We start from the raw sequence: 144,179 nt of genomic DNA on the forward strand, positions 1-144,179 counted from the left end.
ATGATGTATCCTTTTGCCCATAAAGCATATATAGACACTTCCAAAAGTTCTGCATAGAGTTGTGGGCTAGTCATTGACCAACAGCTCCTAGTCTGTCTTAAAGAGATGTAGGAAAAAATCTGCAGGATGACATGAAAAGTCGCCCCCGCCCTGAGTCCCAAAGACCCCTCAAACCTCAACTCCATGGTTCCTGACCCTTGTCGTCTCTTAGGGTCCAGCCAGTCATGGTCATTTATTCCAGATGCTTTTCCCACAGCCAATGATTGACATTTGATTATTCCTTCCCACGGGTGAAATTATTTGCTTCTTCTCTGGCATTACCATAATATAAAGTTAAAAATGTTACGGGATTCATATGATGTGTATGCCTTTCTTTCTCCACGAGATGTCATTGGTCTGAAAACCCTCATCTCCTGGCTCACCCATGCCAGACACTTTCCATCTATTAACCTACGAGAACCAGTGCTTCACAGGCCAAAACCTGAAAACACATGGTGATGGCAGAGCTATCAATTCAAATTCCATCTCTTAAATGAGGATATTCCAATAGCTTCTGTCATTACATTAAGTATTTCAGAATTTGACAAAATGGAGAATACTAACATGATTCGGACTTTATTACTGAAGAGTGCTCAGAAGCGTGTCCATGAGAAGAGCCACACTAGGTTGAATTTCTCAGAGGCATCATGGAATCTCTGTCAAAGCTCGGGAACATTCGTCCACGTTGGCTGAGTTTGTTCCTCTAAGGACTGCTCTCAATTATATTCAACGAGAATTCTCACTGAATCATTCCCACAAAGACCCAAATGAAATTTACATCTTACTCGGGAGTCACTGCACTTTTTTAAAGGCAAACCGTGACCCTACAGCTCTTTTTTCCATCACCTCCCGCCTTATCCCTTCCCCAGCTCAAGTGCTCATGACGGCCACATTGCAAGGGCAGATACAAGGTCCACGTGTGTGTAGAGAGTCTCGGCTTTCTCTCTAATCTTTAATGGAATCAGGATAACAAATCTGGGAAGTTTCTACTCTGCACCATTGCCTATGAATCTGTCAGCCAGTCAGCAGTGCGTGAGCCCAGACAGCGAGTTAACAAATGTGCCTGCACTCCTACTACGTGCCAGGCACTCACACAGACACTGCAGGTGCAGTGACACACCCATCGGGGGAGGGCTCTGATTTTCCACTGGGGACGGGAGACTGTCATGGGAGACAGAGGAGAAAGCTGCCTACAGCTACTTCTCCCAAGACTCCCAAAATGTAGAAGAATCTTCCATTCTCTTCTTGCTCCAAAGTGCCTCCTCACCATATGAGTCAAAGCAGCTCCATCTAGAAATCATGCATACGCCAAGTCTGACTACATGTGAGAACCACTTTGTACAGAACATCACTGATCATTGTCACTGCTACAATACAACCACTAGTTTCCTTAGCTATTTATCACAACTGTTGTTTTAATACTCGGGTTTTCTTTAGATGCACAGCCCTGCATCTCCCCGACCCCTAGAGTAACGCCTGATGGACAGACACTGAGGGAAACCACAGAAATGGAGCCGTCAACACCTGAGCAGACACATAAGCAGCAAAATAAAACACACACCTGAGTTCCTACTATGCACCAGGCACTGTGCCAAATGCCATAATTTTCAAAACTGCCTTGAAATGAGGGCACTATTGTACCCACTTCATAGATGAGGACTTTGATTCGAAGTTACGTGATTTGTTCAATGTCTACGGGTCCTACAGGGAGAGAGCCGTTGAGTTCTAATTTTGTATTCTTTACGGTCTTTTTTAACATTTTCACACGTACATTTATCGCTAGTTCATTTAATTGATAACTTACTACTGTTTACTCTAGTAATAGTTAATCTGCCAAAATTAACTGCCATGGACTTCATGAAGATGTGGGGGAGGGCTGTGAATCCGAGTCACGGGAAGTGGGTCATCCCTCATTACATTATTGAAAAATGAGTTCCCATCTGCCTTCTTCGCCACGTGTCTAATAATATAACAGAGTCTCACTAAATAGCAGGTCAACGATGCGCAACGTCATGGAAACCAAACTCGTGCGTATACAGAATATCCAGAAAATGAAGCCCAGGCTCTTAAAGCGAAGCCTTCACTGTTGGCGTGCGCCTACGTGCAAACAGTCTGAGGATGAGAACACCGGGCCCTCTGGGATACTGGCTCCTGATTCCTGGCCCAAGTCCCTTCCGGCAAGACTCAGAGCCTCTACTCCTCTCCAGAAACTCGGTAATCTTGGATTTAAGGCAGGAGCCAAGACAGAAGACATGTATTTCAAAACTATTTTCTAAAGTAAAACCAGTGATTTTGTATCATATTAGTCCATAAAGGTGACGATCAGTAATCACACGCATTGAGGTGGCCGCATGTGTCCCCCACCTTTCTGTCCCTTCCAGCCTCAGAGAGAATGTTCCAGCAAGTCCGACCTGTGTGGACTGAAGTCACTCTGCATGTCCCTCCGAGTGGCCTGGCCCCCTCCTGTGCCACGGAGCAGCCCCAGCCCGCGTACGCTCTCCCATCTTGCTGAGACAAGACCACAGGATTTTAAACAATAAAACAACCCCCGCTCTACACGGGAAAGCTTTGTCCAAGGGTCAGCTGTGAGCTGGGCTCAGAGGGGAAAACGGTGTGTCAGGTGGGGTAGGGAAAGGGGCCTGTGTACTGGGAACTCCATGGGAACCAACGGGAGCCGGGAAAAGCCTGTCGTCTGTCGCACGTTTACAGCTGAGGCCTTTCCTGCAAACTCTCCCCGGCCCAGGGACACACAGACTGTAAGAGTCACTGTTTCTTCCATGCAAGCCTCTCAACAGCCCCACGAAGAGAGAACTATGGACACTTTTTTTTTTTTTTTTAGAGAAAGGGGCCCTAGATGCAGTTTGCTTTTGTGGCCCCAAGACCCCTGACCGCGGCACTGCGGGGCGCCTCCTCCTGCAAGAGCGCCTTGCCCACCTCTGTAGGCCCTCAAACACCTGCGCTGACTTCCAGACCCACAGCCTGCACGGGGCATCTGATCGCGAGACCGGGGGTCAGCCCACGAATTCTGTGTTGGATAGTTCCCTCGGAGGCAGTCCCATGAAGGTCGATGCTGTGAAAACCCCGGGTGTCTGCGACTCATTATGTTGCTGATGAGATGCAACAATCAGGGAAAAAAGCAAAATTATGAATACGTATCGCTAATCATAACAAGGGCCTTCAGCGAAAACAGTTTCCCCTTTCTGTCAGCCAGTTCAAAGGACATATAATACCTAAAACCCAGTGGAACGCATGGACTAGAGCACTGCAGGGTGCGCAAGGGAGGTCACTGGTTTGACCTTGCGCTTACATCCCCTCGTCTAGGAAACGCTGTGGACAGACGCCCGCCCCAGCAGGAAGGAAGTCAGCAGCAGGGCAGGAGGAACGGGGAACATGGGGCTCAGGGGCCCTGATTGTGCTGAACTGCCCTGGGGCCCACGCAGGGCCCCTCTGCGGCTCTGTGGGTCACCCCAGAAGGAGCGGGTCTACACGGGCACCAGGCACTCACTCAGCACGGAGGCCTCGGGCACACATACGTTTCCATGTCCCTGGGATGTCCTGGTACCCACCAGCGCTTCTAGAAGGAACCTCTCCAAAGCATCGCCAGGATGAGGCGAGCCTAAAGCACAGGATTAGAATTTGAGGAAAATAAGTAACGAGCTGAGATAATTTAATTTCTGCGTAGACGCTTCATTATCAAGAAATAGAAGCACTCGGCGTTTCTACCTTCCCGGAGCCTTGGGAGGTGGCAAGGATTCTCTTTAGGATCCGTAACTCTCGGCACACCAGCCCAAAGACACCGTACGGGCCGCGTTTCCCGCCCGTATCATGAGATGGCACGGCTGATATATCCAACGTTACAACAAAACTCTTGCTTTCAAAGCGGGCAACATCCGAGCCTGGAAGATGAATGTCAGATCCTGTCCTCACGTGAAACTTCTCTCTTCAGCCCTTTTTCAATACTGAAAAGGAGCTTATTATGAATTCCAGGAGGAACTCTAGTTTCCTCTCCCTATTCAACTGCATATATCCCGTATGTCCTTTCATCTCCTGAATAGGCTTCAAAGTGCGGCAAACAGGCACGGGTTTAGCAACAAGAGAATAGACGGTACTTTACCTAACATACTAAATCTGAAACCTGATATTTAAACTGCTCAGCAACCAGAAAAATAGAGCATTTATTTATTCCTTGAGCACATTAATGAGGTAAAATTGCTTCAATGCCAGCTGAATGCCTGAATCTCAGATATTGGATAATCCAAAAAAACGGAATGTGCAAATTAGGGTTCATTTGTGCATTTTATATCATTCTGCATAAATGCATAATTGTGACCGCGTCTCAGACACCAGATGGTCCATGCAACTCACCCCCATTCTCGCTCTATCTTATCATATTTAATGGCTGTGGTTTCACCTCCGATTCTAAGTATGGTTGACAAAACTGCCTTTGTTGGTGATGAGACCAGATATCTGGATGGTCAGTTTCATGCACTGGGCTCAAAAACACACAGCTGTGATGTGTACAGAGCTGACTGGGCCCCAGGTGTGAAGACAAGAACGACAGCGCCCCTCGGCTCACGGTGCCCCGCCACGGGCACAAGGCACCTCGGGCTCCAACAGCGTCCATGGAGGAGGAAACTTGGGAGGAGTTTAAGACAAGGCATGACAGAGGGTCTCTGATGAGAGGCCACAGGGTTCATTAGCAGGTGGGGATTGAGCTGACCCTGTAAGTCTGTTCCTAGATTTCTCTATTTTTATTAAAAAATGGTACATGTCCCTTCTGCCCCACATCCATGTAAACCCTCACATCTGCTGAGATAACAAATGTAAGCCACTCCTGTGTCCCTTCTCTGTGTTCACCTCACACACACACGCACATGGACACGCACAAACATGCACAGACACACACATATACAGACACACACACATACACACAGATATATAGACACACACACATATACAGATACACAGAAACACAGATAAACACACAGATACAGACACACATGCAAACACAGACACAGGCATGCACACAAGACACGTGTATATACACACATATACAGAGATATACACATACATATACATACAGGCACAGACATGCACACACAGATATACAGACACACAGAGACATGCACATGATACACAAGCATGTACATACACACACATACAGAGACATATGCACATACATACACATACACGCACAGGCACACACACGTGCATGGTCCCCAAGCACTACCCCCCTTCCTCTGCCCATCACACTGCAGCAAATCCTTCCAAGTCCAGAGTGTGCTCACAGAGCCCTAAGTTCTCAGATGGGGACCTAAATACAAGGGGGCATGTGTGACCTGTGGCTAAATGTGGGCAGAAAGGGAAGCTGTGGCACTTAAGAAAGACTCCAAATGTGGGATGCGCATGGTGGACAGTGAGGGGCTCTGACAGCTTTTGAAGCAGGAAACAATACAATCTGATGGGGGCTCTGGGAGCAGATGTCCACAGCTGGCTATAAATGCTGAGTGAGGAGGCTGGGTTCTCTAAGCTTCTGGGGACCCCAGTCGGGGGACAACAGAGAAGCTGCTTCTTGCTTCATACCCTCCCCACCAAGAGAACATGTCAATCTGTGCCCATCTTGAAACCAAAAGGGTCCTCGATTTCTACAAATATTCTCAATAAAAGGTCAGGTTGTTTGGGTAAGCACCTGCTGGAAGGTCACATAAGCCACACCTATGAGAGAACTGCGGCCAAGCGAAGAGGTAGACTTCCAGAACTTGGCCAGAGTCCCCCAGCAGACAGCAGGCAGTGCTCCCATCCAGGATGACTGGGCCCAAGGAGCCGCTCTGAGAGCCCTCTGCACCCGCCTAGTGTGACTGGCCCGCCCCGTGGGACCCTGTGCATGGAGATAAGGGGTCTCCTAGCAGGATTTGGGATCCACCAGTTTCTCCTTACAATCCTTGTTTTATTTTTTTGCTTTCCATATTTCAAGTCTACTCTAAAGTAGATGGTTGCTTTAGCTTCTTAAAGTATCCTTTTTTCATTAAATAGTGACTTTATTTATCTATAAAATTCCTGGAGGCATTTCCATCCTGTATTTTGTGTTAACTGAGCCTTTTTTTCCTTGTCTCTGTCTTTCCCTCCCCTTCTCTTTTATTCCACTTTACACTGAACACGTGCTGTTTTCTTGCCCTCCTCTCCCATATCTTCTCAGCAATTTTGAGTTATTATTGCAAAGCTGTCCAGCATCTGTTTTGACGATGAGAAGCCTCTGGGAGTCACTACACTGTAAATAATCTGTACATTCTCTTTGGGGATATTTAAGATTATTTGTATTATATTCCACGGTTTCTTATATTCCACAGTTTCACTTCATTGGATGTGCATGTGTTTTTATTTACTTGGCTTCAGCATCAGGAGTCTTTAGATCAAAAAGGCACAACAAATTTCTTCAGTTCTAAAAAAATCTAAGCCTTTCCTTCTGAGCAATGCCTATCCTCTGTTCTCCTCAGTGTCTCTTTTATCTGCAGACACGGGCTTGTGTTTCTCAGGCCAACCCCCACACTTCTTCATTCGTGTCTCATATCACCCTTGGGATTTTGATGCAAAACTCTGGGTAATATCCTCATATCTGTTTTCTGGTTTGCTCATTCTCTGTTCAGCTCTGTCTAATCTGCTTTGATAGAGGGACAAAGTCATGAATTTAAATGACACATCTTGTTTTTGGATATGCTGTTTGTTTTTTAATCTGTCTTTTTGTCATACTAGATAGTTATTTCATTATGGTTTCTTTTCCTTTTAAACACCAAGTTAGCAATTTTAAACACACCCAGTATCTGTGCAAGCCCACTATTTCTAGCACTCGCTTGCTTATTCTTCCGCCATGTGTTCTCATCCCCTTGAAATGTCTTTATATGGGTTATAATCTATTGTCTTTTTTAGGAAAGGGGGAGTCCTATGTTGTCAAAGACTCTATAGATAATGTGTGATTTTGATTCTGCCACAGCCCTCGGGTTCTGATAGCATCCTAACTGATTTGGGAACAATTTTCACATTCATTTTACCACGTGGCCCTTCTGCAACACACAGGTGCTGGGAATTCCAATCTCACACCCACGCCTCCAGTGTGCATTTCTTGCTGGCAACCTTATATTCTACCCACGACCCTGGAAACGTGACCAGCTTCCTTTATACTTTCTTGGTCAGTGTTTTCTAGACTTTTTCTCACAAACAGGGAAACACATTGAGATGCTGGGTTTCATTCCAGGGGCAGAGTCTCAGGGTATCCCACACCTGCCTGAGTGTCTCCCTCCACCCCATCCCTGCACCCCCTTCTGGGTTTTATGACTCAAGGGCTATCGCAGCCTTGAGTCTTGCCTATCCTCTGGTTTAAAAGTCTTTCTTAATTCTGAGAAGCTGGAGACATGCCTTTCCTTCACTCAAGCTCATGTTTACACCAAAAGCAACCGTAACACACAGCAGTTTCGTGAGCTCACAGTGGGAGGAGTAGAACCTTCTGATGCTCTCCATCCTGGCCTTTTAAGACCAATGGTTTTCCTTCTCGTATCCTCCACAATATTTTCTGATCTGTAATAAAACACTAACCATTCTAAGGTCCCAGAAGACAGATCGGCTGGAATGGGATTCTGTTTTCTCTCAAAAGCCAGTTGAATTCTTCAGTTCCTAAGCAACGCTAATTTTTTCTAGAGTGTCTGGCACATGTTGAGAACTTAATAAATGCTGGTTATCTACCACAAACCTCCAGGAATAGCAAACAGAAAAGACCATTTTTATCCAAAGCATACAATTAATGAGGTCTGATCTCCAAACAAGAGAGGGCAGCAGCTGTAGGTGAGGTGCGGACGCCCTTGCTTCTGTGCAGGGCAGAGGTGGGGCCAAAACACTTCTTCCCAAACCCACAATGTCCAGGCTTTAAAAAGCAGCCTTCCTCTTCTTCCCCTATTGCTGAGAGATCTTAAAATCTCAGGATGACACCAACTCAGTTAAGGAGCAAAAACAGTATGAAGTTTTATATTCTTTAGAGTCATTTGTGAGGAAAATTTTGAATACTTGCATTAAAAAAATCAAGAACACAATGCTAGTAAATACAGGAAACATTTGCCACTTTTTTCTTACTCATAAGTGAGGAAGAGAAGAGGTAGCTGGGGTTCCTTCTATTTATAGTGATTTGTAAGAGTCTGCTCCAAATTCCTTTTTTTAAATTTAAAATTTTTTTATTATGTTACGTTAGTCTCCACAGAGCAGTATATAACGTGTGTCCTGAAATGATCAAAGTAAAAACCAAAAACCAAAATAGATTTAAAATAAAAGTCTCTTATCTTAACCATTTTGTGATTTTTTGGAACCTGAATTTTGCTTTGCAACCAGAATTTCTACAAATAACATCTTCCAAATACTCAAATATATGCTGATGCCTCCATAAACAGTCTACTTCTTTTGAAGTTATAATCTTAAAGCATCTATCATGAAAAATCTTTCATGCTAAAATCCATCCTAATGTTTTTGTAGCATTTTTCCTTTGTACCAAATTTATATCATAATAGTTTATTTTATTTCTTAGTTTTAATTGGGTTAAATAACATAGATGTAAGACATTGCTATTATATTGTAGGGGATCTCAAATAAGTTTTCCTAAACCCTTCCAGCCACCGTTATCTGTCTTCCCACATTAGAAAATCTGTTTGCTGGGAGGGCAAATCGAACCATAAAAACATACACAAGCAGGCATATCCGTGAATTGACATCTGTGGTTCTACCATAATGTTCCCTGGGGTCTAGTTAAAAAGCAAGTGCTGTCATGTATCTGTCAATAAAGTTTGAAAAGGATCATATACTCTTAAATTATTTTCCTGTATTAAATTGATGGGTTATATCATGTGAAACCTTCAGAGATGCTTGCAGTGTCAAGATAAACTAACAAAGTGATCATTTTGCTAGATAATAGCACTCCAACATCTAAAAGACATCAGGAACCACGAAGAACATGATACACATTGAGACAGTCTTACCATGAAGTCCTGTAGCAAACCATTATAACGAGATTGCTCTTAGATTTTAAAGTGTTTGGGGTCTTGGTTTGTTTGTTTTTGGCCTGTAGTTTGGCAGGACACTCTGGTAAGGGTATCCTTGCAAATGGCAGGTGAGTCTGGTTGAGTAACACGCTCCCTCACCTTGCAGCCCCCCCCCCCCATTCAGGGTTACCTGTCTGTACATTTGTGTAGGAAGAAAGACACCAATAAATAACAACGGAATTCCATTAAACATTTTCCTCTCAAAATCACAGTCGTCCAAATTTCAGAAACCGTGCAAGGTAGAAAGCATAAGCAAATCAACATACTGAAAATGCAATCTACATGTTATGTACAACCACAAATTTATGTTCTCTGTAAAACAGGCCACACCTTTGCAGGGATCCTTAATTGTGGCCTCCTGAGGTCTCCAGCACCCCATCAACTTTGCTCCTAGTCTCGCTGCTTGACAGATATTATCATCTGAGACAATGCTAATTTTTCCATCTGTATCCAAAGACCTAGCTCCCTCCAAGAGAACTGATCATTAAAATGCAAATAGGTGTTTCCCACTTCACTGGTTTAGCCCAGAAAGACTGTTAACAGCTTTCTGACAAGAAAGAGAGAAGCTTAATGAGTTGATGCCTTAACCTTGTGGATGGAATGAGCACAAGGCACGGGATCTGAGTCTGCGATGTGCACCAGCCTCCAGCTCTGATCCTTTCTGTGCCACGGCCTTTATGAGTTAACGGATAGAGGCTGCTGGAGAAATTACTGAACAAAAAAGCTGATTTTGGATTCCACTCACTGCACCCGGGCAGCTCTCACTTAGACTAATTACTTAAATGATTTAAAAATGTATGAATATGCATGGTGGTGCTTTTCAAAAAATAAAGCCCAGCTGAGACCACGCCATCAAATATCTCCTCCCTTTCTCTGATTTGGAGCAACGGTACTTGCATATCTGAAATGCTGGACTGGCTGCAGAGACCCAGATCAAGGTGGAAAAGGGACGGGCCCCCCAAACACAGCCTCAGCCTCAGTCTCCCCGACCCTCACGGTCTCCTCGGGGTGGACAGCTGGGGCAGTTCTCTGAGTAAAGCAGGTCTTGTTTTAAATGTCTACATCTTGATCTGCCCCCAGAACAAGGAGGGGCACATCTCTTCCCTCCTCCAACATTTTTACACCTTTGGTGTGGGGTTGATACTATCTGGGACGTGGACGCTGACCAAGAGCAGGCTGCTGGGGGACGTGCTGGGCGTTGTCCGGGATGGGCAGACGCAGGTATGACATCGGACAGGGTGGGGCTGGGGGTTCCAGACCGGGGACGGGGGTGCTCCCGGGGAGGGGGGAGGATGCAGCCCTGCCCCTGTGGGGAGGTCAGCCGTGGGGGCCCTACGACCGGGGGTGTCCACAGGAACACACAAACACCTGTCCCTAAGCGAGGATTCCCCAGGTAACACCATCTTGACTCAACCCACACCCTCACCCAACCACGCGCGCTGTATTGATTTGTCGGAACCTGGTCTGCTCTGTAAGGACAGCGTGAAGCAGCAGAGAGCAAAGACCCAGACGCCACACAACGCACACAGACTTTGCAGACAACAGACGCTTGTGAATAGGAGCAGAGAGGTGGGAAAGCAGGATGCAGTTTGGGTCCTCCACGAGGCAGGAATGTCTGAGACATCGGGATTTCTCCAGTACCCAGAGTGCACCGAAGATTCTCAGCAAAAAGCGCGTGTGTCGCGGGGGCGGCAAAGACAACTGCACAGGCCACCAACGCATGATGCGCACAGTTCCGGCGTGGGACAGACACGGAAGTTACCACGACAAGAAAGAATAAAATTCCCAAAAGCCCAGAGGACACACACAAGCTGGAGAACTCTATGGGTGCCCACTGCACCCTGCCGGTCAGGAGGCCACTGCTCGCAGCAGAACCCTGCTTCCAGTGGCCTTCCCGTGGCCTCCACTCCAAAACCCTGGGAACACCAGGGGTCTCGGGTTTCATGCAACCATGACGATTTGAGTTAATGCGCTTTGCCACGGCCGTCCCTATGCGTGATGTATTCCTTACACAACACAGCAAGAACTTTGAAGACTTAGTCCTATCTCAACCACAAAACAGAACAGTGTTTGATGGAATTTCTAAGTTAACCCGACAGCCACCTTTTTCTTTCATCTTGGGGGTACAAATCTTTGCGGTGAATTTGATGAGGTTTGCATGGCATTATGCACACACTAAAGTTATTCATATTCAGGCATTTTGGGATTTTGGACTCCAGAGCATCACTCCACACTGTGGTGAGGCCAGAAGTCGGCTGCTCTGACCCTGAAAATCAAAACTCCGATGAACTCAGAGCCCCTGTTAACAGAGGTTACATGCTAACCACGTTCCCTTTATTCTTTTCTGTTGTGACTCTGAGAAATAGGACAGATTTTGGCTTTAACTATTTTGGAACATAGTTAAACCATATAGGCAGGAACTCTACTTTTAAAAGTATCTTAGATGCATGAAATGTGAATTATCATGCCTTGTTTAAAGTCACTGATTACCAGTACGGCTCCTGCTGTGCCTCTCGGATTTACTCAATAATACAGAATCGTTTTCCGAGATCTTACCTCATAAGAAGCTCATCAGCACTTTGACTAATAAACTTAAAGCCAAGAAATACATATTTCTCCTGTCGGCATTTATTACCTGGAGAAACCGGATTGAAATTTCTAAATCCAAAACAAAAAGGAAAGTATTGTAATTTGGTTGATTCAATTTTCCTTTAGAGATTACCTCCTCTTGCCTTACGCTCATCCTGCAACGCAGATAGTTTTACCCACTTTCCATCAAACACCGTGAAGAACGTGCGCTCGGACACGCCTACCGCCGCTGGTCACCGCGGTGCCCCCGCCATGCCCACCGGAGGCAGGCAGGGGTGATAAGGTGGAGCACACTCACCTTCCGGCTCCCCGCAGAGGGTGCACTGGGACTCTGCAAACAGAAGAGAGAGAGGCCATTACTAAGGGGTCTCGGGCTGCACGGCCGTAGACTTTACACCAGCCACTGGAGGGACTGGGACGCCATCCGGGCGGCGTCCGCCTGCCCCACAGACACAGGCGGCGCTCTCAGTACTCGGCCAGCCCACCCCGCATCTGAGCAAACGTCATTGCAGAGAAACTCCCTTAGCAAATATTTCACATGTTCCATTTTAGCAAACGCTCTCTGTCGTAGGCATGTGCACACATTAAATATGTTTTCATGACTGTATGAGTCAACACAAATTACTTAGCTGAAATAAATGGGGTATTTTATCACCTAATTTAATATCTAAACCTTTACTTTGATTACAACTCTGTTATATCTGCTTTCAGGCACAAATAATCATGAGCAAAAGGATGATATTATCCTTCAGTACAAACACTAAGCCTGTAATCCTTGACCGTCCTCAGGATGCAGACCCATCCCTCTGTGTCAGACTCTGCGAGACAGACCGAGATGTTTGGAGCTCATGGCATTTACAATCACGCTGGGAAATTATAACAATAAACACAAGCACAGTTGTTTCCAAGATATGTGTTCTTTGTGGAAAAGTCAGACTTTGGGGCCAGGTCACTCTGGGCAGGAGACTTGCTCCCTGGGCTCTAGAATGGGGACGCTGGCATCCTCCATGTGGAGATGGGAGGCTGAGTGACAAATGGTTCAAGCAGCCTGTCAGGCACCAGGCACTCAGGGGAACACCAGCCTCCTTCTCCTCCAACCCCAAGGAGCAGCAAAGGGCTCACAGAAGAGACAGTATCTGGACTGTCTCGAAGGACAAGCAGGACTTTCAATAAAGAGAAAGACAGGACAGAAACAGTGCAGTCAGAGGACAGGCACGGAAGCAGGCAGACGGCCAGCGGTAAGTGAGGAGTCTGCCTGGAGGACAGGGCTGGCGGGGGTCAATGTCCGATGCGGTGGGGGCTACGTCACAGTTTGGGAAGGGAACTGAAAATCATAGAAGGAGTTGAGATTTTCTTTTAATATAAAATTAGGAGCCAATCATGGTTTCTGAGGGGGAGAGGGGCAGCGTGTTAGTCGTTCTTTGGTGGGACCGCCTCGGTAGCTAGGAGGGGCTGGCTGGGGACAGGTGAGGGAGCCCGTGCGTCCATGCTTGCGTCCGACCCAGCCGGTGGATGTGTGTTTGCGGGTGGAGGTAGATAAGGGAGAGAGGGGTTTGACGGACGTGTCAGAGAAGGTAGAATTTTCCTTTAAAACAAACTGGACTTGGAACTCTTCTGACTTCTTGGAGATCGGGCCGACAGTATCAGGGGTGGTAAATGACTGCACTGCCCCTCCCCTTCCCACACAGACTGGCCACGAGGTGCAGTGTCCGCTCTGGCTGCAGGGCAGGACTGACAGGACAACCACCTCTGGACGTACAAAGCTGAGCCGAGAGCTGAACCACTCTGCACCGCTGCAAGTGGGCGAGTCCTAAAATGGGGGAGCCAGAGTCTTCGAAGGAGAGACCGTGATCGGGCGCACGCGGGCTCTTCCTGTGATGCCACGCCAGACCGCACTCTAGGAAGCACCCAGACATGGTCCAGGACGGAGGCCTGGGGTTGGGCGACAGGGGGTGGTTGGCACAGCACCAACCAAGGCTGCATCCCTGCAACGTCCGTAGCTGGTGTCCACGATCGACGCACAAGTGAGCCTTAAACACGTACACCACCCCCGACTGAGGGGGATGAGGCTCTCTGGCTCGGGTACGGAGCGACATCCCAAGAGCTCCACTCCGATTTCCACGGCCCCCGATGCTGGTCTGGGTTTCAGAAGACACAGCGCTAGCCACCTTGTGCGAGGCACACCATGGATACGGTGCTAACTGAGCCCACTCCAGGTAATGATGGAAACCTCTCGCTGCCTGCCCTGTGGATGCCGTCACTGCCGCTGCCAGCATTAAGGGACCTATCTGAGGCCACATGATGGCAGAGGAACCTGATGTCCCCCGGCCCCAGCTCCTCATGGTAACAGGCTAGAGCAGCAACGGAACTCCTCCTGGGGACTCCAGGAGGCATGTGTGTCTATGGGGAAGAAAGACATGACAGCTCAGGTCTCCCCAGCAGACCACGGAGCTGGAGATGGGGACGAGGGGAGGGGGCAGCCTGGGACCCAGGATGGCTGTGAGTTCAGAGCCACGCACTTAAGGAGAACTGAATTCACCTGTCAGCCCACCTTTGGCCAAGACCACGGTCCACCCCTCCTGCCCCTACAAGGGACCAGAACCCAACTCCAGGCTGTTCGAGTAACAGGTAAATCAGAAACTGTTTTTTACCACTCATTGTGAAGTGCTAACCTGAATTTGCACCAAAATTGACCCACAAACATAGGACTTTCTCCATACATCTAATCTCCATCACAGGTTGGATATGTTCAGAATCAACCACCAAGTTCAAAGCACAGTGATCGCACAATAATGCCGAGAGCACAGAAACTGATACCTTCGGTGAACTCAAATTCTGTGGGTCAAACGTCACCAGAAGCCTGGGGAAAGGCATCAGTTTGGCCACTGGCATATAAACTTCTCCAGAGTTCAAGTCTTACGCAAATGCCATTCCAGAGTCCACCATTAATGCCTCCAGGCCCTATCCTTAAATTATTTCCAACAAGATCATAGGTAAGAAACCCTCATTCTCTGTGTTCTAAGCCCAGGACACAAAGTGACTCACTCTGTATTTCCCATAAAGGCCCATTCAAGGCTTCTGCCACGAGCTGCAGGGATGATGGGGGAAGTGGTGAGGTTTTCCCATCATCCACAGCACATGCATCCTTGGGGAGCCCAACTCTGCCATGAGGTGAATGACCCCAGGAGCACCCGAAACTCTATGTGCTTGGAGTCTCGAGTGCAGAAGTGAAATGTTTCGGGGTGAGGGAACCAACCTCCCAGCGCATGAAGGACGGCTGGGTCAAAGCGCTATTCCCCAATTTACATAGATCACAGTCATCCTCACCATCAGGAAGATATTCCAAGATGACAATTTAAGCCCAGGCCAGTGACCGATGTTAATGGCGACCTGTTGATCTCATGATGAGGAGGTTTCCTCTGAAGTTCCTGACCGTCCTCTCCAGAGTCTTCCCTCCCTGAGTGCACTAGGAGCTGACACCCAGGCTCCCAGGGTTCACTCTGTCCTGAAGCCCAAGGACAGCAGCCTGCCCAAGGTCGGGGACCCTACCAGACATCAGGCAAAGCACCGTGAACGCACACATTACAACCATTTATTCTGCCTAAAATGTACTGAAGAAGTTTCACAGAAGGTGAGCTGCTAGACCTGCTTAAGGATTTACACAACAGTGGCAGGAGGAGGGCATACAGCCCCGCGGGGCCCACGCCGGCTGCACAGACGGGAGCGCTGCAGCCCCTCCTATATCAGGGCGGACAGCAGACCTCCAGCCAAACACCAAGCACGAGGCCCCACACATAATAACTGTCATCCCTCAAAATACCAGTGTGCTAACGTCCCGCTTCAAATCCCCTTTGCTCCGCACACGTAGTTTGGACCCTGCTGACGTGCTTGGTGCGGTGCTAGCTCACGGGAGCAGAAATCTGTGACATGCCACTCCTCGTGGAGAGGCCAGCTCTGGCAGCGGTGCTCACAGGCTGAAGGAGACGCAGGATGGGGGCCAGAGAGCCGCACTCATTGAAGAAGACGCACCGACGAGGAGAAGGGGAGCAGTGGGAGGCTCACAGTGTCCGGTCTGAAGGCACGAGTGACAACATCCAAGTTTTCTGGGGTGCGGGGAGGAGCTGCGGCAAAGGGAGAGGCTCTCGTCCCTGGGCCCAAACTCCAGAGCGTCTGCACCGCTTTGTGGCCGTGGACGGGAGGCCCGAGGAGAGGCCAGGGGAGACGCGGCCTGTCAGGTGACAAGGTGGCCACGGTGACGACAAAGACGCCATTACAACAGCATCAGGATCAGCTGGCTGAGCGAACACCCAGCATCGCAAACACCTGGCATCCAGCCCCATCCCAGGCTCTCCCCTGGTCCCGATGCACGAGTGTGACACCAAGACCCACGGGACAAGCTGGGTGTGGATGGTGCTGGGCATCTGTCCTTGCGAGCCAGCAGGTGAGCAGCTCCCCCAGGTGCGGGAGGCTGAGCCCTGACGAGGGAGGGCTGGCCATTCTGCCAGCTTCCTCCCCTGTGGCTGTGAGTCTGGGAGCCCGGATCACGGAGGCGCTTTCCCTTCTGGGCCTTGTTTCCCATCCCACCTCGTCTACAAGGGTGGGCTGGGCCGGGCTGCGAATAAGTGAAGTAGAGCGTAGTGGACACAGCACGGTACCCGGGGCTGGGCTGGGGCTCCGTCAAGGGCAGTTCTGGTCCATGCCCGTCCGTGTTCCAGGACGGCAGCCGTCCGCTGCCGCCTTCACACCCTCCAGCAGCTTCTCACACTTGATGTCCGCCTCACTCCCACCTGTGGACCCTGCTCCAAGGAGAGGGGCGTCTGTGGCCTCGGGCTGACAGCATCTGATCGACACTAGACCGTCTTCCCTGAGGAACACCCATTAAAAAACCAGTCACAATGCAGAAGGGAATAAAACTCCATACACTGTGAATTCATCATCATTAGCACGGAGTCTCATTTAAATTAGGAGACGATTCCACTAATTTATGCTAATTGACATAAGACGGAGAATTCTGCCTGATGATTTTATGTGCACATAGTCTACACCTGAGCCAGACACAGGCTTGCAAGAATCAGCTTACTCCCCAAGCTCCAAATAGGAATTGTGAAAGCCGACCCCGCTCTTCCCTTGGCATAAGGCATTACCCTATTTTAATCTTCCAGATAAGAGGGAACGGCAGCATCTCTGGTGTGAATCCAGAGGCATTTTATCTGTGGAGGTTTCTCCAAATCGCTGCAGGTATTTTTGGAGGTGGCTCTCAGCCTGGGTGGGAAGCACGCGCACGTGCAGCAGACGCTATCCCACCCAAGGAGGCGCTGGCCCCGTGACACTCCCGCCCTCGCTCCCACCTCCGTGACGGCCGGGGCGGGGTGCCGCTCGCAGTGCAGGAGGAGATGCGGGCGGATGCTGCCCTCCCCGGCGCCCACGGAGGAAGCGGCTGGCATGCACACAGCAGCTCCGGCCGGCGGCCGTGCTACACTCGGCTGCAGAACCGCTATGGCTGCCAGACGTCTGGCAAGATCCTTGGGAGCAGGACCCACTTTGCCGAAGCCGTGGAGGTGAAGAATATCAGCACTGACTGTGCAGTCAGGCTGGCTCCTGTGCCAGCAGGCGGCAGGGCTGGGACAGCAGCACTGGGGGCTGGGCCGAGCAGACAGACAAGGGGACGGATCTGCAGCACAGAGGCTGGCGGGGGCAGCAGACTCGGATGGCCCGGTGTTGGGCTGCTGTGCCAACCAGACTCGTTCACCGCTCCTTCCACCTCCTTGGCCTCCCTCCTGCTAGGGCCGTGACTAACGGGGGCCGAGATCACACCGCTGATGTCCGTCCTCCAAGTCTCCAAGCTGCAGGAGGCTTCCTGGCACTCCTCAAAGAGAAACGCTCTATTGTAAGCCATCGGAGGTGGAATGCGAAGCCAACCTTTGAAGGGGGGCAGGGGGCAGGGTCAGACCTGTGGACACCACGGAACCAGGCGCCACTGTCACTGTGAACACTTCCCAAACCAGCGAGGAGCATGACAATTGTGACCCTCCCCAAAGACCACAGCAACAGACACCACCCCACGCACTTAATGGGATAGGGAAACGTTAACACTACAATTTCACAGACACATGATAATGTGATGGTGGGAGACCAGTGCTTGGCTCACTAGCTCAAGGAACCTGACTACGCGCCGACTGAGGAATGACTTAACTAAGTCATCGTTTGTTGATACCACGGACTCTGATGTGCTAAAATGGAAAATTCTCAGACATTCAAAGATAAAGAGGAAAACCCTCCATGGGCTTCTCATTTCCATTTTTGAAAGTGTATTCTTTAATATTTATTCAAGACGTGCTTCTATAGAGAGCCCACCAAGTGCCAGTGTCGTGCTTGGTGATGTGCGTTGGTCATACGAGGTTATAATATGGTGGCACCGTGCATTCATAAACGCTGAGCAAAGCCTAGAATGACCAATGCCGGGTTTTTATCGGAGGTTATTTCTAGGGAGGTGTGGCAACAGGAGTGAACATATGGGTCAGGGGCAAGGGGTATCAAATGAAGCTGTCGGTGGACATATGCCAACTTCAAATTTGAAAAGCATTTAAAAATGCAAACCGTTTAAGTATAAAGGAAAAAAAATATTTCTGACACAAAGTAAGTCCCTAAACATTAGCTGTTAATATCACCATCCTCTGAGTTTGCCCTCATTTCAATTTTAAAATAAACAGGACACAATATTACTATCTAGGAGAGAGAAACAGATTCTATCCCTAGGGTTGTTCCAAAAGTAAATGAGATAATCATGTAAATGCCTTATCCCCAAACCTAGCACATGCTAATCAATCGCCAAGCATTAGCAATTTCCTAAGTATTTTCACTGATTATTAATCTATAAATAAAAGAATCCTCTCACATATGCAAACACTGATGAGAGGAGCCAGTTACAATATAGGACGAGCTCTGCCCGAGGGAAGAGAAATGTGTTCCGGAAGCACGTGCTGCCCCATGGCTCCTGATGGCCCCAGTGGAGACAAGGGCACCTGCAGGGGCAGCGAGAGTGACCACGCTCAGAAGGGCCATCAGGAGTCATGTGGGTTTGGAATGGCCTTCTCAGGAAAGGTGTCCGCATAAACGTCTGGGGAAGAAATTATGCAAGTTCTGTTTCTAACCATTTTCTTTTTTTTTTTTTTTTTAAGATTTTATTTATTTATCTGACAGAGAGAGAGACAGCCAGCGAGAGAGGGAACACAAGCAGGGGGAGTGGGAGAGGAAGAAGCAGGCTCCCAGCGTAGGAGCCTGACGTGGGGCTCGATCCCATAATGCCAGGATCACGCCCTGAGCCGAAGGCAGACGCCCAATGACTGAGCCACCCAGGTGCCCCATCTAACCATATTCTAAAATGTTTCATTAAGCAGAAGACCGCTGGGCGCTATCCTTTCTCATATTTTAATGTGCACACCAAAAATACAGAAGAGCAGCAAAATGGTAGAAAAATGTATTTGGGCTTCTTCAATACTTGAGAAACATGAGAGAGAAGAAATCACAGGAGACACAAAATGGTCAGGCACCAAGCTGTGTGCACGCGGGCTCTGCTGTCAGCGATGGATGGCACATAGCATCGTTCCCTCAATCAATCACACATATGCAGAACTCCGATGAGTTTGTTTACTATAAAATCTGAAAATGTGAAGGCAAACCCAGAAATCAGTAGCTTTCATAAAGTGGTGGGTCATAGGGAACCAGATACAAAGGCCACGGATGGATGTCTGGAAACCACGGTTTCCTGGTCATACACATCTAGTCAGGATCCATCATAACACATACAATTATGATTTCACAATCAATGCTAACGTGTGGTGCTCAGATATCTCAGAGGACACCTCCCTCCCTCCTTCCCCTCTCCCTTGAGTACTAAGAATCTCCCATGCTCCTAGCATCATTGGTATGTGGGGGACATAGTTGTGACCAGAGCAGGAAAACAACCCTGGGGAACATCCGACCATCTACATCTGTGGCAACAGCTGGTACACGGCACAGACAGGAAATCCTCCGGCTGCCCCAGAGCCTTGTCCCCTGTGAGCTCACCTCTCTGCCCCTCTCCTTCCCAGCCGTCAAATCCCTAAATGTCATATTGGACTTGAATGTTTTTGGGGAGCTGATTCACCTTTAGAGTAAGCTTGACTTAAGAAAGTTAAATAATTGATGGGAATCTCTGAGGAAAAACCGGGTCCTGATACTATTCACTCAAATGTGTGTTCACTGCCAGGACTCGGAGTTGGCCATAAAGTAAATGGCTTGTCTGCGAGTAATCGATGGTTCACTCCATTCTATGCCACTTTTGTCTATGAAATTCAAAGCTCCTCATGGCTCCAATCGTATTAACTCCCATGACGACTCTATGTAAATACCCAGCGTTATTAGTTCTTTCATTCAGTCAGGAGAAGAGAAGCCTGCAGAAATGAAGTCACTGGCCGGTCACACAGGCGAGTTCATGGCCAGGACCAGCAAGTGATTTCCATTTGTTTGCATGAAGCTGTTCTTGAAATACACCCATGGCACCCACGAATTCTGAATGTGAGGTGCTCTTGGCCTCTCTGTCCTTGCTGTCAACAAAACACACACAGGCCAGTCTCCCCGTTAATTCAGCCACTGTCCCAGCAAGGGCAGGATTGCAGCTTGTGTTAAGCCTGACGTCCGGGTTCCAAGGACCTGTCCCAGCTCAGTGCCAACACCATGGACCTATCTCCTGGACACTAATGCCCCCAGGGTCCTGCTCAGGGCACACACGTATCTCACCTTCCCTGAGCCCAGATCTGGGACCCAGGCCGGCTGACATTGTAAAGAGCAGCCACAGCAGAGCCCCATCAATCCCGCAGAGACACCCCTCCCAGTGTGGGCCTGAGAAGCCTGCTGTCGGCCTTTCTCCCATAGTCAGCCACCCATCCACACCCGGCCGCTCTTCCCCACACACAGCGCCATGTCCCCCCTGTCTGAGTGGTCACTCTTACCCAGCACAGCACGGCCTCCTGACGGGCCATTCCTGAGGGTCGCCAGGGGTCCTCGTGGGGCACGCATGTCTGTGCTCCCTGAATTCACAGGCTGAGGTCCTAACCCCCGAGCTTAGCTCACTGAGCATAATGCCTTCAAGATTCGTCCGTGTGCAGCCTGTGTGTGAATTTCCTTCCTGTGGAAGGCTGAATAACGTTCTCCTGCATGGATACGTCACTATGTGTCTGTCTGTTCGCCCACCTGTGGACGCTTGAATCGCTTCCACTTTTTGGCCACTACGAGTAATGCTGCTATGAACATAGCGTATAAATACCAGAATCCTTGCTTTCATTTCTGGGGGGCATAACCTCAAAACTGTGGTATGACCAGTATGGTTGCTGGGTCATTTGTGGTATGGACTGAATGTTTGTGTCCACCCCCCAAAATTCATAGGCTGAAATCGTACCCCCAGTGTGATGGTGTTAGCAGGTGGGACCTTTGGAAGGTGAAGAGGTCATAAGGGTGGAGCCTCCAAGATGGGATCAGCGCCCTTATCAAAGAGACCCCAGAGCTGCCCTCCCTCTTTCTACCACGTGAGGACAACCAAGGAGATGTCCCTCCCCAGGAACTGGCCACACCAGCAGCTGGTCTCACACTCCCAGGCTCCAGAACTGTGAGAGAACATGTGTCTCTTGTTTATAAGCCCTCCCCTAGTCTGTGGTATTTTGTTACAGCATTCAAACGAAGACAAACTAAGACAGTCCTTCATACGGCCGCTAAAGTGAGCAACTGAAAATGCATATATGATTCTAACACCAGTGACTTCTGCCTGATAATGCGAAGCTGATCCCATCCGTTGCTCAAGCCCAAACTGAAGAGCCACCTCAGTCCTACCAAGTAAATCTGCAACATGTGAAGACAGATGGACTGGTAGTTGGGTTTTCCTTTGTTTTATTTTGTATTGATTTTAGTTTTTAGAGGACGTTTTAGTGTCACAACCAAACTGAGTGGAAGGTGCAGGGACTTTCCTTAAACCCCCGCCTCCCCTGCCTACAGGGCATCCCCTACCCCAGCACCCCCACCACATGGTGCATTTGTTACAAATGATGGACTGCATGAACTCATCATCACCATCAGGGTCACTCTTGGTGCTGTACCTTCTGTGGGTCTGGAAGAATGTTTAATGTCTTGTCTCCACCATCACAATGACTTGTATCTACCATCCAGGGTCACACCGAGTAGTTGCATTGCCCTATGAATCTTCTGGATACACTGGTTTTCACTCAGTATGGATGACATGTTTGGGTTCCTGGTGGACAGTATCTCACCATGATTCACAGAGTTAATTGAGGCTAAAGTATAGGTGTAGTTTTTGATGATTTCCTTTCCCTCCTACATCCAATTAATCATTAGTCCTCTTAAACTGAAACTCCCAGATTTATCATCAACCCACTCCCTGCCTCCATCCCTACTGCCAACACCATGTCCCAGAGCTACCCAACGTCGACTCCAGGGTGGCGAGCCTCCTGGCTGCTCCCAGGTCCAGCACGGTGTCCAAGGTGGTGACTCTACAGCATAAGTCAGACTACGCTGCACCCTCTGGGAGCCCTCTGGTGGGTTCCCCTCACACTTAAGAAAGGAGTTGAACTTCTCCCAATGCCTGCAAGGCTCTGACCCCTGCTCCTTCTGACATTGACACTGGTTACAAGGCTCTGTCCTTGACACACTGAGGGAGAAGACTGTTCTGCTGTTCTCTCTCCAGAATGTTCTTCCTCCAGACCTTCACACGGGGCTGCCTCTTCTGCTGTGAGAAATACATCCTGAACAGACCCCTCTGCTGTCATTCTCTATCCCTTGCCCTATTTCATGTTCAGCCTCAGACTCGTTACTGATGTATTTGTGCACTTGGCTAAAGATTTGACATTCATCTCTTCCCCACCCAACAGAATGTGAACACAAGCCTGCTTCCTGTTTATTGTGTTCCTTTCTCTATCACCAGATTTAAAATAGTTCCTGGCACACAAGAGACATTCAATGAATGTGGGCTAAATAAATCAGAATGCTTATGATTCTTATCACCATAAGGAGTATCATCACCAAGATGCACAAAATATATGTAATGTAATGATAAGTACTCCACTAGCCAGCAGTAAAGCGGGGCCCCGTGCAGTGTCCCAAACAGGACACAGCACCTGCTATGCTCCAGGTTAGAAGATGCACCAGACATGGGCATGAGGTGAAACAGGAGGGTGGGAGACAATGGAACCAACATGGCGATGGACCAGCTGCCAAGTGTGATGAGAAACAGAACCAGGGTGGGGCAACCTCCATTCAGAGACCAGTCTGCCAACACCTGAGAGCCAAGGAACACAACTATGCCATGCTGACCACTCTGACCCACTGCGCTAGGAACTCTGCTCTGCCTAACGTCTAGTACTCGCCCCTCCCCAAGGACCAGCCTCACGTAACACAGCACTGGCTGGTAGTCCCACCTGCACCCCAGGCAGAACCAGTTACTGCTTCTTCCTTTTTGGTCATGGGGTGCTTTACATGTGAGCCAGTGACTGAGGTGTTGTTCTCCCCTCTTGACTGGTGGTGTCCAGAGGCCAAGGCTGGGTCTCCCCAGAACTTGTGCTCAGTTGGATTTCAGCATCAGAATAATCTTTGAAAATAAAGACTCCATTCCCCCTCCCCAAGGTTTATATTGTACTGTAATTAATTCCTATCTGTCAATCTAACATTACAATGTTGACATTCCTTATGTACTCTGTGTCATACCGACTACACTTGTATGACTATGTAGTCATTTGCCTGACTATTACTTCCATAAGGATCTAGTTATAAATACACAAATCTATGTATGGATACATATATTATATATAAATACATAACATATTCAAACATAAACACATAAAAACATATATAATCATATGCACACTTCTATATTTATATGCCTTACATCTACAAATCAGCACAAATATAGAGAGAGACTCAAACACAGAAGCACGTAAGTGTATACAGCGTGTATCCATCCAATGTGGAATGGCACATTCACAGGGGCTCATGTTTTGAAAAATAAGTGTTCAGTCATATTCCACATAGATTTCTGATCATCACAACAAATATCAGCCTCAGAGGACTTGACCTAATTTATTATCATCAAACTAATGTAAATCTGTATGAAATAACAAAAACACTATAAACAGTATGTAATACTAGGATGATACAGGCAGACTGTGGACAGGCATCTTCCCACCAGCCCCACAGGTAAAGGCAGGTCCAAGCTACTTTTACTTCTACAAGCCATAAATATTTCCACTGGGACCTTTTGTATCAAATATCCTTTCCCTGGCATCAGTGTGTCCTTGGTTTGTTCAAAAAGTGTCAGCAAAATATCACTTATTTTTAAGCCTCTTTCTTTGTTCCTGGCAAGGTATTCATTTATCATAGCAGGATTCACAAGAGTTGATAAGCAAGGCATTATTTAGTACCATGGACAGAGGCTGTTATTTATTTGTCAAGTCTGGGGCCATTACTCATAGTGCTGTACGAAAGAACTCCACTGTAAAATTTAAAACAATATTCGCTAGGTGGTGGCTGTCATACTTTAATTTTACTTGAATTTGTATTTTCTATTTTTTGGCCCCTTATAACCTATTTCTTTTCCATTTCTGTCACTTGTAGACAGTGGATGAAGTTGAAAGGCAGTTAAGCCTACCTGACAAACTGTAGGGTCTTTACAAATGTTTTCAAACTTATCTTGAATTTATTTTTCAAAGGGAATAAGTCCTTGTGATAGTTCAGACCATATGAAATATTACCTTGAGTTGGGGCCAAACATAGCTATAATGGAAGTCTTGTCTCCAAGTCTGAAAGGGCTTTAAAATATGGACTCCTAAAATCATATTTAATGTTGCAACCCTGTGTAGGAGGGCACGAGTGACCCCCAAATTCAGAGTTGAAAGAGGCTGAGTTGAAATGCCGCTGACAGGTTCATTGAGACTTTGGCAGCCGGGGACAAGCTGTATCAGTAGAAAGGCACAGAGAGAAGGATGAGGGATGAAAACCTGAAAAGCAATAATGTAGCTGAAAGCATCATTCAACTCAACTTCTTATGGTCCTGAGTAGGACTGGGATGGGTGGGAAACTCATTTATAGATTTCCAGATTTGACTAAAAGTTTCAAGAACTCTTTTAGCTTTAGGATAATTTCTCTCATTAATTTATTTTGTTTGGGTCAATTATGCACAACCTGAACATGAAACTGACCAAATTTAACAGGGTGATTACAAAGTGTTTAGAAGACACATATGGGGACCCTATTCATAGCACACTGAATGTATTTATGGAGCCAAATGTGTCCATCTGAGTTGAAAGGTAGCCATAGATCATACACAAATAACAGGAACAATTCAACACAAAATTTTAATATGGAAGTTAAAAGTGTCACTACTCCCTTGCTCTGATCCTGTCGGTAGGTCCATTTCCTAAATAATACAGCCTTCACTTCCCAGCAAGGAAGAGAAAACACCTCTCTCCCACCACTAGGCTACATTAGACCCACAGCAGATGACTCCCCGCTCTCAGATCAAGCCAAGCTGTTTTGTAGCCCTGGTTGTTGCACATTCTTTGTATTGTTCTTGAGTGTGTCTTTCTGACCTTCTTTGCCTGGCAAATGACTCCTTTTTGCTTAGGGATTTGTTAAAAGAACAGCAGTGGCGGCAGCGGAGGAGGAGAACAACAACAACAACAGTTCTATTCAGGTATCATTTAAGTACTGTTCACCCATTTAAAGAGAACAATTCAATGGTTTTCAGCAGATTAATGGCATTGTGCAATCATTGCCACAATCAATTTTAGAACATTTCCATCCTGTACCCTTTACCAGTCAACCTCCAGTCTCTTGTCTTCCCAGCCCCTGAAAACCACCCAACTAATTGCTGTCTATGGAATCCTATGTGGTTGTAATACTGGCTTCATTAACAAAATGTTTTCAAGGTCCATTCTGCTATAGCACATCTCAGTATTTCCTTCCTTTTGATTGTTAAACAATATTCCGTTGAATGGATATATCATCATTTATTTATCCATTTCTTGGTTGTTGGATAGCTGGGTTGTTTGCACTTTTTGACTATTGTGAATAACGTCCCTATAAATATTCATGTACAAGTTTTTGAGTGGACATAGGTTTCCTTTCTCTTGAATATACACCAGGGAATAAATTTCTGGTTGTATGGTAACTCTACATTTAGCATTTTGAGGAAAAATCAAACTGTTTTCCCAAGTGGCTATACCATTTTACCTTCCCAACAAACAGTAGGGTGTGAGGGTTCCAATTTCTCCATAGTCTTGAACACTTATTACTGCCTGTCTCTTTGATTACAGCCATCCTAATGGGTGTGAAGTGGTATCCCACTGTGGCTTTGTTTGCATTTCTCTGATAAAGAATGATGTTGTACACCTTTCCATGTACTTATTGGCTATTTGTATGCCTTCTTTGGATAAATGCCTATTTAAAGTCCTTTGCTCATTCTTTTATTGGCTCATTTGTCTTTTTATTATTGAGTTGTAAGAGTTCTCTGTAATGTCTAGATACAAGCCTTTATTATATATATGACTTGCAAAAGTTTTCCCTATTCTGTGGGTTTTCTTTCTCACTTTCTTGACGGTGACCTCTGAAACACAAACATTTTTAATTTTAATAAAATTCAATTAGTATTTTCCCCCTTTGTTGCTTGTGCTTTTGATGGCCTAAGAAACCGTTACTTAATGTAAAAGCTCAAAGACTTTTATTCATTGTGTTTTATTATTTTGGCTCTTACATTTAAGTCTTTGATGCATTTTCCTTTAATTTTTGCATATGGTGTGAGATAGGGGCTCAACTTCATTTTTTTGTGTGAGAATATTCAGCACCGTTTGTTGAAATCCTATTCATTCTTTAGGATATACTTTAAATGTCAATCCTTACAGGAAGTCACTTATATTTGTTCCATAATGAATTAAATGACCTCTTCTCCGTGTTTCCACAGCACCCTTTTACAAAAATACTTGAGTCTCATTAGGATTATTTGTCTTTCTTCCTCAGGAGATTATACAGCTGTTAGTGCACATCTTCAGCCCACATTAAGCAATGTTGAGTGAAAACGGTCTATAATGCCCTTATACAATGATTATTTGAGTACCTGTGTAGCATGTCCAACACTGGCTGGGAACTGGAGTACAAACTTAACTTGTCCAAAAGAGAGACACACATGTGCTTGTGTGAATATACCCTGTACTGGGGACACCTGGGTGGTGCAGTCGGTTAAGTGTCCAACTCCTGATTTCGGCTCAGGTCATGATCTCGGTGTCCTGGCAGGGACAGCGGGGAGTCTGCTTCTCTCCCTCTCCCTCTGACCCTCCCGCTCATGCTCTCCATCTGTCTCTCTCTAAAATAAGTAAATCTTTAAAAATAAATACAGAAACAAATAAGCCCTGTACCTGCATCACGTCCTCCAAAACAAGACAGAACCACCAGCAGATAGAAAACCTCGATGTCTGGCCACACCTGAGGCAGGGCTTGAAAGAGGAAGGGCACACAGGGTCACATTCTAGGGTTTTAATCCACTTGCGTAATTTGCTCAATAAGAGAAAAGGTGCCCGGGTGTGGGGCTGCAACCTGTAGGACAACGAAGCTATTTTAGGGGTTTTAAGCAAGGCGGTAATATAAATAAATTTGGATTTCAGAGAGATTTCTCTGTAACAGGTGGAAGAATATCTGGGAGAAAGACCAGACAGGTGAGAGGGTGACTGTTTAGGTCTCATGAGCTGGCCACTGCTCAGCTGCCAGCCCCCCACCTCTCTGACACCTTGTGCTCCTCTTCTCAAGGTTGGAGAGTTGAACTTTCTCAAAATCACATGGCCAGCTAACATCTGGATTGGGATTTGTAGCCCAGTCTGCTTTTCTTCCAGCTGGGGCTCCCTGTCCCCACAATCCAGTCCCTCACACCACATGACTCAGTGCAGAGTCCTGGGCAGCCCCGCATTAGAAATGGCCACGGTTCGCAAGTACAGGGGCTCACAGGGATGTGTGCACAAGAGACGCATGGCAGCTTCAGTAAAATACACAGATGCCAAGATCTGACAGAATCCCATTTCCTCCGCACAAAAGCTCTGCTGGGGAACAGGTCCCTGCCTTGAGAAACCCAGCAAAGCACGGGTGTTTGTGTGAGGCTTTGGAGGCTCCCACCTGCTCCCCACTCATTGGTCCTCTCCCGTATTCATCTAGCACGAAGGCTGTGAGCCTAGGAGGCCAGCCCCACGCTAAGTCGCTGAGCGCTAGGAACGGACAGAGGAACATGCACGCAAAATAAAGTATAATGAAGCAAAGGAAAATGGGAGGAACACCGGAGTTTGCCATTGGCGGGGGGGGGGGCAGAGTCAAGAACATGTTTGCAGAGAGTAGATGTTTGAGATGTTATTGAACCAGCCAGGGAGGTTCTCATTGCAGGCTTCTCCCTCCCAGGGCTTACCTTCAGGTGAGGGAGGGAGTCACAAGAATAAATACAATGTGCCACCTGTGGTCAGAGCTCCCAAGAAAAGGGGCACAAGACAATAGGACAGGATGTACCTCTCTAGATGGGGGCAGTTTCTTTGAGGAAATGACCTTGAGCAACATTTAAGAAGAAAAGGATGGGGGAGGCATTCCAGAGAGAGGAATATTCCATAGACCACAAGTGACGTGGCCACACAGGCCTGTCCCCACTGTGTGGACGGTAGACAGACAGATGACCCAGGCAGCCGAGGTGCTGGCTGCAACGTCAGGGCCACGTCCCCAGCTGGTGACCTCCTGGGCACCTCGTCTCCTGCTCCAGTGCCTCCTCCAGTCTGAGAGGGCAGTGCAGACCTCATGGCCTGTCTCCTGCCCTATCTCCTGCTCTATCTCCTGCTCCCCAGTGCCCCTTCTCCTCCACCCACCTCACACCTCACACGACTGAGCCCTCCCCCTCTCTTCAGTCCCTCGGTGCCCAGAGCTCTGCCAGTAAATTGTATAAACTAATTAGTGCTTCCATGTTAATTAATTTTCTGTTGTTTATATAAGCTATGAGATTTCTGTTCTTGTGTTGGTCCCTTTAGGTAAGTTTATCTACAAACAAATTAAATCCCATTACACCAAATTACATTGGAATGCCAATCATCAAAGCAAGTCTTAAATGCATGTCTTCCCCATAGAACCCTCAGCGATAATCTCATATCATAAAGAAACATTTAAAACAGAGGTAATGCTCATAATTGATGTACATCGTCATATGAAAACTTCAAAAAGATTTATTAGAAAAGTCACTTGAACAGTGTGACAGCTGTATTTTTCTCCATATTTCTATGTCGTGAAAATTAAATCACCAGATATAAGAGTGGAGGTGTTACTGAGCTATAAAACAAAATAAGGACAATCTGAATGTTTCCAGAATTGATTACTTTTTTAAAAAACACATATTTTTACCAACTTAAATCTAAATCACACTCGTGCTCTGAGAAATTAAAATTATGCAGTTAGTACAAGGCATTTCCGTTGGTTGTGATGAAGCTAATGACAGATAACTAAGCGCAATGCAAAGGGAGCCTCAGGAGCTGAGTGTTTGCCCCCCAGGACCGATCTGCATCGAAGACCCCCAGATGCACCACGCTGGGCTTCCTGCAGTAGTCATAGAGAAGGCATCGGCAAGACAAATCACAGTGACTTCAAGGAAGAAATAATAATGCTTTGAGACATGAGGGATCTCCTCCACCCAGTATAATACTATTAAAGCATGAAAAACTGTACATACCACGCTTGCTATAAACATTGTGCGCTCACTCACTCACTCACTCCAGAACAGACACAAAGCCCCAGCCAAGTGATCTCTTAATTCTAGATTAATTCTCACCATCTCACACTTTACGTCAAAGATATGTAACAAAACCAAATTCATTAGCAAGCCCAAAGTCAAGTTCAGATCGCTGAATATAATTTCAAGCCTTATTTTCAAACCATTCCCTGACATGGGACTTGAGAACTGAAATTACCTCTTCTAGGTTGAACTTGGGCCCCCGAAATTCATATGTGGAAGTCCTAACTACCCCCCTTCCGTACCTCAGACTGTGACCTTATTTGGAAACGGGGTCACTGCAGATGGCATCAGCAACTGTAAGAGGTCACTCGAGTGTCCCTACTCCAATAGGACTGGTGTCCTTATACAGAGGGGGCATGTGGACACAGCAGTGCACACAGGGGAACACCAGGTGAAGATAGGGCTCTGCCCTAGCCAGCGGTCTGCCAGACCGAGCAGTGCCTGCAAAGGACCCTCCTCCTGGCCTGGGCAGGAGCCTGCACTGCTGCCCCTGGATTAGACTCCCCAACTCAGAATGTGGGACCACAGGTGTCTGCTGTCTGACCCCCAGGTCCGTGGTGGTTCGTACACAGCAGCCCCGGGAAACCAACACACCAGCTTACAGTAATGACCATGCAGTACCTTCCCCCTTGGAAGGAGGGTGACAGCCTTTTCTAAACTCAAGATTTCTCTACAGTTTTAGGCTAGATAGTAATGAAGAATTTCTTGGTGACATTTAGTCTTTGAAAACAGATGTTCATTTAGGAGTTTCAACAGTGCCATCACCACCCACCAACCAATCGATAACCATAGTGTTCTCCCAGTAGAGGCCACGCTCATGCACTCAGACCCCTTCTGTGACAGTCATGGTTTCCCTCATTCATATACATCGGCAGGACGCCGTCACATCCAGAACACACAGCATGCAGCTTATGCTGGAGTCCCAGCGGTTCCATGCCTCCAATATTTGGCATGTTTTGTCAGGTAGCAAGTGAGATCCTGGAGGGAACCTTGTATTCTGCATGTTTGTATTTCCTTTGGTTGCTTAGAAAGACAACTGACAAGTACTCAGTAAACTCTCGTTGACCAAGATCATCCATCAATACCCATAAACAGAGCAAAAAGTAGAGAGTAGGGCCTTTCGATGTGGGGTTCAGAAGTTCTGAGGCTGAGTCCCACCTCGACCGCTTCCCAACATCGGTTTCTCTTAAATGCACCCCAGAATGCCTCGTGACCCAGTCGCCACCACCCTGCCCTGTCATACACTCCGCGCTTGGCCACATGGGCCACCATCCAGGATCCACCGAATATCCGGCATATTGGGTGTGACTTTCCCGTAATTAATAAGACAGTCACAGCAACTGTTCTCATGGGACTGCAGCTTACTCTGCTACTAAATTAAGGGCTCCTTGGAGAAGAGGCAAGACCAGATCTACCTTTGTAATGACAACCCCATGGCACAGGGTCAGGAAAACATGCAACGAAAGTTAGCAGAATACACACAAAGCATGTACATCAATACACAGCAGCTTGGCTCATCAGAGCCCAAAGGGAGAAACAGCTCAAGTGTCCATCACTTGAGCGATGGACAAATCGAGTATATCCATATGGTGGAACAGGATTCAACCATAAGAGGAATGACGTTCTGACACCTGCTACAAGATGGATGGACCTGGAAAGCATTGTGCTGGGGGAAGGGAGCACAGCAGACCACCACGATGGTGTGATTCACTTTATAGGAACTGTCCAGAGCCAACCAATCTGTTAGGGCAGGAAGCACACTGGGGGTTTCCAGCGCTGGGGCTTGGGAGGGGGGAGGTGGACCTGGAATGGGGAGTGAGGTTCATGGGCACGCGATTCCTTTTGTGGGGGACAAAAGTTCTAAAATTAAATTGTGCTGGTGGTGGTTTTACAACCCTATAAATACACTAAAACTCTTTAAATTGTATGCTTTAGAAGGGTAAACTATATGGTTTGCTAACTATATCTCAATAAAGCCATCCAAAAAAGTTAGGGGAAAAAAAAGGATGAGTGAGTGAATGCGTGGCCTCAGGCAAGTTACTGACTGTGCTGCCTAAATCCTTCCTTCAAGAGTGATCATCTCTACTTTATAGGAACACTGTGAGTAGAAATGAAATGTTGTATATGACAGCACCTTGTAGATGGAACACTTGACAGACACAAACACCGATAATCACTTTTAAAGGATTAAATTATGCCCTTACTTCACAGCCCCCGCCTCGTTCCGCCTCCCGCTGGCCTGCTAACAACCCAGCCCATTAGATGCTATTCACGGGAAAGACCAGTTGGTGTAGGGTCAGGTGACCGGGAGACCCTGCGTTCCTCTTCACCACCTGCAGGACAGTGTGGCGGTCACCATGATGAGGGGGCTGGAGAAAAGCCCAGAAATGGAGACCCCAAGGGAAAGGGGCAAACAAGTGTTCCCAACTGGCCGAGAACATCAGGCTCCAGAGGCTTGGCTCCTTAGAGTCCATAAGGAGAAGAAGGAGATCCCAGCTTAAAGTGCAAAGGAGATCCCAGCTTAAAGTGCAAACCACCAAGCTCCAGCCCGGAATAGTTATTCCCCGATGCTCACTCCTCGCTCCAGCAGATTAGATCCCAAGCTTGACAGCTCCTGGCAGACGGTGAAATGTGATGCCTTATCTAGTTGATGGAACTAGTTGGCCACCCCCAGTCATAAAAGTGACAATGCTAAATTATAAATGCCCTAAATTCGCATCTCAGACTCTTCTTCAAACTGAAGAAAAGGGAATTCAGAATTCGGATTCACTGCTTGTGTAGATACTTTCAAGTTCCTACAGAAGCTCTTTTGTATATAACAATATGCAGAACAGGAACAGAGTGAGGGTTGGGATCGAAGACTGGGCTTCTTGTCCCCCTGTAGCTACCACGACAGCTACAGGACTCTGCCACACTGGTACTACACAGTGGCTCTCAGAGCCCTTGTCTTTAAAACAACAGTAGTGGTAATTACATGTCATACAGTCAGCTTTGCGGGGGGGTGGAGGGATAGCTGTACTGAGTTAGAGTCACATACCATACAGTTTACGCATTGAAGTGTACAATTCAATGGTTCTGAGTATATTCACAGATCTGTGCAACCATGACCACCATCAATTTTAGAACATTTTCATCACATCCCAAGGAAATCCCACACACATCCGCATCCCTCAACCTTAGGCAACCACTAATCTACTTTCTGTGAAGCTTTGCCTCTTCTGGATATTTTCTAGGAATGGAATCCTGTAATACGTGGTTTCTGTGTCTGGCTTCTTTCACTGAACAGAATGTTTTCAAGGTTCTCCCATGTTGTAGTGTGTGTCAGAATCCCACTCCTTGTTATTGTTGGAAAACATTCCGTAGTAGGATACACCATGATTTATTAGTCCACTCATCAGCTGATGGCCATCTGGGTTGTTTCCACACGGCTAGTGTTCATAACACTGCTTTGAACATTTGAGCATATGTTTTCATTTATCTTGGGTACAGACCTATGAGCGGGCTTACGGGACATAGACCAGCTCTGTGTTTACTCCTCTGAGGAGCTGCCAGGCCATTTTCCACGGTGGCTGCACCCTCACACATTCCCCTCAGCAGTGCACGAGGGTCTAACTTCTCTACACCCTTGCCAACACTTGGTATTGTCGGTGTCCTTTATTATAGACAATGTAGTGGGTGTGAAGGGGCGTCTCAGGCTGTATTAGCCCGCATTTTCCTGATGACGAGTGGGCACCTTTTCACGTGCTTCTCAGCTACTGTATATCTCTTTAGGAGAAACTTCTACTTAGAAACTTTGCCCGTTTTTTTTTTTTTTAATTGGTCTGTACTCCTAAAAATTGAGTTGGAGGAGGTCTTTATATATTCTAGATACAAAACGCTTATCAGATATATAATGTGCAAATATTTCCTCCTACTCTGTGGGTTGTCTTTTCACTTTGCTGATGGTGCCCTTTGAAGAACAAGTTTTTAAAATTCTTTGATGAATTCCAATTTATCTACCTTTCCTGTGGTCAATTGTGCTTTTGGCATTAACATCAAAGAAAGCATTGCCTACTCCAAAGTTATGAAGATCTACCTCTGTTTTATTCAAATGTTTTTAGTTATTATATTTAAAACTTCAATTCACTTTGAGTCACTCATTTTTGTCTATGGTGTGAAGTAGAGATCCAACCTTCAGTATTTTTGCATGTGGATATGCCATTGTCCCAGCACCATCTGTTGGAAACACCAACCTTTCTCCATTGAATTGTCTTGGCACCCTTGTTGAAAAGCAACTGATCATAATTGTGAGGGCTTATTTCTGGGCTGCCAATTCTATTCCAAAGATTTATATGTCAGTCCTCATGCTGGAACTATACTATCTTGATTACTGTAGCTTTGCAGAAAGTTTTGAAATCAGAAAGTGTGAGACCTTACCAATTATTTTTGGCCATTTTAGCTGTTCTGAGTCCCTTGAATTTCCAAAGGAATTTTAGGATCAGCATGTCAATTTCTGGAGAAAACATCAGCTGGGATCTTCATAGGGATTTGTTAAACCTGTAGACCTATTTGGGAAGCGCTGCCAGATGACTATATGAAGTCTATTGATCTGGTCCACGAACATAGGATGCCTTTAATTTCATCTTTTTATATTTCCTTCCACAATATTTTATAGTTGTCAGTATAAATTCTGTACTACGTTTGTCACATTTTGCTCACTGTTGGATTGTTCATGGGAAGTCTACATAAATGCAATTAATTTTTGTATATTGATTTTGTTTCCTGTAACCCTGCTGAACTCAGTCATCATTTCTAATTTTTTGTTAGTGGATTATTAATGCACTCTCTCTCCTTTATATGGGTCTATTCAGATTTTCTATTTTTTTCTTGTTGAGTCACTTTTGGTGGCGTGTGTCTAGGAATTCATCTCTCTCTTCTAAGTGATACATTTATTGTTTTACAATTGTTTATAATATATGTATTTTTTTAATTGAGGTGAAATTCACATAACATAAAGTTAACCAAAACCATCCAGTGGCATTTATCCATTCACAATGCTATGGAACCACCACCTTTGTCTGGTTCCAAACATTTTTATCACATTCATCAGAACATCTTCACACATTCTGGGTGTTACCTTATAATTCTTTTCCTTTCTGGAGGTTGGTTGTAATGTCTCTTTATTCACTCTGGATTTTAGCAATTTGAGTTGTCTCTCTTATTTTCTTCACCAGTTAACTAAAAGCTTAACAATTTTGTTGTTGTTGTTTTTGTTTTGTTTTGTTTTTTGCAAAGAATAAAACTTTGGGGCACCTGGATGGCTCAGTTAGTTAAGCGTCTGCCTTCAGCTCAGGTCACGATTCCAGCATCCTGGGATCAAGTCCCCATTCGAGCTCCCTGCTCAGTGGGGAGTCTGCTTCTCCCTCTCCCTCTGCCCCTCCCCTGGCTTGTGCTCTCTTTCTCTCTCATTGTCAAATAAATAAATAAATAAAATCTTTTAAAAAAAAGAATAAAGTTAGGTTTCACTGAATTTCTCTTTTGTTTTTCTATTCTGCATTCCATTAATCAGGAGGGTGAAGTGAAACCTTGGGTGTAAAGGGGCCTTTAAAAATGAATTTGTGTAATAATATTCATTAATTCAGTAACATTTTACTGGATACTTTATATCTTCCAAGCAGGCTCTGTCCTAGGTGCTCAGGATTTGGCAGTGAAAATTCACTCTAGACTGTGGTCCTTACAAATGCGCCTACTCAACTGTATTTCTTACTTGGAAGAACTCTGCCTTGCTCCTCTTTACATGCTTTCCTCCTGAGCCCTAAGAAATGCTCCACGAATGCCAGCTAAATGCCAAAGAAAAAGTAAGATAACCTGTTGGAGAGTAGAGACCCTAATTTTAATCATCCTTGTAATTTAAATTCTGCCTACCATGATGCCTCAAACATGCCGTGTGCCTGAAAACTACCATTTTGATGAACTCATTAACTTGAATCTGCCTTCATATTAATTAATATTAAAGAGACACATAAAAAAAGAAATCGAAGCTGACAAAGTCATCCAATTAAGGTTCAGAAAATATCCTGAATGTTTTTAACAACAAGGACTCTGCGGCTTCTTTCCCACATCACGCGTTGCTTGCTAGAGATGAGGCAGAGCTGGTGCTCGCTAAATATCTGCCTATTGTTCAACTGATGTCATTCTTAGAGTTCCTGCAGGGAAGTGTCCTTCCTCACTCAGGGAAAACTAAACCGTCATCCAAAAACCCTCCTTAATGACTGCAGGGGATAATTTAACCATCAGGGTTCCCCATGCAAAACAATGTCCATCCTTCTGAGAAATCTTGTGGGAACTCGGTAAGCCAGTGCTGCTGACTCCATGTAAACACCTCTGGTGTTTGAGCCACCCACGATTTTTAATAAATCACATTCTAAAATGATATCAGCCTGTCAAGAAGACAGTTAATAAACACATTATTTTAGCTCGGATTTCTCTCCTGCTCACAAAAAGGAAGAGGAAGCAAGGATCAGCAATTCTAGTCATACTATTTTTTTTGAAGCAGCCCTTATTATGCAATGATTTTTTTCTTTAATATTTTCAACTTTTATTAGTCGTCTGGTAGAGGAAAGAGAAATGTCATCCACCCACTAATTGGTTCAAACTCATCCCTTTTCTTCCCACCCTGTAGTCGCTGCTTTAAAAATGCAGAGCTATCATCTTGTTATGTCTCACTATAAAGTGACAAACAGCGCCTTTGGTTGAAAAAAATGTCTCCTCTTTACCTTGATTTTTCATTACTCTCCATCAACCAAGACAGAACAGAATTTATCCCCTAATTATGTTACTACCGTTTACGTCATACTGTTTACTTTATATCCAATTCGGGGAAAATATGGAGGAGTTTTCTGGAGTTTTTTGGTGGGGAAGAGAGCATGAAATGTGTACGATGACGAGGGAGAATGTGATAGCTGGTGATGTGGAATTATACAGTGCAGTTTAAAGACAGAATGAACTCAAAAAAAAATGTATCAGTAGTTCCACAAAAATTAGGACGGAAGCCTAATTCACTCAAAGAGTAATGGAACTTTCCAGAATGCCAGGGCTTCCAATTTGAAGTGAAAACATGGCTACTTATAATCATTACTCATCCTTTGAGGTACCTGAGACTTTTTTCATGCTCCACCTGAAAACCCGAATCTGACAACACTAGTCACGATTTCTCGATCCCCTACGGAGGTATGTGACCTCTGTGATGCACACTCACGTGCACTCATGCTCCGTAAAACCAGAGAGAACAGGCAAGAAGCTCCCTTCCCAAACGAGAAGGAACTGGGCAGCACCACAGACGACAGGCCCCTCCCCGGGCATGGTCCTCGGAGCGCGTTCCCACACAAACCAACCTACGAACGTGCACGCAGCCATCCTCCATAGTGCCGCTCAGGGATCGCACGCCGTCAAGAGAACTGCTAATGAACAAACCACATGAATTCGAACTTCTGCTCTCCTACCACAAATTATCTCAATTCCTAACTGGGTGCTGTGACTCTGTTCTTCTTTCTCGAGCCGAGATAGTCCATTCATGACTTCCTTCCATTCTGTCCTTTTGCAGCACGTTTTTTTATTAATGTCCCAAAGCTCTTCCCTTTGATGGTATCAGCTGTTTCCCACATGGGTTGTAGGTTATTTTCCCTTTTCGCGTTTTGCCCGTTTCCATTTTGAGAGAGCAGTGGGCAGCAGAATGTAAGAGCAGAGGCTGAGCTCTGGGAACCCTACTGCATTTTTAAGCACGAGTTCTAGCGCGTTTGAGTCAGAGGAGGAATGCGCGTTTCCCAGTGAAGTTCAGACATGGCCACGTCCACGGAAATACCAACAGCAGCAGATGGTTCTTAATTCATGAGAGAATATTATGTATGATTCAAGGCTAATTAGAAAGTCTCGATAGTAGCAAGAATAGCAAATATTTATGGGCTCGTTCACTCTGCAGAGACGTCTAGAGTGCCCCCAGCACACGTGGTGTGGAGACCAGGTCCACGGTGCTGAGTGGAGACTCGAAGTCCTTGCTCACGTGGGGCTCAGGTGTGCACAGTAAGGAGGACACCACACACCTGCTGGTACTGAGAGCTAAGAGAAAGGCCACAGGTGAGTGAAGAGGGTCAGACTCCCAGGTTACGCCCTCCCCCTCCTTCCTGTGCTCTCTGCCTCGGTGTCTCTGGGAAGCAGAGATGACAGATCCTAGCATGGATACTGAGAGGATCCATCTGATACTGGAGACGACCAGGTCAGCCGCACGCCATCCCCAGTCCTGGTTTACATGATGCCTTGGGGTGACTATTAATAGCGTTGTTCCCTCAGGAGCATCCTGGTTTGGGTGACAGAGGATGCCGCCACCCCACCCTGAGGCTGCCTTAGGTCAGGCCCTTGGGACCGCCACTGCTTTCATTCTGGTTGGTCAAGAAAGGCCTTAGGAAATTTCAAATAAAAAGGAGACTGCTGGGCGAACCGGGGTTGGAGGTGGAGGGCCAGCAGGGGCAGGGAGGAAGGGGGTCTGGGAGAAAGCACAGCAGGAGGAAAGGGTCCCCGAGCCAGAACCCTTGTGGAACCCGTGTGCCCTGGAGCCAAAGGAAGCCCTGCAGCCACAGCATGGCCACGGCAGCAGGCGGCTCGTGAGGGCAGCAGTGGGAAGAGGCCACGGCAGGGTCTCTGGTTTCATCCAAGGAGTAGACACAAGACTTGGACAGATGCTCAGGAGAGGGGAGGCCGGGATCTCCCTGTGGAGCCTGGCCAGGTCGGCAGAAGCGCAGACACAGCCCAGAGACGGAGTGTTCGCTCGGTATTTCCTGTCCCGGTGAGCAAGAATCACCAAGGCAGACGCAGGAGGAGGCAGGGGCCTTAGAAAACCCCGGGCCGTGGAAATGACTGGCTCTGCAGTCCCAAATCGCCTTGTAAATGCTGATGGTCACAGCCACGTTTATAGTTCTGTTCTCACGCAAGAGGGAAGACAGCAAGCCGTCCTGTGCCATTTAAAGTGCTTGGCACAGAGAAACAAACGGATGAAGTTGGCTTAGCTCTGCTAGCAAAACCTGAGAAATGCATCACAAAAATCCTAGGGAACAATCTTACTTACAGATACAAACAGAAAATCCTAAGTAGAATAAAGACAACAGAAATTTAGCAATAAAGAAAATTAATAATGCCGCTAACACAATGAAGATTTACTCAGGGGAATTCAGGAAGCAACATTAGGAAAATGACTAATGTAATTATTTTCATAAGCTAATAGCAGGATATGGCCGATTAGCATTGCAAGATAGAGTCAAAGGACATTTGGCAAAGTTTAACTCGCAAAATTGATCGAAACTTTTATGAAAAACAAACAGACGTGGACTTCCTTAAATTAGTTTAAAAATCTATTATAAAGCAATGAAGGTTTAAGCCTGATGTTGACATACAGATATGAATCCATTCAAGTAATAAACCAGCAAACCCTACACCAGCTACATAGTATCATTCAATGAACAAAAAGAGCACAGTATCATTGCTCAGATGAAATCATTTTCTTTCTAGAAAAACCAAGAGATATCAGGAAAATGAATAGTTTATTAAGGTGCTGAATACACACTATTTGGTGGTTTCCCAAATTCTCATCATAAACAAATGAGAGAATTTAAGGGAAAATATTTCTAGCATAAGAGCAACAATATATAATAAATAGGAGTCAACCTCCAATGGTTTCATATGAAAAGTTGAGCAAATTAAGAGACTTGAGGTGTTGTGGGAGGGAAGGGTGCATGCTACCCACACTATCATTCTTCTCAAGTATTATGAATTAAGAACTTTAATCAAAATGCCAGCTACAGGAGAAAGGTAGGTCTTGACAAAATGACACTGGAAAAATAGAGATGTCAAGAAATATCTTAAAAGAAAAGCAATCAGGTGTGACGTTCCTTGCTGGCACTTGTTCTATACAGCCCAGCTCCGGGTGACTCCTCCAGGCAGCCTTCCATGATGCCCACCTCTTCCTGTCACCCCAGACTGCCGTCCATCTCTAAACTACATGGGGAGGCACACGAGCACAGAGACCATAGAGAAAAGGGTAGTTCTTATTCTGCCTGTGGAGACGGAGCAACATTCCCTAACGTTCTGCTAGAGCTGAGAGCCACTGCAGGCTCAATCCCTTCTTTCTCTGAGGTGGTGGACCCAGACGTGAAACAACGACTCCTAGTTTCTATAAAACTGTCATTAAGGCCCAGCGCCTCCACATTTCGAGTGAACGTCATTTTGCTGCTCATCTCGTGCTTTCTTATTTCTGCATAGTCTCTCCACCATCATACACACATGTCTACACACTTCTATTCATGCAGAAAATAATGCTGTGCCAGCCCGGCACCTGCTGTAGGGCTGTGAGCAGGTGCGCAATCTAGAACCCAGAGCCCCGCCTTCTCCGGGAGCAGACCAGGAAACAGCAATCTGGACAGAAGAGTGATTTATATTGTGGCTACAAGATTTCCATGAATTTTGGATTTGATGCAAACCCTAACAACTCTAGGTGATAAAGTAAAACCCTTTTTTGGTGATACAAAGATCCTTTACGTTGTCATGTCTTCTCTTTCGGGTATAATTGAGGGCACCATTTTTGCGTTCATATATTTTATGGAAAAGCAAAACAGTTCACTGTGTGGTGTGTATCGCCACAGGAAACCCCCTTCTCATGTCCCACTGACTAGACAGTTCACATTTTGGATTGTTGTCCCCGCCGGCCATGGTCGGCGCCCTGAAGGCGGGGCCACTGGCAGTGCAAACAGCCTCGCTCAGCTGCAGGTGCATCCAGATGCACGAACAGCACCAACAGCAGCCTGCTCGTGCAAACCCAGCTCACGAGCCCGCAGACACTCTTCTTAGTAAGTCTGGAAACACTCAAACAGGACTCGACCTGCAGTGCGTCCTCCCTTGCTCCTTGCAAGGCTCCGGGCAAGCGAGGGATCGAGCCTTGGAGGTCCTCACTCGGGAATGCCCCCGGGCAGGCCCATGAGCGCTGGCGTGTTCCAAGGAGACATCTGCCCTCCAACCACTGGGAAGGGTGCTGACTGCTGTGTGGAAGGGCAATGTTGAGAGCGACAGTGCCATCCAAACAGCAGAGGATTTGGGTGGAACAGTCTCCCACATGGCAAAGCCACCAGAGCAGGGGGGCACAGGCATGCAGGGGTGGGACCAGGCTGGCGCAGTGAGAACCCAGGGCCAGGACCTCCGGCTACACTGAGGAGCCACTGGTCAGTGGCTTGGCTAACATCCCTCCACTGTGCACAGGTGACCCCACTCCTCTGTGTAATATTCTGCAGATGGGTTGCTTATAAAGGAAACCGGCCACAGAGGAAATGGGACTCAATGCCACACCTCGGCCCCCAGAAGGCCCCTCGTAGGCACGCTCCACGGACGCCAGTGTTCCAAGCTCACAGGGGAAGGATGCCTGCACTTCGACAACACTGCCTGCCCTCAGCTTACCGCCTGAACACCCCTGCCCCACTACACATTCCCAGTGTCCCCTGCACAGTGTGGACATTCTATTTTCATTGCTTCCTCTAGGCTGCAGGTGGCTTTGGGTGTCTTCAATACCAAGCCAATTAGTACCTAGCCCGGATGCACACGTCTGCCTCCCCACTGAACACACCCCCTCCCAACCTCGCCAGTGAACTCACAGACGCACTGCAGACTCCAGATGCAATAATCCTGCTTCTTCAGAAATGCTGCCCCTGAGTCCTGGCGCGGGACTACACCCCTGTCACATCTCACGGCAGGACTGCACACTGCTGCTGGACCCACAGAGCCAGCGGGGATCTGAAAGACCGTTAGGTGCACCCCGGCCACCCACAGGCTGTCAGAGCTGAAGACCACAGCAGGACCCAGCACAGGCAGGTCTTAGGACCAAGACCCCCAGCAGGTTCCTACGGCAGGAATAGGAGGACACGGGCAGATAGGTTACGCAGGACCACCAAAGACACATGGAGTTATGAAAGGTTGGGTCTCACGCAGTAGTGTTTCCGAGCACCTGCATGAGGAATAAATGTACCTCCTCTACAAAGAGTCCTACTATCTCACAGAAATGTGAAAACTCACAACGGACATGAGGAAGACAGACCGCAAAGTTATGCAAAATAAGCACAATGAATAGCTAATTCCTGGAACAGTATTTTTCAACTTGTTCTGTAATTCTAAAAGCACTTTGCATTAATTGTACCAAATCCAGGCAATCAGGGGTGTGTGCCTGCTCTGCCACCCAGCACGGCCTGGTGCACATGTCCAGATGGGGACAAGAACAGCCTCCCCGCCCACCGGGACTGTGGCGTCCAGAAGCGGTGGGAAGAGCGGGTTCCTAACAGCACCCCACGGATTGCACACGACCTGACTCCCTCCCTCCAAACCCATCTATTCTAGGTTTCAATCTCACAGATGTGACCCTCAGTCTGGGGAGAAGGGGACTCCTTCTTCTTCCTGTTCTTTCCCATAATGACGGACTGCCTAGTTCAGCTCACTGGGAGTCTGCCTGCAGACTGAGCCTCCAGGGAAGAGAGAGCAGGACCAAGAAGGAAGCAGTTCATTCACATCACTGAGCAGGTATGGGCGCCTCACGGGAATTCAGGCACATACCTAGACCCTGGACAAGGACCTGCCCCCTGCCCTCAGAGGGTCTCGCCTGGGGGTAAAGCAGCCAGCCACACGGAGAGAGCATCCCAACACAATCCAGTCCGTGCTGTGCACACGTTGCACACGGGACATTGTGGGTCTCCATTTACTCTCTCTCGAGATGTCTTAGCGAGACATTGAAGGATGAGGGGCAATTAGCTACCCAAAGAATACAAGAAGTTTTCCAGGCATGAGAAACAAATCTGGCCAAAGTACAGATGTGTGAAAATAATTTGGTGCGTGTTGGGAATGACAGGCAGTTGCAAAATGGGGAACAGGGAAAGATAAATCTAGAGAAATATGACAGGAGGCATTTTATATTGTGCTCAAAGCCGCGTCTTCATCCTAGATATTTAGGATTGCTTTCTCTGGTAAACTTGAGGGAGGCAGGATGTCTACCCTCTTTTAGGAAGTGACCTACTGTGCCACCCATGTCTCCTCAAGGCTTGGTGGAGGTTGGGAACACGGATGCACGGAGATGCGGGGGGCCGAGGTGATGCTCAGGACAGCCAACCATTCTGCATCTCAGGGGCGCGTTTCCCAGCTGCAGAGTAATGCAGACAGCCCTCCTCGATCCGTGGTGCAGATGTCCCCAGGGAGCTGGTGAGCGCAGCACTCAGGGGGGCGCCTCAGGAAACTGCCTGAAATCACCAGCCCAGGATCTGCGGAAACGGCGGTGTTGGCACAGAATTCTGGTTCCTTTTAACACACACACCCGATTTTAACTTGGTCTCCATGTGAACCTGAAAGTTCTCCCTGCAAAGTTGCTTTCAGAGATTTTTATCTTTCCCTTAAATAAACTCCGTATGGGATTAGAGCCACCCCCTCTCCCGACTGAAGGTTAATTAGAAAATCTCCCTTAATGTTGAATACCTTGTTCTTCTTTCTCTGACAATTCAATGTAATATTATCGCAATGTCCTGTTTTTGTTCTTTCCCCGTAGCATGTGTGTGGTGTGCAGCTCTTGGAGCTTTCCCTGCGGAGCTGACCTTCCCGTTTTTCATCAGTGCACACCAGTGTTGGCCTCGCCCTCTGGGCCTGCGTCATCTAGAAACTCATAACATATGTCTTCCAAACCCTTAGTGCAGACCCCATATCATACTGGATGTAATTCTGGGCCCTAGGAAACCCAACAGACACCCCCTCCCCCAGCATACAACTGTACTTCAAGAAACAAAGACATCAAAGTACATTAACTGTGGCCCAGAATAGAAAATCAGTATCAAAAGTATCTGCTAGACGTTAATTTGAATAATGGAGACTGAAGGTTCTCTCTGGACTTGGCAACCTACAGAAAGTGAGCCACATGAGATGACTGGCCATGGCCTGGCAGCTGGGGATGTGCAGAAATGTGTGTGTGCCAGCCCACATTGGGCCATGGGCCAGACAGGCAGGCTACCTTGTGTCCTGTCAGTGTGCCCTCCTCCCTCCTGGCACCTGCTCTGCATTCCCACCCACCTGTCCCCTTCCTACTGGCTGTGAGCTCAGCCTGCATCCAATCCTACCTCTGCTGGCGCCCATTAGGCTCCTACTGGATGTGGTCATGGCTAGCTCTCGTGGAGGTTGGGGAGATACCCCCCCCAAGGCATGGAGGTGTAGAGAAAAGGGGCCTGAAGGCCCTAAGTTTCACTGAGGAGTCGCAAATTCAGGGGCAGAGACAGGAGCTAGCATGGTAAAGGGGCAGGATGATGAAGAAGCAGAAGGATGAGGGGGCCATGCAGCTAATGTGGAAGAAGATATTGCTTTTTGTACAATAAGGAACTTGTCTGTTTCTTCCTGGGTTCCTGGCACAGAGGTTCTAAAAGTATGTGTGCTACAGACTGATATGTGACCCCCCAAGTTCTTATGTTGATGCCCTAACCCCTGTGTGACTATATGTGGAGGTGGGGGTCTTTTAGAAGGCAATTAAGGTAAAATGAGGTCATCGTGTGGGGCCCTAATCTGATGGGACAGGTGTCCGCATAAGGAGAAGGGGGATCAGGGCACAGACACCCACAAAGGGATGACCACAGGAGGATGGGGGAGAAACGGCATCTACACAGCAAGGGGAGAGGCCCCGGGAGGAACCAGCCCTGTCCACACCTGCATCCCTGGACTCCCACCTCCAGGACCAGGAGAGGGGAATGTTGTTTAAAGCTCCCATCCGGGGGCGCCTGGGTGGCACAGCGGCTGGGCGTCTGCCTTCGGCTCAGGGTGTGATCCCAGCATTATGGGATCGAGTTCCACATCAGGCTCCTCCGCTATGAGCCTGCTTCTTCCTCTCCCACTCCCCCTGCTTGTGTTCCCTCTCTCGCTGGCTGTCTCTATCTCTGTCGAATAAATAAATAAATAAAATCTTTAAAAAAAAATAAAATAAAATAAAATAAAGCTCCCATCCGTGTTTTTATGGCCTCCCAAGCTGACTTGGGTGTCTGGGATCCCCCTACTGGTACGATGTCTGTTTTATGCTAACGAGGAGGCCCAAGGTGGCCCCCAGCTTCCAGCAGGAGCTGGGCACCCAAAGACCAACAATGTGAGTAGGCGGGAGCGGGGGGGACTTTGAGCCAGCCAGACCCCCATGGAGGTGCGAGGGCTGGGGATACAACCACTTGCCCGATGACTTAATCACCAATCATGCCTACTTACTGAGACCCCAGTAAAAGCTCTGGTCACCAAAGCTCAGTGGAGCTTCGTGGTGGGTGAACACACTGACGTCCCCGGATGGAGATGAGCCGACTAGAACCCCTACATTCAGGACCCTCCCCAACCCCACACTGCACGCACCCTTTACAACGAACTTAACCTTGAGTTCCAGGAGTTGTCCCAGTGAATGACCAAATCTCAGGGTGTCCTGGAAACCTCCAACTTTGTGGCCAGCTGCTCATAAGGGCGGGTGCCTGGGAACCCTGGATGTGCCCACTCACCTGTGGGGTCTGCTATAAGTCTGCGAGATCGGCGCGGACACCACACTGTGGTCCGTGCAGGGGGCGCAGCGATGACACTGCAAGAGCTTCACGGGGAAACCCAAGCAGCACATGGGCAACCGTCCAGGCTCAAACGGCAACGGAAGAGTGAAAGGAGCGTCAGGATGGACAGCACAGCCCAAAGGGCTGTTGGCTGGAAATGCAGGGAGCACCCCTTCGTTCTAAAGTAGGCAGATTCAGCAAAATGACACAGGGCACCCAGTTAAATTTGAATTTCGCATAAACAACAAATAACTTTTTAGTATAAATCTTTCCCATGCAAATTTGGGACTTACTACCAACATATTCCTCTTGTTTACCTGAACTGCACATTTAACCAGCATCCTGTGTTTAATGTGATGACCGTCTATAACCAACCTTGTGCTCGCCCAGAAGCGTCCGCTCCCCACCACTCTGTTCCCAAAGTGAGTGCATAGGAGTGTGGCCCCCGCCTTGGAGGGGCTGCTGACCCCTCACGGAATATCCGAACCACAATCTCCGGCGGGTCCTTGGGTTTTTATGATCACTCACAGGCCCAATGTCACAGTGGAACAGCCACACTGGTTGTAAAATAATGATGCATTTTAATTCTTGTCTCCTGTAAAAAGCTGCTTCCCTGAGCCTCCCTTCACCCCCCAGGCCTGTCTAGCCCCCGGCTGCCCCTCAAGTGCTCCATGACCCAGAAGGGTAAAGGGAAGCACGGTGCCAGCACCGCAGATGGCCTGCCTGAGCCTGGCCTGTGCCTGGAGCGTCCTCACGGTGACATGTCCTAAGTTCTCAGCTGCCTCTTTCCTGCACTTTGTATTTTTAAAATGCTTCTGTTTAGGACAAAATAAGAAAATCAGCCTTTACAAGGGACTGCCACGTGTCACAGGCTGCAGGAAAGGCTTTCGCAGGCACCCATCAGCACAGCCACCACACGGCATGGGTTCTAGTAGCTCGCGTCTACAGGAGAGGAGGACCACGCTCAAGAAGCTTCTGCACCACGTCCACAGGAACCTGAGCCCATGCACGTCCGCATCAGAAGTCAGTGCCGGGTCTGCAAGGGGATGCCGGCTCATCTTCCCAACGTGCCCAACACAACCCTGGAAAGAGCTCGTGTCTCCCTTCCATGAAAACGGGAATAACCTGCATCCCCAGGGGGGAGAGGATAGGATGAGAGGGCACACTGCGGTGCCCTGTCCCTTTAGCAGGCCATAGAGGGAGGTATTATAAAGACTGCCGTCCACACCACGTCCACACCCGCCTTGTGATGGTGCTTCTGGGGACGCTCGGGAGCAGCCCCTGTCCATTTGCCAAAGTTATCTGTAAATAAAAATGTTCCCTGAAGTAGGGCTGAAAATGTTGAGGATTAGGAACCATGATGTGTCTGATGATAATTGAAGTGTCCAGTAATGAGGAATTCGTCAGGAGAAAGCCATTGACAGGAGTAACTGTGGGCCCCGAGGTGACGGAGGCGTGAGACTGCAATGACAAACGTGTACGACAGAGCTACAACCAGGTTGCGAACAGCACCCACTGTGGATAAATACAGATGAACCCACAAACGAAGCGTCCCACCTGTCGGGGTGAGAGGTCAGATGCTAATTACTTTCCTCTCTTTGATTTAAACTTGTGGATCATTGCTATGATGCTGCTGTTACTCGGGTGAGGACGTGGAGAGACAGAAGCATCTGCTGGGGTCTGCTCTGCCAAGGAAGCAAGCACCAGACGTCCACCTGCAGGGGATGGTTGGTGGCGAGCTGGGAGCTGCAACCTACCACCCCGAGATGTCCCCATGGGAAGGAAAACATGGGCTGGCAAACTTGCAGGACCCACTCACGGATGAGGAAATTAAACCCCACCCTTTGTGAGTGGGAAACACACGGTAGACAAAAATGGGACATGAGGGTCAGTGCTAACCTTCTAGCCCCAATAACACAGCCAGTGAGCCCCCGGTAACACACAATCCCCAGGATTTGGGTCATTCATCCATTCATACCGTTAAAGGGTCACTGCGTGTGTGTGTGTGTGTGTGTGTGTGTGTGTGTGTGTGTGTGTGATTCAGTATGGCAAATATAGCCCCATTCTCTGGATCAGTATCCCTTAGCTGGGCTGTAGTCTGAACTAAGTGGGAAAGACTCGGGGTCTGATGCAGGCCCCTGTGTGTGTCCCAACTCTGCTACACTGAATAGCCTGCTGTGTGGTCCGAGATGAGGGAGCCCATCTGTAGAACCAGCACACCTCCCTGGATGGCTATGAGGTCACGTCCACAGGATGATGCTCGCTCCTCCACGGACACCATCCCGTCCTCGCCCACAGACCAGGAGATAAAGTCCTGGGAGCACAGTGGCCTATGAGTGTCACAGGAAAACAGCCCTGGATTTGGTCCACAAGGAGCTGGGAGCAATTTCCAAAGAAGGAAATGTGCTCCGTCATGTTTGTGGACTTACAGTCAGAGTGACTCCAGTGAATTACAAAGTGAACGTTTGGAGTGACCACTGCTGGTGGCTTCTCTTCCACTTACGCAGCTGCTGGGAGGGGGACGTCTTCTCTTCCTTCCGCAAGAGCAGGGCCAAAGGGCAGAGGACGAGGGATGAGAGAGAAGACGTCACTGATGAAACCCCACCCAGTGACCTGAGGTTCCTGACTCCGGACGAGAGCTGCGTGTTGGGCACAAAGCTCCGTTCAGAGCTCGGGGGGACAGCTGGCCCCCTGGGACCAGAAGCAGCCCCGTGGAACTGAAATCATGTACCCTCAGAGCACTGGAGCGGCCTCCAGAGCCATCAAACCCATTTTCATGAGACTAGAATACAGGATGAATGATACCGTGCCGTCACGGTACTGGACTGGCCATTTGCGCGGCATTGTACGATTTATAACCAATACGGTATACAGAACAGCAGTGGGGATGCTTCAAGACTTAAAAACCATGATATTTAGTAGTACAGAAATGGAGTAGTTAATTGAATTTAATAATAACTTAAAAAATGGAGCCAAGAAATGCTAATTGAACAGCTGGCATACACTCTGTGCCCAGCACAGAGCAAGATACTACATACACCGTGATGAATAACAGACCCGCTCCCCATCTTCCTGAAGTTTAACATTTAGGGGGGAAGCAGCCAATAAACAGTGAACAAGCCCATGAGTGAGAGTTACAAGTTTTGGTGACACCGTAAAGGAAAGAGCTGGGAAGCGGCCGTGATCACTGCCTGATGGGGACGGGGACAGGAGCCCCTGTAGAGGGGGCAGACAAGACCTCAGCAAGGGTTCAGTGGCCCTGACACAGACGGAGGAGCTGCTCTATCCCAGAGGGAGGCCCCCATCTTGGGGAAGGCTTACGGCACGTGCAGGAAGCCCGAGGCAGGAAAGGGCTTGCTGTCCTTAAGGGCCAGAGGGAGGCCGCCGGAGCCAGAGCCTCAAGGAGATGCAGAGAATGGGAGCAGACAGGTGGGCAGGCTGGTGGGCCTGGGGGCCAGCTCTGCAGATGCCACCAGAGAGGTAACCAGGAGACGGTGTTCAGGTGATCACCCCCACTGGGGACACAGCTCCCCCAGCCATGGATCCTAAGTGCTGGTCAGGGATATTTAACTGTAAACTGTGGTCCTCGAACAGCATCCACACAGCACTCACCGGTAACCTCCCCGTGGCACCTTCCCTCCCACTCCCTCTGGAAGCACCAGACGCTCAGTGAACACTACTTTGCACCCACAGCCCTTTACTGGATTTCAGGCTCTCCCATGAACCCTAATGGGGATGGTCCCCAAGTCCACCCCCTTCATGTTTGAAGGAAAAAGGAAGTCTACCTAAGATTATATCCATCCTTCTGAAGTTGGGTTAAGCTCTCCTTGGACCCCAGAACTCCGAGTCACAGCACAGCCGGGCTCCCCTCTCCCCAGTGGAAAGGACTCCATTTGAAAATAGGGACTTTGGAAATCTGTTCTCCTCCCCAGCTTCTGTCAGCTGCTGTGGCCTCACCCTTGGGCTGGGCTCCTGAGGATGTGGCAGGGACTCAGGGCCAGAGGCACGGCAGCTTCTCCCAGGCACGGACCCCGCCCGGCACGCAGCTCGGTCTTCCTGTCCCCCAGTCCCTCCTGGCGCCCTCGGAGTGCGCGCTTCATGTGGGGTTACTGCCTCTTACGGCAGATTCTGCACTTCGGGATCCATCGTACCCTCAAGCAGCCAGGTAGTCACACCTGTCAGCCGTGCAGGGGATCCAGTTCTGCCCCGGTCAGGATGCACCTTGATGCCAGCTGACAGGGGGATGCCTGCTGTGGGAAGTCCCCTGACATGGCTTCTCACCCACAAGTTACGAAAAGAATAAGCAGCACGCTGCTTAGGGACTAACGCCGTGATGGGTTAGGAAGGTCTTTCCTGGGACTAGGGGGTCAGCACGTGACATGCTGGTTGGCCCCTCGCTTGGTGGACAGGAACCCTGTAAACTCCAGCAACATCTGAACACGGACAGCACATGGAAGACCCTAAGGGCTGCGATTACGGCTTTGTCTCCTACACAAATGCCTGGAACCGTCGACTTGCTGAATGAGTCTTACTGGAGGACCATCTTCATCTGTCGCTCCTTGTTCCGGGCAGACACAGCCCTCCTCGGCTCTGGGATGAGGTCCAAACTCTGGGAAGGCTAGTGCTCAAGGCCATGTATAATTTAGCTCAGCCTCGCAAATCTAAACTTCTCTTTCCAGTCTGCTGCCCTTAGCAGCTCTCCTCCTCCCTCTTCTGCCACCTGGCCGCTCCTCCCTCACCTCATGCATCCATATCCCCCATCCTGCGGCGGGGGGGGGGGGGGGCAGTCAGGGTCTTGCCCAAGGGCAAGGGAATGGAATGCCTTCTATGGAGCTCACGGGACTAGCCACGCGCTGCATGCCAGCAGCCCGCACATCCTTCAGGACTCAGAACTACAGACAGATCGTGACGCAATGTAATGTGGATGTGTATAAACTGCATATAGTGTGTATAAACACACATATACACAGAATATATACACACACACACACGTAATACATTACAATATGCCACATGCGCTGTATCTGTGCATAGACATGGCACATACACATACTCTACCGTGTGTATATACACATAACATACACAGTGTGTATATGCACGGATACATACACGTACGTATCTATATATTCTTTGTCCTGTTTTCCCAGAGATAAAAGCTAAAATCACCTATATGGAGTAAGCTGCCCAGTGTTGCAATAACCCATGAAATTTCACCTGACTCCGAAGTCCACAACACTGCTGTTCCTTCTTCATACCCAAACACCTCATCCCTCCCACACAAGGGTCCTGTAATCGTCCCTCCTGTGTAGTTCTGTGCTAGACTCTGTATTATATCACTTATTTTTAATCTCTCACTGTACCTAACAGTGCAGAGTACACAGCAGAAGCTAATCAAAATATGTTGATATGTCCTCTAATAGAAGTTATCTGGCCCCCTTGCTATTCAAATCCTGGTCCCGGGACCAGCAGCATCACCATCAACTAGGGAACTTTATAGAAACGCAGAATTTTTATTGCATTGGAAATGCCATAGGTCCTGCCTCAGACTGAGCCAGAATCTGCATTTTAACGAAATCCCTACATAAGCAAGTGGAAGTTTGGGAGGCAGTGATCTAGCCTATATTTTTAGTTGGAACAGAAGCCTTCTTAAAGCTGACCAATTTTCCGACCCTTGAAAGGCACACACTTACTGGCAGGCCTACAGGTGAGCAAGGACATCCCTGATACAAATATATCCCCTCCTTACACAAATGGATGGCACGTAAGTTGTCCCCGTTCAGTTAACTGCCTGAGCGGGGCACAGGGGAGACGTCGGAACGAAGGAGATAGCTTCCGGGCGATGCTGGCTACGTGCGGTAATACCACTGTGAAGTGAGAACAACAGGAGTGGTTTGTCGATACAGTCAGGAAGGGGCAGAGAGTAAAGGGATTTATGTAATCTTGGCTGCTGGCTCTGTTATCTGCTCCTTCCTTGATATAAATATGACTCTTCGTAAAGTTAGGAGGCACGCTCCAAGGACGTGAAAAGATGTGGGAAAGCATGGGGGGGACACCCAATAGAAGACGCCCCATAGATGCTTCTCCACAGGGATCCCTGGGAATGGCGTTCCTGCCTCAGGACGTGAGAGGCACAGACAGAGAAGGGACTTCAGAAAGGCCTTCCTTCCTTGAAATCTTACACTCTCCGGAAACTAAGTCCCATGGATGATGGGACAAAGGCATGCACAGTAGGATCACTGCATCACACACATGTGGACATCTAACTCACATGTACTCTAAGGGGTCCGTGATCGCCCCCCTGACCCAGCGTGGCTCCCAACCACGTTACCGACACCGAGCCAGTCACCCAGCGGGGACAACAGAGTCTCTAGGAGAGTCATGACGAGCCCACACCTCACGCCCCTTGCCACACGTCAACAGTGTCCCTTGGACACTGGGAGTATCCTCTACTGCCGGCCTCAGGAAGGCTTTGGGAAGGGATTTCCGCTTCTGCCTGCAATCTCCCCAAAGAACGAATACATCCAGGATGCACTCCCTGGAAGAACGGGAAAGCCATCCTCACAGAGGGGTCCCTTGTTGACAGGACCCTGGAGTTCCCAGCCCCCCTGCGTCCACTGGAAAGGGGCCACACACAGCCCTGCCATGTCCACGAAGAGGCCCTGGAGATGAGGAAATGCAGTGTCTGGCCATTAGCGGATGATGACCGCCTCCTGAAAGGGTCACAGAGCTCAGAAGCCCTACACGAGATGGCAGAGAGACCCCAGGAGTGTCTGAGAGCAGGGCCAGGGGAGTGGTGCAGGTAAGGCACGGGCAGATGGAGAGGCAGATGGACGGGTGGACGGAGGGGCAGACAGTGGGGCAGACAGTGGGCGGACGGAGGGGGCAGCGGTGAGCAGGACGCCGGAAGGGCAGCAGCTGGAGAGGTGGGGCCACGGACACCGTGCCGCGCATGAGGCTGTCAGCAGTGCGTGGCCAGCAGTGTCCGTGGATCGCAAGTGCGTTCTGAAGCAACACTGAGCCGTGCATGTGGGCTGATTCCAACTTCTCCACAAGGAGGCACGGGTGCTTTCATCTTAGAACCGCTGCTGATGGAGCCTGGGCTCACGTGCACTCGCAGGAGGCGTGAGAGACTCGTACTGGGCAGGACATCACTGCCCATCCCTCCGCCCTGAGACCTGCGGGCACCGGCCTGGGTCTCTCCCCACCCAGAGCCACAGCTCGTAACTGCCTCCAGTCTGGCCACTTCTCAGCGTCTGTGCATTTTCCAGCTCCCAGGAATTCCTATGCATGAAATCAGTCAATTTGGAATAATAGTCACCTCTGGAGCTGTCAGAGCCACGGCCTCTGAGAACACCCAGAAGAGGGTGTGCAGAAGACTAGAGGATAAAGGGAGAATGCTCCTGGTGACATCAATGGAGAAGAAGGAGGTCCCTGACAGCAGGGGGACCAGGAGGCACCTATGAGTGAGTCCACTGTGGGTAGAAATGTGCCCCCTCGTATGGGCCAGCAAGCACAGAGCACACACTTACAGAGCAGCCAGAGTCCCATAAATCGACCAACCAGGAAATTCTGAGTTCTTTCCTGGCTCTCAGGGATGGGACTCCTAGAATCAACAATGCATAGGATACCTAGCGCTGGCGAGGATGCGGAGCGGCGGGGGCCCTTACTCCCTGCTGGTGGGAGCGCAGAAGGGTCAGACGCTTGGGAGGACAGTTTGGTGGTTTGTAACAAAACTAAACATATAATCCAGCAATTGCACTCCCTGGCATTTACTCAAAGGACTTGAAAACGTATGACCACACAAAATCTTGCGCGCAAATGTTTACAGCAGCTTTATTCAGAACTGCAAAAACTTGGAAGCAATCAAGGTATCCTTCAGTAGGTAGATGAATAAATAAACTGTGGTCCATTCAGACAATACGATAGTATTCTGCACTAAAAAGAAACAAGTCTTCAAAGCCACGAAAAGACATGGAGGAGCCTTAAATGTCTACCACTAAGTGAAAGAAGTCAGTCTGAAAAGGCTCCACGCTGTGTCATTCTAGCTCTATGACATTCTGGGAATAAATGAAACTATAGAGACAGTACATGTATCTGTGGTTGCCCAGGCTTGAGGACGGAGAGGGAGGGTTGGGGATGGAGAGGGAGGGGTAAGGACAGAGAGGGAGGAGTGAGGAAGGAGAGGGAGGGGGTGAGGAAGGAGAGGGAGGGGTGAGGAAGGAGAAGGAGGGGTGGGGATGGAGAGGGAGGGTTGAGGATGGAAAGGGAGAGGTGAGGATGGAGAGGGAGGGGTGAGGATGGAAAGGGAGGGGTGAGGAAGGAGAGGGAGGGGTGAGGAAGGAGAGGGAGGGGTAAGGATGGAGAGGGAGGGGTGAGGAAGGAGAGAGAGAGGTGAGGAAGGAGAAGGAGGGGTGGGGATGGAGAGGGAGGGGTGAGGATGGAGAGGGAGGGGTGAGGAAGGAGAGGGAGGGGTAAGGATGGAGAGGGAGGGGTAAGGATGGAGAGGGAGGGGTGGGGATGGAGAGGGAGGGACGAGTAGGCAGCGCACAGAGGGTTTAGGGCAGTGAGACTCTGTGTGACCCTGTCACGATGGGTACATGTCATCACACATTTGTGCAAACCCACAGAGTGTGCCACACCAAGAGTGACCCTGATGTCGACTGAGGACTCCGGGTGATGACGACGTGTCTATTCAGGTTCTCAGTGGTGACAACTGCCCCGTCCAGAGGGGATGCTCGTTGCGGGGATGCTGGTGGTGGGGGAGGCTGTGCATGTGGCGGCGGGTGGGGGGGCATATGAGAAATCTCTGCCCATTCTTCTCAGTTCTGCTGTGAACCTCAAACTGCCTGGACAAAATCTTAAACAGAAAGTTCACCCACTTTATATGACTAGAAGAAACAGGAGAAGTCCCCTCCTCAGCCGTCCCCTGGTGTGGACGGGACAGTGAGGCAGCACAGGCAGGGACCTCTGTGCCCAAGGCCCCTGGGGCGAGGCGGAGCCGGGCTCTACACTCAGAGGCACCCTGCTCACACAGCTCCCCCGTGGCACCTGAATCCAGGGCTCCCGTGGAATGAATTTGTGAGATGTTTGGTGCAGGGGCACCCAGACCCACCCACCTTTCTGCCCGTAGGACATTTGAAGGCCACCTAACGGCGCTCATGCTATGGCTGGCTCAGCTGAAGCCTCTGGCTTCTCTCTCCCATTTCCTCCCCACAGCAGGAAGTCAGCCTTAATTTCAATTACTTAAAAAGAAAAATGTTTTATTACATCTGAAAGGTGCCTAAAGGTTGTTAGACTCCAGGCTGTGTGTCCTCACTTGCACCATTAAGACCTTCCCTCTCTTTGCTCCCGTGTCTTGTGCACACACGTATCTACTAGAGAGCAAACAGCGTCCTCAGGGTCACAAGAGGGCTGTGGCAAGGCCCAGCAGGATGAAGCAAGCAGACTGCCCGGGGCGGTCAGACAGATCCCAGACATGCAAAGCTCTCCCCGGCAGGAGAAGCCGCACCAACCAGGCCAGTGTGGAGTCAGGGAGCTGAAGCAGCTAGGTGATGAACCAGCTCGACCCTACAGCACGCGGCACACGGGAAGGGCGATGGTGCAGGGGAGCTCGATGACAGAGTGGGAAGCAATGACGGGCAGGTCTCAGCGTGCGGGTTGGGACAGTCAGACTGATCTGACGTCTCCCTCCCGCGATGACATCTTGGTGGCCTGCCTCCCAAGACCTCATCTGTCTCCGTCTCTAATGCCAGCCATCTATCTGCAGGCAGACATCACGGGGTGGTGATGTTGATATATTGCTTTCCCCCCCGCCTTGGCTCAGTTAAGAGTCAAGGCCACAGAATCATCATGGCCCAGAACTAGGAAGGTGCACAGCCAAACAGGAAAACCACTGCTCAGATCGGGCTGTGGTAAGTCCACCATCTTCAAGGGGACACTTGCAGGAATGTGGCCACAAGTGTCACTGCCAGTGAGTCCCAGGGGACAGAGGTTCACAGCACTGCCCTTGGTCACTCCTGCCGACAGCATTCAGTAGACTGTCCTGACACGGCGTGGGGAGAGGGGGTTCAGTAATGCTGCCACACCTCTTCAAGCGTTTGTACGAGCAAATACCATGGAGAGTCTTGACATGCGGCATGGCCCGAGAGGAAAGAGGCTTCACTGAGGTCAAAGAGAATACCAATCATGTTCTTAGAGGCCAACGTGAAGCGAGATGCTCAAGTGATCCTATAATGATTGGTTCCTGGGAAAGCAGACCCAACAAACAATTTTTTTTAAAGATTTATTTATCTTAGAACGAGCATGGGGGGAAGGGGCGAGGGAGCGAGAGTCTCCAGCGGACGCCCCTCTGCGTGGAGCCCAATGCGGAGCTGGATCCCAGGACCCCGAGATCATGACCTGAGCTGAAATCACGTGTCGCCCTTTAACCGTCTGAGCCACCCAGACCCCCCAGTAAAGCCATGTTCTCTGAAGCCCCTCGGAATCCAGAGGTCCAGCAGTGGGGTGGACTGTATCTTCTCAGGATGAACCCTGAGATGCCCCTTGGGATGAGCATAGCACCGAGCGCAGCATCTCAGATTGTAACGAAACGGTGGGAGTTCGTCTTTCCTTTGTCATTTCTGCTGTCAGGGCGCAGAGATGCCAAACGTCACGTGTGCAAGTTGTCCTGCCCTTGAGAAGGAGCATCTAGCTCTGCGACGTGGGAGAACAGGACAGGAACGACTCTCGCAGATGCAGGGGTGGTAGGTTTGTGACCATGAGGCTGCAGTCGGCTCTTCCAAGGCACCCTGATGTGGGACTCCAGCACGCCACCCAAGTAGCACCTGGAGAGCCAGCCAGGGAGGCTGGCGGGAGTGTGTGCAGGCGCGCAGGGCAGCAGGGAGGGCGAGGCAGGGGTGCACGTCCACCCTGACCCCATCAGCATCCTCTCCTGCATTGTCCTGCGCACTCCCCCACCCTCTGTGATCCGGCGGGGGTAGCTCGCACCCTTGTCCATGGACATGCCACCAGCCTGGCCGCAGGAGGCTGCAGGTGCTGGTCCCTGCCCGAGTCTCCCGATGATAAGAACTTTGCTGGGGGTCAGGGGGCGACAGTTAACTGTACATGTTCACATAACTGGGCCAGGGGGTGCCCCGACCTTTGATCAAACATATTTCCGGGTGTGTCCGTGAAGGTGTGTCTGGGTTACCACTGAAACCAGCAGGCTGTGTGTTCAGCAGACTGCCCTCCCGCCCCTGTATGGATAGGCCCTGTCCAGTCAGTCGAAGGCCTGAAGAGAAGCTGAGGCTGACCCTCCCCAAGTCAGACAGAATTTCCCTCCAGAGAACCTTCAAATTGGCGCTCGCTCCTCCTGGGTCCAGGGCAGCCTGCCAGCTTTCAGACAGGAACCGGGATATCAGCTCCTCAGGACAGAGACTGCCAGCCTCCAGAACTGTATGAGACTGCTCCTTATTTTATATATAAAATCCCAGGGGCTGCTTCTCTGGAGAAGCAATCCAGGGGTCTCTCCTCACGGTCTCCCAGTGCCTCCCCTCTGGCCTCTGGGTGCTAACTTCCCCAAGGTTGGCTAACTTATCCTGACGGGATCCCAGCAGGTAACATCAGCCTCCTTCGCCCTCCACAGAGCTCCACATGCACCTTCGTCCTCCACAGAGCTCCACATGCACCTTTGTCCTCCACAGAGCTCCACATGCACTTGCTGGATGGATCTGAACTCCAGCAAGAGGAGAAGCACCGTCCCTCCACTCAGGGCCCAGAGCGGGCACATCTGTCCTTCCACAGCAACGACGTGCACAGACGGGAAGCAAAGCTGAAGCCACTGCTCGCTCCAAGTCCTCCCGGGGCTCTGGTCCAGCAGAATCAGGACACGTTATAAAATCGGAGTCCAGGCTCCTGGGTTTCATGCGTCTCTGGATAGATCCAGATTTTGAAGGTCAAGTCTGCACACTTCCCCGAGGCGCCAGCCCCACGCCCGCCATTTATGGCCTCTGTGAAGTGGGAGCTGTGGGAGGGGGAGCACATGGGAGGTGCCTCCAGGGTCAGCGAGGGCAAGTGGCCAGAACATCTCAGCGAGCCAGACTGAGAACGGTCACATTGCCCCAACAACACTGTCCCCCAGGAGCAGCATCCAGATGGAGAGCTTTATGATGAATAAGCATCCTGGTATGAATGGAAACACAATGAATCATCTCAACGACCACTGGCCACTGTCCTTGAGGACATAAAATGAAAAGCATCATTTTAACAAGCACCAAAGATAAACTAGGAGGGAAGCAAGGGGCCACGCTCAATGATAAAAGGACAAGCAGGAGCAGGAGACCAGAAACGTGTGAAAAACCCTTGCTGGAAATGGGAGGAAAGACACCAAGAACAACAAGAGGAAGGCAGAGCCCAAGGTGGCATGGACAGTAGAGCCATGGCCGGTGTGGACGGCTCCCCGGACCACCTGCCCAGGGCCAGGAGACCCACGTCCTCGGCCTTCCTGGTGCCTCCGGTCTCACCACATGGTGTTCACTGGGCTCCTCTCCTGGATGGTCCCAACGTTCCCTACTGTTTCTGTGAACCAGCCTTCTGAGATCAAGGCCGCAGGAGGGTCCTCCGTTCCTTACTGACCAAGTGCCACAAAGAGGAGACCGGGCTCTGCAGCCATGACCCCTTGAACCTTCCGGGACTTGCCGTTGTCTCTTTACCAATTTTCCATTTACACCTGCTTCCATCACATGGAGCGCTGGTCCTTCTGAGTCTTCGATACAGACACTGGCATGGGCACACATTGCCGAGCGCACAGAAGATTCTCCACCAGAAGGAACCATCTCTCACTACGAAGGATGGGATGAGATCCACCTTCTGGCTCTAATCTGACCATGGCAAGCCTGAATCACTGAGATGGTTTACTCCAGATCGCATGACTTTTCCAAGCCAACCATGAGGCTTCTGACATAGAGGCTGACAAACTGCCATCCATCAGAAGACCCTCCCGGTCTTTCTGTACCCTGACTCTGATGTGTGTATTGACTGCATTCCTGTACCCCGGCTTTCATCCAAAATTTTAATATAAAGTCTACTCATTTGTAACGTGTGCTCACTTTCTTTTTTCTACTGAGTAGGAGAAAAAGAAATTGCTACACAAATGAATAACCAAAACAGATTACAAAGGAAAAGCATAACTACTCAAATAGTGCAATATGCTTATTTATTCATTAAAGCAGGTTCCTAAATGGTATCTATTCAGGCATGCTTTTCATTATGCCCACTCAGAGTGAAGACATTAAAATTTCATTTCTATAAAATTATTCAGTAGTCCCGAATGTTTTTTCAGCAATTCAGACTATTGTATAAGTATTTAAATTTTCTATCATTACTTCAGACGAGAGTCTTACTATTTCAGATGGCTTGTAACTTTTCTAACTAGAACGATCCAAAAAGCTAAAATATCATCTTTATTCTGTCCCCCCGATCTGTTGGGAAAAGTTTCAGGAGCAAATCTGAAACAGCTCCAACAATTAGCCCCCGTCAGGCACGGACTCTTTACCAGGACGCTACGTACACAGAAAGCTCTGGGTTCAAATACCTGTTTCTATGCCCAATGGAGCTGAGCTACTGCACACTGCCCGTGTGCTTCCTGCTCTTCTGTACCTCACGTCCCACAGAGAGGAGACCAGAGTCTGGTGTGGACTGGGGGCTGGGGACGCAGATGTGCTCACCACCACCTGTGACGTCACAGAGAGCCCCTGGCAAGGCCACCACTGTCTGTGGTGTCAGAGTGAGTGCCCAGTGCAGTCACCACCATCTGTGATGTCACAGTGAGCACCTGGCGCGGTAACAGCCATCCATGACGCTGGAGTGATTGCCCGGTGAGGTTGGGCACACCCCCCGGGGCCACATTGTGGGACACAGGCCTGTTTTGCTCCAACCCCACATGTGCATCGGCTGCTCCGCGCCTTCGGCACACCGCCGGCCTCCCCTGAGACTCACCTTTCCCAGCAGGACAGAGAGATCACGGTGTCCACCAGGCGGCAGCGGAGCGAGGACTAAGGAGAAACCACACAAAGGGCCCCATGTGGTGTCTGGGCCCAGGGTAACACACCCTCCACGGGGAAAATGACCATTAGCAAGGTTTTTAAATTTGAAACAACAAAATAAAAATAAAGCAACAGCAAAAACTGTCTGAATATGGTCGATATCCTTGAAAACAGAACTGCCCCCAGCCTTTCCCATGGCGTTTTTGGTAAACACTGAGCGCAGGGTAACAACCTTGGGGCCTCAACAGACACTTCTTCCACGCCCCACATCCCCCTGCCCTACGTTCTCGTCATTCCCGTAGGTGGGCTAACGGTGCCTGCAAATAATAACGGAATCGGAGTCCCTGGTGAGCCCTGTGGCCAGGAGGGCAGTCTGCATGTGCACAGAAGCCCATCAGGTGTCCATAATGGATTATCAGATAGAAAAGGCAGCCCTCTAGCTGAGATGACTTTGTAACACTCCCCAGTGAACAGCCTGTGCTTTTCCCACGTGAGCACACTTGCCAGAGGCTTGGCCTTGAAAGGCACGGTGTAGAAACATGGTGGCGGGTCTGAGAGCGTGCATAGGGACGTGGGACGCAGGCCAGGGGAGCTGTCACCTGTGCTCTGCCCCTCAGAAGAAGACATCCCGGACACTCCAGGTATACACGAGCCCAGTTTCATATGATGCACTTTGCACCTCAATCTCACGTCCTTCTTACCAGCACTGGCCAGGTCACGGCCTCGTGGTTTTGGGTAGAGGGACAGAGCCTGCCTTCGCACTACGGCTTGTCCCTTCCTTCTGCGCATCTTGGCTACAGACCCTGTGTCTGTGTCCCCAGAACCTGTCAGTTGAATCCTAACCCTAGCACGATAGTGCTGGAAGGGGTGGACCTCTGGGGGTGATGCGACTGTGAGAGGGGAGCCCCCATGATGTGGTTAGCGTCCTTGTCTTGACGGAGTCCCAGCCCCTCTTCCACATGAGGACACAGCAAGAAGACACACTCATGAGCCAGGAAGAGGTCCCACCAGACAACAACCTGCCGGCACCTCCATCCTGGGAGCCTGGCTTCCAGCACCGCAGGATTCAACTCCTGCTGCTGGTGAGCTGCTGTGCCAGCCGCGTGTTGTCTGCACAGTCCGAGCTCACTCAGGCTCCATCTCTCCCGCAGGATGGGCGGAGGAGGGGCACCCATGCATCCTCCCTTCCCTGGGGCACTCCGGCGTGCAGTGTCGACAGTGACATAGGGAGCTGCTCTTTCCCTCTCCTCCTGGGGAGCTCCCAGAGTGCCCCTCAGGTCTGCTGGCTGAGGCTGTGCTCTCCCTGTGTGACTGTACCACCCTGACTGAATACTGGCGGGAATCCCCTCCTCTGACCGGAACCCAGGGGGCGGGAGAGGGAGCATCACTGCCTCTGTGTAGGGACGCAGGCTCCCCCCACCCTCGTGGCTGCCTTCTTGCCCTGCTCCCCCTCCCACCTTTCTCTTCTCCCAACAGCTGTGGCCCAAAGGACCTCGAGCAGAGAACAAGGTGCCGACCCCTGCTGTGTGGTCTGAGTCCTGAGCTTCCTTCCACCAGCTCTGCCTCCTACCAGGACACCTGCCTGCACTCTCCTCCTGGATGAGGCCTGCAGGTGCATGGGGGTGGGGCGGGATTGGACCTGCGAGGCTCCGCGGCTTCTCCCACTTCCCTCTGGCTCTCTGTCCGCAGAACACACCTTCCCATCTGCTCCGGGTCACCCGGCACCCTGGGCACAGTGCCCACTGGCCATGACCTCAGCCTCGGTGAGGGGTGTCCTTGCAGATCCTGCGCTGCAGCTGAGGCAGGGGTTGGGGGGGTGTATGCAGAGCTTGACCCCACCAACCTCTGTCCCCATCCCAGCGCTGGGGTGGGCGGGGGGCTTCTGTGCTCCTCTCGACATCCCGGGGATAGGTCGGCAGCTCTCTCCAGGTGGTGCTGGGACAAAGTAGTTGTCATTTCCAAACAGGCCATACGCAGGACACATGAAAAAGCCTTTTCTCTTTCAGAGTGATGGGCAGGTAATTAGGTGGAATGGGGGGATGCACTTGCTCCATGTCACCCCTTCCAGCTGTGCCACGTGAGAGTACATGTGTCTGTGTGCAGTGTGCATGCGAGTGTGTGTGTGAGCATGCATGTGAGTGAGCATATGTGTGCGTCTGACAGTGCATGTGTGTGTGTGTGCACGTGAGCATGTGAGCGTGCATGCGTGTGCGTGTGAGGGTGAGAGTGCATGTGAGCGTGCACACACAGCCACACATACAGTGTTCCCAAAGCCGGTGTCCATTTCTTTTTCGTGGTGGTTCTGGGAACACGTTGCAGCCAGGACAGCCCGTCCCCAGGCCAGCCACTGAGCAGCCTTCAGACCAGCCTCCAGGCACACTCTGGGGACCGCACAGGCCCCGGGCCCAGCCTGGCAGGAGGACTGGCGGGGGGGGGGGTGCCCAGCGCTCGGCCAGTCCTCTTGGGGGTCCCCCTGGGGCTGCTCCAGTGCCGGATGTCCACAGCCCTCTGCTTGCCGCTGCCCAGATGGTCCGGACTCCAGTTTCACACTGAACCCCTACTTGGGGCGTGGGGTGCAGGAGTTCCTGCTTTAACGGTTGGGAGGCTTTGAAAGATGAGTTGTTGTTTGGTTTGGTTTGTATTGTTTTGTTTACTGCATTGCTGCCCTTCAGCTGCTCTAGGATTCTGGAAGTTCCAAATTACCGTTCCCTTGATGAGCACAGCTCAAACTGTCTAGTGGCGTCACCTGGACACTGTCCCTCGCAGTCAGAGGTCTGGCTCTGCTGGAAGTGAAGGTGAGCCCCACGGTACATAAGATGGTAGCTCAGGATAAATCCTTGCTAGCCCCTAACGTGAGCCAAGATACACACGGAACGGTCCTCTCTGTCCGATCTCAGAGGAAGAACATGAAAGCCAGCAGAGCAGCAGACCCGTGTAGACACTCTGGGAACGCAGCCTACCCCCGCTGGCTTGCATGAACCCGCTCTGGGGAGCACAGGACGCGGATGGGGAGGAATGCCCAGCTCGAATGCCTCCTCCAATTCCAGAGAATCTCAGAAACAAGATGCACGGGGGGCTCTGGAGCTCGCTCCGAGGCTGGCCTTGTTTCTCTACTGTCGTCTGTGAGGGAATGAGCAGGGCCCCACCCCACAGTGGGTTCTAGAAGGTTCTGTTGTCCCTGTGCAGATGTCTCCCCACTGGGCCTTCTGAGGGCCTTCTGAGCTCATATAGGAGCTGCCTACAATTAAGAGCAAATCAACTCCCCAAACTCGCCTTTCGGCGAGACTTCTAACGATTTAACAACCAGCCCTGGAGTGAAATCGAGCACCACAGACATCCAAGCACAATTAGCTCAAAGGCCTGGCTGTGATTCTAAAACGGACGAGATCACAAAAGAAACCAAAGGGTCTTTCTTTCCACTTCTCCGCACATAGTGCAAACTTTGAGCAGAGAAGATACCTACGCGGCAGACAGAAAGTGAGTGGCAGCCCCCACTCGGGCTCCCGGTCGGCTGCTCCAGAGGGAGACAAGGTTCTGCTCTCAGGGTCCACTCCCCGGAGCTGGCACACTGCTGGGACCCCACCTGCAGACCCACCACCAGCTAGAAATCTCCCCAAAGAGGTGGGAAGGTGGGACGGCAGACGGACGGCATGGGGGACACACAGCCTCCACCAGACTCACGGGGCTCATTCCCCCACAGAACCTCCTGGATGGAGCAGAGGAGCCCAGGGAGACCAGGAGGCAGAGAGCTCCGAGCAGAGGCGAGGGGAGGCCCAGGGATGCAGGCACAGCTGGGGCCACACTGGAGGGATGGGCGAGAGGCACAGGGGCCTGTCCTGCCCCAGGAGCCCATCCAGCTGCCACACCAGCCCAAGGGCAGTGCCCCCCGTCTCCTGCCAGCTCACACAGACACCACATCTGACAGAATGGCACACACATCTTCACCAGCGCCCCTCACGGGTTCTCCAGCACGACGCCTGCAGTCCACTCACCCGGGCCGGTATCCCCCCCCACCCCTGGTTTACAGAGTCGCGGCCTCTCCGTGTCTTCACCTCTTTTGTCCTCCGAGGGCCGCTGCCCACAGACACCACCCCCCAGTAAACGCTCACCCGGCACAGAGAGATGTACGTGTCTACCACTGCACTCCATGCTCCCAACTCCTTGATAAAGATGACACAGCCCAGGCCGGAGAGGGTCAGTCAACTCAGCGCGATGCGTGCTGGATCCAGCTTGTGTGTGCCGAGGGATCCTGGAGGGCAAGGGCCAGCTCTGAAGGAGTTAGGGGGCCAAGCTGTGTCCCCCAAATCCTGTCCCGGAGCCCTAAGCCCCAGCACCTCCCAAAGTGACCAGTTGGAAGGAGGGCCTTTAAAGGGGTGGTTAGGGTAAACGGAGGCCACCAAGGTGGCCGTAATCCAGCAGTGCTGGTGTCCTTGTCACAAGAGGAGGTGAGGACCCAGGAGAGACGTGTCTGCAGGGCAGGGAGCAGCCTCAGGAGGCACCAGCCCAGGCCTGGAGCTCGGGCTTCCCGCCTCCAGGATATGAGAGAGGCAGGTCTGGGGTTTAGGCCAAGCATGTGGGATCATGTGGGTTCCACAGAGATGGGCATCATGGGGAAGGAAGAGCCCTCCTTTCTCTCCTGGTCTACTCTTTTTCTCTGCTCACACCACTGACACCTTTAGGCTTCATGTTTTATATTCTGTTCAGATTTATTTCCCTTGTCAATATGGGACTCTACGAAAACCGTGGCTTTTGGTGAATGGGGCCCCAGCACTCGGCCAGGAGCAGCTTGCAGCCCAACATGCAAAACGTCAGCGAATGAGGACAGGACGTGCTTCTGTCTAGAAAATCACATTCACCGCCATACACTCGGAGGATCATATAGCTGATAGCCGTGTCCGGGAGAGGCTCGGTACCGCAGAGCCGGGCAGAGGAGAGAGCCACTCCTGGGAAGCAGACTGCCACGATGGGCGCATGGTCAGGGACATGGGGTGTCTCCAGCGGGACTGACCCACAGCAGACTTCTGTGATCTCTAGAACAGGAGCATGCATTCCCTTGAAAAGCCTGCCTCCGCCAGGAAATGAATGTCTGCCCTGATGGTGTGCTCAAAAGGTCAACCAGACAAGCCCCCAAAATGCACTCCAGAGCAAACAAGTGATTTTGCTTCCCTGGGAGAGAAACCTGCACTTCAGGGCTGCCAAGGGGAGAACGGTATGGTGTCCAGAAGACTGTTACCACATGTGTGCATATGTGTGCACATGCGTGCACTTCCCTCCAGAAGACCGTTATCACACGTGTGCATACCTATGCACATGCGTGCACTTCCCTCCGTGCTGGTGCATTATATACATGTGCACACACACACAATGAAACAGCCCATTTATAACCGAATCGGAGATAATTTACAAAACCACAATGTAACCTTGAAGCCTGCTGTCTCAAAGGTGACCACCAACAGCACGGAAAAGTTACAGGAGGAAGAAAACGTGTGACCCCAGTCAGCAGTGGCGTCTCATTCAGGATCCTATGTGGAGGGCATGGCCTCCGCTTCCAATCTTCTCCCCTGGCAAGAGCTTCTCGCTCCCCGGTTTGTTGACACTTCTACAGATGCCGGCTGGAAAAACCCGGAAACGGAAGCGGATACTCATTGCACTGGAATGAAATAGTCCTGTACTTTACGGGAGACTCAGAACCGCTGAAAGCTTCCTTGAGGCAAAGGGCCTCGTCTGGAAGCATTTTCGCTGAAGGAAATGTATCCCTTCCCACCTGATGTGGCCACTGGTGCGTGTGACCCAATTCCGGGAATGCCGCGCACGCCTCGTCCTCGCGTGAGCACAAAGGTGCAGACGCAGGCGTGTCCCGTAACTAGCACGTAAGCGTTCTGAAGCACAGTCTCCAACGTCTGGTAAGACGTCTGCTGAAAAGGAGAACACAAGGCTTTGGAAGACAGTCAAGCAGAGAAAGACAATTATCATACGGTTTCACTCATTTGCGGAACATAAGGAATAGGAGGGAGATCGGTAGGAGAAGGAAGGGAAGAATGAAGGGGGGTAAACAGAAGGGGGAATGAACCATGAAAGACTATGGACTCTGGAAAACAAACTGAGGGCTTCAGAGGGGAGGGGGGTGGGGGATTGGGACAGGCTGGTGATGGGTAGTAAGGAAGGCACGTATTGCATGGGGCACTGGGTGTTATACGCAAACAATGAATCATGGAACACGACATCAAAAACTAATGATGTACTGTATGGTGATTAACATAACAATAAAAAATTTAAAAAAAATCATTTTCTAGAAATGCCTCAAGAAGAATTATTTCTTTTGAAATCACTTTCAGTTATAAAATAAGCAAGTCCTGGGGGTCTGAGGAACAGCACGGTGACTCCAGTTCATCATGCCACATCGCAGGGCCGCAAGCGGCCAGAGAGGAAATCCTAGAAGCTCTCATCACAAGCAAACGACGCATGACTCTGTGAGGCAATGGCTGTTAACTAGATGTGTGGGGCCGGCTGCACACAGAGGTCCTCTCCTCCCGCTGTGCGCCTGAAATCCATAGAACGTGGTATGCGAACTCACCTCAGTAAGGAAAAGACCTCTTCGCTGAGAAGCTACGCTATGACAAGAGATCTGCAGAAGGTGTTTTTTCAAGTAGAAAAAAACCACTTTCTTAGTAGGATACTTAAGAGAAAGCTTTCTGTCCTTACACACCGTGCAGCCTTGGCATTCATTAAGGCCCCCAAAAAACCCTCGCAGAGCTCTTTCTCAACTGTGCGTAAGTCCGTCTGCTCAGATGCTGCGCCTCGTGTGGGCGACGACACACGTCCCAGCCGCGCCTCAGACTGAGGAGAAACGCGTCATTGCAGGCGCGCTCTGCACGGTCTGTGAAAGCTCCCTGCACCGGTGACCACAGGCGGCGGTAAGCAGGGCCGGGGGCTGCAGACCCGCCTCGAAGCCCAGGCTGAGCGAGGGAACCCTTCCCTGCGGGCCCACACCGTTCTGACGCATGTGCTCCCGCCGACGCATCCGTGGCCACGTCCAGGTGCCCCGCGACGGCTTGCTGGCCCACAAATGCGGTGGCGCTCCCCGCAACAGTGCCGAGAGGAGGGAAAGGGATCCAGAAGCCCACAGATAAAGACCTCCTGAACTTTCCCCACACAAGGACACTGGAAGGCCCTGCCCGTGGAGAGGGGGCAGCATTGAGCAGCAGGTGGGGCAGCAGAGGGCCAGCAGCTGCGGTCACCCCTCCCCATCCCAGCCACTGACTGCCTCCCAGCAACAAGACAAGTAGAAAAACACCCAGAGCGGCCGTGGCTCTAAGTGCCCGTGCGTGAGGAACGAACTTCTGGGGAGTCTCACAGCTTAGAGCCCCAGAGGGCTCCGAGCAGCAGGACATCCTAAATTACAGGTCAAAGTTGTTTTGTTTTGTTTCCATTGGGATAAAGTAGCACCGACAGTGGGCAAGACCGCACACCTGCCTCCAGGAGCTTGTGCCCCGTGAGCTCCGGGCTGCGTCTCCCAGCCCACGGCCACACCAGCAGCCAGAACCGGGGGACCACAAGGAGCTCGTAACTGGACAAACCCAACCCCCTGCCCACAGCCATGCCAGCACCATCCCCCTGCCCACGGCCATGCTACCAGCCGGCACCGGGGGACTTCGAGGAGCTCGTAACTGGACATACCGGACCCCTGCTCATGGCCATGTCAGCCCCGCATCAGCACATGGAGGACTCCTGGGAAACACTCGTCCCGATCCCGTGGCGCCCATCTCTGGGCCTCTTCACAGGCTGTGCCTCTGCCCAGCGCACTCTCCCCTTCACCATCCCGGCTAATCTTAGCTCACCATTTGAAGCCCCGGTGGACAGTGCTGACCTTTGCCATCCCTGCCGTGTCTGCCTGGGACTTGGACGCACAGCCCCATCGGTCCCCCGGCTCCGGCGGCTTTCCTTGCATGGCTGTCTTCCTGCAGGACACGGTTTCCACTAAGGTGTTTGTCTCTCGGTCACAGCAGTCCCCTCACCTTATCAACTCAGCCGGGAAAGAGCTTGTGGGATTTTTAGGTGTACTCTCAGTTTTTAAAGATGTAAATTCTGAACCCTAATTCGTCAGTTCTGTGACAAGGACACACAACATTTCCTAAGTCATCTTCAAGCACATGGTCAGATTCTAGACTCCATGTCAGGATCTCAGGCCTTGACAAAAGCAGCTGACAGGACCAGGCAGATGAGGACAACTTCCCCTTGTTTATTTGCAGGCCCCTCACGCCTGTGGCTTCTGTCTGCCACTGTCACTTCTCTGTGGCTGCTCCTATCAACATGAGAGGAAGCATTTGGCAAGGGCCTTGATTCTCCATCCTGATCGTAAGGACAGACGTTTATCAATCAAGGACTAGGTGTGGGCACTGTTATAGGCTCACCACGCATCTAATCCAGTTCCTATTTCGACTCCTTAGACTTTGTGATGGAGAAATATTGCTATCAACCCATCACCTCATCTTACAGACAAAGACGCTTGGGCTCAGAGAACCAAGTAGCTCCCAAAGGGGCAGGGCTGAGCAGACTGGGGCTCCGTGTTGGGGGGCAGCAGACCCAGGAAGGTGCCACCACTCCACCCTGCCCCAGGAGGGACCTGGGGCTGGGCATCCTCAGGCGGGCTCCCCGCCGACTCCTGCCAAACTGAAGGGCGAGATTTTCAAGCAATGAGAAACAAAAGCTAAGGACTTGCAGGCAGTCAGCTGGGCAGCCCAGGGGCTCTGAACTCTGCTGGCCCACGACGGCCATGACCACGTCGTCTGGCTCCGTTTTCCAGATGAAACACGGAGGCTGAGCAGGACCGAGGGCCTCACAGGTCTGCTCTCAGGGGATGGTGGACCCAGCGCTTCTGGCCACACTGCACACCTGTCTCCCTCGAGACAGCTGCCTAGCTCGGTGGGAAACTGCCCGCGAGCACCCTGGGTCACAACCTCACCCCACCCAGTCATGGGCTCTGGGTGACGATGACGCGTCCATGGAGGCTCACTGACTCTAACACATGCCCACAGGGTGGGGACTTCAGCGAGGGCTGAGCACGTGGGGGCAGGGCGTGCACGGGGATGCTCTCTGCCTTCCCCTCAATTTTGTTATGAACCTAAAACTGCTCCAAAGAAAGTCTTTATAAATAAAGAGCAGATTTCAAAACAGAAAGAAATCAAGGCCATTGTGACTACCTGTTTTGTTTTGTATAAGAATGTGCATGGGATATATATGCAGAGTTAAGGATAAAATGTCAACAGATAATTCTTTCTACTTCTTAACTTAGTACTTTTGAAAAAAACATAAAATTTTCTTATACACTAAAAAATCCACTTAAACACTTAGCTGCAAATAAAATTTATTTATAAAATGCAAGTGTTTATAAGACATTCCATTAATTAAAAGGAATATATCTGCAACCTTGAGGAATTGTGGCCTATATGGGACACGGTAGGTAATGAGACCTCCATGAGAGGGCTCTGCCCTTATTTCCCCTGCGACTGGAGGGGTGAGACCCCCATCAGCACAGAGCCCCCAGCCTACACAGGATGTGAAGTGTGATGAGAACATGAACCTCCAGTCTGGGCCCTGCTTGTGGGTCTGCTCTTGGCATGACCATCATCGGGACAGGTGACCTCCGGCCCTGTGACTGAGACACAGAACTGGCGAAGGACAAGGAAATCCCAGCTCAGCACACACAGGAGGCTGTGGGACACACTAGTAAAACAGTGTCCACAACAAGTGCCATGACATGGAGGCCTGCCAGGATAGTGGGTGGGCAGGGTCGGTGACATGGGCTCCTCCTGTGCCTAAGACGGAGGAGAGCCTGCTGCCCCACACCTGGCCAATGACTGCTGTTCCCATCACGAAGCCCACCTACCTCACGCCTTGCCCTTCCCTGGACCATGGAACAGAGGTGAGCAGATGCACAGCGCATCCGCGGCTGTGCACCAAGCTGCCAGGAAGACGGCGCACGCCTGAGCGGTTCTCTGTGGTGGCAGGGACCGTATGCACGACTGACGCAAGAAACACGGAATTCCATTTCACAGAGAGCCCCTGCCCTGGGGGACAGGAAATGTACCCCGACATCAGCCTGTCTCTCCGTGAATAAATGAGGCCTTTAAATCTCCGCATCACCTCCTTTACCCTCGGTGGATGCTCCTGTCCTTCCTTTTTTTTTTTTTTTTTTTTTTAAGATTTTATTTATTTATTTATTTGACAGAGAGAGATACAGCCAGCGAGAGAGGGAACACAAGCAGGGGGAGTGGGAGAGGAAGAAGCAGGCTCCCAGCGGAGGAGCCTGACATGGGGCTCGATCCCAGAGCACCAGGATCACGCCCTGAGCCGAAGGCAGATGCTTAAGGACTGCGCCACCCAGGCGCCCCGCTCCTGTCCTTCCTAAACCCCCTACGGCCCTGTACTGCTTTACACACCCTGTGTGCTACTCCCGTCTGCCCACTGAGGGGGCTTACACTTGCTGGGAGCCGAGGCCCTGTCCCGCCAGCTCCTGCCTCTCCCGGCTCTGCCCGACTCCCCCCCTGCCCTGCCAGCTCCTACTTCTCTCAGTTCTACCCCACCCTACCCCCTGCCCCGCCAGCTCCTGCTTCTCCCCGCTGCCAGCCACTCTGCCTCCCTGAAGCCTCCAAGCAGCTGCATTAGCAAACGCCTACTGAATACCTCACAGCAGGGTGTACTTATTCCGTGCCAGAGTTGACTGCAGCCACAAACCTCTGGAGGGAAGGCCTGGTCTCACGATTTGCACACCCAGACCGCCAGGCACAACAGGGGCACACATCAGTCGCCAAACGTGTCTGAGCAACTAAACTATTGTCTCTTCACTACTGAAGTAAAGCTTCAGCCAGTCTTTCCCTAACTGCCGCAGATTCACTATCGATAGACCATTACCATGTGTCATCGTGTGCTGGTCTGAGGTCAGAAACCGTTAGATGCCCACATTGGTTTTATGATGAACGGTCCTCTTCCAAAAATTCCTGACACGTGGACCGTCCTCCTCGACAGTCCCGTGGCTTAAAGCTTCGCGAATGGCTGGTTTTCCTCGTCTTCCCCTTGGGAGTCTGAGCTGCCACCGGAGGCTCCTGGGTTTCCGGACACTTACTACACATTATCTGTGCTTTTAACACTGGTGCCAACTTCTGCCGGGGACTGAATTCTGTGTAAAATTAATTCGAACAGTTGACAATGTCCTGACATGCGACCAAACAGGACTCTCTGTATGACTAGGAGTGTGTGCTGCCATCTCTATTAGAGGGGGTGTCATTCTGGAACCGTTCAGCATGTCAACGTGGCCAGGACACCCCCAAGCCTCTCCTCAGGGTACGACGGGGAAACGCCTTTCCCGACACTGACAGCTCAGGCAGCGTACCAACCAATTACAGTCCACCTTCTGCCAAAAGGGGAGGCAACATATACTTAGCTCCCTCGGGATTGTTTGCAGGATGAGTCACTGCGCCTGTGGGAGGTGCTCTGAGATCTCATGAGGTCCCGGGCGCTGTTATTACTGTCCCTGCTTTTACACGCAGTTAATATGTGGCCTGTGCTATTCCGGTGACACGATGTCGTCTTCAGAAGTGCTCAGGAGCTGGCCTGCAGCTGCAGCCTGACGTCACTGCTGAGAATAGCTCCCGGAAAACCCGCTCCTGCCCCATCACCGGGGGCCTGAGCTCATCTTGTTTGATTCGGGACAGGGTGTGAATGAAGGAGGGACCTAGGCTGTCTCCTGAACACCATGTGGTATTTGGGGCAAACATGTAAAATGCCTGTCTACAGGCTAGGGGGTGCGTGCCACGGGGCTGCTGCCTAAGGTGTAGGAGGACAAGTCACGTTGGTGGTAATAGGAAGACCCGGAGAAAAGCCGTGTGGGTACCCCACAGCTCACTTCAGAGAGCCCCCGAGACGATGCCGTCCATTAGGACTGGTGCAGGTACGGGCTCTGAGAACTGCCCCACACACATGCACAAAACAGTTCCCTCCTTATGATCCCCGTAGGATCAGACCTTCCTCCTCCCCTTGGGGTTATCATGAAGCTCCAGCAGGTAGGTCCCTGGACGTTGCTCTGAGGCACAGATGTACTGGTCACAGTTGCACGTGGCTGAGTGCGCGATGACCTGTGCGGAGAGCTGACACAGATGCACATCTCAGCTCCTCCTTGACGTGGTCATAGCTTCACCACCGGGGACTCTGCACCAACCCTCGTTATAAGAAGGAGACACATTTGTTACCCCAAAAGCTCCCAAATTTTCCAGACATTACGAAACACGTGTGACTAATCGCCAAGGCACCAACTCCACAACCAGGCACTGCCCTCCACGCCGTGGACGTATCGATCCATTTTCATCCTGACTCCAACCCAGTGAAATTCCCTCGCAAACACTTCCATTTGACAGATGAGGACACCGAGTCACAGAGGGCAGTGATCTGGCGAGGTCACCCGACTGAGAATATTCTGGAAGGTGGCCTCCAGGGTCCCAGGGCTGAACTGCCAGACTCTAGCAGAACGTGAGACCGTGTGCATCACGGACAGATGGGAAGAGGCGCCGGGGTCAGTACCCACGTGTCAGGGGAGGCGGCTGAGGGTAGGTCTAGAGGAAGAAGGTGGAGCATGGCTCCATCAGCCGGGACACGGTGCTGTCCATTCTGGAGCGCTATCCATGGGCTGCTTCGAAGCCCATTTATGAGTATTTACAACTATGCATTGGGTTTCACGATATCTCCTTAAAAGCTAGTTTGTAATTTTTTTCCCCCACCAGTCTTGGATTCTTTTGCTTTGTTTCGTTTGGGGTTTTTCTTCCAGCACTGTGCGCTGCTGAAATAGGGATCCAGTAAGTGAGCGACCAGACATCGGGATGGGATGTTCCCTGGGATGAGAGTCCTCAGAACCCTCATTAAACAACCTCCACATCACAAGACTCTCTCGCCTGCTCCCATTTAATAGAACAGTTTGATCTTAGGAGCACCGCTGGGACTCATCTCATGTCTGCAGAAGACCCAGCATTGCTGGGAATGCCCCGGCACCACAACCACTAAGGATAACGGCACTGCAAGAGCCTGGGCACGGCACAAAGCTGAGTGCCTGCTCACTGTCCACACCCTGGAGCTTGGGACATCAGAGGCCCCGGTGTCCTCGACCCCATCCTGGGAAACCACCTCGCTTACCGGTACGTGGAGGGACAGTAGACAGCGCAGCTCACAGGCGGTGTCTGACAAACCGTCACCACTGCTATTATGATCCGTGCCGGTGTCTCCACTGCAGGGCCCGGTCCTACAAAACGCTCATGTACAACATCCCCCCCCCCCCCCGCCAAGTGCCCAAAAGGAGGAGGGACACTTCTTCCTGTGTGTCCTGCAGACGTCTGTGGGGCGTGGCCTCAGCTGCACCTATCTGTCTGCCTTGTCCTGTGCATGTCCACCTGCGTCCCACACAGCAGCCCCCGCTCAGTTGGGGAGTGAGGGAGGGGACAAGCTCACTGTGGCGTGACTCCGCATCCCGTGAGCTCTCCTACTCTGACTCCCATTCACCGCACGCTGTCCCACTGTTTGGAGGGATGCTTATTCTCCTCATGTTTCACATCTTAAATAATAAACCTCAAACACTTCGTATCTTACTACGTGATGTTATCATCACTTTATCTTCATACGTAAAATTTCAAATACTATATTGGAGTATAGTTTTAGGATGAAGGGCAATAGACCTCACAGATTCCTGCACAGCATGGAGAGATAACACCGACTCACACAAAATACACAAGCAACCCACTTCCCCAGGTTTTCCCCCGTTTCAGTTCCATGCCCACCATATGACACCAATGTGAAAACTAGCAAAACTCCAGACAATCTCCGCCCATCCGTCGACAGTCTTTACTTACAGTGTTTCCTTCCATTTTCACAAAATGACATGAATTAGAGGCTCTTATTCCTATGCTATGAACAAATAAATGAAGGCTCGGAGACGCAAATAATTCGCCCAAGGCTACACACCTAGTAAACCGCAGGGCAGGACGCGCGTCTCTTCCTGGAGCCTCCCTCAACCTCTCTGCTCTCCTGCTTGATGAAGGGTATGACCCAAGGAGTCAGTTTCCATTAATACAGATGCCACGGAACGGTGGCTGGTGACACAGTGAACAAGGACTGAATGGAATGTGCTGGTCCTCCTTTCTCCGGGGGTCCAAGCGCCACGTGGCCAACCTCCTGTCCCCGTGCCCCTGGCCCGCTGCTGGCCGCACTGTTTCTCCGTGTCTCGTCTGCAGCATGCAGACACGTGGTCTCCACCTTGCAGGCTGCTACCATCACTACATCATAAATGTATTTTTAGTGCCTGAAACACGTCCTGGTGAATAAACATTTATAACTATTTTGAGTAGCATACTGTATAGATCAGTAATGCCCACTAATTAGGTGCCGGGTTCCTATCAGGAAACACTTGCACACACACACCAAGCACTGACCAATCTGTCCTCTAAAAATAAATCATTACTGGCTGAGTTACAAATGACACTTTCCCACTGTAATTATTTTACTCAATCTGTGAGTGGAGATGGCTCTGGAGGCATCTCGAGCCCCCCGTCTTGCATGGCCTTTGCACGGGGAGCCCCTGTCTCAGCCCCACGGCCACTGCCCTGAGCCACGCTCCTCACCACATCCCCAAGACTCTGGCCATTCCGTGGGAGCTCTCCCCGGTCTGCCACAGACACCGCGGAGTGTCCGCCCTCCCCCACGGCAGACCCGAACGCCATCTGTGGCGTTGCAGCCCCAGTGGTCTGGGAAGCCCACGCTCCCTCTCGCACCAACACCTGCACATGGGCACCTAACCGGCAGACCCCTTCCACTCTGACCTCCGCCTGTGCACTTGCCATGTCCCGAACATTCTGGGCTCTGGCCTCTCCGATGGCTGACTCTGTTCCTACAAGTCTGTGAAGCCCACCCTCCACTTCCGCCCCCGCCTGGCGTCACCTCGCTTCCGACGGTAGCAGTCTCTGTGTGGGACACATGCTGAAAACACATCACATGCCCCTGGCTCCGTGGTTCCTATCACAGCCTTCCACCTCACTAGGATTTTACTTGTGACTTTACACAACTAGATTATAAGATCCATGAAGGTAGGAAATTGACAATTAAAAATCCTTTAAATTCCAAGAACAAAATAGTGTCTCGTATATATAAAGTATCCCAAAAATGTCTGTCTCTCCAAAACAACGTATTAGGACAAGGTAGCGGAGACCATGCACAGGAGGTAACGTGGATTACCTGGGGGCAAGCTGGCTCGTGAGCTCAGCCAGGGCACCAGCACGGGTACAGGGCAATGATCAGCTATACTGAAAGACGTGACGGACTGTGTAGTGATCACCACCAAAGCTAATGGTACTGTGGTCATGTCATGTGACGTGGCCATGTCTATACCCGTGGGATGTCACGTGGCTGCATGCTTGAAGCAACACGGTGTTCTCAGCTTCCCGTTCAGCACACTCTAGTTCTGGGGCATGCCAACGTGTGGGTGCCCTTGTGTTCGTTATACTGCTAGACATTTCTAGAACAAAACCCAGACATCTGAACTTCATCTCATCCACGCTGGAGCTCTTCTCCTACGAAACCTCATCAGCAATCACCGCCTGGGCAGAGCATCTGGCGACTGGGCGTGTAAGACCTGTTTGTCTTTGGGGTCCACTTTGTCTACAGGACAAGGTCTTTAGTCTGCCCTTCTGTGATGGTTCACTGAACATGTCAACTTGGCTGAGGCACATGGGGAACCCACACATGTGGTCACATATCACAGTGAGTGTGTCTGTGACCGGGTTTACAGACTAGCATTGGGTAGGCAGACTGAGCAAAGCAGACTATCCTCCCAATTGTGGGTGGGCCTCGTCCAACAAGTTAAAGGCCTGAAGAGAACAGAAAGGCTCAGCCTCTCTCCAGTAGCAGAGAACGCTTCCTGCCCGCCAGCCTTCAGACTGAAACCATGCCATCCACTGTCCTGGGGGGGCCAGCTCGGTGATTCACCTTGCAGATCTTGGGACCTGCCTGCCTCCGTAATCGGGTGAGCCAAGCCCTTATAATAAACATCTTCCTAAACACATCCACTCACACATCCTATGGTTCTGTTTCTCTGGAGAGCTCTAACACACCTCTGTGAGACCCAGAAAACTCAGGAGACATGTCTGTTCTCATAAACGTTTTCCACTGGACAGGTTTGCTGCTGCCCTCCTGCACAGCAGCATGGAGACCTGGGGTCAAAACCACATTTTCCTCTCTTGCCACCCACGCAGAGCCAGCATCTGACACACCAAGTGGAGCAACGGGTAGCTGCCTAAGGAACCAGAAGCCTTTGAAACTGAGGACTGTGACCTACACTGATCCTCTTGCTTTGTTCCTGTTGGCACTTACTAAATGCCTGCAGCTCTCGGTAGAGCACGCTGCCACACTCCCTCCTCTCCCCCAGGCCGACTGTGGGATGATTCAGGAGGGCCAGCAAGGGAGTGGGGAGCCAATGCCAGAAGTCCTAAAGGCCAGCCTCCCAGCCTGGACCCCTCCCCTAACGGAAAGTCAGGACTCTTCATGCCCTCCCCGCATGGAGAGGAGGCGGCGGCCGCTGTGGTGCTGTGCGTGCATTCACAGCTCGCGCTCCCCCACCCCCGAGCTCTACCTGGGCGGCAGCGAGACCCCAGCGGAAGGGCAGACCAGTGCCCACCCCGCCATGCAGTGGCCACATGATGAGGGGAATATGGGCCCCCAGAACTCCTGTTACCGAGTGGGCGTTCTGTACCCGGAACATGGCGGTCTAACACAGGTGTCGCTCACACGAGAAGGACACTCGGTTCTATTTGCCACAATCAGGGGACCTTGGTGGCTACCGTCAGCACCCTTCCTGCACATTTGTATCCTGAACAGGGAGGTGGCAATCATCCTGCGGGGACCTGATGCTGAGAACACACCAGAGAGGTTGCCTACATGATCAGAGCAGTAATGACATGGAACTTAGCATCCCACATTCAGAGGATTGAACACAAATGCTCTTGAACCGAAGATCAGCTCCTCTCCCAGAACAACCCACAGGGGCACAGCTCTCACCTCCCAGGATGGGTTTCATGAAAGTAGAGCCGCAAAGCTCCCTCCTCTCCTTCTGCCCTGATTAGCCTGCAGTCCTTAGTCACCTAAAATGAGACGTCTATCAACTCATCCTGTACAAGGAACAGGAGAAACAGGCCCCGGGTTTGCACGGGAGGTACAACAGTCACAGGCCACGGCGCGTCACGGGACGCAGAACCGAGAGGCTCACAGCGCCTCCTTGGCGGCCCTTGGTGCCCCAGCCAGAAGCCACCAGCAGCTCCTCCTGACGACGTGCCTAGCACAGCTGTGGCCCATCCTCGCAGGGGCAACGGGCTTTCTCCCTCCAACCTGTGTGCTTACACACCGTCCACTCTTTAGGACCGAGTTATGAGATCGCGGCCTACATCCCTCTCCCTACAGACCATAAGAGACGGCAGTCGAATGCCTCACACGTGCACGTGCACCTGCAGTAAATGCGGGCTCCCCGTGAATCACAGCCGCCGGAGCTGTGGGGACCAGGAAGTGCCAGGAGGGGCTTTCTGGAGTGTGGACGGGCTCTGCATCCTGACTAGCGTCTGTGTTTTGTCGGCACACATACCACTAAAAAACAGTAAATTTGGCTTTCTGGGAGAAATAAATTATCATTTCTATCTCTATTAGTTTGGAAACAAAGAAGGACATTTATGTTACTGGGAGGGCATATCTGCTTTGATTTATTTATTCAACTTGATGGAACTGATAGGAACATAAGATGAATACCCTGTAACCCTTGGCAAGTACTTCTCCATTCAAATGAAAACAAATAAGAACGTTTTCACTATAATTGGGTAGTATCAAACACCAAATATTTTAATTGCATTTCCTCAAACAAGAATCCAATCTTTATTTCTAAGGGAAGCCTTTAATTTCTCACCTACTAGTCATTTTGTTTGCAGGCTAAGTGATTTTCAGCCTATTCTTGGCATTCACTGGGTGCATGGTTAAGGGTATGCTACGAACCCCAAAATATTTGTATTATTTAGTTGAAAAAAATATCATACACACATTTATATTGCATGAAACTTACAACTACATAAGTGTATACTAATGTGGTCATTGGTATTCCGCTATCACAGAATATATTTCGGTAAAACAAGCTATGATTGTAGTAGACGTAAAAAACAGATTTATTTAAGACTATGCTGCAGAGGCAACGTGGAGATGTAATTTAATTACGTAATACCATATTTATTCCACCTTCTTGAATTAGAAAGAGATGTGTTTTTAGTATTAATAATACCAAATGAACATCAATAAGATAATAAAAGTTCAGAGCTCATTCCATCAGGACACGGTCCTATTCATACCGAGACTTGCAGAGCTCATATCGGGATTCACCTGAAGGTGTGAGAAGCAAGATGCGGAGTCTCCTTGGGAGCCTGGGAGCGCAGCTGTCCTGCTGATTTCGACAACAGGCCGCGTCTTCTCTCCCCCAAGGGCCACGGACGTGTTTCCGCTGCCACATGCCTGGCAGGAGACAGGCACTCTGGAACGCTATGCCCCCCATCCCGACGATGCATCTACCTTCTCTGAAATAGTAAGTCGTCGCGGAAATAACGGTAACACGACACATTGGATTTTACTTTCCTTGGGCATTTAAGGGATTAAGAAAGTAAGTGTATAAAACACTCTAGGCTCTTTGGCATGAAGCCAAGGCGTAGGAAAGTCACCTCATGTTTCTTTCTGGAACCAGTTTCAGGGTGAGAGTGTTCAAGCTTAAGTCCTGATATAAACTGGCGGTTTTATGCAGAGGCACAAAGTAAATCTGGGGGGCCCTCAAGCAGGAGAAACGGAGAGCTAGGACCAGTGTCAGGCAGAGCAGACCACCCCTCCAAACAGAAGCAGCAATCCGAGGGGGCTCAGGAGAGCACTTCTGGCTTCTTTTGCGGCCAAGAACTGAGGGCACAGGATGCTGATGAGGACGCACGGTGACCTGGGTCTTTCCCAGAATTAACAGAGCAGAGTTGCAGTAGGATTCTTGCCACACTGGAAAAAATCCGCAAACCTGAAGTTGCTAACACGTCCCATTCTGTACCTTTCCAAAAACGACTCAAGGTGAGCCTGAGAGTTGGAAGGCATTCGTATTTAGAATCAGGGAAAATCATGCAGTCCCTAACAGTTTACATGGAGAAAAGCAAGGGGAATGCCGAAACTTACATAAGCGTTGCCCTTCTTTAATCCCACGTGAAACCCAATGCCATTCTCGTCATTATTAGCTGGCCTGCATGTTTGGCTGTTCGTGAGGGTTTTACCATCAGAGCAACAGCACAACAGAGAGAGTAAACGGGCCACTGCCCTGTGAGCCTGCTCCTCACGACCGAAGCCCGCCCTTCACTGGCTGCTGCTGCTCTGTGGACAGGCAGGTGCATCCTAATAAGAAGAGGGGATCACTGGCCCCCAAACCGGGACAAATGCTGGGAATGGCAACTCTCTACACCATCTCTGAGAAGCCACCTGCGTGTGCGCACTTAGGCAAACTACTGTCTCCCTAAAATTCACCTCTGGTCACCTTCAGAGAGTTCTCTGGGGCTCACGGTCCTCTCCGAGGGAGCCCCAGATCCCCACTTCAGTGGCCACACAGAGACCCTGACGCTGTTCTTTGCTGGTCCCTTAGCTCACGGTCAGCCCACGTGTCACATGATCAGCAGGCACTTGCCCCCTGGGGCCATCACCACCGCCCCTCGCTTGGAGACATTTCCCTTCAAGATGGGACCACAAAGCATCAGTGTCCGCCTTCAATGGTTTTACCTATTTTCTCTGTTGGAGACTGAAACGTAATGGAATTAAACGTTGGCCAAGAGGAAAGTCACCAATAAACAAAGCCGCACAGTAAGACACCAAACTAGCACAGCCAATACCAGATGTCAACACTGCGTAAACACGAGCCCGAACTCCGGTGTGCATGGATTTTGGGGAACGGGGAGGGTGCCTCCTGGCAACAGAGAGTGTACCTTAGTCAGCCTATTTTTCTATTTTGGAGGAGCTGATAAAACACTGATGTTTGCTGATGTAATTCCTCCCTTGAGCAAAAAATACTCCAGTAACATACGGAGAAAAGATAAATAAATACGTGGTTTTGGCAAAGAATCCAAAATAAAGTGCAGTCATGGGACACAAAGCATCCAAACAGCTGAGCCAGGGGAAAGGATCTAAATGCACACATTCAAAATCTTAACTCCCCCAGCATTAACCATCGCAGGACCAGGACACTTAGAAGAAACAGATATACACCTAGTGACGTATTGATTACCTTACGATTAACGAAATTTTCAACGTTTCACACACATGGGCCCTGCTCCTGGGCTCCCAGGCAAGCTACACTTTCACATTTACCAAGGTCAAAATGACTCTCGGCAAAACCTCAAAGCAAGGGCCTTATTTTTGCCCCGAGCACACACTGTACATCTGCTTCATTAAAGAAAATAACCAAAAAGGAGCATTCTGAACACAAAAGATAGGAAAAAAGGAAGAAATCTCCCAGGTTCCCATTACAGTAAAGTCATAGAGCCCTGCATATACTAGAAAGGTAAGGTCGGCAACTTTCTGAAACATCCTTTGTCTGATGATTTTTAACCTTCTAGGGAGAAAAATGCATATAACCCTCCAGCAAATAACCCCTTCCTGGAGCACACTCTCCTTTGTGAAGACTGTGCATCCCAGGCAGCCTTCCTGACTTGGGCTCGGAAAAAACTCTCCTCCTGCATTTTAGAAATTCTAAAGTGGTTTGTTCATTGCACATCAACACATGTATAATTACATACATGCAATCATATGTGATATATATATATATTAGAGGACTATTAAATAGAATGTTTATGTAATTCCACATATAATTATTTATCTATTTATATACAAATAGGGAATCAGACATTGTCATACACCAAGGAGAGTAGAATTATAAAACCGTGAATACAGATCAGTGTAGTTTCCAGGGCTGAGAGGCTCTTTCCAGTTTCTATAGCCTGCCCACCGCGTGTGTGAACGTAATCTGTTAGTGGGCCCAAGATCCCTCTGGCCACTGCTTTACTGTCCAGCTTTGGAGATGCTTGGTCACATCTGGTTCCCAGCTACCTCCAGTCTAGCTCTTCCTGGTGTCTCAGGAGGATGTGGAAGCAGCGTGACCACCATGCCCACCCTGGCTCAGGGGTCCCCACAGGACTGGGGTGACCGTTGCACGCACCCCACTTTCTGTCCTGCTCTGCAAGGAGGCATCACAGACACCTCTGGGCCATGTGTCCTTATTGCCTTTAGCGTCTGGCCCCACAAAGAAGCAGCAGAGGAACGAAGAAGGGCAATGCACTGATGGGAGCCGAGCTCCAATCTTGTCACTAAGCCAGTTACATGAACACTGCAGCGCATATGGCCCTTCTCTTTCCCTACGTCTGTATCTCTGAGGTAAATACCCAGTAGTGCAGTTGCTGGATCATATTTTTAACTTTTTAAGGGACCTCCACACTGTTTTCCAAAGTGGCTGTACCAACTTGCATTCCCACCAACAAGGTAAGAGGGATCCCCTTGCTCTACATCCTCTCCAACATTTGTTGTTTCCTGCCTTGTCAATTTTTGCCATTCTAACTGGCGTAAGGTGGTATCTTAGTGTGGTTTTGATTTGAATTTCCCTGATGGCTAATGTTTTTTTTTTTTTTAAAGATTTTTTATTTATTCGACAGAGAGAGAGAGACAGCCAGTGAGAGAGGGAACACAAGTAGGGGGAGTGGGAGAGGAAGAAGCAGACTCCTAGCAGAGGAGCCTGATGTGGGGCTCAATCCCACAACGCCGGGATCACGCCCTGAGCCAAAGGCAGACGCTTAACCGCTGTGCCACCCAGGCGCCCCTGATGGCTAATGATTTTGAACATTTTTTCATGTGTCTGTTAGCCATTTGTATGTCTTCATTGGAAAAGTGTCTGTTCATATCTTCTGCCCATTTTATGATTTGATTATTTGTTTCTCATGTATTGAGTTTGAGAAGTTCTTTGTAGATCTTGGATACCAGTCTTTTATCTGTAGTGTCATTTGCAAATATCTTCTCCAATAGCTAAATTGTGGAAGGAGCCGAGATGCCCTTCAACAGATGACTGGATTAAGAAGATGTGGTCCATATATACAATGGAATATTACTCAGCCATCAGAAAGAATGATTACCCAACATTTGCAGCAACATGGATGGGACTGGAGGAGATTATGCTAAGTGAAGTAAGTCAAGCAGAGAAAGACAATTATCATATGGTTTCACTCATTTATGGAACATAAGAAATAGCAGGGAGATCGGTAGGAGAAGGAAGGGAAGAATGAAGGGCGGAGTAAACAGACAGGGGAATGAACCATGAGAGACTATGGACTCTGGGAAACAAACTGAGGGCTTCAGAGGGGAGGGGGGTGTGGGACTGGGATAGGCCAGTGATGGGTATTAAGGAGGGCACGTATTGCATGGAGCACTGGGTGTTATATGCAAACAATGAATCATGGAACACTACATCAAAAACTAAGGATGTACTGTATGGTGACTAACATAATAAAAAATTATTATAAAAAAAAAGTCATAAGACATACTAACACAAATAAACAAAAATCTATTAAAATAAATAAACAAACAAACAAACCAGTTACGTGCATGAGGGTACGGGGAGGGCAGGATCTCTGAGAACCATCCCTTCCAGCAAGGACAGTTTATTGCTTCATCCATCCTTCTGCACCTTGCTTAATACTCTGAACAGATGTGCGGAGCTCACAGGAGGCTGGGGAAAATGCACTGAGATCAGCTCCCCTGGGGTGAGGCATCCTGGTGGGCTCACCCCCGCAGCCTTCACTCCCATCTGTGCTGGTGGGAGCCCACGATACACCCACGGCCATACGATAACACACGTGCATGCCATGGACACGGGGATAACAGCTGGAAACACGGTCTGAGGCTCAGCTTGTCTACATTCAAACTCCACTTGTCCCGCAGGGCACCACGCGCAGAATAACTAAATCCCAGCTCCCTTCAACGCTAGCTTCTGGCACCCAGTGCTCAACGCTATCTCAAGTTGGGCCCAGAGCTGGCTTCTCAGAGGTGCTCATCTTTAGCCAACACAAGCTCCGAGGGCTTGACCAAACACAGAGGATGCATTCCCTACAAACCATCTGGGACTTTCAGACCCCACACTACACCCCGCACTGAGGGGCTCGCACACAGAACTAGAACGTCAAGTCCCTGCTGTTAATGAGAGCCTAAGTGACACGTTGACATGCCACTTTTATTGCCAGAAGGAAGTACATCAGGTGATCAAATTAAGTTTTATAAGAGGGTATTTTTTCTTTTTTTTTAATAAATGAAGGCTATGTCAGCCCACAAATACACTGCTAAAGCAATTTTTAGAGCTGTTGTTCACCCAGGGTCCCCGGGGAGATGCGCCACAGAGGCCCACGGAAACCGAGCCCCACGCATACACAGCATGCCTGGATCTCCTCACGACAAGCTGCGGGCTCAGGGTCACCTGCTTCTGCAGTTTAAAAGAAACCAAGGACACGAAGACATCTCTGTGTTCACCCTAGGTTGCTAGTGGGTAATTTATGGCCCATGGCATAAGTATCGTTACAAAAATTTCCATACTTAACAAAACAGATTCTCCCAGACCAGGAGACAGGAGGTGGCAAATCAAGGGGGGAAGCCTAAACTGATTTGATGGGAAACTGAGTTTATTTTTGTGCGTTAATCGGAACTGTCTACTATTCTCTGACGACTCTGTGGAGAAAACAATGGGATTTTCATTCCCAGGGAAAAGAGAGGAACTGACTTACCTGTCACCATAACAAGAGGGGTAAATTAGCCACAGGCCTCAGAAAGCTGCCTCCCATCAGCGTCTGTGGCCTCGTGTCCTGCCCTTCATGCACGTGGGGCTCCCCATAGACTGTGCACCCCACGGAGGGAAAGGGGACAGGCACCAGGCCCCAAAGATGTGTATGCAGACCCTCACCCCCCCCCCCCGACAATGTACTTCTTCCTCCCGTTTTTCCTTCTCCCTAGGTTTCTGGAAAATCCAATTCCTAGCCAGTCTTTGGCACTCACTCACGGCCCACTGGGCCTCCCTGCCCTAGGGCCTCCTTGGTGCTTAGACCCCGACTCTGGCCCTGCAGCAGCCGAGGAATGTCTCCGAAACCAGCACGTCCCTCGAGGTGGCACCTGGTAACTGGCCCAGCCCAGATGCTCACTGGGGGCCAGACCACGTCCTTCATACCCGACCTGTGTCCCCAGCCCACCTGGCGGAGGGCGGGTATCTGTCAGGTGGACGGAGGCTCTGCACAACGGAAGCCCAGGAGCCAGCAGGTGCAGGGTCCCCTGGATTCTGCAACTTCTTCACAGCAACTACGCTAAAGAATGTCACTGCCCTACTTACAAAAGAGGCTTAAATTATGTGCGGTTTAGTGTTAGGTATGAATCCAGTTTGAGTCATTTAGAATCATCCCTTAGGAAAGAAGGTCGTGCTTTCTGTTGAGGGCACTGTGGGGCTGCTGTGGCTCTAACTCCAGTCATTCACGGAGAAACACCGTGGTTTCGATGCTCGAGATGCGCGGCTGGCTGTGAGCCCAACCGGCAGCATCTGCTGGGGCCGGGCCCATGGTCTTGTGCCTGGCTGCCCCCTGTGATGGTGCAACCACAGGGCATACGCATTTCCATCCACGGTGAACACCACAGTGACCAGAGCAAGCGGAGGAAAACAGACGTGAGCCATCGCATCAGGACGCCCGGGCAGCGGCGAGTCTGATGCCAGCCAGCCGCATGCGGCTCTCCCATCTGAGGGGAGCGTGATCAATCTCGTAACCAAAATCTTGGGAGTGATTTCTTCCTGTGAAATCAATGCACCTGCTTGGTTTTGTTTTTTTTTTAATTTTTCTTTTGTTTTGCTTTTGGACACATATATCAAGAGGTTTTCATTTTTGCTGGGTTTTTTCTTCAAAACTCAGAAGCTGCTTAAATACCACCCTCCATTCATGGGAAGCTGGGAGCCATCCTGGTCATCACTGGGGCCCTGTTTCTGACCTGAGAGATTACATTGTCATATGATGTTGACATGGAACCTCACGTCCCCAGAAAGGATAAAATAACTGAAAATCCAGACACCAGCAAACTGGAAACATTTGTCACAAGTGGTCTTTCCGCCGGTGAAAATGCCAGGGTGAGCACAGAGTAAGGCTATCCTTCCCCGTCGGACGGGACGCTCTCTTCCCTTCACTGTACCTTCACAGAGGGCAAAACCCAGCAGCCAGAGGTCAAGCCAAGTGCTGAACTCCAAAGACACACCGGCCAGGCCCAGGCCTTGGGTCAGGCCAAGGAGCAGGTGTGCAGGCAGGGCTCCAAGCTGGGCGCACACGCAGGTGAACTCACCTCCAGACCCGGCCGCTTATGGGGAAGAAGGGTGTGATGCAGGCTATGGTTTAGCCCACAGAGGTATAGGGAACTACAGTTCTATAGTTCCTAACTCCAGTCATTCACGGAGAAACACCGTGGTTTTGATGCTCGAGATGCGCGGCTGGCTGTGAGCCCAACCGGCAGCATCTGCTGGGGCCGGGCCCATGGTCTCGTGCCTGGCTGCCCCGTGATGGTGCAACCACAGGGTGTACGCATTTCCATCCACGGTGAACACCACAGTGACCAGAGCAAGCGGAGGAAAATAGACGTGAGCCATCGCTCATAGGGAAGGGCGGCGGGTGCCTGACTGACAAAACTGGGGAGCTCTCTCCATGGATGAAGCCCAGACTACAGAAGATTCTTCATGAAGTTCTCATAAACTAGCCACATTTCCTCCTGGTCGTGCCAGAGAGAAAAAATCCACAGCTACAAAACCCTCAACGGTGCGTACAACCCGACCTGATAAAGTATGTTGCTGTCTAAAACACAGGAGGAGTATTAAATCTCCCTCAAAAAAAATCACTTTCTAAAATTTCACATGCAGAAATTAGGCATTTTAGAAATGAAAACCACATGAGAAAAATCAAAGTAATAGGAGGTACAAGTTGTAAAACTTTGTGTCTTTTTTAAAATAAAAAGCAATTCTTCATATTGTTTGTAAAATTTGCATAGGAAATCATTGAGCTGGAAACCTAATTTTGACAAATAAAAGTGAAAATTTTGAAAATGAAAGTGCTATTCACACCAACGTACAGCAACCGAGTGACGCCATCATGTCCTGCTTCCTTCGCTGAGACATTTCAACAGCCAAGACGGTGCCTGGTGACAGGGACACACTTGAATAAGCACCTGATGAAGGAATTAGTAAGTTAATTTCATTAGCACTATGCAGTTCACGCCAATAACGAGGAATAGACTCACTGTGAAAGTCCGTGGTGCCTGTGTTCTTGCTTCAGAGCCCATGGCACACCCAGGCCAGGGGGTTCTGGGTCCCCGTGGCCGTGGCTTAGGGAGGGGTGGGGAGGAGCCACCCCCAGCAGAACTGGCCGGCCACCCTGCCTGTCTGGGTACCTTCGCCCCCTTTACTGCAAAACCTGCGACCGCGAGGCTTTGCCAGGCTGAGGACTTGGGGCTTGGTCCTCCAGGAAGCCCACACCGGGGTCAAGCTGAGAGCAGACTGACTGTGCATGCGTGGGGAGGGCCTCCCCGTGTGTCCTCACTAGCACCCCATGTTCTCTGTATTCTGGCCTCAAGGAGACAGAATGGAAACCTTCACAAACTACACGGTGGGGATGAAAAGGATCGGTCTCAGATCTCAGGGGTCATTATGAGGATACCAATGCCACTGGTAACTTTCATTCCCTTCATCCTAACTTCTGGTCTCTCTGACCTTCGGGCCCTAGAAGATGCCCCATGAGCACTTCGGGAGTTCCGTTGCCCCCCCCCCATTGCCTGGGTTGGCTCTGTCCGTGGAGACAGCACAGCCTGAACCTCTCACAGGGCTGAGTCCAGGTCCGTGCACCCCAAAAGGAGAAGCCGTGAGTGGTCAGGGGATATCTGTGGCTCCCACAGAGGACGTGGCCCTAGGCGTCCATCGTGGTGATGGAGCTCTTGGGGAAACATCTTCTACACGGACAGTACAGAACACCAGCTGATGAAGGCCAGGGTGGGGGGGCACTGAGGTCCACTTGGAGGGACACAGCCCAAGGCAGCCCTGGGGCTGAGCAGGCCCGCAGTCTTCCCATCTGTCCTCCATCCCTGTCTTGCTCTCAGGAGGGCTGCCTCCTCACTCACCCCACCGCCAAGGGACAGAAGGTAGAAGAGCCCTGCACCTAAGGAAGCCACACTACCTTCCAGGAGGGGGTGAGACCTGCTCATTCTCTGTGCCTTGCTCCCCACCAGGCCCTCCCACCACACCCTCCTGCCTGCGCCCAGCTGTGCAACAACACTCCACATGTGCAGAGCTCTCTGCACCTGACACCTCACGTGCAGGAGTGACCCGCGACTGCAGTTCGCGTCCCATTGGGAAGGATCCCAGCACCAGATGCGGGGCATCATCTGCCGGAGTCCCCAGGGCCCGCGGTACCACGGCCGGCTCCAGAAAGCATCACGGGGCCAGCCCCGCCAGCTCTTATGGCAACAACATAACTTGCGATGATCCTGTTTCAAAAGTTCAATTCCGACACTTTGGTCCCAGGAGATGAGACCACAGACACCACAAAATCTGTCCTTGTGACTTTCCAGAGGCTGGCACATGGCCATGGCAGCACCCATGGTGGAAACGCGGGGCTGGCAGCCCCACTTTGGTCAACGCCATGCATAATTCATCAACCCAGTGCCGTACAAACAACCACACTCACACCGTCACCCCTGAATCAGGGGGTTCTCCACAGACGGTCGATTCCAAAGCTGCATCGTGGCTCAAAGGTCAGGAAATATAAAAGAGAAATACACCAAAAAATCACTGTGAATTGCGAGCCCTAATACGGGATTGAAATGTGTGTACAATCACATTTTGGATTATTTATACTAAAGAGCACATATGATTGTGAGATTACTGTCTAGTTTATATTCCAAAAATTTGAAACCCATTTGATTTTTCCTGTATTTACGGTTTCTATTCCTAACAACACAGTGAGTGAGCTGCATGTTTTCCTTGAGTAAGAGGAAAGAGATCCCTGGAATGGATTTGTTTTCCCTCCCCGAAAACAGAGCTCTCGTCCCTGAGTGATGCTGTCTCTGCCGTGGCTGTGGACGTAGCTGGGCCGCGGCTCACGTCACACAGCAGGAAACGCGTCTCAGACGCCAGCACACAGCAAGCATTGCATAAATGCTCTTCACTCACAAGGGACGCACTGCAGCCTCGGGTGGTCTCCGACCTGCATGTCTGACAGGTGCCACCGCTGACACTAGCCTAAGTAAGAATCAACTTCCGCCTTGCCCCGGGACACTGATTCGGGACCTCTGGGAAGGGCCAGCCCCAGCGGGGTACCACACAGACCGGGCTGCAGATCTGGCCCTGCTTGCTGGCCGCACCAGGGGAAGCATCGATGTTTAGCTCCGTGTAGAGAGGAGTTCGCCAACAGGCAGCGCCACATCGGCACACGGTTGGCTGGCGGGCTTTTAATGTGGATTTGAAAGCATTTCCCCAAGGGGGCTGGCCACTGCATGTGTGCGGACCCTGCGCCTCCCAACCTCAGGCCGAGGCCACCGCACCTGCTCTATCAGCTTTGTGCGAGTTTCAGCTTCCGATTCCTGTTGTGGAGAATCTTCGATCGTGAAGCTGAGAGGCTCTGTAAACTCTCCCACTGCCAGCAAAATTGAAAGCCACATCTCCACCCACCACCTATGCCCCAGAGGTACAGAGTGAATGCCCTGGGCAAGGGATGGTTACTTTATACGCATATGAGCCAGTTGCTGGCCACCCAGGAGCACAGCTCCGCATAGCAGGAGACACGGCTGTGCTGACAAACGGCCACCATGCAGCCCGTGTGTCGCCGTTAAGACCTTAGTTATCATTACCCGTCATTTATAACAACCAACATAAAACCAGCCCTGTCCTCACAGGCCAAGGAGAACACCCTATCTTCCTTGGCTGCCATCAGGAACACCCCGGACAGAGACAGACCCCCAGATACTCCATAATTAATGCAACACTTCCAATAAGATTCTTAAAACCATTGTCTATTTTTGCTATAACTTGGGGGGAAAAATCATTTGTTAAGTGAAAAAACCTGGAGTGTTTTCCATGCTCACGTACCTGGTTGCTAGAACGAGGTCTCAAAAACAAAGACGACCAAAATGGACACAAAATCAAGGCTGGTCTTCAAGACAGTGGAAACCGTCGTGCCCCCGTGCTTGCCGGGGAGGTTCTATCATGAGAAGACCCAGGGCTGTGCGTGGCTTTGTGCTCGGGAATTGGTGCCTCACCAGCCTCGGGCCCCCCAGCCCTGCAGTGAGCCTTCTTCAGCACACAAAGCGAGGTAAAAACCAGATGGAGAGCTGCCGTGGCCTCTAGAATCTCTCTGCGTAAGAAGTCAGTCACTGCCTTGAAACTGGTAAGCTGCGCGTGAGACCCAGAGCAGAAAAATATCCATACTACCTCCATCCCATCTACCACAACGTAATCACCAGATTCCCCTAACTGAAAAGAGATCTCCAAGGCCAGAGAAGGTCCCCCGTGCACATGCCCCGGAAAACGGGAAGGCAAGGCCCACTGCTCCCTGGCCTGGCCCCCGAGGGTGCTGTCCCCTGACTCCCACAGCAGACGGGGGCTTGGAGAATCTGGGGACAGGGGACTGTGTGGCGCTGGACATCCTGAGGTGTTCACAAGGGTTTCCATCAAGGTGACACACTTTTCTACGAGTGTCTGCTGCAACGAAGTGCCAACCTCTAACTGACGGCCTGCGTTTTATGTAGCCGCGTGGCGCTTGACGGCAGGACAAGGGTCCAGGACTCCTGGGGACCAGTTGCGTGGGCTCCGGGCCACAAGAGGTGGAAGCTCTCTCGTGGTTGCGCCCATGGGAGGCCCGCCTTTACCATCATCGCCAAAACATAAAACGTGAGGCTGCCCCCTCATGTTTACATGCTTCTATACACACAGCACACCTGATGCTTTCACAAGGGGCACCCTCAGTCCCGCTGAGAAATGACATGGGGCAGCTGGGTCGGCTGACCTGCAGAATGGCCTGCAGGTAATGCCCAAGGCTGGGATGCTGTTCACCCCTGTCCACGGGAACCAGGAAAGCCAGGGAAAGCCCTCACCTGCTCCCTGAACACTGCCCTACGATTCCCCATCCGTGACGGAGATCGGAGGCCCACAGTCCAGCACGACTGTGCTGACCACGTGCAGGATGAGAACTGACTTAGAAAAGACAAAGCGCCTTCCTGGGCTCATCTTGGGGACTTCGGACCCATGTGGGCAGAAGGCTGAGCATGCAGGAGCGTGCTGGTTACGAGCAGTTCAATCTCACCATGTAACTCACTAGAGACCCGGTAACCAGAACCAGGGCTCCCAGAAGCCAGCACAATGCTCTGATGTAATGAGATCTTGATAACTGTGGGTTGACTGATTTGCCGTGTGTGATACATCCCAGAAACCAAAACATGTTCTCCATCTTACAGAACACACGAATTCTGGAAATACAGAGTTTCCTTAAAAAAACACCTTTGTTCATCCTGATACCTTGTCTTCACAGAGTTAAACGACGACATTTTCTTTAAAGGGCAAAAGAATAAGAGATCATTTGATTTCACAGATGGAATAAGAACCAAAAAAAAAAAAAAATCAAAATTATAAGAGTTTCACAAGTAAATTTAGGAGAACCACAACATTTTCTGTATTTTTATATTGGACAGCTTTTTAATATCATAAAAATCCCTAAAAGATATAAAATGACAGGTCTGCTTTCTCCCCATCAAGTGTGACAGAATGATACCTACTGTCTCTTCCAGAACAAACCACTCCCATCGGCGCCAACACCCAGGAGACCCTGTCTACAGAGAAACCCAGAAGGGAAATGACCCCCATGGAGAGTCGCATACCTTTAAACAGGGTCAGTCCTCGCAGATTGCCTTTGATTTTAGTCAGCTTCAGTTCCATGGGGCAGGCCCGACCTTCTACTCATGTCCTTTGTTAAATGGGAAGGAAAGGTTCCACTAAAGTGATCCCCTAAAGTGATCAATACACAAGAAAGTAAAGTGTACAGTTGTCACTGTGGACCAAGTCATGACAAACTTTCAGGGGCCGGTGTGAGATGAGCCACTGGCATCCATGTGGCCCCTCACACGGGCCGCTAGTTGCCAAGGGCAATGCCACTGCCCGCCACGCAGCGTCCGTGAGCATCAGGGACCAGTGGTGGTCGGTGGCTTTGAGCAACTTGGCAAAAACGGGGTGACGTCTACAGAAAGCCAATCATTCAACTGTTGTCCAAAGCCATGAAAAGAGCAATTTCCACATATGAAAATAGGTTTATAAGGTAACTTGTACACATCCCTGAAATGTACAATTGTATACTAAATCGATTAGTAGTAACCGAAAGTTATTCAGGGCGTAGCGGTATCAGTTGTCAATTGAGAATACATAGAAGTTGGCATTCTCAAGCACAGACAAACGGAACATTTCAGCACACATGTCACAAGGGAAACGACAGAGCACAGACATGCTCGTCATGCACACGCAGATGCGTGTACGTGCACACGTACACGTGGTCACAGTACTGCCTTCGGCTCAGGGTCATGCAACACAGGAGCGCCAATACTGTACACGGTCTCAGCTCTTAAATTTCAAGAACGTATGTGGTAGCCACAGCATTTCTTTATTTTATTAGTAAAAGAGCAATTAATTTATTTTAACTGGCAAGTTTAGGCTGACCAAAAATGGCATCAGTGACGCTGCCAACGGCCTGTGAGCACACAGCAGCATGGCCATCAGGAGGAGCAAAACGACCTGGGCTGGATCGGAGTGTGTGCGTCACAGCTCTGCCGCCCAGTCCCTGCATGTGTGAGCTCTGGTGGGAAGTCCGTTTCTCGGGTCCCCGTGTCCTCACCTGCAGACTAGCACCTGTGCCCTGTGTGTGCAGATGTTGCTGAAGACAGGACAATGCGGAGGACAATGTCTACCTTCCCAGGTGCCCTGGAATGAGCTTAGAGGCCCCTCGCACGAGGCCCGGGGCCCACCACACGCTCAGACACGTGAGGCCCCTCATCTCCTCTCAGACCCAAGTGTGAAGCGGTTTACAGGACTTGTTTAAGTTAGGAAAGGCCATGCACGTGTCAGGAGCTTATTCTGTGTGATGCTGCCGTGTGTCACTTTCAGTGTTATGAAGAACCTGTTGGTTAGCACCTTTGCCAAAGAGGACCAGTCTCTGGGAGCCACCAGGACAGATACGGTGAGCAGACACCGCCCTGCTCCAATGGCTGTGGTTCATGGCAGAACCTGCCAGCAACCCACCACGCCCACAAAATTTAATCTAAAGCTAACATTGGTCAATGCAGTTTGTGAGCAGGTGGAAACAAACTTCACACCTAAAGGATCCACAGAACAAAAAGTTGGGATGTTTGGTTTTGATAATGATTCAACCCTCTGAGCTTGTGTCCCCAAAAGTGACACTGAATTTCTCGGATACACAGCCTCCTGGAAGGTGGGGCCCGCAGCCGTCCTATGGAGCTCAGTCTAGTAGCCAGAGTGTTGACCTAGTCACTGACTGACCTTAAAATGAGAACTATGTCGCCTGAGTCGCATGGTTAATTATGTGCACGTGCCACGTGTGAATGTCCACTGGGCATCCAGCGCCATCTGGCTCTCCCGCCCCCACGTGTGTGGCCTCAGCCATCCACAGACCCAGGAAGACTGCATTCTTGCTACTCTCAGTAAATCCAAAAGCCCAGGAGAGAACAAAGGATTCAGCAGAGCGAGTCAGCATATACTTGATTAACTGAATTCCACCAAGCTCCACTGAGAATCCCCACACCCCAGCGGCCCTAGGGTGCGGCCACAGCCAGACCTGGATGGGGCCAGGGAGGCAAGAATCGTGGAAAGGTTAACTGTCCAGATGGGTGACAACGACAAATGGAACAATGAAGGCACTCAGGACTTCGGGTGAAGAGTGCAATCTTCCTGAGACTCAGCCTCTTCGTGCTGACGACGGAGAGGAGGAGGCCTCCTCTGCTAGCGCCCCTAGCATCATGTCTACACCACGCGGCGCTTAAGGAGGCCAGCAGATGGGAGCTCCCAGGGTCCATCACAAGCGCTAGGCTGGAGCACAAGGACCAGATCTCAGGGACCAGGGGCAACACTGTCCATGGAAGAGCACCGGACAGATGACCTCTACTGTGGCTCACTGGAAGGAGAAGCATGCTCTGCAAGCTGGTAGACCTCCCGTTTGCCCCGGCTCTGCCCTTCACTGGCTCAGCAGCTCTGGACAACTTACTGCTTTTCCCCAAGGCCACGCAAGCCATGGAGCCAATCTCAGGATTGAAGGAGGTGAAGACGCAAATGTGTAGCCCAGGCTTTGGCTCAGGGTGAGGACAGACGCAGACGCGTGTAAACTGCCCGCCCCAAGGCAGGGTCCAAAGTAGGTGCTGCCCCCCAGCACGCAGGAGACCCTGATGCGGGGGCATCTGCACAGCGGCTCGGGCTCTCTCAGTGAGGCAGGACCAAGTGGGGATGATGACACACACCGGGCTCCCAGAACTAAGACTGACCCTGTGGGAATCTGGAGAGGCAGGTCCGAGGGCTCTGTGCCACGGGATGGATGACCCGGTGCACGGGAGGCTTGTGGGATGGACTGGCGGAGCTGTGCCCTGGCGTTCTCCCGGATGCTGCTCTGCCCGCGGAGGCTCCGGGGGACAGCCCTTCACACTTGCACAGCCGCTCCCCTTCAAAGAGTGCTCGGCTATTTTAAGAGCATGACTCACTGAATGGAAGAAAGAGTCATCAGAGACACAGAGGGGGGAGGAAACCGCAGCTGTAGAAACAGTCCTGGGCCAGGCGAGCTGTGGAAACCAGGACGTCGGAGGTCCACGCAGGGCGGCTTCCCTAAGTTACTCCCCATCAGGATGTGGCAAGGGGACAGTACAGGCGAAGGAATCAGGTGCCTGCGTTGACCGCCATGACACAGTCCATTATAGCACCCAGGGCTCTGGAGTCTCTCTGCACGTGCACCCACCTCCCAGGGTCACCGTCCCTCACGTGTCCTTCCGTCCATCCGCTTGCTTACTTGGTGGGCATTTACTGAGCCTCATGCATCCATCCGTCCGTCCATCCACTCGCTCACCTGGCAGGCATTTACCGAGCCTACGCTCTGAACCCCGCACATTCTAGGTGCCAAGGCGCAGAGGCGAGTGTGCAGGAACTATGTCCTCAAGGAACTTGTGGCCCTGAGCAGGACTCGGGGGCCAACACACCGGTGTCCGTGCAGGGGGAGAAATGGTGGGAGGCAGCTTCGTGCATACGGGCACCTGTGGGTCAGATAGCAGCCCCTGGGGAGGTGGTGCTTTGACCACTGTCCAGGAATGAGAAGCTTCTGGGCAGGAGCAGAGCCTTTCAAAGGGAAGCACAGTGTGTGCGCAGCTGCTGTGGCCGACAGTGGCAGACAGGGTGCGTTCCTGCTGTGGAGGCAGCCGTGGGAAAGGCCAGACGGGGACGGTGTGCGGATGACAGAGGTGGGCCAGGAAGGCCCAGCATGTTTCCATCTGTGCTCTGTGGGAGTGGAGCCAGTCAGGATGCACACGGGAGGCATGGAGGGGAGGCCTTGGCTTCAGGTCTGGGTGGTGGGGCTCCAGCAGGGGTGTGCGGGCAACAGGAGCCTCGGCACACCCTTCCTCACACCCAGGGGTCCACGCCATCTTCGCTCCCCCACAATCACAGCCCCCCGGCCTGCCTGCCCGATAGGAGGGGAAGGTCTGTGTCCCCACGATCCATGCTGGGTCCTGACCCCCACACAATGGTATCAGCAGGGGGGCCTCTGGGAGGCAGTGAGGTCATGGGGGCGAGGTCTTCCTGATGGGGTTAATGCCCATATAACAGGAGACACGAGCTCCACACCCACATCAAGACTTGGCAGAAGACAGCGTCTATGAACCAGGAAGACGTCCTCTCCAGTCCCCGGATTCTGGGCGTCCAGGCTCCAGGAGCACAAGTGAGAAATGTCTGCTGTTTACAAGCCCCCATCTGTGCTGTCCTCTCATCGCTGCCCCAGACAGACGCACGATCACCCGGGAGAAGACACTGCTGGCCACACTCTAGGTTTTGGCCACCAGTGGCCCCGATGCCACGTGCAGATCCGCATGTTTAGCTGACAGAGTGCTCAACACAGGTACCATGACTGCCCTTTCAGAAAGCCCATAGCAAGCAGGGTCCAGACCCCAGTTCCCGGGGAAGGAGACCTCTACCCTGCCCCCCCCCCCACCAAGTGACGGGGTCACAAGTCCAGCGGTGCTGGCATGTGCTACCCCACTGGCCACCGTGTCCATCTCCCCCACTCCCTGCTGCCACCCTCACACCGGTCCCGATGTGGGCATCCTGATGTGGGTGTAATTAGAAGAGGAGCGAATTCAGGAGAGAGGGTGAAGGAGACGCCGGGAAGGGAGAGGAGGGGAGCTGTTGGAGTTGAGCCGGCGCGGGTAGCCCAGGACAGGGCAGATATTCTAGCTGGTAAACGGGAGTGAGAAAGGCAGAGCACCAAGACGTCAAGAGTTTCCTCACAGAGCCAGACTGACACCACGGCATCCCGCAGAGCGGGGGGCTTCACCTGCTCACTGAAGACTCGGTGGCTGCACGGCCAATCCTGTGAGCACGGAGTCTTCAAGCGAGGCCGGCAGTGTGGCCATGCATGGTTGTGCAGGCTGTGTGCACACAAGCCCGCATAGAGAGGGAGCGGGCTGCGGGCCCAGCCTCACGAGACAGCATTTTCAGCAACGCAGACCGAATGTCTGCGTTCCCACAAAACTCACACGTCAACACTTGACTCCCAAATGTGACGGGATGGGGGGGGCCTTCTAGAGGGAGAGGAAGTCATCAGGGTGGGGGCACCGTGATGGGATCAGTGGCCTCATTGGAGAGACCCCCAAAGCCCCCAGCCCCTCCTCCACGTGATGAAACAGAGAGAAGACGCTGTCTATGAACCAGGAAGGGGCTGCACTGGACCCCGGATCTGCCGGCGCCTGGATCCCAGATATCCAGCCTCCAAATGGAGAGAACCCACTGCGTCTGTGGTGCTTGAGGACCGAGTCACGGGACCCTGAGGGACAGACAACATTCACAGGTGGAAGTGAGAGCACCTGTCCGAGGAGGCAGGTGCACAGGGAGGTGGAGCCTATTCTGGACCGCAGCATGAGGAGACACCTGAGGATAGCATGGGGGAGGCCTGGGGTCTGAAACTGGTGCATACCCTGTCCCCCGTGGACACGCTGGCTCTGACCTTGGGCTGCCATGCAGGGCCACGGCGGGCCTGGGGAAGCAAGGCCAGGCACTAAGGAGGGACGCACACCTCAACAGGGCCGGCAGGGAGCTCATCACAGAGCCTCAAAAGTAGTTGAGCTCGCCACGGAGTAAATGCCATGACAAAGGAGGGGGATGAAAAACCAATCCCTGGGGACCTCTCCAGGATGGGCCGGAGACAGAAGTGCGGTGGCGTGCTGGGCCACAAACACTTGATCCTAACAAGACGGGATGGTCCAGTGAGATCCGAGGGGGTGGAGCCTCTGGATTGGCCAGAACGTCCCAGACCACAAAAGGGAGGCAGCTGGAATTAGCCGGCCAGAAGAGCCAGGTCAGGGTCAAATGGGAGGTGAATGATGGCAGGGAAGGTCAGCAGAGAGCTCACCTGGGGACCCACCTGCATCTCATCCAGGTGCAGACAGCTCAGCCCTCTCTCTGCCCAGCCCCCCCCCCCCCCGGCTTCTACCGTCCCACCTTCATGCTGTGGAGGCTGAGCACCCGCAGCCCTGCCACGGAGCTCACGGAGCCCCTGGCTGTGGGCAGACGACCCCAGGTGCACCTGTCAACTCCCAGGGGCCGGGGAGCAGTCCCCCCACATGATGAGGCCTCAGTGGGGGGTGGGGGCAGGTGTTAGCCACAGAGACCGTCTGCTGAGTGCCACAGCTGGTTCACTGGGGCTCAGGAGAGCTGACAGCTACATTCTCCAGAATGACATGAGCCGGGTTTTAAACACGGCCATTCTTAACAACGGAATGTTATGAATTTACACGCAAATAAGTTACATTAAAGCCAAAGTAATAAAACCCAAAACTCGCCAGCCACTTGTTACTGCCCTACCCTGTCCGGCCAGCTACAGCCCCGCGGTGTTTGCCGTGGTCCCTCTGCGGAACAGGGATGCTGTGCTCTGCACGGCACTGGCCAAGGCTGTGCTCAGAGATGCCATGCTGCTGGCTCCAAATCAGCAACAGTGGGCACGTGCATACCACAGACATGGGCAAAGTCGGGGCTTTTATCTCCGTGGCACCTGTGATTCATGGGCACGCCACCGGCTTCCACCTGCACCAGAAGTCTGTGCCGCTCTCTGAAAGCGGGGAGCTCGGAGGATGCTAGCAGAGGCACTTGCTGTTAAAGATAGCTTGAAACACGGGAGTTTCACAACCTGGAATGCCGAGGCCTGGTGGTGTTTCTGCCGTGTCCGCCCCACAGAGGCCCCACGGGATCCGGTGCCAGAAGGAGCCCGCGGCTGGCCAAGCACGGGAGACAGTGCGGCTTCCCTTCCTTCCCTGCTTATTTCAGCCGCGCTGGGGGTGGGGGGGGGGGGGGTTGCCTAGCAACCTGACTACACCGCATTGCAAATCTGCTGCCTGAAATAAACTCCTGCAATACATGCTTTTTTGGAAAGTTCCGCTGGACATTTTTAGAATGAATTTCCTAAGGTTTCTGAACAACATCATGGGTGCTAGGAGCTGCAAGAAGTGCAGGTCGTGGGGCCCACTCCATTTCCTGCTCCGGGAAAGTCAGGGGACTACCCCCCCTCCTCCCCCCACTCACCTGTCCTCAGCGGCCTCACCCAGTGAGAGCCCAGTGAATTTCTGGGGAGACAATGCCCTCTGGGAGGTGGGAATGGGGTCGGGTGGAGGGGCGGGATGGCCGGAGGATGGCCCACTGGCACACGCACTCACACGCTTGTTCACGGGGGTGTGGCGGAAGCCCAGTGTGCGCCGATGCAGGGCTGGCAGTGGAGACGCTTGGGGGCACACACGTGGCCAGCGCATCCTGAGTGTGTAGCCCAGGGGGATCCCCAGGGGCAGGGTAGCGGCAGAGTCACGGGGCGTCAGGGAGGGCACCAGGGCACCTGGGGGCAGAGGCGCGAGGGCAGGATGGCTGTGCCGCAGACAGAGTGACAGGCTGCTAAGGCTGCCCCTTCCACAGACCCTTCATGACAACACTCAGGAGCTTGCCTTTCTCTTCTGGTTCCAGACAAGCCACTCGGGTCATCGGCTAGGTTAGCAAGTCTCCCCTACACGTGACAAAAATGCCTCTCCCCTGTACTCCTGTCCACATAGAGACCTAATCAGAATAAGCATTGTGAACTCATGGAAAGGGAAAGCAGTTCTCCGAGGCTCAGGGCGTGGGCTCTGTTTACACATGCAATGGCAGCCTTGTTGTTAGCATTCTGAGGTTTGGAGCAGCACCGGGGGTGGGTGCTACGGGCACTGCTGCCCAGAGCTGGGCGCCCCAGGGCTGAGAAGTTCTGAGGAGCAGTCAGGGCTGGGCAGTGGCCCCAGGCGCAGAGCCCTCGCCCCCCCACAGCCACCCCTTGGAGGGGCAGCACGGGCGCCATGGCACATGCTCTGTCCTCGGTACTTGTGATAGTGTGGCTCCACCCATGTGGACCCAGCCTCCCTCCGGGACCAGAGGCACCACAGGGAGCTCCTGTGTGGGGGTCGGCACCTTGGGTGAGGGCCAGGTGTGCTCCGCTGACGGGGGACAGCGAGGCTGTGGTGCTAGCCGTGGACCCAGATCAGCACAGCCAATGCTGGCCGGACCTGGCAACCACTGATTAGGAGGCGGGCTAGGGCGGCTCCTCGGCTTGTCTTACCAAATTGCGTGGGAGGGGGGCTGCCATCCCGAGATGGAACAAGGAGTGGGGATGACACACAAGGAAAATCTCGAGTCTGCCACTGGACGTACTAAATCTGGCCTCAGAGGGCGTGGAAGAGTGCTAAACCAATACTGGACTCGCATGTCTAGCACCCAGCGGAGAGATGCAGCATGTACGAACGTGAGAGTTACGGGCAGACAGGGCACAATCACAGTGCTGTCCTCAATCCATCTTGCTGGGACAGAACAGTGGGAATCCCAGAGCAGACCCCGTGCAGCTGACTCCACTCGTGGGGGCTGAGACAAAGCCACAAGCACCCAACTGGCCCCACCGCCCCTGCGTCAGTCACACAGCCCCAACATGGAGATAAGCTCTTCTCTTGCCAGAGAGTAAATGACACTTCCAGGTGCCCCGGCCACAGGATGTGGGTGTGCGACCAAGTTCTAGGCACCAGGGTGTAAGAGCAGGAGTGTGTGAAATGTTCCGGAAGTGATCAGAGGAAGGGGTGTGCCTTCAGGAACATGCATGTGGTGACCATAACTGGGCCACAGCCCAGCCCTCTAGGGCCACGTGGACGAGGGCCATTCCCTCGGGTGGCAGCACAGAATTCATAGTCTGCTCCGTGTCGACAAACCGCTAACACACCGGCCGGGGCACCCACACTCAGGGTGTGCGTGTGTCAAACCTGACGTCTTCAGCTACCAATACGTTTATCCATCATGACCAGCTAATAATTGCAACCGGGTCAGTGTGCATACCTAGATTCTAAGTGTACACATGAAAGCATGTTGGCTTAGTAGTTCTGACGTCATGGTACCCTCTGGACAAACACGAAGGAGTTACAGAAACGATAACTATTTCTATCCCCGAGAAATACAGAATTGACATCAAACTCGCTAACTACCACCACATACACTCTGAAACTATCTTCCAGTCGGGGAGTAAACGGGTCTAGGTATAATCAGGGTCAAAGGCATCCACCTGGGGACTCTGGGGCTCTGAACCTCAGGAAACACTTCCTTGGTATCTTGGAGAGGCAAGATTCATTCCTTCAAAACAAACTCAATTCAGTTGAAAAATGCTCCATTCACGAAAGAATGTCAGGAGAGACGGGAAGACCCCAGCGGCACTCAGAAGACACTCGGAAATCAGCTGCAGTGTCTTGACAACAGTCAGCCTCTCAGAAGGGCACCACCACCCCACGCACAACACTCTTCACAGGCATGGGGCCACAGGCGCCCATGGAATCCTTCATGGAAAAGACCAAAGACCATGACTCTGTGGCAACAGACCTCCAGACCGCCTCCCAGGGCCATACACTTCTGAGTCCTGGCAAGCTTGCTGGACGTACTAGAAACAGTCACAGAACTGTCCTCTTACAGAGATAGAGAATGGCATGGGGCATGTTATCCCCGTGGCCGGAAATGCATGCGTGCACCTGAAGGTTAGCTCACACGCGCCCCACCTTTGGAAGTGGTTCCACTCCCTGGAAAAGGTGCACTAATCGTGCCCCAACGTGGAAGCAGAAACACGAGGGGTTCTCCAAAGCCAGCTGGAGTATCAGCGCCCTGTGAACGAATCCATTGGCAATAGAAAAAAGTGGCTACACTCCTAATTGTCATAAACACAGAGTAATTAAGCCTATTTAAAGGTAGGGCGTGTCACAGTATAGCTTTGATTATCTCTCTTCATGTATTAGAGGCGGAGGGAGAGAAGAACCAGCTTCTGTTTGGAAGGAAGTCTATCTACTTAGTGGATCTTCAGCAAGAACCAAATATTCTCAAGGCCCTAAATATTTCCTCATATGCGACAAGACCGATTTTAATTTCACTTATTGGCCTTAATACCTGAGTGTGTTTACTTTTACATACCAGTAGGGGGAAACTCTGATTTTACACTTGCTTTATTTGCCTAGCGATCTTTTTTAAGATATTCACCTGTTCTTACTTGCCTCCCAACCACGTGTCATTGACCCTGAACTCCTAGCTTCCATCCAAACCCCGTGACATCCTTCTCCCGTCCCTGGCGCATCACCACTGCATCACAGCCAAGGAAACAAGGCGAAAGCTGGTTGAGCAGAATTTTGTTTGCTGACGTTCCTGACCCTTCTGAAGGAAAAACACACTGCTTTGGGGGCACCCACCCTTAAGAAGCATCATGAGGGGCACTTGGGTGGCTCAGTTTGTTAAGCGTCTGACTCCTAATTTTGGTTCAGGTCCTGTCTCAGGATCGTGGGATCAAGCCCCGTATTGGGGAGTTTGTCTGGGAGTCTTCTGCCCCTCTCCCCACTCATGCACGTGCACTCTCTCTTGTTCTAAAATAAATAAACAAACAAGCAAATAAATAAAATCTTTAAAAAGCAGCATCATGAAATAAGGCAAAGTGCAAGGAAGCGAACATGAAGCAGAGAAAGGCTACAACGGGAAGACGCATCACATGTTCACATCGTAAAGGAAGGCTGCAGTCCGCCAGACTCGGCAAACGAGACAAACCACCAGAGCTCTTGTTTACCGAGGACCTGAGGACCCTAAAGCAGAATGGCAGTGGCATTCAAACTCCGGAACTGTAATGCAAAGGCTAATACTAGAACATCTCTCGAGAGCCAGAACTGAAGACCCACCAGTGTCTCCCACTTGCAATGCCAGGCAGTGGTCCTGCCCCCAAACCCCAGTGTGCAGAGGTCCCTGGATTGAGGTTGCTCAAGGGATGGAGAAACTAGGAATGTGTGTGGTGCCTTCTGTCACACCTGCCGGGATGCACACCCCTGTGCCCTGGTCCAAGTCGGTCTGGCACAGGCTGATCTCACACAGAGCAGCATGTGCTCAAAACTAAAACATCAAAGAAGCAGCATCAGGATTTAAGATAAGGCTTTCCTTTAAACTGGGTATTTCCAAACCATAGCAACAACGGTAAGACTGAATTACTCTGGATGCCCCGACTCTGAAGGATGATGTGTTACTGTGCATTAAAAAAGGGAAGAAAATCACAATCACAGAAGACAGAGATTTGCCCTCTATGAAAATCCAGCAACTACATGCTTTTATAAAGTTCAGGGTAACTTCAAATGAGGAGCACACTGCAAAGCTCCACCAATATCAAACCATATGGCTGCATTTGGACATTTTAAAGATTGACTGCATCCCAGTAACGTACAGGGTAATTATAAAGTCATTCAAGCAAAATATAAAATGCACAGCAAAGCAAATGATAGCAATCCTAGGTTCAAAGACATGATTCTCCCCTGGGGACCTGGTCTATCAACTCCTCTATCTTTTCTTGGTCACAGAGTGACCAACACCTGCCTAAGAGATATGGGGATCTTTGTGCCAAAACAAATCTATCAAAACATTTTTTTGCATGCTCCTCTCTTCTGATGAAAACAGTAGGTGTGACTCCCATTTTAGGTGAATGATCTGTAAATAAAGAACTGCTCTTATCCCAAGACAAGGCAAAGAAAACATATCACAAGAAAACTAACTCAAATACTGAATTAAGCACATTTAAATTTTCTTGTTTCTCTTTCCTGCTTCTTATTTCTTTCCCTTTTTTCCTGCTTTCTTTCTTTTTCAAAGGGTATTTTTTTAAGAAAACACGAAAGAAGAAAAGCACCAGAAGACAGGGTGAACCTGGCTATGTACAGATAAGAGACAGCCTCTCCCCAGATGAACATACATTCATGCCATCAACACTTCACCCAGGGAAAGTCCTAAATGTGTTTATTGAGATTGTAGTCTGTGGAGTTTCTGAAGAACATTCCACTGTTTCTTAATAATCACGACGGTAAATGTGTGCGACTCAGCAGAGCTAATGACATTAATGTAATGGTAACAGTCTGGCAAACTAGGAAAGCCTAATTTTGATGGATTGGTTCTCATTAGAGTCACTTTCTAAAACGCCTGTGAAAAGGGAAAATCAGAGGTATCAGTTTGTAGCTTTCACCCATGAGCAAAAAAAGAAAGAAAATATAACACAGGGTAAATAATTCAGCAAGAACCATAGCCATCGAGTGTTAGAGAAGGACTCCGTGGATTCAGTTAGTAGCAGAAGAAGTTTGGGTAATAACCACACATCTGACAGGCTTTCTGCTCTGCATACAAAGTGAGAGTAACTGGAATGGGCTCTCTGCTAAGGCAATAAACCCATGACTTTATATAAAGGGGCAGACAGCGCGTTATTGAGGAGCCTGCTCGACCGTGTTTATCGCCCCTGGGGTAGATGAGTTCTGAATCAGACACAGTCAATGCCACAGCTTGATTTTTCCTTCTGAAGAATGGGACAGTCATCCAGACACACTCTGAATCAGGACCCATGCCTGTCTGCATAGACGGGGAGCAACCAGCTCATTTGGCTGACACCACATGCCACTGGAGTCCAAGCAGGACAGACCCTGCCCGTCAGGCACAGAGGGGACTGCATGCGGACAGCTTTGGAGCAGAAAACGGAAGCATTCTTTCAAACACAGTACTCTGAAATCAAATCTTTCCTTCTGAAAGAAGCTTGGGAATGAGTAAAGGAGGAAAATCTCATTTTTAACTTTCTTTAGAATGACTTGAGTTTCCAGTGAGTGCCAAGTACAGTATCAAGGAAAAATGTTTGAGTGGGCACGCGTCCATACTTCAAAGACCTGTCAACTCACATTCATTGTCATTTCAGAAGCAAACGCAGAGCACGATGGGCAGCTGCTCGGCGGAAGAACACTGCCCCTGACAGAAAGGCAGTGATGGAGCCTGGCTGCCTGGCTTGGGATGGGGCCACTCGCTTCCACATCTGGGGAGGACGCTGGTGCTGGAAAGATACAGAAAGATGGGGGACAGGTCCCCATGCCTCCCTACTTCAGATCTGCCTGTCCCCCCCACCGCCTCATCAAGCCGCGTCCCCATGCCAACCCTCCCTGGATGGAAGTTTCCACATCCAAAAAAGACTTCTCATCAACCACAACCTTCCTCACTGCTTTGTCTTTCACAAAACCATTCCAAGAACAGTGTCAAGGGTGAAGAGGAGCAGAAGATGACACCCCAAAATAGGACTGTGGGAGTTCGAGACACACCACCCCAAAACGTGCTGCTTGGGTGCACTGATTATTCTGAGCGGAAGGCACTAGAAAAACAGCAAGTGCCTGGAGAGGCTTTCTCTGAACGCCCCTCATCTGCCTGAAGACAGACCCTCCAAAGGAACCAGTGGTCACCCATCCCCTCCCTGGAGTCGGACCGGCCAGGACGATGGACGCTTGTCACAGGCCAGGGGACTGGACGTCGAGCCACCCCAGACGTTGTCACCAATGGCCACAGCTCCCCAGTGTTCTTCCCAGGGGCCCGAGTCTCCTAAATCGTGACTCCCCACTTTCCTACAGAGATGGCATTTAACCCTGAGTTCTATGCAACCTTGGAGAGCTACTCATTCTCCCCATGTCTCTCCTGCCTGTGCACGCAATGTGTGTGTTAGTAACTGTCTGTCTGTTTTTCTCTCCTTGGTCTGTCTTTTATTGCAAAGGTCTCCGCCAAGAACTCAGAAGGGGAGGGAGAAAATTATTTTTCCTCCCCCTCAAGGGAAAGAACTGAAGACATATTTCCCTGTCTCACCAGAGCCAGATAATAGAATACAATAGAAATCATTGTTATTCAGCTTCTGAGCCTCTATTTAACCTATATGAACATTTAGCATTTCTCTGAGGTGAGATGATTCGTTTACCTTCGCGTTCGAAGTGTTAGCAAATAAATGGTGTGTTCCAGGGGAAAGGTTAGCAATAGATCACTATTCATAGATGCTGAAACTAGTATTTACATAACAAAAGGACACAAGGGCAACTGGACACATATTTTAAACAGTAACAGAAAATGTTAATATCAACATTTTACAAAGAATTCTCAGAAAATAGTAAGAAAAGCACTAACACTCTCACAGCAAAGAAGTTAAAAGTTTGCAGATAAAATTTACAGAAGACATATAAGTAGCCAGTAAATATTTGCACATGCATGTGCCTCTCTAGGAAACAAAGGGATGCAAGTTAAAATAAGACACGACTGTTGCCTTTTAATTCGGGAAAGTTTAAAAACGATCTAGAACTTAAGGCTAGTGAGGTTGCAGCAAAAGCGGTAACCATAAACTGCTCAGGAGAGCACAAATGTGTTCATCAGAAGAATAATTTGTCTTTATAGATCATGAGCCTTAAAAACATTTGCAACATTTGATGCTGTAATTTTACTGCTAATAATGAATCTTGATGAAACTGCCAGATGGGAAGTCAAAGATTTGTGTAAAAAGAGACTTCTAGAAACAATACCAACAGTAGTTTCTAAAAACTAGAATAACCTGCATATTAAATAATAACATAATTAAGTAAGTAAACCTGCCTTCATCAGGGCACCCGAGCCAGTGCCCACGGATAAGGATCTGGAAGTGACTCCGTGCAACAAGGAAACGTGAATTACGTGGTGTTGATGAGGACAGAGGACCAACCACGCCCAACGGATGACAGTGAAGGCTGTGTGAGTGTGTTCACACACCTGTGCAAACACGCCAACTACCACAGAAGAAATGACACCAGCTCAATCAAGATTATCTGAGAACGCAATATTACATGTTTTTTTGTATTGATATTATTTTTAAAGTCAGAAATACCACCTGACAGAGAAGCGGTGGCGAGATGACACACGGACTGTGGTCTCTGGCGTGCCAGGTGCTCACAGCGCTCTGTATCATGGTCTGCAAACACCCTGCATTTCACACCTGACGTTCATGACCTCATGTCCGCTCCTCAGAAAGTGCTGTGTTCGTTCATCTTGTTGTTCTTCCTGGACCTCAGAGCAGCACCCGGTGCTAGAGACGCTGCAGGGACAGGCCTGGGACGCCGAGGGAACGGGCCAGGAATGCCGCGGGGACAGGCAAGGGATGCTTCGGGGACAGTCTGAGGACGCGGTGGGGACGGGCTGGGGCTGCTCTGCTGCCCTCACGTTTCCAGGAGCCAGGGGAGGTCAACTGGAATAGTGACCTGCCACCAGCCCGCATTTCTGGCCGCAAGAGGACTGTCACTGAGGGGACACATGCCACACAACCCTGCGCTGTCCCAGGGCAGACCCGGGCCCCTGCAGAGAGCGCACACGTGCCTACAGACGGGTCTGGGAGCACAGCGAGCTTGCAGCACCCAGAGGGACAATGCTAAGAAGCCAGAGACACGTAACTACACCCAGCGCAAAACCGCTGGCCCCATACAAATGCAGACAGCAAAAGACATCTTTAAAAAGCTGAAGGAAAATGACTGCCCATCTGCAAGTCTGTGGTGTGGGGAAACATCCTTTAAAAGAAAAAGCAAAGCGAAGCTATTTCTAGGCAAACCAAAAGTGAGAGAATTTGTTGCCAACAGATGCACGGGAAAGCCAGCTTCAGCAAGAAGGAAAATGATCCTGGACAAATGTGAGGAAAGGAATGAATGAATGAATAACTAAGAAAGATAAATGTGAAGGCAAATAAACATAAAGTAATATCAACTACATGAAAGAGGAAGATTAATGTCTTCTTGAGCTTAAACATTATGCAGAATTTAAATTTATGACCAAACTAACACAAAGCAGGAGGGGAAAAAAGGAGCGAAAATGTGTAAGTTCTCAGCACAGCCATGGTTTTCCAATAATGGAAAGACGACAATGGCAACTCTCGGGCAAGCTGCCAACGCAGCAGCGGTGGGGCGTCACGTCGAGAGAGCAAAAGATGTGACAAGAAAAACCCATCTTGATTAACAGGAAAAAGGAGGAGAAACGATACAACTAGGGAGTGCAAACAGAGCATGAATCTAAGACCGCAGATTCAAGTCCCAGCGCACCAGGAACTGCATTTCATATGAAGGGTCAGATAGGATGAAGGCAAAAACCAGTGTGTGTGTAGGGAGAACAGCGTAAAGGTAAGAGTGGAGAAAGCTTGGAAGGAAAAAGATGGAAGGAGACACATTATGCAAATACTAACCCCGAGAAAGTGGATCTCCACTAACATCAAAGTAGACTGTAAAGCCGAATCGCTGGCAGGGAGAAGAAGGGAATTTCATGATGATGAAAGGGTGAATCTGCCAGAAGATAAACAATCGGAATGTGTATGTCTCACTGTATGACTTCAAAATGCAAGGAGTGTAGGCTAACTGACAAATCTAAAAGAGAAAAATAAATGTAGATAAATTTGACAGATTAACTTGCTAGATTAAACAAAAAATAGCAGAAAGATTTGAAAGATGTGAACAACGGGATTCATAATCTTGAGCTATTGGTATGTGCAGAACCCTGAATCCAAGAATAAAATACCTCCACATTCTAAGTGCGCGCAGAACATTTGCCAGAACTGTCCGAACATGCCGAACACTGAGTCAAGCCCCCGCAAGTTCTAGGACTGAGGCCTTCAGAGGACACTCTCCTCCCAGGGTGCAATGGGATTGGAACTCAGTTGTAAAAGAGATGATTACTGAATGAACAGTTACGCAGGACCAGGTAGGACACTTCTAAAAATTCCTCGTCCGAGAAGAAGTCCAATGGAAATCAGACAATATTTTGAGCTGACGGTCATGAAAAGTATAAGCATCCAAACTCATGGGATGCCGCGAGCCTCAGCGTAAGAAACGTCCTCACGTTCACTGCAAGCTTACAAGAGCCAGAAGGCTAGCCGCCAACCGTTTTTCTCAATGCCGCGGAAGTAGAAGAGCAGATGGAAGCCAAACGAAAAGTAGAAAGGTAAAGGCAGAGATTAATTACACAGAAAAAATAATGTCAAGAAAATTTAACAAAGCCAAAAAATTGTTATTCTTTCAAGACTAATGAAGTTCATAAACCCCTACTAGGTTTAATCAGGGAGGTGACACAAGGCGGCTTTCAGTGAGGACGGCATCAGGCAGATTCCGCAGGCATCACGGGATTCTAAGAGAACGGTGTGAACAACGTCATGTCACAAATTTGTAAATTAACTGAATTGGAAAAATTCCTTGAAAAACACAACTTGTAGTAAATGCTATAAGAAGAAATAAGAAATCTCAACAACCCTGTGTCCAGTACGATAATTAAATCTGCAATTGTAATCCTTCACATACAAGGATCTGCAGAAGCAGATGGTTTCTACAGAAATATTTCCAGTGTTTTAGAGAATAAATACTCCTGAGAGTTTGTTTGGAGGTCAGATTAACATTCATTCCAAAGAATGGGGCTTAAAAAAATGAAAAAAAAATGAAATTAGGCAATCTGTTCTAAACAGACAAATGTGTTATAAACTCTAGCATGCAAAAAGTACTAAATAATATATTACCAATTATTATGCAGTATTTCAAAGGATATTTTTAAAAAATCACAAAAATATTGTATTGGTTTCAGGAATGCAAATTTGCCTTATCATTCAAAAATCAATCAATATAACACTGTATTCAAGAATGAAGAAAAGTTATATAATCCTCTTCATAAGAAAAAGTACTTGACAAAATTTGATTTAAGATACAAACTTTAAGGACTAGAACTAGAAAGTTTTCTTCTCCTGTTAAAGGGTACATACACATTCCACAGCAAACATCGTGTTTAATAAAGAAATACTAGAAGTTCCCCAGCCCTAATTGAATTCAGGAATACAACGTGGATGCCCAATGTCACCACTTCTGTTTAACTGGCTCCTGGAAGTCCCACCAGTACAATAGAGTTTAAAAAAAAAATTATAAAGCAACTGGAAAAAAAAAACCTGGCATCTGTAGCCAACTTACTTTGGATGTACAAAGTCTAAAACATCTACAGAAAAAAACAACAACCCAAAATAAATAAGTGAATACAGCAATGTTACTGGAAACAAGTTAATGAAAATTTTGTTCTATTAACAGTGATAAATGATTAGAAAATTATGCTTAATCTATACCTTTAATAAACTGCCAGTCACATCTCAGTGAATTATTCTTTGTTAAAAAAAAAAAAAAAGAAAAGAAAAGAAAAGAAAAGAAAGAAAAAAGACAGTGATTCTAAACCTCCCGTGGAAATGCAGCCGCAGGAAGGACTCACGGGAGAACCCCTAAACCGTGAAACGGTCGCAAGCCACGGACTTGGAGGCTATGAGGCCCGGCATAGGTATGACCAATAACAGGCATTCCCAAACAGCCCGGCGCGATGCCACCAGGACGGCAGCCAACGTTTCAGGGCACTGGAGAGCTCACTGTCCCTTCTGTGAACGCTGCTGCGTGAGGGGAGTGGGCACATCCCCAAAATAGGCCATGTTGGCACGAGGACTACCTGCGGCTGAAGGCGAGTGAGACACAACGGACGCCAGCAAAGGGCCCTGGCTGCCCATCTGCCTAAAAGCTGGACACGAATCTGCAAAGGTGTCCCCGCCCCTTGACCAGGAAGGACGGGGGTCAATCACCAGGACCCTCCAGCAGCAGGAGATGAGATGGACAGGGAATCTCCTTCCCACATGACTCCATCTGGCCAGTTCTCCATGTGTGTGATCGTCCTTCCCACCCTTTGCCTCCCTACACACTTGGAGTCCTCTCCTGCATCTGGTGACTTCTGTACAAACTCGCTGCTCCGTGTTCAGATGCAGTATGAGCTGGGATCCCACCATGCATGAGTGCCCTCCGTGTCTGTGTGTGCGTGGTGCACACACCACAAACTCCCGTACGTCCTTCTCTTCCTAAGCCGTCTTTTGTCCACCTAATTTTGTAGGCCTTCAGGGGAGAACCTACAATGGCTTGAGGAAAAATACTTTTTCCCTCCCCGACATGGAGCATTTGGATATCCACTTGGAAAGGGAATAAATCTAGAGCCAGACCTCACTCCGTGTGCACATGTGCACACACAGAGCTTCGGGTATGTCATAGATCTAAGTATAAAGGCAAATTAGAAGTTTCTAGAACACAGCCTATGCGCTAACCTAAAAGACAACGTGAGTACACTGGGGCTGCATTACCTTTAGGAACCTCTGGCCGTCCAAGATGCTGCTGTTAGAACAAAAATACCCACAGAGAGGGAGAAGATATTTGCAAAACCTGTGCTTTAAAAGGTCTCATATCTAGACTATGTTAAGAAAAAGTCAGAGAACATGTTATAAAAACGGCAGGAGATCTGCAGGCAATTTCTTAAAAGAGGCTGTCCCAATGGCCAATAACGGCAGGAAAAGGAACTCGATGTAACTGATGGTCGGGGACTTTACCTTGAAGGCACAGTGCAGGGCCACTAAATGTTGTCTGTAGCGGCTGGAAGGGTTAAGGGTAGCATTAGACGCCAGTGACGGAACGAGGCAGGAGCTCCACCCTCTGTGTGTAGGAGCAGGACTGACCCCCAAACTCTGGAGGCCTGCTAGCAGGACACTTTAGAGCTGGATGTGCAGAACTCACCCCAGAACGCGCCCCCAGACTAACCGGACGTACACAGAAAGTGGGCCTAGCACTGCTACTTGCAAGAGTTCCAAACTAGGGAAAAGGCAGAGGAGGAGAAGAAAAGGCGTCCAGTGACCTTGAAATGGGTGACGAGTGGTGCTGTAGCCACATGACGAGGGCGTGAACGAGCTACGTAGCATCTCGACACAAGGAAGTTTGCACGGCAGTGAGCGGAAGGAACAACCCCCCACAAATATGTGCTCGAGGTCCTGCAATGCTGGAAACACTGAACTGATAGGAGAGAAACCACAACAGTGGCTACTCTTGGGGGCAGTGACTGGGGGGTGCTGATAAAGTTCTAGCTTGTGGGAACGCCTGGGTGGCTCAGTCACTGAACTATCTGCCTTCAGCTCAGGTCATGACCCCAGGGTCCTGGGATCAAGTCCCACATCAGGCTCCCTGCTAAGTGAGGAGTCTGCTTCTCCTTCTCCCTCTGCCGCACCTCCTGCCTGTGCATTTTCTGTCAGACAAATAAATAAAATCTTTAAAATATATCTATATCTATCTATCTGTCTATATTTTTTAAAGTTCTAGCTTATGGTTCACGTGGTGCTCACATGGTTCTGTTCACTTTGTCAAAACTCTTTTGTTCACAATCTGGATGTGTGAATTCTTCCGCAGGTGCCTTTTACTGGAACATCTACTTGAGACCAGAGAAAAATAAAAATGTAAGAAAAAGCTGCATCTCTTCAAAACAGACTACCTGTGAGCTGTCACGGGAATGCCTTCCTAACACGCTGTGCAGACCGCAGATTTGGAACTCCCCATCTCTCTCGGGCAGCGACGGAAATGCCGGGATATCACATGAGTGGCGTGTCCAGGAGAGACACTGTGTGCAATTTCAAATCATGCCTTGACAACAAAAGCCCTTCAGATGATGTCTGTATTTACAACAGAAAGGAAAGAAATGTGGAAATGGTGGAAACTAAAACAATTTGGACCAAATACTTCTGTATCTGTTGTGAGAAGGAGGACACACCACAGGAAAGGGTCTGTCTTCTGTTAACATCTGGAGCTGGCCACAGGGGTAGAGACAGAGAAGGCAAGAACCCTTTACTGGGGTGGATTAAAAATATAACACCGAGTCAAAGTAATACACAGACTGGGGAGAAATGCTTAGAAGCTGGGAAAAAAGCAGCTCGTGAAGGCTCACTGTAATCTTTATTGATCTTTCCAGCCATAATAGCGTCTGCGTTTCCGAACAGTGCTCTCTGAAACACAATTCCACCAAACCTCGCTGCAGAGCCTCTCTGGCCCCATAAACAGTAATTTTACCTCCTGATTTGTTTTTCTCTTTAATCATCCACTCGAATGCTCTGCTGCATTTTCTATCTGTTTTTGGAGAGTATAAGTTTATATTCATTAGCTTCATAAACGCCTTTCCAGCACATGGCCGCAGAAATGCGCCCCGCTGGAAATAATCTCCCCTCTTCGCTGCGTGCCCCGTCTCTGCTCTTCCATGACCTCCCTCGTTCATGAGCTTGATATAATTGCTCCTGTTCTGGATGTCTGGGAGAAAGCATGAATGCTGCTGATGGTAATTAGAGCTCCAAGAAATGCTGGCAGTGGAATATTGCCCCGACGCACGGTACCCTGAGATTCTGCCTGGTAACCTTGCCTTCCCACATCTGTTGGGATATTCACATGACATGCGTGTGGATGGGATGGGAACATGCCCTCCAAAATGGACCACTTCGGCATAAGGACTATTTTGGGCCGAGGGAAATGAGAAGCAGTAAATGTTGTCCAAGTTGCTCCCTCCCCTCCACCAGGAAGGATGGAGGTTAATCATGGGGGACACCCTAGACCCTTACCAGCCAGACGACGTGGCAACACACCAATCCACATAACCTGCTTTGCTCAGCCTGGTCCTGATCGACCACCACTTCCGTGTGCGTTTGCCTTCCCACAGTTGGGACCCGAGGCCCAAGGTCCTGTCTTCGTCCTGTCACTTCTATGCAAACTCACTGTGGTTTGTTCAGATGCGTTAGGAGCCGGCTCCCTCCCCGCCATGCAGCCTCATGTCCGCATGCCCCTGTGTGTGTGCAGTGCACCTGCTGATAAACTCCTGTGTGTCTTACTCAAAAATCTGTCTTTTTCCATCTCATTTGTCCCTCCCAGACAGAAGGTAGAAGACAGAAGAATGTTTCCCCGCCCTTCATGAGCCCTCATCCCTGGGCTGAGAACTGGAAACACAAAGCTAGATGTGTGCACAGCTCTGCCATGACGCTCCCAGGGAGAGGAGAGCGGCTGCTCAGACAGCGGGCAAGAGGAGACACAGGCATCCCGTGTGCCCGTGAGGCTGGCACCCATGGCAGAGTGGGGCGAAGGGGCTGGGGAGGGAGAGCAGCCCGCCTGCAGCACGTGGACACCACACCAGGAATTACTGTCCTGTTGCAGGTGCTATCGAGAGCTCACAATACCACTGACAACTAACCTGGGGGATTTTCCTGAAATCACCTGCACACTTACTTCTTTTTCCAAAATTCCTCAATCATGGATGCTACAGACTGCATGTCTGTGTCCTCCGTAAACTCATATGTTAAACCCTATCCCAGGTATGGTGTCAGGAGGAGAGGCTTTCGGGTGATGAGGTCGTGAGGGTAGAGTCCCCACAATGGGATTAGTGTCCTTTTGGAAGAGATGCCAGGGGAGCCCCCAGTCCCTCCTCCACATGAGGACACAGCCAGAAGACGCCATCTGTGACCCAGGAAGAGGTTCTCAGCAGACCCTGGATCTGCCAGCGCCCCGACCCAGACTCGAGCCTCCGGAGCCGTGAGGACGAGTCTGTGCTCAATCAGGTCCGTGCTCTATCAGGTCATGGCAGATGGATGGTGCCCTACAACCCGGCGAGTGTCCCCTCTGCAGCTTCTGGGAGAGAAATCACGAAGCAAGAACAGGGTAGTTCTGTAGTGATATTACGTGGGAAGAATTCCAGCGGTGAAGCAATAAGTTAAAAACGGGAACTCGGGGTTTTGGAGAACACTGTCCTTACTGCCGGCCGTGGAGATGCCCCGCTGTGGAGACCCTGCTCTCACACGGAGGTCACAGCTGTTTATAGGGCCTTCCCATTTTTCCGATACCTTTGCTTAGGTTTTCATTTTATTCTTAGAGCAACGTTGTGCAGAGAACAGTGGCAGAGAACAGGAGAGATTATTTTCACCAGCCCAGGAAGTGGTGAGAGCTCGTCTCAGAGGGGACGAGGTGATCGGTAGCCTCACCCTGGGCCCTGCACTCGGTCCATCATCCCCATGGGCTCAGGAGATTCTTGCGAATCTCCACTTTCCTGAGAAAACCTTGGGTGAGGGAAGGGAGAAACCATCTGGAGAGGAGCCTGGCCTGCGGACGCCCCAGCGGCCTCATTGGTGGGCTTGTTTCCTGGAGGAAAGTGTGGCTGGCCATCCACATGTCACAGCTCCCTGTCTCTGAATCCCCTGTGCACCGGCCCCATGCTGAGAAGCTGCCCGACCTCCGCGGGTCAGACACACACGTTCCTGAGCCCCCAGCTGTCTGGTGAAAGCAATTTCAGTTACCGGCGGAAGGGCCAATTTTCACTTGCCAGGAACACGGTGGCACGGCAGCTCGAAGAAAAAGCCGCATTCCCATCTGTGCCCATCAGTGTTTAGCGGCACAAATGCCACACAGATCTTCTTACAGAACTTCTTACAGAACCACGCTCACCCAAAATAATGCAGAGACCCTTCCACCAAAGGCAGCACAGAGCCCAGCTTCCCTTCTGATTGCTCTCCAGATGCGCATACCTGGTCTAGCTGGCTTCTCAGCACTCTCGAGGGCGAGGACTGCTGACTAAGGCCGCTGACACGGTTCTTATTAGATTTTAAATTATAAGGCATACACAGTTTAGAACCCATGACTTATTTACTGTACTCTTTTCATAAAAGAAAGAAAAATTTGTATAACCTTTCAACTTACAGGTGAACCACCTTATAATTCTTAATTTTATTATCCAGTTAATATAAAAATCTCCATAGCAACCCCCTGAACTTCAGAGATCTTTGGATCCTTAAATTAATAAAAAAAAAAAAAAAAAGTAAAGCTATTACTCCAAGTTTTTGAAAAGCTTCCTTGTGGAGGATTATTGTCTAAATTTGTGAGACCACGGCAAACAAATTACATGTGTAGGCAGAAAATGGAAACGCACTCAGCCCCCAGGCAACGGCAAATTACTTGGAGATATATTTTTCGACTCTTTTCTTAAAAATAAATGAAAATAAACTAATCATTTATAAATTCTTCTACATAAAATTTTTGTAGGATGCCTACTAATTATAAGGTTAGTATCAGTTCATTTTGAAAACTTTGGGGAATAGTTTCTAAAGTACAAAGGAACAATTTAAAATGCAACACAAGTACCAGTCTTTTCTATTGTCATGCATATTCAGCCTTGAATCTTGTATTTTTCAGTTAGTTTTATACCCGAAGTGTTTTACTTATTCTATTAAAAATTATTCAAAAATACAATCTCAGTTGCCAAGCTCAGCACATAATTCATCTTACCACTGCTCTATTTTAAAATTTCAAGGTTGTTTCCAAATTTTTGCTAATATTGATAAGTATCTGCCCATGTCTTTGATTATATACACAGAAAAAATATTCTGGAGTTGGTATATCTCTTACAAAGGTGACAGCTAACTGGATCCCCACTAATCCTGTGAGACGCCATCAGACTTTACCACCAATAATTCATATGGCCTTCAGCTTTTTCTATTAACATTTCTGTTTCCTTTAAAATCCAGCACGCCCTGTACCTGTTAGTGCTGATCCTCATGCCCCGGTGGCAAGCTTTATAAATTATAAGAGAAATCAGATATGACTGGATTATTTCCACCAAAATTCAGCTGTGGGATTTTAAATGATTTAATTAAGAAACATCCCATTATCAGGTACCAGATAAAACAGGCATGCCCATCCCTAATCACAGCTAACCGCCCCCTCCTTGTCCCTCCTACATCTTGTCCAGCAGCCATCCCACCACGTCCAGAGTCAAGCTCCCCAGAGTGCCCCATGGTGACCACCTCTCTCAGGGCAGCCTTGCAACCCCACCACCTGCATCCCGAGCCCCGGCAAGATCCTCTGCCAGTCAGCAAAGAGGGTCAGACACCACTGAGGAATATTTCTGCCATGCCTACCCATGAAACAATAATTTATAAAGAAGAAGGAAGGCTTCTGATTCCTGATGAAACACTGTGTCAGAGACCAAGCGAGTCTGGGGTAAGGAACTAGACACCGAGCGAACCCTGAGAAGGACTCTGGAGGCCAGCGCCCATCCCTGGATGACGGCGACAGAGGGAGATGGGAAGGCAGAGCTGGAAGCTCCCAGGCGGGGGAGCAGGGTGGGATCTGTGGGGTGGCCCTGCTGGGGCCTCCAGGATCTGTCGTCCACAGCAGGTGCGGGGGACACAGGGAAAGCCTCGAGGCCAGCGTGGGCTGTGGGTCTGGGGCTGACAGATGAAGCCTCATAAGGAAATTGCCATCTGCTCATATGAGAGCAAAGGCGGCAGCTGAAAATGGTAAAAGTTCATTAGAAGAAAACAGTGTAATTAACAATGGGCTAAGGTCATCAGTAAGTTGGAAAAGAACTAATAAATAAATAAAATAAAGAGACAAAGCACCACTGAGGACCTAAAATGGCTTTAGCAGGTTGCCCCCCAGACCATGAACCGTGGGCAAGGGGCGGCGACACCCCGCGGGAAGACAAACTTGAGAAAGTTTCTCAAGAGTAGCCTCCTGAGCTTGGGGGAGACCCAGGCTGGGTAGGGGGATGAAGCTGCCAGCTGGCAGGGTACTCAGCACCCGCGCGACCCATCCGCCAGCCACAGTGGGCAAGCCTTCCGGTGCTGCTCACACAGCAAGGGAGCCTCAGTGTGGCCACCCCCAGCCCTGCAGACCCTCTTCCCTTCCCGCCCAGCCTTCACAACCACCCCCTGGGGCCAGGACTCTCCTGGGAGCCCTGGGGCAAGCAGACCCCAGCATCTCCCACCCTAAGCCACGGTGAGAAGTGGGGACCTGCAGGGAGACCGGCATGACGCGTGGCAGGAGGAGTGTGGCACCTGCATAGCTCCCGGCACTGGTCGGCTCTGCACCCCGGTCCAGAGGACACCCAGAACCCCAGAGCAGACACAGGGTATCACTCCGGGTGATAGGTGACCTGCAGGGGTCCCCAGAGAGTCCCCCGGGAGCTACACTTGCTGAAGTTACGTTTGACCCAGCTGGGAGATGCCACTGGGAATTACACACAGGACATGAATCCTAAACCCGCTTTCATGAACACTCATGGCATCTATGGGACTGGAAACAGTCCTTTTTAACATCTGACATAAGACGGTGATGCCCTCCTAGGGGTCGGGTTATAAACTTCACTGCAAAAATGCATCATTGATATTTTTCATTTTCTAACGGGAAATCCTTTCACTGGGGAGGTTCCTGTGGCAGGAAGAGCCCTTTGTGGAGAGCTGAAGCTGGGGCTTTCATTTCAGATAGCCTGTACTAGGGAGAGATGTTACCAAGCACTGTGAGTACCGGGGGCATTCAAACAACGGGATATTAGGAAAGTGTTTTTATTAAACCAAATAGAACTTTAAAAATTACCCGCTGTGATAATTTAGAGGTTTTTGCTCTAGCGTAAGTACCTTGTACTGGAGCAAAAACCTCTACGTTATTATCAAATTTTAATAACAGCTTTTATTTAACCCAGTATGTCCAAAATAGTATCATTTCAACATGTAAGCAATGTAAAAATACGGTGGGCTGGCTAGTTTTGGAAGATGCCAGGAGGTCACGGGATCTACACCATGATGGGACAGTGATGAAGGCCTGTGGCCTCCCCAGTAACACGATCTTCACGGTCTCGATCAGGTCTGTGGTTTGGTGGGTGCAACAGACTGAAATGTATCTCCCAAATCCCTATGCCGAGGCCCTAAGCCCAGTGTGAATGTGTTTGGAGATAGACCATTAGGGAGCTGATCAGGATTAAATGAGGTATTTAGGGTGAGGCCCCGATGGTGACAGGACTGGTGTCCCCACAAGAGGAGACACGCACATGAGGATGGACGTATGAGGCCACGGCAGGAAGGCAGCTGTCTTCTGGACGAGGGAGGCTTCAGGAGCAACTGAGCCTGTGATACCTCGATCTCGGACCTGCAGCCTCCAGGGTGTGAGAGAGGTGCACTCGTGTGTGTCCTTGCATGTGCGTGTGTGCGTTTGTGTGCCCGTGTGTCCACCCCAGCAGAATGACCCAGTGGGCAACTTCCACTTCAAATACAGAATCACGGGTATCCATAGATTTTCACTTCTTTCTTCTGATCACTAACATCGGTAACGTAGAGCAGGCCAGGACTGTGCATTCAGGGCACTCCACTGTCCTCTGCACATTTATGCCATTCTGGGCAGGACTGTCATCTCCCCCGGTCTGGTCTCAGAGATTTCTTGAGTCCCTCTGCATGGAGACTTCTCCAGAACATGGAGAAAGTAGCTCTTATTGATGGTAAGCTGGGTTTTGTTCAGCGTGGTGGACCTTCTCTGTGCCAGAGACAAAGCCAGGAGCCATGCACATCCTCTCCATAACCACAGGGCACTTTGATTCTGCAAGCCAGTCTGACCGGGAGGGACATCCGTGCTGTCCTTCTGCAGAGCTGGTGTCCCCTACTCAGCGGTGACCCTGTGAAACCTGAAGTCTCCCATCGCAGCTGAAGACAGGCTTGTAGGAGCTTAAAGTCTGACCGCTAGTGAGTGGGACCACCAGAAATGGGGGCCAGGCCTGCAGGGTCCAACACCGCGCCAGAGGGGGGCAGGCCCCTCTGCTTCAGCACGGTATCTTACTGCTCATAAACCAACCCTGAACGAGGGAAGTGCGGGGTCCTGACATCCTCCAGCGAAGTTTGTGAACAGGTAGAAAAAAGGTGGTTTCAAGTCCAGAAACGGAATGAGACTCTTAATTGGGTTTGAGACTTAGAGGGAAGAGGTCATCGGTCCAACAAGTGGGCAGCCAATGTTAATTCAATCCCTTAACTTAAAAACTGGCCTGTGTGATAAAGGACTGACCTGTCCCTCTCTCACCACAGCTGGCCTGCCTGTGTCACAGTCATGAACACCTCTTCCTGTGTGTTTCCACCAGAAAGACGGCCAACTAAGACTGCAAACAGAAGTGGCATCCTGTGTCTGGAAGCCTCCTTATCTACAAGGAGGTTTGGCTTTCTCTCACAGAAGCTTAGTATCTAACAAGCCGTTCATGAGCACGATGGCCCCCGGGCCTCCCTGTGCTTCCTGTGTCCGGTGTTGTGAGAGAAACACCGTCAGCATGGCCCTTGCTGTTACTTCCGGAAAGGCGCAGTTTTGAAGCGTCCTCATGCTCTTCCTTAGCACTTCCCACTTCTTAGGAAATGGGCCTAGGAAACAAAATCCCCTCCATAATCCAAGGTTAGGAACTTGAAGTGATTATCTCTACGTAGCTCACAGAAACCACTTTAAAGTCTATCGACTCACAGAAAGGCTGGTCACCTGGGACAACAAGACATTCACAGCTTATAAGATTGTTCAAGGCTCCCTTTCTCCTCATGGAACTGAGTTCCGTAGCTGCTTTTCGGTCTTGCAATCTGCTTCAGAGCTAACGGTTTTGCTTAGGTGCCCCCAGAAGATAATGACTTACATCTATTCATTCAAACACAAAACAAAACAATAACCCACTCCTTTCCGAGAAGTGCCTACCCTCGGGTTTCTTTCCAGCTTCATTGAGGTATATTTGAAAAATAAAATTGTATATATTTAAAGTGTACAAGATGACTTACTATGCATATATGCTGTGAGGTGATCACCACAGTCAGGTTAACGAACCCATCCATCACCCTCCAGGGTTATCTTTTTGTCATGGGGGCTATACAGGACGTCTCCTCCCCTGGCAATGTGCAGCTAAACAACATGGTTGACTAGTCCCAAGCTGGGCGTTCCATCCCCAGATCTCATTCCCATTCTACTGAAGTCCACACCCTGTGGCCAACACCTCCCCGCTCTCTCCCCATTCCCCGCCCACGCTCTGCTTCTATGAATCCAGCCTTTACATTCCACATGTGAGATCATACAATCTCGTCTTTCTCTGATCTATCTCACATAGCGTGACCCTCAAAGTCCATCCACGCCGTCTCAAATGGCAGGATATTCCTCTTTCTTATGGCTGAGTAATATTCCATTGTGTGTCAAGACCACATACATGCCTTTGAGACCAACAGCAGGAATAAAATGGTAAAGCAAATTCAAGAGAGCTACATTTGTGAAGGCGCTAAGATCACTGGGGAAGGAGCTCTTTCCATGGCTGCACGAGGAGCAATGGATGGTCTCCACCAAATTAAAATGAAGAGTTATAGGATAATTTTATCAGAAGGTTCTTTGGTCCTAAAAATCATAATGAAAGTTTAATCAAACAGAGCTCTTCCCTTTCATTTGATTTAAAATCCTATCTTGGATTACTCTAAAGTACTTTGTTCACTATGATGTGGTTAATATTAATATGCATTTCTGACATCTGTGATGCTGGAATAAGACGACATACAAACCACATGACTGGGTCAACAAAATGACTGGGTCCAGGCCCTTCTTAATCCCAAATCAGCTTCAGAATTTGGGAAGGGCAGTCACAATCATTTTTTTAATTTTTCCAGAAAATGAATGTCTATTAGGTGTCATCCTAAATCCCTTTTATAAGAAAAAATAAAACATTTTTTTGTTTATATATGAACACATATTTCTCGGGATGATTTCTCCCATCAATAACACACAGAATGTTATGATCATCCTAGCTCAGCTTCCTGGTTTTACAGAAAGATGGATTTTTTAATAATCCTCTAAGCACAGTATTATAGAGAGCTATACACACAGAAGTTACCGTAAACGAATGCGTTCTCAAAAAAAACCAAAAAACTCAGTACTGATTGCTGAAACCTGGAGGTGCTGAATTGTTTGGATGACAATTAACCCTCTTTTACTCTTTTTTTAACCATCAGGAATGCCAAGTAACTTACTATAATATTATAGGAGCCTGATGGTACGGTTGGTTTCATCTATCCACCAGCGGCTCCAATATCGGTGGGGAGGTCTAGTATCGGGCACCGGCTACAAAGTTGCTGATTATCTGAGAGATTTTGCAATAAAAACTACCAAGAAGAATATGAACATCTATGAAATTTAAAATTCAATTGTCAAAAGCATTGCTTTCTATTTCTACAATGTATCTCTTTTAGATACTACAGTAGCTTTCTACTCTAAAGCAAATTGCTTATTGCAATAAACACATAAAATCAAAAGCTGTCATTCACTGTAAGAGAGGCTGCACTACCCTCCCCACATCCTCTGAGAAGAGCCATTCTATTCTTGTTTTAGTCTATGTTGACAGTTACATGCAACCAATATTCTTTAATTGTTGGCCAAGCTTAGATACAACTGATATTCTCAAATCCACAACAATCTGGCTTCTGAACAAACATGCAAACATTCTACATAAAATATTCATCAATCAAAACCAGTAGGCTATTAAAAGAACATCATAATCAAGTAGGGTATATCCCAGAAGTAGATGAATGGTATGGCATTAAAAAGCAAACAGCGTAATTGATAAATCAAGGGGATAAAACATGCTTATAATAGATGCTCCCCCAAGAAGCATAAAATTCAAACACATTCTTTTTTTTTTAAGATTTTATTTATTTATTTGAGAGAGAGAGAAAGCGAGTACAGAGCAGGGAGGAGGGGCAGAGGAAGCAGGCTCCCTGCAGAGCAGGGAGCCCAACACCAGGCTCCATCCCAGGACCCTGAGATCATGACCTGAGCCGAAGGCAGATGCTTAACCAACTTGAGCCGCCCAGCCGTCCCTCAAACATATTCTTGAAAACGCTTCACAAACTAGAAATCAGAAGAAATGTCTTTAACATAAGGATATCTTACTGGAACACCCCAGCAAGTATTACATCAGTCATTCTGTGAAAGCTACTCACTTTCCTAGAAGCACACACGTGTGTGCACATGCACATACACGCAGATGTGCGCACATATGTATTGCACACTCTACATCTTACTCATAGTAGTAGTGGCTGCTGAGGAGACCACTGAGATTCACGGGAAGCAGTTGAAAGATTCTAATTTTCCCTTCAAATATTGGATTATTGCTTTTATTTTTTTACAACACGAATGTATTTTGTATTTCTTACCTAATTAAACATACATAAGACGTTTCCGAATGAAGGAAATCAGTGTACATCCTTTTCAGGAAAATCGAATGTCCATGTAAAAGTGTGGAGCAAAGGTCTTCCGGATCTCCGAGTAAGCCGTGTCCCAGTGCGGCCCGGGGCGCAGCAGGACTTAGAACCCACCAAGAGCGCCTGATGGCACCACTCTACATGGCGCACCTCCGAAGGGTCTGCATGGACTCCCCCATGGTCAGGGGAGGTGCATCTCCAGGCTCCGCGGGGTCCGGTGCTGCTGTCCCTCCCTGTCCTCTCCCCAGGGCAGCCACAGTGATGTCCCCCACCCTATCCTGGGGCACCAACTCAGAGAAGATTCCAGGCTCCTGGTTGCCATGGTTATGGCGATGTTGATGGGGTGTGGCCCTGCAGGACTGTGCAGCTCCCAGTGAAAACCCGGTGGAGATGGTCCCTCCTGGTCTCAGGGCCGGGGTGGCTGCTCTTCAGGGAATACTGGCATTGCTTTTATTTTGAGGGCACAAGGAATCATGGAACTGACCCCCACTCCCCACGTCCTCCAGGCAGCTCACACAGAGATCTGGACGCCCGGCTCATCTCAACGCAGCACAGCGTTTTGTCTTATGAGGTCACTTCTTTTCATGTCTTAAACTGTTTCCCTTTGAATGTGAACTCATATATCTGGGCTGTCCTTTAGTATTTTTTGAATAAGGAATGATTTAAAAATAAGTAAATACAATATGGCCATATACATATAGAAACAAAGTAGAACATTTAAATTCCCATCATTTGAGAACCTACTTCTACAAATAACTCTTTTTAAAAAAATCAAGGGAGAGATGGGTACCCTTGTTGACTGTACTCATTGTAGGTAATTCATTGGTTTCACCAGGTGCAGGACTGCTCCCTGTAAGTCTCCCTGAATCTGAGTGACGTGCTCCACACGTGGGAAGCACGGAAGACAGGTTAGCTACAGTTATAATTAGCAACGCTGCAAGATGGATATTCTTACCTCATTTTACAAGTGGAGGGACGGTTTCTGAGGGTCTGGGAGTTTATGACCTATTGACTTCAGAGTCAGCACTTCTGACCATAAATCTAGACTGCTCTGATGAAGGTGTCTGCCCATCAGAAAGGGTGCTTCTCGCCTAGAAAATGGGCAGGACTGCTGTCCTCACATAAAAAAGTATACACGTGCACACAGGAAACACAAAACGCACCAAAACACGCCCAAACCCACATCTGACAGTGCTCCCAGTTACAGACACAAATGTTTAGTGGATTTGGGAAAATGAAGATGAAATCAACGTCACATGTGTGCATCCCTCCAGGAGCACGGACAATGCCCGCATGCCTCAGCAGGACAGGGCCAATAAGGAAGTGACCCTCGGCAGTGATAATGTTAACCAGATGTTTCCTTACAGTATTTCATGAAATTTCACAGAATTATAGGCGCAAATGTTAGTGATGGTTCCTGAGTTCTAAAAAAGCATAAAATTGCCTTTAATTTTTAATCACTTTTACTTTCTAAGACTATCCTAGACACTTGACTCCAATTTTCACAGCCACACACCAAGACAAGACGGGTCAGTAGATGGACTTCTGAATTTGTTCAGATCTGCTGATTCTATAAACATGTCTGTGTCCCTTCTCAAAGCATTTCGGCTGCACACGGGGGCGTCAGCCTTGCTCCCCTGCACACAGCCCAGCCCAACGTGTGGTATTTGCGGTATTTCTGCCCAAGTGCCGCCTGAATTCAGGGCTTATTTCCAACACCGATTGACCAGAAACTACTAAGGCCTGGACCCCCAACTCTTTCAAACAATGAGCTCTTAACACTGCCCTTATCAGACGATGATGTGGGCATGTTGAGTATTTGTGGCTCTGGCAAAAATCACGAAATCTAGCGTACCAAGATCTAGGACACAGGCTCCTAAGTGTATAAAACACAAGCAGCTCAACATTAAGACTTTGGCCACTCCTTTTTAAAAAAGGGAAAGATATCAAAATAAAGAAACTGGTTGTTTAAACAGAAAGCTAAGGGTATGTTAAAATATGACATGATACTTTATGTGGAAAACCCCAAAGACTCCACCTCCAAATTACTAGAATTCATATAGCAATTCAGCAATGTGGCAGGATACAAAATCAATGCACAGAAATGAGTTGCATTTCTAAACACTAACAATGAGGCTGATGAAAGAGAAATTAAGGAATCAATTCCATTTACAATAGCACCAAAAACCATAAGATACCTAGGAATAAGCCTAACCAAAGAGGTCAAGGATCTATACTCTAGAAACTACACTTATGAAAGAAATGGAGGAAGACACAAAAAGATGGAAAAACATTCCATGCTCATGGATTTGAAGAATAAACATTGTGAAAATGTCTATGGTGCCCAGAGCAATCTACACTTTCAACGCCATCCCTATTAAAATACCATTGACATTTTTCAAGAAGCTGGAACAAACAATCCTAAAATTTGTATGGAACCAGAAAAGACCCCAAATCACCAAGGAAATGTTGAAAAAGAAAAAACTGGGAGCATCATGTTGCCTGACTTCAAGCTACATTACAAAGCTATGATCACCAAGACCTCATGGTACTGGCACAAAAAACAGACACATAGACCAATGGAACAGAACAGAGACTCCAGAAATGGACCCTCAACTCTATGGTCAACTAATCTTTGACAAATCGGGAAAAAATATCCAATGGAAAAAAGACAGTCTCTTCAATAACTGGTGCTGGGAAAATTAGACAACTACATACAAAAGAATGAAACTGGACCATTCACTTACACCATACACAAAGATAACCTCAAAGTGGATGAAAGACCTTGATGTGAGACAGGAATCCATCAAAATCCTAGAGGAGAACATTGGCAGTAACCTCTTCGACATCGGCCACAGCAACTTCTTTCATGACATGTCTCCAAAGGCAAAGGAAACAAAAGCGAAAACGAACTTTAAGGACTTCATCAAGATAAAAAGCTTCTGCACAGCCAAGGAAACAATCAAAAAAACTAAGAGGCAACCCACAGAATGGGAGAAGATATTTGCAAATAACACTACAGATAAAGGGCTGATATCCAAGATCTATAAAGAACATCTCAAACTCAACACTAAAAAAAAAAAAAACAAAAAACCCAGTCAAAAAAATGGGCAGAAGACATGAACAGACACTTCTCCAAAGAAGACATACAAATGGCTAACAGACACATGAAAAAATACTCAACATCACTAGCCATCAGGGAAATACAAATCAAAACCCCAAGGAGATACCACCTTACACCAATTAGAATGGCAAAAATTAACAAGTCAGGAAACGACAGATGTTGGCAAGGATGTGGAGAAAGGAATATCCTCTTACATTGTTGGTGGGAACATAAGCTGGTACAGCCAGTCTGGAAAACAGTACGGAGGTTCCTCAACACGTTAAAAATAGAGCTACCCTAGGACAAATGCACTAATAGGTATTTACCCCAGAGATACAGATGTAGTAAAAAGAAGGGGCACATGCATCTCAATGTTCATAGCAGCAATGTCCACAATAGCCAAACTGTGGAAGAAGCCAAGATGTCCTTCACCAGATAAATGGATAAAGAAGATGTGGTCCATATATACAATGGAATACTACTCAGCCATCAGAAAGGATGAATACCCAACCATTTGCATCGACGTGGATGGAACTAGAGGGGATTATGGTAAGTGAATTAAGTCAGGCAGAAAAAGACGATTATCATATGGTCTCACTCATATGTGGTACATAAGGAATAGCATGAAGGACCACAGGGGAAGGGAGGGAAAACTGAATGGGAAGAAATCAGAGAGGGAGACAAACCATGAGAGACTCTGGATTCCGGGAAACAAACTGAGGGTTAAAGAGGGAAGGAGAATGGCGAGATGGGGTGACCAGGTGATGGGTATTAAGGAGAGCACATGTTGTGATGAGCACTGGTTGTTACACTCAACTAATGAATCACTGAACACTACATCAAAAACTAATGGCTAACTGAACATAAAAAAAAAGGATATGTTAAAATATGTTGTATGGTTTATTCATCATTGAAAGAGTCAAAAAAAGAAATCACATCTTTTGACTCTCAGCTTTGACTCTGTAGGGAGCCTCGAACAATCAGCCCACCACCTCGGCTGAAATGGCTGCGTGCACCCAGTGTCTCGTGCACACACAGCTCCTGAGCTGCGCTCTTTGCAGCAGGTCTGCATGGGCTTCCACGTTTTTCTAGAAGCTGTGTTTCCAGGGTTTCACAATAAACCGGCACGATTCCATCCTCGTGTCCTCATAACCCCCCACCTGACTGCTGGAGTTCCTACACAGGGAAGGGAAACAAAAGGGCCACAGGGCGCCCTCACCTTTGTCCTGTATCTGTCACAGGCGGCTGGACAGCACAGTGGGGGTGGCCGCTGGGGGCAGAGTAGCCAGGACCCAGCCCCAGACGCTCTCACCTCCTGACCTCTCATGCCCCTCATGGCCCCAGTCCCAGAGACACGGTACCCTCTTTCCAAAGGTGCTCTGGCTTAAAGCCCTCTGAGCACCTCACTGTCTGCAGAGTGAGGTAAGGTCTGTCCCCCAGCCATAGGGACCCCCTCTGACTGCAGCCTGCCCTTCCACTCTGCTCCTCCTCTGACCCACCCTTCCCCTCAGCACCCCAAGACAAGGAGAGCGCCCTGCCCCTCCCTGTGTCTGTCTGTCCCTCTGTTTACCCCTCATGCACTCCACTCCCTGCTTCCCGCCTGGGTGTCCCCCGCTGTCATAGACAGCATCGTCTGCCCAGCCAGCCCCTCACTTCTCATCATGTCTGCCCCACATCACCAGCCTCTCCGTTCCCTCACACTCACTGTCCTCCCAGTGCCAGGACCTCCGCAGACCAGCTGTGCAGGAACATGTGCCCATTCCCCCCCTTCCCCGCCTTCCTGGGGCTTCCAGAAGCTCTCAGCCAAGCTCCTGTCCTCCCTGTGCAGGCGAGGCTTTGCTTCCTGTGACACGCGGAATCCTACACCTCCCCTAAGGACACCCATCCTGCTTGTAACAGGATGCAGACGTCCATCAGTGGGATTACTGATGATGACTAGCTCCTCCACTGTCTCCGGAGCGCCATGACAGAAAGTGGGAGCTGGCTCTGCACACAGCTGTGGTCCCGCCAGGTGCTCACAACACACAGGTGCTTGAGAGAGTTTATGGCCAAATTGGACATGAGCCCCACCACAGGCTCAGGGCTGATGGACACCGGGTAGTTCCACCTGCCCAGGGACCACGCATTTCAGCAACATGGAATAGAGCCTCTGCACACATCCGTCAAGAGAATGAATGGATGAATGAGGATGTCGACAGGGGAGCTGGGTTGAAAACGCTCGGTCCTGAACCTTCAGGACACCCATGAACACGTACATGGAGGGACGGGACGGGCTGCTTTTGCTTTCGGTTTTGGGTTCGTAATCTAGCGCCAGGTGTGAGAGCAGAGCGCTACTGATACAGGTGATGACTGCACAGACAAGGTCCAGACCTGAGCGAGAGGTGGAATCAGTAACAAGACAGCAACACGGTGGGCCTCCCGACTCCCCCTGCCCGTGTGCGTGAAAGCCACCATCCTCTCCTGCACGTGTGTGTTACTCATGAGGCCAAGCATAAATAGACGCTCTACATGGAGAAACTTCCAAAGACCCCATATTTTAAAAATCAGTATGTTTCTGAGACTGAGAGAATCATGTGGTGAAAATTCAGAGCGCTACCATAGCTGCACACGTCCAAGTGGGCCATTCGTCCGCCCGAAACGTGGAATCCACGGCACCACTTGGGCCAAGAATTCACCAACTCGTATCAAATATCAGCACAACAATTTTCTTGTTTTCTTGTTTACCCTAAGACGCAGAAAATAAACCCCAGACTTGTAGAGCTGGAAGGGTCCGTGGAGTGAGTGCAGTATCTGGAGAAGGGTGCGGTGGGAGGCGGGAAGCCCAGTACCCACACTGTGCCTGCACCCTGTCTCACCCACGCCGCCCCTGCCCGTCCATCCATCCAGGCTGTGCTCCCACCGCCACTGCTCTGCAGAGTTACCAAAACCGGCTGCTTTGGGAAGTGACAGATGAGGCAAAAAGGTGATACCTTGCAAGTCTAAAATATGCAAATAAATCAAAGTTCACCCCTAATAAAATAGCCACTCTTCATGATCTTTATCTGATAAAACAAAAACATAATGCACCTTGTTTTCATACTAGACTTGAATGAGACCAGAGAGCAAGAGATGGCCCCTATTTTCCAGAGCTCAGCTGGCTTCGTTTGCATATGATTGGGAACAAGTGGTTTCACTGAATTCAAAAACAATCTAGGGCCATTTATTACTGAGTTGGCTGCGGTGTGTGGAGTGCCTATGATTGGTTGGAAAACAGTGTAATTCTATTATAGGAAATCCACTTCAGGTAATGGAAGAAACGCATTTTTTCCATGAGAAAACGTCTGATCAAGAGCTGAGTATTCACTGGGGATGCAGTGGAATTTCAATTCCAAAGATCTTACCATAGGACCTGGAGCCTTGCAGCCCCAAGTGGACAAGCACATTCACAGATCTTTTGGGGGATCTATGCTCGGGGGAGGCGATAAAGCAGACGCTTGGGTCGCGGCCCAGGCGCCAGGTAGTACTACAGAGACACCCCGCCCATGCTGGCAGAGTGGAGCCCGCGTGCCAGAGGGCAGCCGGTAAGGAACTCAGGCACCGCGGGGTTTGAGAAACAGGAACCTAGGCCGGAAGCTGGGATCGCTGACAGGAACAGGGATAAGAAATGGCCCCTTCGCAGGAGAGCCGGAGCACGAGCACAGAGCAGCCGTTGCCGGCAGCCGGTCTGCAAACCGGGGCTCCCGCTCACCCTTCCTGGGGGCCACCCCCACGTCGCAAGTGACACAACGTGCCTGGAAGAGGACGTCATGAGGGGCAGAACCCACGAGATGGACAGCACGTTTCAAACTAGGGTGAAGCTCATTGACTCACTTGTGGTCCCAGCACAGAGGAGCTGAAATGTCAGGTGAGTGAGGCTTTTACTACCTGTGGCGACACAGAAAGATGAAAGGGTCAGAGGATCCAAGGCGCAACTACGTAACGATGATCAATGAAAAATGGGAAAATGTATTCATAACTGCTGAAGAAGTGTGGCTTACATTATAGGCCGATCTTTGAAAGACCTGTATGGGGAGGGGGGACAGACACCCAGGGGTCTCCCTGCATGGCCGCCTTGAGCCCTGCATCCTCGTGTATCGTGGGGACAGATGAGCTACAGCGTGAGTCCTGAGAACGGTCGCTGACATGTGCACTTCTAAGTACTGACACGCAGACCCCCAACGGTGAGGCCTGGAGACCCGTTCCCGGTTATTAACCAGCCAGAGAAATTAGCACCAATTCTATTAGCGGTCATGGTCCCTCACTCCAAAAACACACAAACTAACCAAGACAAGAGAAACAGCACCTTTCCTCGCTCTAAGGAGCAACTCGGGAATATATAGTTTCTCCTTGTATGTTCTTTGTTTTGGAGGAAGGAAGTTTCCTATAAAAAATAATTTTAGGGGCACCTGGGTGACTCAGTCAGTTAAGCGTCTGCCTTCAGCTCAGTTCATGATCCCAGGGTCCTGGGATCGAGGCCCGGACCGGGCCCTCTGCTCAGCAGGGGGTATGCTTCTCCCTCTCCCTGGCCCCTGCTTATGCTCCATCTCCCTCTCAAATAAATAAATAAATAAATAAATAAATAAAGGAAAAAAATAATTCTACACAAGTGAGAGAGGAAAAGGTGATGTTAATGCTTAACATTGTTATTAGTGAATGTTAACACATTGACAAAGGATCGAAGGAAAACACATTTTAGTTTGTATTCCAAAAGGGGAGACAGAGACACAGAGACAGAGAGAGAGACAGAGAGACAGAGGGGGGCACAGGAAATAAAGAAAACAAATACAGAACTGTTTCTACTATTTTTTTTCTTTAGGGAACAAATGAAAGGTCATTTACAAATTATTTGAAAGGCTCTCACTCAAGTTTGTGATGATCATTCTTCCAGGTCTCAGTCCAAACATGTCTCCGTAAGATTTTGCCTCTGAGTCGCCAAAGATCACGGGCACCGCCTAGTCCGCCTCTGGGAAGACAGCTGGAGCGCGTGCCCAGGCTCTGCCCGCCAAGCCCCATTCCTGCTCTGGCCGGAAGACACTTTACTATTAAGTCCCAGGTGTCTCTTCAGTAAATTCAAATGCTGTCCCCCACCCCACAGGGACTGAAATCAAACATACGGGAAGCACCCAGAAGATTTACAGTAACGGGAAGCACTGACTGCTCATTTTTTCTTTATACTCTGTAATACAAAAGACACTTTTAATTGAATTGCTATAAAAGTAGATGAATGGGGATGCCTTTTGGTCTACAGTTCATAAAACCATCAAAAGCACTCATTCAGAGATTCCAAGTCAATACCTTTTTCCTGTTGGCCAGTTTGCAGAGAAAAGATTCAAATCCACCTGGAATCGGGGGCCCCACCCCATCTGTGTCTCTCCTGGTAACACTTTGTCCCTGAACCACATCAGATGCCCCAGGGCCCTGTTCTTGAGAAACTTTCTTTTTAAGTTTAATTCAATCTTGAAAACAGAATTTCTCTATTTCCCCTGATCAGTTATTTCCTCACATTTGATTGCAAAAATCTGTCAGGCTCTGAATCAAATTGGAGGAGCCCGGGGACACGCGTGACACCATGTGTCAAGGACATGGTACCCTGGGGCATTTGATGTGGTTCAGGGACATTCATCTACTTTTCTTTTTTGGTGGGCACAGCCTGGGCATGATCTTTCTGTATGATCCATCCCTGTCAGGCATGGCTGTAGCAACACATTCCCCACGTGCCATCTTGGTTATCATTCAAACAACCCGCTGGTGAGCACCAATCCACTCGGGGAAGCCATCTGGAATCCAACACGTCGCCCGTCACCACAGGTTTTTGTTGCCCTGACCACAGATTTCCAACCTGGGAGGAGAGACCAGAGTCTGTACTTGTCATCAGAATTCCTTCCCTCTCTGGAGAAGTGCAAGTCTGCAGACATGCACATGAAAAGAGCACAGAGGTGGGTTTCAGAATACCCAGGGGGGCTAATCCAGCTGTGATGTGAGTAATTCTCCTCCACCCAAACACAGTCACATGGGCCTGGTTAATAGGAAAAGCTGCACGTTTCACTAACACTCAGGGCTCTTACGGGATGGAAGGGATGAAGTGGGCTTGTCAGCCGTCTCACTGCCTCCTTCCCTCCGTGACCTGGAAGTCCAGGACAGAGGGCCGTGACCCCGGCAGCTCTGTGCACGAGGGACCAGCAGCAGTGCGGCAGACGGTGGGACTCGGGCCACTGTGTGTCTGACCCAGAGCTGACCATGGGGTCAGCCTCTGGCCCTGTGGCTGGTGTCATGTTGCAAAAGCAGCACTCCGCCCCCAGGAGGTCATGCCTGTTTGTAACACAAATCTGGGCAATCCACCAACACAGGATGGGCATTAACAGATTCTGAAGGGAGGCCTATCATATTCTCCTTGGCCAGAGGCACGGCGGCTGCCAAGAAGGGAAACTGGCCAACGTGTGTGCTCTGTACTTCCCGTGTCCCTGCCAGACTGCCCCAGGTTTGGGCGGATTGACCTGACAAGTGCCACCGCAGACAGCTCCACGCCCCACGGAGGGTGGCCAAGCTCGCCCCCTGGCAGAGGGAGTGGGGGCCCCGTCCCCAGCCCTCCCTGGGGACCAGCACGTGTATGGTGCCGACCGTGTCCAAGCCGGCAACAGAGCCTCTGACTTGAGAGGATGTTTTGAATTTCCTACCCTGCTGAGATTCGGCCGGCATGCTCCTGTGGTTGTCAGATCTAACTTGACACAGGCCTTTAGAGCAGCCTCACTGCACACCACGGCTCTAAGAATATCGAGCCTCGCCTTCTCATCTTCACGATTTCACACGGAGCCCTTCCAAAATGGATATTCCGAACCCCAGGGAGAGGAGAGCGAAGCTTTCCTGGAGAAGCTGGGCGTGTTGGACCAGGAGTAGTACTAACCTGTCCCAGCATGGAGTCCTAGCTTTCAGCGTATTTGTTGAAATGTCGGAGCCAAGCGCCCTCTGAAGTAGAAACAGGTCCACCCGGACTCCTGCGGACTGTGCTGACACGGGGAGGCTGCCTTTCAACCTCAAGGCAGAGCCTCTGTGAGGAGGGGGAGAGGCCGGCCGAGCCTGGGGACACGGAGTTTGGAGTGGTGTCGCTCACACCTCAGGCACTCACAGGAAACCGTAGATCGCTGTGACGGTGGAGCCGTGTGCCAACCAAGCCCAACACCACGGTCTGGGGACATCAGGCCCCTGCATGTCCCCAGCCCCTGGCCCTTCCCACCTGATGTGCTGGAAGACGAAGAGCAGAGTGGGACCTTGAAGGTTTACTGTTGATTTAAGAACTAATGAGTACAGAAGCTCAGAAACGTCCTCAACATCGCAGAATTAAACGAGTACATACTCAGCACGCCGGGCAGCAAGCACCACCCCAGACACGCACGGGGGATGAGTGAAGATCTTTGCCAGGGAAACACTCGTACTATTAAAATAGTTCGCAGATGAATGAAGAACCTTCCGTGATTTCAGCAACTGTGGCTTCAAGTAAAACTGTGTCTACAACAGATTGGAAACCCAGAGGCTCAGTCCTATTCTGCAAATGGAAAGGTCTCTCTGCAGGAAGGACGTGCCACTCATGCTATCTAGGCACAAAATACCATAGACCAAACCTATTTTTAATTTGCCAACCAGTACTGACATGGAAAGAATCACACACATTTTTTAATGGAATCAATCACACAGTATCCGGAAACAGCTGACCGTACACTGCTGACACTGTCTCTTAGTTACAGTTGCCCATTGGTTCTTACAGGGTCACTCACGGCTCTCCGTATTTATGCTCACATTAATGATTATTTAACACTCAAACAACCTATGTAATGTAAGTCTATAAATGCAAGTCATGAGATAAAACTCACTGGAGACGTCAGTGTCATTTGAAGGAAATGAACGATTCTGGAAGATCTGGTTATTGCAGAAGCAACGACATGCTACACTCCCCCAAGGACTGGTTCCCAACACTTCATCTAGTTCAGGTTCAGAAAGGGTCTCGACCCCCAGGCCGGGCACATACCCCCCAAATTCCGACAGTCCCCAAGCACAGTGTAGCTGCTTTGAAGGATGCCCAGGATGCATGACCACAGGCCTACGGAGTTGCTCCTTTGTGGTCCCGGGGGACCTGTTTTGGGCTCAGAGTCCCATCCTACTGAGTAAGGAGCAGGAAACACTGGCAGTGTTCACTTCCATCGGCACAATGTAGTGTTTTCCTGACACTGCTTTTGGATTCTAATGAAGCCATTTGTCCCAGGCAGGAGTTTTGCCCTGAAATGAATTTTGCTTTTTTTGGCAGCTGAACGAGCACTGTGGGCCAGCAGGGTTCCCCTCACTGCCCCCAGACAGTCGTGGAAGAGCCTGAACAGAGGTGAATAAAGCAGCTCCCGAGGCCTGCACGTACCCCGCCCCAGACCGCCCAGGGACGCAGGCCCACACGGCTCCCAGTCCAGGAGCCAGTCCACACATGTGGAGCCTCTCCACAGAATCCACCCTCCTCACATGCGTGTCAGGAATGCATCTCGGGGCAAGTGCAAAGCCCACCAAACTGTGGTTGGGGACCGCACACCAAGCCCCCTCCTCACTCAGCTGAGCCTTAGTGCTGAGGGCTGAGAGACAGCATGGAGGTCAAAACCACAGAAGATCAAATTAACTATAAGCCTTTTCAACATATATCAAGATTAGGGAATTTGCTTTATAATTTCATTGGCTCTATTCCATCTGGAAAAGGGTATGCACTCATTAACCTTGATTTTAAAATGTTTGTCCCCGTGTGTGCATGACTGATATTTATGTCTGCTCTTCTAAAGAACTTGAAAATCAAACAGAGCAGATGCTGCCCACGGGGGGACCTGGGAGGGTGGGAGCTGAATGGGTGCTGAGAGGCTCAGGTCACCACTGGGGGCATCTGCTGTCCTGCAGGTGCTCTGCCTGCAAGCGTGGCAGGCACGGCCCACACCCGCTCCTGCTTGGACTGCCCCGCCTTCACTCTGGCAACCTCACCAGGAGCGATCACAAGCCACCTGAGCCCAAGCCCATCCTACGTGGCCTCCGTCCAGAACTTCAGTTTCTGATTTCACTCCGACCAGCTCAGCTCTTGACTTTACTGTGAGTTCCTGCCGCCTTCCGCCTCTGTGCCCACCTTTATGCTCTCTGGGTCTGACACCTGATAATCCGTGTTTTACTACATGTTTCCAACCTTGAACTTCGGAGCTTTCAGTGGAGAGCAGACCGTGTAAGAGGACATCTTCAGCAGAGGTAGTCTATGCCGCAGGCCGTTTCACAAATCTGCTCGAGACTCAGGAATGTTCCCGCAGCACCACGGTGGTGCCACGCTTTGCTCACGGGCCTCCTTCAAGAGGACAGGTCAGAGAGATGATGTCGGGTCTTCTCAAATCTCTTCCTGATGATGGGCATCAAGAAGGTAAAATGGGTGTGCTGGATTTTCAAAACCCCATGAAACCTTTTCGATCCTGCGGAGAAGTTCTGGGTCTATTCGAGGACCACACAGCAGGTTTATCTTTCGGCTTCCCTTTGGCAAAAGAAATCCTGGCATCTCCCTTCTGCATGTTAAGCCAAAAGCTATTGGCTGCTGATGGGGTTTGCTTTGGTTTCTGTGTCTTCCCATCAGTTGTGTTTAGATTCAACTAATTTTTATTCAGTTCCTACCACATCCCAGATATTTACTGGATATTTTCAAATATATTATCTGCCCCATTCTCACCGCAGATGAAAGGAATATGGAAATGTCCAGAGTCTCCTCTATGACGGCACAGCCCCCAGATGGTTAGCATGTAATTCAAACCCAGGCTTTCTGACTCCAAGTTCACCTCATTAGGATGACCATCGACTCATAGAACCAAGAGAGTTGGTGAGTCACATGCGTGAGGCTGTGTGATGGTGAGGAGTAATCATCCCACAAAACGGTGGCACGCTCAGTGTGCAAGCCCGTGGTGCTTCCACCAAACCCGGCGAGCCACATGTCGCATGCTCTGTGTGCACGCCCAGGGTGCTGCCACCCGCTGTGCTGGCCCAGGGACCGCAGCAAACAGGGCCCTGCACTGACGGACTGAGATGGCCCAAATGTCTTCCTCATCTCTCTTAACGCCGAGGCTGGAGTCCGTTAATGGGTGTGTGTTGTTTCCACTGAGCAACAGACACCCGCTGGAGGCTGTGCTCTTTGACACCACAAAACCTCACCAGCACTGGTGCCTCCAGCACTCCCTAGAGCTCCAGAGACCTGCCACCTGCCTGTCTGGGGATGCCGGAGACTGAGCCACGCGATGGCTCCCTGGCACGGTGCCCATAAGTGACCCTCCCTGGGGAGGTCTGGGGACGTGAGACCCCGCACCTCACACTGAGCACACTCAGCACAGCCCATGCACATGATAGGGCTACGACCAGAAAAGAACCCACATCAGGTCTTTCTACACGGAACTGTAAAGGCCTATGTTTTTAATTTGTCGTTTTAGACCTTAAGCACCAGGCTGACCACCGGTTTGAATTCCTGTACAAAGAGCTCCAGTTCCGACTACACATGGCCAGAGGTCTGTGCTCTCAGGCCACACATACACCTCATCGGGGCAACTCCATTTTCTCAATTATTTGGATTTCACCACTGCACTGAAGAAGGACTCCTACTAATTCCCTTGTATTTGTACCATTTAACCACATTTTCCAGAGCACGTACAGTGTGAGGTGCTGTCTACAGACACGTGCCTGTTTTGTCCCCGGAACAGCCCTGTAAGGTAGTATCTTCGTCCATCGGGACTCTGTTACAGAACACCATGGACCAGAACCTAGATAACTGTGTTTCTCATGGTTTTCAGGGCTGGAGGTGCGACATCAGGTGCCCGCGTGGCTGCGGTCACACCGTTGTCCAGGTGGCAGACTCGGGTGTCCTCATGTGGAGGAGGGGCTGGGGGTTCTGTGGGGGTCTCTCCTCCAAGGACACTGATCCCATCATGGGGGCTGCAGCACTCCTGTGATGTCATTTCCTGCCCAGCCCCCACCTCCTGACACCATTACTCGGGGTTACACACTCTGTCAAACATAGGTTGTTACTATTATCACCCCAATTATCAGACAGAAAATCAGAGCCACCCCGAGGTGAAGAAACTTGCTCAAGGTCACATGGCGAGGAACTGATAGCAGGATTTGAACCGAGGCAGCCTGGCCCCAGGATCTGTGCCCTTCCTCCTCCAGAGAATGGAGGGAAATGCTCGCCGTGACTGCTCTGGGGGAACGCATGGGCACCTGGGTAGACACTGAGCCAAATCCTTCCATGTTTTCTTTATGCTTATTTTCCACACTTCGGTCACCTCTGCATCCTGAGCACCTGCCGCACGTAGATGCTGGGATCTGTGAGGCACAAAGGACAGACAGGTGTGGGCAGGCACGGAGCCTCATCCAAGGGGCTCCCCTTCCAGAAGGGGCCGGCCCTGAGGCGCTCAGATGCATGCGCCAGGACCGTGTTCCAGAACTTGCCTCAAACTGGCAGTGGAATGACTCTGCTCAAATGGATGTCCTTCTCAGCCCTCGGACTCAGTAGGACCAACTCTACCAGCTGTGCGCCAGCTCCCAGCTCCCCTCATGGCCACAGAGCCAGGTCCACGAGTAGGCTCCCGTGAATGTGGAACCTCACTGAAAGGGAAATTCAGCTGAAAGTCTTCCCTGAACATTGAAAGCAGTTGCCTACCAATGTCTGACTTGTCACTGTGTTCCCCTAATTTGCAGCACAACACAGCTGTCAGCGCCCTCCCGCATCAAATGAGCACCAGTGACGGATGGACACACACACACACACACACACACACACACAATCACCTTACGCTGTCATCACCAATCACAAAAATCCCTGTCATACCAAACAAGTGGGAGATGACGCAAAGGACTTTTTTTAAAATATTAAAAACACTTAACTTTTGGGAAAACTCACTATTTTCTTCTTCCTGTTTCCCCATAGACTAGCAAAAAGTCAGAAATCTTCCTCATGTCCTAGAGTTTGGGGACTACCCCAGGGAAAGTCTCATGGTGAGACTTGATGATTAGATGGAATATTTCAGCAAAGAACTTCCCGAAAACTCCTCAATCCCTTCTTCCTCCCCGAGATCCTGACCCTGTACAGTGCCCATGGCAGCCACGTATATCCATTTTCTACTCTCTTATTGTAGTAACACACACAGAACAGAAAACCTAGCATCAGAACCACGTGTCAGTGCTCAGCTCAGTGGTAGCCCTCACGTTCACACTGTTGAGACAGCGCCAGCACCTCCATTCCCACCACTCTTCCCATCTTGCAAAACCGACACTCTGTCCCCATTGAACACCCAGCCCTGCCCTGGAGCCCGCCATCCACACTCTGTCTCTGTGGGTGCACCTGCTCCAGGGACCACACAGCGTCTGTCCTGCGTCTGGCTCATTTCCCTTGGCACCGTGTCCTCGAGGCTCAAGCACGATGTGGCAGGTGTCAGGATTTTCTTCCTTTTCAGGGCTGAATACTTCTCCACTGAGTGTGGATATGCCTCAAGTCCATCCATGCATCCACTGGTCAACACTGGCTGCTCCCACGCTCAGCTTTTGTGAATCTTGTGGCTGTGAGCACAGGTGTGACCTCTGCCCTTTCATACAAGTGCAAAGGAAGTCCTGATATGAGGGCTGTTTCTTTGAAACACGGCAATAAAAAGGCAACAAAAACCAAGTTGGGTCTTATGGCCCTCTTCAGAAAACTCAGATTAGCCCTGCCGCGCTCAGAGTTCACCCCACTGCGTGTCTCGTTTAAGGAAGAAGAGCGGAGTCGAGCACCCTGATCTCGTGGGAGACGGCCCAGGCACTAAGCTTTACAGAAGCAGCAGCGGGTTATCCCACAGGTGGACGCACAGCTCTGCTCCACACTCGGGAAGGTGGAGTCTGGGCAAGAGAGCTTCTCCCCAAGCCCAGCAAGGGGACAAAAGCTGATCAGAGGCGTGGAGGGAAAGCATCGTCCTTGCACAGTGGTTCTGGGGAAGCAAATGGGCACTTGAGCAAAATATTGCCAATAATACATGTGATGATGAAAACAGCCCCACTGGGGAGAGAACAAGGAAGAAAAGGGAAAACTTGCGCCTCAGAGACCACACATCCTGCAGGAAGCTCTCTCGTGAGCAGACACCACGCTCAGAGGCTTTGGCATTCCCACCTCAGAATTCCCCTCAACTAAGGAGTCCTGAGAGTTACGAGGCTGCGGAAGTGCTGATGGTCCCTGTGCAGGGCTGAGGCGTTGCTGAACCACAGCTCAGACAGAACCCACAGGGGATGACAGGTCAAAGGCTCATGGCCCCCACCAGCCTTGCTGACCTCCAAGAGAGCGGGTGTGTGTGTGCCGGCTGCCCCACCCAACGGGGTCTCAGCAACGCCAAGGACACGAGCCTCATGTGCAGCGCCGGGACGCCCATGGGGCACACGTCCCCAGGCTCTGCCCCTCCTCTTGACCGTCTGCGGTGAAAGGGGCCATCGGCCCAGTGCCACCCCCATGCCAGGCACTCCCGCCAACGAGCCTGTGGTCAGTGATGGTCTCCGTTTCACAGATGAGAGAGTGGACCCAAGCCACAGGATGAACAATCAGCAACTCCCTCTCTGTCATCGCACCTGAAAAAGACACTCTGCATTTTTGATGTGTGATAATTCCCCACACTGAACGACGCACAGAAAGTTACGTTTTATTAGGAAGGAAGATGGATTTTTGGTGCACGTAAGGCTGCCTTCTAAATGCAGCAAACAGATCCAGTTTACCAGACGCTCTGCCCTGGTTCTGCTCACGGGCTAAGACTCTTCCCAGAAGGAAGTATGTCTGAGACGAGGAAGAAAACCTGCTCCTAGGAGCCTCAGCATCTTATTCACTATGAGTCCATATGGCTGTCTTCTCATTTCAAAGTCTCCCCTTGAACGTGCTGCTCACAGGACGCCCATGACAAGCGACGATGGACAGCCGACAACAGCCAACTACAGATGCCCTTCAGACATGCCCAGTGCAGAACACGCTGTTACCGCCCACTGGACCCAGCATCTGCCTCCGCAGCCCTTCTGTGTCTGCTAAACACCCCGTCTGCGGACACGAGGATTTTCTGCACACCCAGTGCTTGGAAGACTCCAGAGCCAAGAGCGAATGCACCACAGATGAATCTGTCCCATGGCCTCTGTTGTCACCCAGGGGGGAGCCTGCAGGGCGCTTCTATCTGTAACTGCCGATTCGTTGATAAATTAGAGACGCCCTGAGCATTTTTATATTAGCTACTTTGACCTCAAAGAAAGATTTGACTTTCTAAGTTATTTCTAATTCCATCTTATTCTCTATCTGGAGGAAAAAAATTCTCTTAATCCCATCAAGAGTTAAGGGAGTCGTCTTCTGGAACTGGGCAGGATGGTGTGGCTCGTGTGCCGCTGCCACTGGTGCAGGGATGACCCCTTTCCTGCACAGGAGCTGGGGACCCGCCTGAAGTCAGCAACCTTGGCACTGAGCCCCAGGACCGCAGAAGGTGCCCTGGTCCGTGAGTCTCCACTCTGAGTCTGTACATGGAGGGCCGGGGAAGTCATGGTGGCCCCAGCATGGCCCGCAGGCAGGGCAAGGACGACTCAGGCCGGGTCTCTGGGGTCTAGTGCAGACACGGTCAGAGCTTCTGGGGGAGCCCCCAGTGCCTGGACAGAGCAGAAGGGAAGCATTTCTGCTGGGGCACGTGATGGTCTTCAACAGCCACATGACGACAACTACCCCAGCCGGTACGGACGGTCAGCTCAGTGTGAAGATATCGCTCCTGGCACCTACGAAATCAACAATTTCCTTCCTCGTGTCCTTGTGTGCCCACCAGCAGCCCCCATGCTGACCCCGCAATGGAGCTAAACACCTTCCCGCGAACACTGATGTATGTGTCTTCAAGAGGACAGGCGGTATTGTCTCTGCGCTGTTGTCCTTGTGCCACAAAGTGCCCGGAATTAGCTTCCCCCCAGCTTTTCAGCACAAGACAATGACAGTGGCGCCTACTTCATGCTCAGGACACACGTCACTCTCAGCTCCGCGCTGTGACGGGCAGGGCATGATCCCCACATGGAAGGGCTCCTTTGTGCAAGGGGGGGCGTACGCAGGCACGCACATGGGCATTTGTAAATCTCAGGACCTGATACTGACACAGGCCGATCATTGCGGCCCTCCTGCACGCCCGCGGCCTGATCAACGCGGTCCTCGCACTGGACGCTGCCAGGTTCACGCCACCCTTGTGCCCTCCTCTCCTATTCTCTCATGTGAGCTGACAGCAGGGATTCTCCCTCAGCCGAGGAGGGAGCCCTCCTGCTCTTTGGAGATCCTGCAGAAGCAGGAGGCACTAGACGTCTCTCTCACTCTCCCTCCGGCAAGGGATGCATCCTAATTAAGAGTAATTAGCCCAGCAGCAGGCACTTCTTGTTCCTGAGGCCACCTCACCAACAAGCCTGGGCTGCATGGTAGCAAGACGTGGAAGGAGACAGCCACCTTGGCCTTCAGGATCTGTGTCCCTTGGACCCCAAGCCCTCAGCGAGGCCCATCAGCCCTGGGCCTTTGAGAGCTGCCAGCCGATTCTGAGCCAAGCTGCTTCCCTTGTCGAGTGGGCCACGGGTGACATCCTCCTGGGAGTCTGGGTCATTACCTGACTGAGTGTGCAGAGGCTTGGCCCGTCTAGAGCACGTGGTCCAGATGCCCATCTGCTCAGGGTTGGCTGAATGGTGGTTCAGGTCCCACTGCGGATGCACTCAGCCCCTAAAGCACCTGCTCCCACATGCCCACGAGCCTCCACAGCTGCAGGGACTGTGACTTAGCCCACCCCGGGTCTGCACAGAACCCAGCACCAGCCACCCTTTGCTCCACGGTCAGAGCACAAACTTCCCTTTCATCCAGCATTGCCCCGTGGCCGCGAGTTCTTGTGTTCTTGCTGTTCCTCCCCTTCCATCCAGCATCGCAGGCCCCGTGGCCGCGAGTTCCTGTGTTCTTGCTGCTCCTCCCCTTCCATCCAGCATCGCAGGCCCCGTGGCCGCGAGTTCCTGTGTTCTTGCTGCTCCTCCCCTTCCATCCAGCATCGCAGGCCCCGTGGCCGCGAGTTCCTGTGTTCTTGCTGCTCCTCCCCTTCCATCCAGCATCGCATTGCCCCATGGCCGCGAGTTCCTGTGTTCTTTCTGCTCCTCCCCTTCCATCCAGCATCGCATTGCCCCATGGCCGTGAGTTTCTGTGTTCTTGCTGCTCCTCCCCTTCCATCCAGCATCGCATTGCCCCATGGCCGTGAGTTCCTGTGTTCTTGCTGCTCCTCCCCTTCCATCCAGCATCGCATTGCCCCATGGCCGTGAGTTCCTGTGTTCTTGCTGTTCCTCCCCTTCCATCCAGCATCGCAGGCCCCGTGGCCGCGAGTTCCTGTGTTCTTGCTGTTCCTCCCCTTCCATCCAGCATCGCAGGCCCCGTGGCCGCGAGTTCCTGTGTTCTTGCTGTTCCTCCCCTTCCATCCAGCATCGCATTGCCCCATGGCCGCGAGTTCCTGTGTTCTTGCTGTTCCTCCCCTTCCATCCAGCATCGCAGGCCCCGTGGCCGCGAGTTCCTGTGTTCTTGCTGTTCCTCCCCTTCCATCCAGCATCGCATTGCCCCATGGCCGCGAGTTCCTGTGTTCTTGCTGCTCCTCCCCTTCCATCCAGCATCACAGGCCCCGTGGCCGCGAGTTCTTGTGTTCTTGCTGCTCCTCCCCTTCCATCCAGCATCGCAGGCCCCGTGGCCGCGAGTTCCTGTGTTCTTGCTGCTCCTCCCCTTCCATCCAGCATCGCAGGCCCCGTGGCCGCGAGTTCTTGTGTTCTTGCTGTTCCTCCCCTTCCATCCAGCATCGCAGGCCCCATGGCCGCGAGTTCTTGTGTTCTTGCTGTTGCGGTTTTGTGACTCATTTTGTGTTCCTCTCCATGTGTGGGCTCTGTCCACCCGTCTACACCCCTTACAATCCTCTCTGTAGATGAGGGGAGGGGAGGCTCCAGGGGCGAGGGGACTGCCCTCCTTACCCAGCTTGAGGGCTCTGAACAGCCTTAGAAAGGAGGCTCTGGGATTCGAAGTTCTCAGATTCTACACGCAAATGGTAATACGAAACAGCATCACTCAGAGCACCTGGTCCTGAATTAGGTGACAATTTTATCAGGATCTCATAGAAGGAAAACTTCTGTGTGCTTACCCTTCAGGAGAACATATGTCTACATGCTTTCACTATCTACAAAACTCTCGAACAATATCACAGAAGAAAGAGAAATGATTCGCCCTCTCTGAAATTATACTGGTGGCTCGCATCTGTCATTCGAGAGACTTGGTTTCCCTTCCCCAATTTAGAGAGGACACGGCAGTCACACTGATTTTAAGACCCTCTTGATGGGTCTCTCTCTAAATAATGTATATAAAGATTTATCATATATATCATTTTATAATAGAAATGACTTTAGAATATATAATGTTACAATATGATTTTACATATATTGTCTTATTATTTTTTCTCTTAATTTATACGAGAATTAAATGTTTCTCTGTCATGTGATACTTGACAGCTGTTTTTGTTTGGTTTTGCTCCCGAACATTTTTTTTGTGTGTGGTAAAATATGCATAACAAAATTTACTATTTTAAGTCATTTTTAAGCGTACAGTTCAGGGGCACTAAGTACATTCACACAGTTGTGCAACCACCGCCACCATCCATTTCCAGAACTTTCCGTCTTCCCACACTGAAGCTCTGTCCCCATTAGACTCTCACCCCAGCCCCTGTACCCTGTGCCCGCCGTCTACTCCCGTCTCTGTAGACGGACATGCCTGCTCCAGGGACCCGCTGTGAGTGGGACCAGATAGCACTTGTCTTTCTCTGGCTCGTCTGTCCCTGTCTGGCGTATCCCACTGTGCATGATGTACTACGGGTCATCCCTGTTAGAGCAGGTGTCAGAATCCCCTTCCTTGTCAAGGCTGAGTAATGCTCCATCTGTCAAGACTGGCTTTTAATACCCATTCCATAGATATCGATGTGTCACTTTCTTTCCCAATAAAACAGAAACCATTTTTTTAAAAATTACTAACATTAAATGTTTAGTAAAAACACTTCACAGAAGCTTTAAGAGGTGTTCACCCCCAGGGACTTCTTGACAATTGAAGACTTGCCCCCTTACTCACTCTGCAAGCACGGGTACACGGTCTGCCCCAGACAACAGAGCGCCCTTGGTCTCTGCCCTCTCCTTCCCCAGCATCCCCACGGCCAGCCCCTCACACACACGTCCACTCACTCAGCGTGTGCATCGTGCCACGGCAGCCAGGGCTGACCCCAGCCACCAGGGTCACAGTGAGGTCCCCGTCTGGTGCTTCCAGCCCTCAAGGAGCGTGTGCTGGCTGACACTCAGGAGCGCTGAAGACGCCCACATGCAGAGCCCACGCGCAAAACCACACCCTTACCAGTTGTCAGCAGAGCTGGCGTGGGTAAGATAAAATATAAGGCGTACTGTTCAGTTTTAAAGCAAAGTCCACGTGGACAGCTACAAAGCAATTGAAACGTTTTGGTTAAAATGTGCTGCTTTAAGAAACTGATTTTTAAATGCTATTGCCTGTAAGAAATTTAAATCCATTTCAAAATTTAGACTTTCTCTGAAGAGCATGTAATTCCTCAAATGCACGTCTTTGTGGCCTCACTCTCTCCTGCTTCCCTGGTCATGGACGGGCAGAGGGCGAAGCCATGAGGAAGGAACTACTGAGTGGACATCCACAGGCTTTACCATGCATGCCAACTGCGATGTCTGAGTGCCAGCCTCCAGATCACACCCTCAGACTCACTGCTGCACCTTAATTCCCTCCCATCTGCCCTATGACATAGTATAAGCAATATATTTCTATTGAAATAAGGACCTTGAATGCAAATCTATGCATACTAAAAAGAAATTCTCTAAGTTTAAGTGAATTCTCTTCAGAATGCCAAAGACTGGGTAATGACACAAGACCTGCACTATTTCTAAATACTGTGCTCATTAATCCTCAATGTCTAAACATCAGGACACCTTCAGCAAACGAACCAACGGGCTTCAGGTAAACTCTCTACTTAATCCCAAGGGGAAGCCTAGTGGCAGACAGGCAGAAATGCTATGCTCCTTGGGAGCTTGCTTCAAAATCCCACGTGGAAACATTTCCACGATCTAGTCTTTCATATCCTCTGGTGTCCTCTGGTGCAGGGACAGGGTCCCTCCTGTAAGGGGGACATGCTAGCTGGAAGCTGCTTCGGCTGTCATCTCCAACGCACCCCTCAGCACACAGCAGGCTCTCAGAAGTAGACACAGTTTCAGAGATGACCAGACACCCATCTCTGCACACTGGGGTCTCTGCACGACACACAACACTCCCTGTTTCCTTCCTATTGTTGTGAAGTTCTTCAAGCCGCTAACAGAAAATATTAACTCCCAGGAGTGGTATGGGAGAATTCACAGCAGCTACTACAAGGGTCTGAACAGAAAGAACAAATCTAATGAAAATTTCAAGGCACATAAGAGCTTTAGAAAGCTAGATCAAGGAATGTTACCAGTGCTGAGAACTTACTTTTTTTTTTAATTTTCTTCCTTCAAAGAATCTCTTAAAAATGTCATAATAATAGTACTTTCTACAGTGCACATTAACCCCAGAGGAAACAGTCATGAAGTGTTCCCCTATCCCCAGTGAACGAGCTGTTAAATGCACCCCTCGGCCACATACGAGCCGCCACTTAGCACATTTAGTAAACAGTAACGCACTAAAATCACATTTATGATACCTAAAATGTCCAGAGCAAGAGAAGAAGAAAACACCCATAGGCAGAGCCTGGTGGCAGGTCCCAGCAGCCGCAGGTGACCATCTCCGCATGCTGAGACCGTGCTCCATCGCAGCCAGCACTCACCTTAGCGGCACCCACACTGTTTCTGGGCCTCGGCAAATACTCTCAAATCCATCCACAAGGTTGAGAAAGTGCATCCCCACATGAAATGCCCTTTAAGGATGGGGAAGCCACAAGTACACCCAGACACACCCAATGTTCCACAAGTCCATTCCAGGGCCGGAGGCCAATGAACACCATGCTAACACATTATTTACTTTTCACACTTGAAGTGACTTACTTCCACCTTAGTCTTCTAAATCTTCCAAATGCTGCTGGAAACAAATTGCTGCAGGTATGTTTCCCTGACTCAAGCAGAGCAGAGCCCGGGTGTT

This window comes from Ursus americanus, chromosome 27, assembly GCF_024610735.1.
Source record: "Ursus americanus isolate L20-20 chromosome 27, mUrsAme1.1.p, whole genome shotgun sequence".
NCBI lineage: Eukaryota > Metazoa > Chordata > Mammalia > Carnivora > Ursidae > Ursus > Ursus americanus.